General features: G+C 48.1%; 1 protein-coding gene across 1 annotated transcript; it reads right to left on the bottom strand.

Annotated features, from left to right (window-relative positions):
- Nucleotides 1–54895: 54895 nt before the first annotated feature.
- LOC146847638 (lymphocyte antigen 6D-like) lies at nt 54896–138960 on the bottom strand. The gene is made up of 4 exons (XM_085651775.1): nt 138642–138960; nt 104830–104946; nt 102772–103026; nt 54896–57425 (listed from the first exon to the last, which is right to left on the bottom strand). The coding sequence occupies exons 1-3, from the start codon at nt 138691–138693 to the stop codon at nt 102773–102775; spliced, it is 423 nt and encodes a 140-aa protein (XP_085507901.1). The 5' UTR covers nt 138694–138960; the 3' UTR covers nt 54896–57425; nt 102772.
- Nucleotides 138961–144179: the final 5219 nt, after the last annotated feature.

The raw sequence follows: 144179 nt of genomic DNA, 5'->3' as shown, positions 1-144179 counted from the left end.
TTCAATTGCGCTCCACCTCTGTTCCCTGGGCAGTAACCTCCTGCTAATAAAGGCTACAGGTTGGTCCAGGCCCTCTTTGTTTAACTGTGAGAGCACCACCCCTACACCATGCTCTGAAGCGTATGTCTGCACAACAAATTCATTGGAGAAATCGGGTCCCTTGAGCATGGGCACATGGCTGCCTTCAGGGCACCAAAACAGGTCTGGCAAGCCTCAGTCCAGAACACTTTCCTGGGCTGCTTCCTGGAAGTTGTCTTTGTCCAGGGGGAAACAAGCCCTTGAAATATCTCCTGAAATAACTGAAAAGACCAAAAAAGGCCTAGTCTAGGTCTTGAGGGACTCCCAAGCCAGAATGGTGTCAATACTGGGTTTTAGAGGAGCTACCTGGCTGCCTCCTACCTGGTGTTCCAAGTACATCACAGACCCCTGCCCTATCTGGCACTTACTGGCCTTGATAGTGAGGCCTGCCTTCTGCAGAGCCTTCAACAATTGCCAGAGATGGTGCAAGTGATCCTCCCAACTGGAGATAAACACTGCAATGCCACCCAGGTAGGCTGCCCTGAAATCCTCTAGCCCAGCCAAAATCTGGTTGACCAACCTCGGAAAGGTGGCAGGGGCATTCTTAAATCCGACAGGAATATCTCAGAATGGAAGTGTCCTTCCTGCGTTCAGAACCCTGAATGCTCTTTGGTGTGGCACTGGGTGTAGCAGCCTTTCGGACCAAGGCCAGTGGGATGGCCCAAGGACCGCTGGAGGGCTCTATCACCCCTAGCACTAGCATCTTGGAATCCTCTTTTTTGATGTTGGTTTTGACCTTGTCAGTCGACCTATCGATTTTGTGTTTCATAGGTGGACTATCCCCATCATGGGTACACCAATGGGTGTCTCCTGGGGTTAAGGAAAACAGAGAGGCAAACTGTCCAAGCAACTGACGACACTCACTTTGCTCTACCAGGGTCAGTGCAAGGTAGAGGTTCACACCCTCCATGGACCCATCCTGCTCTTTGGCAGACAGGTCAGGAAGAGGTTTACTCTCATCTTCCACCCCATCATTTGTAGAAAAGAGCATGCCTAGTTCAGACCTTTCAAAGTGTGGGTTGAGGCTATTCATATATAGGACTCTTAAGGGGTTGCTTGGAGTCTGCATGTCTACCAGGTATGTGACATCACTCTTGTGCTCCTTTACCTCAAAAGGCCCTTACCACTTGTCCTTTAGGGCCCTGGGATCCACTACGACCATAACCCACACTTTTTGGCCAGGCTGAATCTCAACCATTGTGGTATTCTGTAAATACCAGCATTTTGTATCCTCCTGGCTGGCTTCTAGGTTCACCTGAGTGAGCTTCCTGAAGCGTCCAGTTTGTTTTCTGAAGACCAGAATGTAACTGAATACATCATGGGGGGGCTTCCTGGGAGCTTTCTCCCAGGCTTCCTTCACAAGACTGAGAGGTCCTCTCACAGGGTGCCTGTACAGTAGCTCAAAGGGGCTAAGGCCAACCCCCTTCTGCCATACCTTCCTGTAAGCAAAAATAAGGCATAGTAAGAGGACGTCCCACTTACGCCTCATGGTGTCTGACAGACCCCCCAATCATCCCCTTCAGGATACAGTTGAACCTTTCAACCGACCCATTACCTTGGGAGTGATAAGATGTGGTGAATTTCTAGTTCACCCCTCACACCTCCCACATGGCCTTCATGTACTTGGACATGAAGTTGGTACCCCAGTCAGATACCATCTAGTTGGGGAAACCTATGTGAGGAAAATTCCTCATCAGTGCCTGGCCCACCATGGGTGTCATCACTGTCCTCAGAGGGATAGCCTCCATGTACTGGGTGGTGTGGTCAAGCAAGACTAGGATAAAGCTGTTACCCATGGCTGTCTTTGGTTCCACAGGCCCCACAATATCAATGCCTACCCAATCAAAAGTTGTGCTCACAACAGGGAAAGGTTGGAGTGGAACCTTACATCTCCCACCACTCTTGCCACTTGCCTGGCACATTTGGCAAATACCTACAATGTGCATCAGAATGCCTTCACATTTGGGGCCAAAAGAAGTGGGTGACATGCTTTACAAAGGTCTTGTCCTACCCCAACTGTCCTACCAAAGGCACATTATGAGCCAGACCCAGTAGGAAGGCTTGAAGCACTGGGGTACCACCAGCACAAAGGCTGCTCTAGGCTCAGCAACCTTAGACTCACTATACAGGAGGCCAATCTCCCAGTATATCCAGTGTGATCCAGACTACTTGCCAACTGCCTGGTGTGCAGCCATCTACTACAGACCCTGCAGAATTCCTTCTTGGTGAAACCTTCTTCTTGCTGCCAATAGATCAGCTCAGGCAAGTCTCCTAGTTTGGCTACTTGCTCCACTGTGGCTTCTGGGTAGTCCTCCTCAGTATCTGGCTCCTCCCGGACCATGGGATTTTGTGGGGTGGGTCCACCTCCTCATGTCCCCTTCTCCTCTTCTTTCTGGCAGGTACCTGGGCCACTCATTCAGGCTCTAGGTTCTTCTGATCACCCTAACCGGCTGCCATACACCACGTGGTCATGTATAGCCACTCGGGCAGACCCACCATTTCTAAGTGTGCCCGGCATTCCACCTCACTCCAAGGGGAATCCTCCCGATTGTTATCTAGCAGACAATCAACAATCATGGATGGGCTCACAGTTACCCTCAAGAAACCCTCAAGGAACCTGAGGCCCCCATTCAAAGGAAACCTACGCCACCTTGTGCTCAGAGTTGTCCACTGCAACTGCTTGGTGACATACATTAGGGACCACCTGCTCTTCAGACACCCGGTGACACCTGACAGTAGCCTCTGTGTCTCTCAGAGCCTCCACCTTCTGTCCTTTGATGGTCACACACTGTCTGTACTTCCTAGTATTCTACTGTATGAGAGTCATCTGGACCATCATCTCACTGTCCCCTAGTGAGACAATGGTCATATCAGCTGCTTCCATTCTTCTCCTGGGCCAACTCCTCCCCAAGCGCCACACTGGCCAATCCCCATGACTACCCACCAGTGGGTGGCAGTGCCCTCTTGGAACATTTGGGTTGCCCCTTAATGTGATCCTCCTGATCATTACTCCTGCGGGGACCCCTCTCTGCAGGCTTCCCAAGGTTTCTTATCACCTGGGGATGGGGATCCTTACCCTGGGAACTAGATTGGGTCCCTTTAGAGAACTCCCTGTGTTTACCCGTGCCCCCGCCACTCTTCTTCTGGGGAGCCTGCCCACCCTTTGAAGAGTCCCCCTCATACCTCTGGTGGATCCCGGTACTCATCCAGTTGTCTTCCTGTAGTAAATTACACCAAGTTATGACAAAGTGGAGCGCGTTTATCCATCAACCTGGGATCCTAAAAACAGTGCGTAGGGACCAAGTCAGACTTTAATCCAGGCAAAAAGACATGCGGCTCATTGAAGCCTCTGACATTCAGGTAATAGTCAACTCCTACAGTGACAAATTATGCCATCCATACTTAAGTAGTGCGCTGAACAAACCAAATTTAAAACACATTTTTATATTTCGGCCTATGTTGCTTCCAATAAAAGATACAAACGTCCACTGGGAAGTCCTGGAGACAGTTAGTGCCTGCATACTGTGTAAATTAAACGATGATTTTATGGCAAGACCGGAGGCGAGTATTATGCTTTTCTTTTCTAGCTTTATTCAATAGCAGCCAAGAAAAGTGAAAATACTACAGTTCCCAGAGGGCCAAGCGAGAAGAACTGGCCAATGGGAATGCAAAGAAAACGAAACCAATAACCAATCAGGCAGTAGCTAACAATAAAACGTCACAACTGTCTGCGGAGCTTCCTCTTTTGTTGCTGCTCGCAGTCAGTTAAGTGACCTTATCTTTTGCTCCGCTATTTGCATGTTTGAAATTACTGTTAATCATTGTTACTTTGCTTATAACTGTGGTTTTCGGTGTTCCGCCGTCATTATACTTCGTATTTTTACCGTTGCTTGGCTTATGCGGTCTCGCGCTTCCCCCCGCCTTCGGGCGCTAATGGGCTGCTCTTTCCCCGCACTGCCCCCATTTCCTGCCTCAGCGTTTTTTGCCGTTTTCTGACTTGCGCGCAGCGTGTTTTCCGTGTTCTCACACAAGCCTTCATTTTTTCCTCACACGGAGCTCGTCCTTCGTTCAGCCTCCGTTTTTTCCCCTGTGTGGCACGCCCCTGGGAGGTTTCTGCTTCTCACGCTCCTCCCCCTCAGGACAAGGTTTCTTCTCAGTTAACCCTTTCCTTTCCTTTCCGTTCCACACAGTGTTGATATAGAGGTTGTCAGTTCTCCCGAATCACTGCATACTAATGAAGAAGGCGAACCCTTCAGGAAAGACTTGAATAAGTTCATTAATTCCTCCATGGAAAATGCGGTTGAGGTGTCAATGAGACGTATGTCCAAGGGTATGGAATCGTCTATGTTAAATATTTTGTCCAAAGCTCTGGCCCATTCTGCGGGGGATAGCAGAAAAAGAAAGGTAGTTTCTTCTGTCTCTGGTCCTGCTTCTCATTCTGCGTCAACTTTGACTGGCGGGGTCTCCTCGCGCTTGGCTGAGGACTTAGTTCCTCCAAGGCCTCCTTCTCAGGAGGGGTTTTTTGGTTCCGAGGGCAAACGCAAACAAAAATTAAAGCATGCAGAGTCTCCAAAAAAGCTAATAATTTCCACCATTTTGGACACGGACGATGACCAAGACGACGCAGATGATCTATTTGACCTTTTCGATGTCTCTGACCCTCACTCTCCTCCCGCTAAAAAAGCCAAGTGTGATTCTTTTTCATCTGAGCCAGTTTATGACTCCGAGGGGGTGCCCATGATTGACCCATCTTCCATTCGTCATCCTAACTCATCAGAATGGTTGCCTTCCCCTCATGTTGCAGATTATATTTCTACTAGACTACGTCTCCCTCTGGAGGTAGCGGTCCGCGCTCGTTTAAAATCAGAGTGCCCCAAGCCCTCCTTGCCTGATAAAATTACCTTAGTCCCTTCCATAGATCAACCCTTACTCACTTTTCAAAGTTCGGCAAGGACCCCCGCAAGGGTGTTGACAAGGCCTGGTCCACCTGCCAGGATAAATTGCTGGACGTGGTCGGTCCTCTGGCACGCATCGTTGACATGGCTGAGACTGCTCATCTCGATGGGTCTGACCTTTCAGCAGAAGAGGTGTCGTTGTGGGTCCAACGGGCCTTTTGTTTACTCGGCAACGCTAATGCGGCCATTACCCATGAGCGGCGTAAGGGACTACTCATTAAACTAGACCCTAAATTAGCTAATTTAGCTCCCCAAGATCCCGGTGCCAAAGCTAACGGTTTCCTTTTCGGAGACTCTCTGGTTAAGGACCTTAGCAGGTTCGTGTCTACTTTCGCGTCCTTGGACAAAGCCCAACTGTCTATAAAAAATGTCTTCACACCTCGGGTTTTTGGACGGGCCGGCAGAGGCAGGAGCCGCTTTTCCGGCCGCGCCTACGCCAACCAAGGCTCCAGAGGCTCCTACAACAACAATTCCTCTCAGGAATGCAAACCGCAGTTCTACCCTCAGCGGGGTAGAGGTTCCAAAGGCCGCGGACACAGAGGCTTCCGTTCCAACAACTTTAACCAACAAGGTGAGTCCTTCTCCCCTTCCCCCTGTGGGAGGACGTTTAAAACTGTTTCTTCAAAAATGGCAAACAATTACCTCGGACCCCTGGGTCCTAAACACAGTTCAAGGCTATCTTATAGAGCTCCATTCGCCGCCTTTCCAAACTGTGTTCCCTCCTCCTTTGGTTTTCTCAAACAACATGTCCACTCTAATATCACTAGAAATCCAGTCCCTCCTTCAAAAACAGGCCATTGTCATCTCCCCTTTCGATCCCACAGGTTTCTTGAGTTCTATTTTTCTCGTCCAGAAAAAGAACAAATAATTGCGCCCGGTTATCAATCTCAAATGGTTCAACCACTTGGTGGTCTACCGCCATTTCAAAATGGAGACCATCCTCCATTTAAGGGACACCCTTCGTCCTCACGATTGGTTGGTTCGTTTGGACCTTCAAGATGCGTATCTCACAGTCCCCATTCATCCTTCTCATTCAAAGTTCCTCCAAAACCAGTGGTTAGGCGAGACTTTCCGTTTCACTTCCCTTCCCTTTGGTCTTTCTTCTGCACCCTGGTGTTTCACAAAACTCTTGAAACCGGTCATAGCTTTCCTGCGTTCCCTGGGAATCAGAATGATCATCTATTTAGACGACATTTTGCTCATGGACACGGACAAACAGTTGCTTCTCTCCCATCTTCACGTCACTCAGTCACTGCTCAAGGATCTAGGGTTCTTAATCAATCTCGAAATATGTATGCTTCTGCCCTCTCAGAACATCGAATTCTTAGGCTTCAAAGTAGATTCAGTCACAGCTTCTCTGTTTCTTTCTCATGCGAAGGTATCTTCGATCAAAGCAGAAATTTCTCACGTCCATCGGTCTTCTTTCATCTCCCTCAGGACTCTGGCAAGAATTGTCGGTCTTCTTTCCGCTTCCATCCAGGCCATCTTTCCGGGTCCCCTTCATTATCGCGCTCTTCAACGTCTAAAGATCAGATATCTCCGCCTAGGCCTAGCCTACGACAATCTTATCGCCTTAGATCCAGAATCTTGCGTCGAACTTCAATGGTAGATAGACCATTTAGACGCGTGGAACGGGCGAACAATTTTCGCCGTGGCCCCAGATCTTGTGTTAGAATCCGATGCCAGCCTGGCGGGATGGGGCGCCCGCTGTGGTCCAATATCGACTGGCGGTACATGGTCTCTAGAGGAGTCGAAATTGCACATCAACTGTTTAGAGATGCTTGCAGGCTCCTTTGCAATCCAAAGCCTTTCAAAAAACAGAGTTCGGTGTTCTATTCTTCTCCGCATGGACAATGTTTCTGCGGTTCGTTACATCAACCATCTCGGTGGCACAAAGTCCAGACCTCTTGCAGAACTGGCAAAGAGTCTTTGGGAATTTTGCCTGTCAAATCAACTTTCCCTGACGGCGGAATATCTTCTAGGAGAGCTCAACTCGGTAGCGTATTGGCACTCTCGCTTTCTTCGGGACTCCAGCGACTGGAGGCTTCTTCCATCCGTCTTTCAATCCCTCTCTCACAAATGGGGCCCTTTCTCCATAGATCTGTTTGCTTCTCGCCGCAATACTCAGCTACCCAGTTTCTTCAGTTGGCGACCAGATCCTTTGGCCCTGGCTACAGACGCCTTCCTTCAGGATTGGTCTCGACAACTCAATTATGCCTTTCCTCCTTTCCTCATGATCAACAGAGTTCTTTCTCAAGTACGGCGTCAGTCGACTTCCCTAGTCCTGGTGGCTCCCTTTTGGCAGTCCCAAGTTTGGTTTCCATCCCTTCTGGAGTTGGCAATGGACTTCCCTGTCCTCCTTCCGTGTCGTACAGATTTGTTGGTGAATCCTCAGGGTATGCCACACGATCTCATCCTGGACAATTCCCTGTTTCTGTCTGCCTGGAAAGTTTCCGGCCTGTCCCTCCTGACGACTTCATTTCACAAGAGGCTTCTATCTTTATCAGCAAAGCCTGGGCTCCCGGGACCTCCAAGGCCTACAAATCCGCCTGGTCTCTTTGGGCAAGCTGGTGTCTGGAACGACACGCCGATCCCTTTTCAGCCCCTCTAAATTTTGTGGTCAATTTCCTAGCCTCCGAAGCTAGCGCAGGTAAGTCCTACAGAACAGTTAATCTGTACAGATCCGCCATTTCCCTCAATTATTCCCCCATTGATGGCAAACCGGTTGGCTCTCATCCTCTGATATGTCGACTGTTAAAAGGAGTTTGTTGTTCTAAACCTCCGTTGGCTAAGTATTCTAGTTTATGGGACGTTTCTGTGGTTCTTAAACTGTTTTCTGATTGGCCAGATAATAATGCTCTTTCTCTTAAAATGTTATCAGCTAAACTTACCATGCTCTTGTGCCTGGTCTCTATTAAACGTGTATCTGATGTTAAAGCTCTGGACATTTCAGCTTGCCAGTTTTCCCCCACTGGGGTTCTTTTTCAGATTCATAGACGTACTAAGACTAACTTAAATTCAGTGTTTTATCCCTACTTTCCCTCGCACCCGAAACTATGTGTTGGTCAATGTTTAAAAGTGTATGAACACAGGACGTCTGATCTCAGAGCGCCTTCTCACTCCCAGCTCCTCATTTCCTTCCGTAAACCCCATCTCCCTGTCTCTTCCGCTACCCTGGCCCGGTGGGTTCGTTGGGTCATGTCCCTGGCGGGTATTGACATCTCGGTCTTCGGAGCCCATTCCACGAGAGGTGCCATGGCGTCCAAAGCCTTTTGGGCAGGCTCTCGCCTGGAGGACATTCCGAGATCAGCGGACTGGACCAATGATTCTGTCTTTCGCATGTTTTATTGTAAACCTGTTGATACTGTAGCTTCTCTAGTTGTAAATATGCTTTGAACAAGCATAATAGGAGCCTCCGGTCTTGCCATAAAATGTAGATTTTCTTAGTTTTTTATGACGGAAAGTCTTAATTTTATTAAAGACACGGAGGCGAGTATTATCCCGCCTCATCAATACTAACGGTTGTTCTCTCCCTCCCTTCAGCGAATCCAGCTCTGCCGCCGGCATCTTCGTGAGCGTCTCCTTCAACAGAGACGGCCTTCTCCTGCTCGATTGGTTTCTTCTTCTGGACGTCTTCCACCTCCGGGATTTCCTGCTTCTTCTGCCTCATGGCTGCATCTGGTTCAAGACTTTTGCTCCTGGATTTTGGCTACATTTATTGTTGTTTCCATTGCTCCTTTGTTTACTGACTTTTCCTGATCTGCTCACCTGCGAAAAGAGGAAGCTCCGCAGTTAGTTGTGACGTTTTATTGTTAGCTACTGCCTGATTGGTTATTGGTTTAGTTTTTTTTGTATTCCCATTGGCCAGTTCTTCTCGCTTGGCCCTCTGGGAACTGTAGTATTTTCACTTTTCTTGGCTGCTATTGAATAAAGCTAGAAAAGAAAAGCATAATACTCGCCTCCGTGTCTTTAATAAAATTAAGACTTTCCGTCATAAAAACCTAGGAAAATCTACATTCTCTGGCCCACTTCCTCTTCATCTGTCTAAGTTTGATGAACTGGCGCTGCACTTTATTAATACCCTGTTTTTAAAATATGGCACCCTCACCTGCACAGAAGCAATGGAACTTCTTTTTAACTTCAAAACTCTAATGGAATTGGCAAGGCTAGCCAAATTCGCAGGTCAGCTTCAAAACTTAACAGGAAGCCACACACATACTGATGAACATGGAAGAAACTCAGGGGTATATTCACAAGAACGCATGATAACTACCACATGAGTAGCGTAACGCAACTTTCAATACCGCAGCCCATCGCGGGAAAATAACTCTGCGACAATGTGGAATTCACAACACAGCGGTACCATGCGATAGTCTGCTGAAACCACAGACAATGTCCGTGATGCAACCACCTCGATGGAGATAAAAACACAAACCACAACACCAAAAAACACGCGATGGGTCAAAGCGCGATGAGGAAATAAGCGATAAGCAGCGCCAGGCCTGCAACACACACCTGGTAGGCAGCAAAAAACACCATAAAAGCAGAAAAAACAAACAAAAACACAACTGACCAACACCCAAGCACCCTGGAGGCAGCCGGAGCAGGCGCAGAGGACGAGTGCAACCCCACAAGCACCCCGGACGACCAGCCCGGGACCTGGGGGACAGGGAAGGGCAAGGACAAGAAGATGAGGAAGACAAAGTTCAGTCCGCAGGCGAACAGGATCATAGTCACGGAGGTGATGGAACATCATCATCAACTCCTCGTCACCTCCAATGTGACATTGGGCACCAAAACTGCAATATGGCGGGACATCGTCGACAAGGTGAATGAATATCGTTGGACAGCACAAGAGGACAATGGGCGAGGTCAAGAGGGGATGGAATGACATCAAGCGGAAGACCAAGGAGAACTCTCTGCCAACCAGAAGGCAGCAACGCTGACTGGAGGTGGGGGCCCAGCGCCACAGCTCAAGCTGGATGACATGGAGGAGCTAGTGTCCACAGTCATCAGTGTGGAGACTGTGGCCGGAGTCGGGGGACCAGACACTGCTCGACAGGACACAACACAACCGCAACAGGGTGAATGACCACCAGGTACTGGGGGGACGGGTGGAGATGGCCACAATGGCACACATGCACAATCATGCAGGTCACAGTGCACACCCATAATGACCCTGGGTCATCACCCAGATCTACAGACTGTCACAATGTACAATGCGGCTACATACATGTGGACACATTGAAATACGCCATCTCCCCTACACATCGCAGGGCCACCGTCAACACCCCCTGCAGAGCAGTCCCAGCCACTCTTCACTGATGAAGAAGAGGACAACACCAACATCAACACCCAAACCATCCAAGACATCGTTGACCACCAATCACCTCCAGGATCAGGGCAGCCCAGCTACATCGATGAGATCCCACCCACCACCCAAACCACCCAAAAGGAGGCACCCACAGGCCCGGCACTCTCCCAAGACCCCCAGGAACAACACATGGCCTTCCAAAGACGTGTGCTGGAGGGCCAGAGGGAGACGGCTGAGCAGGTGCGGGTGGGCTCTAACATCATGGCTACCAAACTCAATGCCATCCTTGGGTGTCTAGGCCCGACCCATGGTCTCCAACAAGCCAGGACTGACATCGCTGGAGTCATGACGCGGAGGGAAGAACACCTGTCCGCTCAGAGTGGCTCCAGCGATGCCAGCTGTGAGCTGGCACACATACGGAGTCTCATGGAGGACATGGTGCGGATGGAGGCGGAAAGGATGGCAGCCACCGCTGCACATCAGCGAAATGTAGCTGGGATCTACCATGCCCTGCAGGTCTACATCATGGCATCGCCGCCACAAGGCGTGGCACTGATGAATGCTGCTGCCCCCACACCATCCACATCTCAGCCCCCTGGTGTGGCAGTGCTTCCCAGTGTGGCAGACCTATCCACCCAGGCACCTGATGTGTCAGTGGCACACAGTGCCGCAGCCGGAACAGCAACACCCACAGGTGGGGCAGGCAACTCATCCTGAGACGAGGACGTTGATGGGTTTGTGATCAGAAGGAGGCAATAGCATTCATTTCCGCCAATGGGCCTGTTGCTGCTTGGTCCCGCACATTGCCTCATGACCTTCCACTGTCCCCCGATACACTCCGATGCACTCACCTTGGACAGCGACATGAACTGACACATCCTGTCCGACGACCAATGACACGGCGGACAGACTACGGACTGTACCCTTCCTCTACTGCAGTACATCTCATCCCCGGATGGACTCTGGATGGCCCTTCATGGGCCCATATTGTGTGGTGTGCTCGGCATTGCCCTCTACCGCTCCAGCTGCAGAACTGCAATGGATGTGCCAATAAACATCTAGTGACGCACTGCTTTGTCATGTCTTACATCATTCATGTATGGATGCGTGGATGGATGCGTGGATGGATGTGTGGACAGTGCCTTCCCTTGCGTCATTGATGTTCAACCTGCAGGATGCGAGGCAGAGGCTGGGACATTGCGTTTTGTGGACACTTCTATAAAAGACCAGATGCTGCGACTGTGTCTAGAACGCTGACCTCAAAGCAGGTCCACTCTAACAGGCGGGCACCGCAGTCAGCGAAATAGCAGCATGTGGTTAAGAATCTTGATTTTTAAAAAAACACAGTTTTAAAAAACACAGTTTAAACTTAAACAGGCTAAAATTACAATGGATTCACACCTCAGACTCTAGCCGCGCTAGTACAGAGTTTGCAGCGTTACACATATGTATGCATTTTGTTTGGAGAATGACTGTGACCACGTGTGTCATGAGTAATTTCATGTTCACAACTTACGTTTTTTTTTAATTCCACTGTTTTAGGTGTTGTAGCCTGATGGGATGCTCTGCAATATTTTATTTATGCATCTCCCGTCTAACGAACCTGTTGGGTTACAGTATTTTAATCTTGTCAGTTTGTTTTAACATATTTTACAATTATGGGGATGGGTACTAGTCCTATTCTCACAGAGTTCATGTCTAGACTATTTATAGAAACAAATCATGGGTTCCCACCCATATGTTTGCAATTCTACTATGCTTTACCCCACATGGGGAGCACAAATTGGGTTCCTTTCCCATTACGTCAGTCTGCTAACACACACAGGATGTACAGTTTGGGTTTCAGTCCCATCTCTACGGTGCACAACAAATGACCTCAACTCGTGGTATGTCCCATCACTAATGTGCACAATATTTGACCTCTACAGAAGGTGTGTCGTTTGGGTATTCCTTTCACAACAGTGCACAACATTTGAGTTGTGCCATTTGGGTATTCCCATCAAAACAGTGCACAACATTTGAACCTCTACCCGAGGTTGCCCTTGCACATATACATTACGTTTTACCCTACTTAGGGTGTGTTGTATGGGTTGTAGTCCCATCATAACAGTGCACAAAAGTTTAACCTCTACCCGAGGTTGCCCTTGCACAAACTTTTTACGTGGTGTGTCATACGGGTTTTGTCCCATCATTACAGTGCACAGTGTGCACCCTTTCACCACATATGTTTAGTACAATATTACTCTCACATAGGGTGCATTTCTTTGGTCTGAATACCAATTAGTGTTTCCCTCAATGTTGTTGTATATTGTTTACGTTTTCCAGTTTGGAATGCAACGTCATGTTTTCATTATATTGTAATTTCTATTTTAACGGGAAGTATGAGTGATCTTATTTGAATTTTCTCTCATTTTTCCTGTTTCCTTTTACAGTTCAGCTTTCCTCATGATGTCTTTTATTCTTTTCATTTGTGGATTCTGTATTCTATTCTTGTTGTTAATTTTTCTCTGTCTTCTCTCTTAACGGTGTGCGTTTCTTTTTGTCCTTTTGAGGTTTTTCCTTCTTCTTCTATGTTAGTGTCTGGTCATTGTTCTGTCATTATTGTGTTGTTCTATGACTTGTCTGCTTTTATGCCTGCCTGGCCAGCAAGTATCTCTTGAGGTAGTCATTGGTGCCTTCTCTTTTCGTTTTCTGTTATGTTAGAAGGGAGGATGGTTAACTTTTATCTGTTTTCCTCACCTGTTGCTTCTCTGTTTTTCTGCTATATATCTTCGTGTTCTCTCTTTGTTGTACTCTTCTCTTATTGGTTTGTGATGTTTCTGATTTCCTCTTTGTCTAGCCTCAATCTTGGTTTTCTTTCTATTTACCTGCATTATTGTTTTTTTTTATATAGAAGAAAAGGGGATATGTAGTATCCTGGCTTTAATGTTATTCATGTCACCTCATGCTGTGCCAGTGGAATGTTCCAAGGATGATGTGTTACAGAATGTAGGGAGTCAGAAATGTCAGTTGGCTGAGGGCTGAGCAGCATGCTGGCTGCTCCTTGTGGGGTCTGTACTGGACTTAACTACATGCCCTGTAATTATCTACAAATAAACATCTTAGGATCCTCTACACGTCTGGATCTCGTTACTACAAGCTAACTCACAGTGCCTCTGGAATATCCTCTTATCGGGGAGAGAATAGTTTCTGGCAACCTCAGAACATGACAACCCTGATCCCTCAAGATCGTGGAAACAATTTACTACTTTTCGCTCAGTCACTCGTGCTCATTTAGTTTATCTCAGAGATACACAGAATAAACGGGATTTATTGAACAGTTGTTATTCTCGAGTAAAATATATGTGCTGCAACAACCATTAGACAGTAGCAAAGATATATGATTAGCAGTACAGTGAATATAAAAGGATAGTACAGTTCTACCATCTTGTAATAAGCATGAATAAATACATGAATATAAAATGCATGATAAAAGTGCGCGCACTTCTACGATGCCTATCTAGATGTACCTAAATGTACCTAGCATGTGAGTAGGTGTGAAGCCAAGAATCCCTCTAGGTTTTAGTCGAATCCAATTACCTGAAGTGGGAGGATGTAGGAGCCCCTCTTGGTCTCGAGTTGGACACCCCGCAAGGGATGTTTAGACCGCTGTCAGCTGGAGCGTCTGCATGCAGGAGTCTCAGCGTCTCCGGTCAGTGTGTCGGCCTGGAAGTCTTGGTTCCTTCTAACTAACACTAGCAAGAGGTGCTATATTTATACAGTAAGTATCTAGGGCTCCTTTGTCCCTTGTTGCTTGTGTTAGCGATTGTTGGATTTGAGGATGACGTATGGGATGAACGATGTACGTAGATATGGGGAAGAAGGTGGTGTAGCCCCAGTCTGGTTTCCAAGAACCCTTATGAATATTTATTCATACCGTGTCAGTCTAAAGATGAAGTCATAGAACGCCATTGTTCAGGGAAACCCTCCTTCTGTGCCCAGGACTAGAACTAGGTAAAGGTTCAATCCTAAAAGAGTGATGGGGAGGTGATGTAGGTGAAAGGGTATGATGTTACCCGGGCGTATATTAGGGTACTTGTATGACACATAACAGCTGCTTCATTGTCTGATGGTTGCGCAAATTATAGGGTTTTTAAAGGACTCCTGTTGAGGAAATTTACCCTGTGTTTTAGTCTTTTCTTTATTTTTATTACTATCCCATTGTTTTTTAGAAGACTCAGATGCCTGCGTCGAGTTATCCTTTCCAGAGTTACCCTTAAGTTTTGGATTATTAAGTCTGGCTCCCGAATTATCTCTACCTATGAATGTATAGGTTTCCTCAAAAATGTTAGGTAATTTGAACTCCTCATCTACCAGAGCAATCTGCGTGAGCTGCTGGCATATAGCCAACGCTGCCACTTCCCTGTTTACATTAATAAGTATTGTTGAGGATACTGAAGAAAAAATGTCTATTAGTTTAATCCCTCAAATCCAGAGCAGGGGCTGCCCCATACTCATTCTGTATCTGTTTAAGCACCTCAGGCAAAAAAATCTAATGATCATGCACCATGCATTCTGGTATAGATGGCAGCAAAAACTGTGTTCCAATTTACGCAGTCTTCCACCGAGGGAACCATCCCATTGGCAGGCATATTATGTTTTTCTTGGGGTCTCATATAGGGAAATACTGTTTCAAGCTGATTCATTTTTTGTGCAATCCAGAACAGATCTCATGCCGTCTGTTGGGAACCTTACCAATTAATGCATTAATGGTTACTGGACTAGTTCCAGGCGTAGCCAATTGTGGTTGTGCAGCTTGAGAAGCCTTATGTAGGATAGCGTTATAGTTCACATTACGAAAACTAGTTAAAGAGAGCTTACAGATCTTATTGCGCATCTTTTTAAAAATAGAGAAACTGGGGGAATCTCAATTTGACTTCGTAGACCAATCAACTGAACCTCTCTTCTATGCTCCATTACTTCTGAAGGGAAGTCTTGACCAGGGATAACTTAGGGAATCCTCACGGGAAATCTCGGCCATACTCTAAAAATCATTCCAGACCTAATAGTGTTACAGATCACCTGACTGATGCAGACATTCATTCCCTATTACTATCCTACAATTCAGTCCATACTGAATCTTTTCCCTCTACTTTCAATATACAAACTATTACCTCCAATACATTTATAGACCCCAGTGTCAATCTCAGATCTATGAGCAAGGAAAACTTACTTCAGGTCCAAACTTCACATCTCGAATGCGTTGTCACCAAATCCCACATCAAATCGATGCTTTTAAATTGCAGATCAGCAGTAAGACACTCAGCTGATATTGCAGACATGATACTTTCATATGATCTAGACCTCCTGATCCTATATGAAACTTGGCTCAAGGAAACCTCTACACTAATCCTGGACATTCTAGTTCTCCCAGACTATAACACAATTAGAATGGACAGACAAGTTAAAACTGGAGGTGACATTGCTTGCATCCATCGATCTAGTCTCTGCTTGATATCCTCCTACAAATACCTGGAACTCAAAATCTTGAACAATGACAGAATAATTTGTGCACTCCACTCTATCTACCACCCCCCTGGAGATAACCCTGTGTTCACTGAACAAATGATGGAGACTATTGCAGTGAAAGCGGACCAATCTCACAACCATATCATCCTTGGGGATTTCAACCTGCTTAGTAAAGGATGAAAATGATCCTTTACAAAAAACATCTTCAAGACCTTCTTTTACATCCTTAATTTTACCCAATTCTGCAACAAGACTACGCATATCAAAGGTTCCACCCTAGACCTTATCATCGCCAAAAATAACATAATACAACTTGATGAGATAGCACCTTACGACTGGTCAGATCACCTCATAATCTACTTTTGCATCATGGCAAAAATACTGATACACGGACAACCTCCAAAAAACAAACAATGGTCAAGAGATCTGAGAAACATCAACGTAAATGATCTCACCAATATGAGCAATATTCTGCTTCAGCGGCCCCACAACATGACAAGTGATAGAGCGTGATGGTGCTGTAAAATTGTAGGGGTGTATCATACTCACAGATAGTCTGCACCCTCATACATGTTTTGTGTTGTATTATTTTGATTAGTAGAATTGTGTTTCAAAAATATGCAAGTATTAGAAAATGATTTTGTGTTATGGGAGGCGAAAAGAAAGGCTGTTTACTTTTTATGTTGTAATCTTTAGTATGTCGCAGCTGCCTAATGAAAAGCTTATGTGTGATGAAATGCATTTTGATTTAAATGTGCACCATGATGAAGATTGCACGAAGAAATAATGAGCTATGCTCAACATGTAATGATGTCAGATGTTTGTAGCAAAGCATTATTAATGTGTGTAATCCCTGTTTTTTTTTTTTAAACAGACTTTTATTGATTTTCAGAAAACATACATTCAATCCTGCGGGCATCGGAATGATCAAGGGAGGTAATCAGCATGCAGTACAATAGATACAATAACAAACTGATTGCGAAGTCTTCCCCATCCCCTGTCAAGAATTCCTGTCATACAAGGGAAACACGCCCTTATGTAAACAGGAGAGCTGTTACATAACTCAAGGGAAACACGCCCTTATGTAAACAGGAGAGCTGTTACATAACTCAAGGGAAACACGCCCTTATGTAAACAGGAGAGCTGTTACATAACTCAAGGGAAACACGCCCTTATGTAAACAGGAGAGCTGTTACGCCCTTATGTAAACAGGAGAGCTGTTACATAACTCAAGGAAAACACGCCCTATAAAGGGAGGAACCGGGAGGTACAAGGCTGTCGGATATTGTGTTTACACCGACGTACCTGCTTCGTGAAGAGCAGTGTTCCGGAGTGGTGCTCCAGTAAGGCAAGAACGGAGGTAGGTCGAGTCGTTACTCCCTGGGCCGTGTCTTGCCCCATCGTCACCTGTGAAGGACCCGGAAGCTCTACCGGTCAACCATTGAGCTTCGCTTTTTGACTCGGCTGAGTCCAAGCGCAGTGGCGCTTTTGCTGGTTGGAGTCGTAACTCCCAGCCCGACCAGAGACACAGGGACTGCCAGCTGTAAACGCACACCAGGAGGTGTTTGCCGCGTTACAGACTCGGAAGTCCACAGGATCGATCGAGCGGCTGCTCTCGGTTCAGTCTTCTTGCTTTTGAGTGGGGTATCGGTGACGCATCACCAGGAGGTGACTCCACGTCCCGGTGCAGTCTGAGGAAGAGGTTGAGCGGCTGCTCCCTTCAGGTAGAGACCCCGGCTGGGTGTTTCCCTGACTCCTCGATTCTCCCCAACACTCTTCGTGCCCCTCACAGCCTACCGATTGGCATTGTCGGCCATTTCATTTCTGCCCTCTGTTGGCATACGCCGGGATCGGCGTATATGCAGAGGACGGTTAGGACCATCCGTGCTGTGGGCTGGTAACGTACTTAGCCTGGAGGATTCCAGTGACTATAACTTTTGTTTGTTCTTTGTATTTTATTTGCCTTCATTAAAAGAACTAACCCTTCACAAGTGGTTGCGTCCTCATTGTCGTGTCTGTTAAACGATCCTGAGACGTTCAGGGCGTTACATCCCCCTACGAGGAACTCGTGACATAGCTCAGTCCGTCTGCATGCATGATCCAGTCCGATGATGTAAAGCAACAAAAAGAACCCCGGACCCCCTCCCTCCGCTCCCACTTCCGAAACACCCCCAACAGTGACCCCCCACCCCACCCACCCACTCAAGCATGTCGCTAAGATAGTCAGGAAGGCAAACCAGACTCCCGCACCGCCCATCAGACTCCCTACCTCGCAGAGCGCAGTCTTTAGTGGATCAGGGACACAGGGGGAAGTTTCCTATCATGGTCGCAGTGGTCCCATCGTGCACTGTACTTCCGCAGGCGGGAGGGGTCGCTCAAGGGGCCTGTGCCCCGTCCCTCTCGTCAAGTAAATCCTCGTCTTCTACAGTTGGGTGCTTGGTCAGCTCCAGGAGTGCCATCCATGCCCAGGCCATTGCCAGTGACTTCTCACTCCCATTACGCTGAGCCATACATAACCTATAGTTCCCTTCACTTTCTGTCCATTTCACCAGCTCCCTATTCCAGCTCGCTAGAAGTAAGTTCTCTCTTAGCCAAGACCAACCCTAAATCAATGAACTTGCTGGTGACCTTAGTCTTGGCAGTGTGTGGAAACCAGTGTAACAAGCAAACCCCTGGTGTCACGGCTATCTCCCTCTCCGTCACAGTCATCAAAGCAGTCATCACCTCTCTCCAGAAGTCTCCCACCTGAGGACAATCCCAGAACATATGGAGAAAACTTGCCCCTTCCTGGTCACAACGGGGACACGTGGCCGACACCCCAAAATATTCAGTAATTTTACCAGGCGTGAGGTAAGCCCTATGGAAAACATAGAACTGGATGAGCTGAAACCGCGCATTCCGAGAGCATTTCCACGGCCACTCAACAATCGCCTCCCAAGGTTTTTCTGCAATGGGCTCCTCCAGATCCGCCTCCCACTTGAGTCGCAACGCCGTCAGGGGTTGACGCAGATCCCGAGTGATCCGTCGGTAGAGACAGATCACCACTTTAAAGGTGCCCGCCGCCATCACTACATATTGACAAGCAAGAGACGTGTCTGGCTCCAGCAATCCCTTTCGCCAGTGGTTTCTAATAGCCGCTGTCAGGGCCGCATGCAAGAGGAAATCCCCCCGCGGGAGATCATGCCGCTCCCGAAGGTCACTAAAAGGGAGAAGGTTACCATCTTCGTATAGGTCACCTATTGCCTTAACTCCCGCCTCTTTCCAGGCCAGCAATTGCCTCCAATCTCCCCGTGAGGTAACGCCTCACACATCCTCAGCGGGATTTCGGGCGCATAATGTGTGCCCTCCTGGCCAGGCGTGCTCAGCACTGCCGCACCGTGCAAAAATCTGGTGGCAGCAAGTCACCTCTCAACGGGGCCTGTAGCAACACACAGGTAAAGAGATGCCAACTCGGATCCGACCCTCCCTGGTCCCCCGGGCGCCTAATATGGCCCGCCACCCACTTCGTAAACCATTGAAGCTGCGCGGCATGATAATATGCCTCTAGATCCGGCAACGCAAGGCCCCCCTCCGCCCTGGGCTGCTGCAGGGTGGTCAGAGTAACCCTCTGTCTCCCAGCCCCCCATATAAACCCTATAATCAAAGTATTAAGCTGGGCAAAGAACTTACCCGGAATCCAAACGGGGAGCATCCCAAAATAATAGAGAAACCTCGTCAGGATGACCATCTTCACCAAGGCAACCCTGCCTGCAACAGATACTGTAAGGGTCACCCAGAACTCCAAACAGGTTTTCGCTCTGCGCACCCCTTGCCCCACATTGCCCTCCAAGAGATTGTCAGGAGCATGATAAATCTGAGTCCCCAAATATGGCAAGCACCGACATTCCCACGGTACATCCCCTGCCCTCTGAGGATCTATTCTGTCTGGTCTGGTAGGAAACAAACACAACTTGGTCCCATTCACCCGGAGTCCTGCCACCCTCCCCAAGGTCTCCAGCAAGGCCCTCGCTCCCCGGAGGGCATCCCCAGCGTCCAGCAGAAACATGAGGAGATCGTCCGCATACAATGCTATATGCTGTATTCGCCCCTCCACCAAGAGCCCAGGGAAATACCGCCCTGACCTGGCATGAGCAGCCATGGGCTCCATCACCAGGGCAAACAATAAAGGGGACAACGGGCACCCTTGCCTCGTCCCCCGAGGTACTGTACAGGCAGCAGAAATCAAGCCCCCTGTCCTCACCCTGGCAGTAGAAGCACTGTATAGCAACTTCGTCCACTGTATAAAGCAGTCTCCCAATCCAAATTTCCGCAAGACATTAAAAAGGTAGGGCCACTCCAGGCTATCAAAGGCCTTTTCGATATCGACCGCAAAAATGCAGGACTCTCCCTTATCATAGGAATCGGAGCCCAAAATGTGCAGTATTCTGCCCACATTCATCGCGGTATTTCGAGAAGGAATAAATCCGGCTTGGTCCGTGTGGAACAGTTTCGTCATATGGGGCATCAAACTTCTGGCCAGAATTCGGCTTAAGATCTTGTAATCAAGATTAAGCATCGCGAGGGGCCTGTACGTGGAACGATCTCAAGCAGGCTTGCCTGGCTTGAGAAGGGGAACTATGAGGGCTTCACACGTGGAGGCAGGGAGGGCACCCTCCCGACGCGCCCTGTTATAGAGCGCCACCAAAAAGGGAACCAATACGTCCGTGTAGGCCGCGTAAAATTCGACGGGAAGCCCATCGGTACCTGGTATTTTGTTTCTGGCCATGTGCTTTATGGCGCTGCGTACTTCGCCCGCTGCAATGTCCCGACCAAGAGCTTCGGCGTCCTCTGCCTCAAGTTGTGGTAGCTCAGCCCTTGGCAGAAACTTCTCATCCCCCGGGAGCCCAGGACCTAGCTTACTCCGGTATAACTCAGTATAATACTGTAAGAAATAATCATTGATACCCCTTTGGGTGTAAAACACCTCGTCTTGCTGGCCTCTCAATTCCAGTATCATTGTACCTCTACGCGCCGGATTGGCCAGCCATGCTAGCAATGCCCCAGCCTTATTGCGCTCCCTGTGCGCCTTATCTGTGTAGGCCTTATAATTGAAGCAGCGCAATCTCTCGATTTGACCTGCTAGTTCCTCTCGAGCTTCAAGTAACCCTGCCTGTCTGTCCAGACGCACCAGGCGCTCCCACTCCGAATCATGTACCTTCCGTTCTGCCTTAAGGACGTCTTGCAGCAACACTTTGTGCACTCCTACTACCTCTCCTATGCAGCGCCCCCTAACCACCGACTTAAAAGCATCCCATTCGACCACCAAAGAAGATGCTGTGTTAGCGTTAACTCTAAAATATTCGGCAATGGTCGACCCAGTAGTGGCACGAAACACTGGATCTTCTAATCTGTCAGGGCGGAGCTGCCAAGTGGGGATGGCAGGGCGATCCTGCAGCCAGTGTACAATTGTCAATAGTGGGTTATGATCAGATGATGTCCTAGCTAAGTATTCACTATGCACCATCCCCCCGTGGACATCTGGGGAGCCAAGGATCGAGTCCAGCCGAACATGTAGGTCATGTAACAATGAGAAGTAAGAATAGTCCCTGTCAGTCGGGTGGTGCGCCCTCCAAGTATCAGTCAACCCCCATTGTTGTTGCCAGTCCCGCCGCACCGCAGCCAACCTATGGATCGGGGAATCCGCAAGGGGAGGATGAGAGCGATCCAGGGAGACATCAGTGATGCAGTTGAAGTCGCCACCCAGAAGCACCGAGCCGGTCAACGAAGAAGCCAGTTTCCCAGAGAGGTGTGCGAAAAAGGAAGCCTGATCTGTATTGGGGGCATATATGCTGCCTTGGACAATGTCCCTGCCATCTAGGTGCCCTGTCACCACAAAATATCTACCTTCAGGGTCAATCACCTGCCCAGTAGTCTGGAACGGTACCCCTGCCCTAACCCAGAGCATCGCGCCTCGTGCATAAGCCGAGTATGTGGTACAGAACACCTGCCCCCGTCACCTCCGTTGCAAAGCCAGTCCCTCCTGCTTATTTAAGTGTGTTTCCTGCAACAGTACTATCTGCACCCCACGCCTTCTAAGATAGGCATGAATCTTGTGACGGCGAGTCATAGTGTGCATCCCCCTGATGTTCCAAGATAGACATTTAATACCTACGGCGGTAGCCATGGCGCGGTGAAGTAAATGCTGGTCCCCCTACCTCCCATAGTGACATGCTTAGACCCACCCTCCCCCCCTTCCTCTGCACCCCAACTCCCACTCCCCAGGACAGGTTCCCTTAAACTAGCCCCCATCCAAACTGAAAGAACCATCAACCTTGCTCAAAACGGGTAGTGAGACGTGCGCCGATCCTATAGGACCCAAAGCCCCCCCTGGCTCTCCCCCGCCTAGTGTTAAAGTACCAGTAACAGCACCCTGGGAGCCCCAATAATAGTAATTAATTGGCGCCAACTCCCCTCATCCCACAGGGCATGCACCCCTCAACAGTCAATCCTGAGCTGCAGTGCAAGTTTATCTCACCCCGCCATCAGGGTCCAGATCAGCCAAACAAGTCCACCGTCTGCGGAGTGACCAGCGGTAGTTCAGGTTCAGAATCACCATTCGTGCTGCCAGCCGGAGAGGACCCAGAGCCCCCCAACACTCGGTTAAAGGAAGCAGAAGCCGGACTGGTTCCACTCTGGCTGATCGCTACAACCGCCTGCACAGCTCTGTCTCGTTCCAGGCAACGGTCCGGTAATGTGAGAGCCCTCGTCGGACTCGTGGCATCAGGGGATCATCTCTCTGCATTGCTCGCTGGCGAACTCTGCCCCGACCTCGCCTGACGCATCTCCAGCCATTGCCACGCGTCCTGTGGAGTGGTGAAAAAAAAGTGGGCTGGCACCATCCACCACCCGCAGCCGCGCTGGGAAGAGCATTGCATAAGGAATACGGAGTTGACGCAACTTCCGCTTAAGAGCAACGAAGGAGGCGCACTGTCTGTGAACATCCCTGGCGTAGTCTGGAAAGATCATCACCTTGGATTTTTCTATTTGCAGATGTTGCTTCTCTCGGGCCTGCTGCAGGAGGTGGTCCCTGTCTCGGTAGTGCAGCAACCTTGCCACCATCAGCCTCGGGGGTGCTCTCGGTTTCGGAGGCCTGGCCGGGACCCAGTGGGCTCTCTCAAGGGCGAAAAACGGGGACAGCCCCTCTGGGGCAACCTCTGACCTGAGCCAGCCTTCCAAGTACCGGACAACATCGTCCCCTTACGCACGTTCTGGAATCCCCACTATGCGGAGGTTATTCCTTCGAGAGCGCCTTTCACTGTCCTCGCCCTCAGCTCCAAAATCCGAACCAAGCTCTCCATCTGCCTCAAGGAGTGCTGCAAGTTAGCTATCTTGTCTGGGACCTCCGCCAATGTCCTCTCAGTCATTTTCACCTGCTCCTTCAACTTCTTATGGTCATCCTTAAGCAAAGCAAGACCCACCCCAATAGTGTCTATCTTTGTTTTGAGGGCCTCCCGAGAGGCAGTGATGCCCTGCATTATATCTGCCAGAGTAGGGCCTCCAGGAACCTTCACATTGGAGTTTCGCGTCTCGACGTCCTCATCTCCAGACTGGTGCCACCCATCCCCTTCCTGGAGGGCAGCAAACCCCTTTTCTTTGCCACACGGCCCATCCCAGCTGCTCACCTGGGGTCACACCAGTCTCCACCAGCCTCGGGGTGCTGCCAATCCCAACCGCGCTCAATTGGTGCAGCCGTCTCGCCCAGCGAATCAGATGAAGGAGAGTAAGTCCCAAGGAAGAGTTGGCGTGCGGGGCAGCTGCACTCTGCCCTGGGGGCGAATAGGCCAGGAGAGCCCAGGAACTGGTCTTCGCTCCACCCCGGCCTCAGCTAGAAGGATGAAAGGAAGAAGTGCCGTTCAGACAGTGCAACGCAGGGGGCAGCCAGCAGCTCATTAAGGTCCCCCGGCTCCCAGCACTGCCACAAGTCACCCCCGATGTAGCAACGTGGCTCGGAAATCAAGCGGCTCACAGGGATATCTTCAGGGCCTGTCCGCTGCACGAACTCCACCCCATGAGAGCTGCACCTGCCCTTAGGCGGTCAACATGGGCCAGGTGATGCCGCGGGGACAGCTATGGCAGGGCCTCCAGAAGCATGCTCAAAAGTCTGCCGCCACTACCAAAGCGGTCAGTCCCTGTACATGAGTCCCGCCCCGCACTCTACACCAGTCACTCCGCCGTCATCGAGGGCCGTACGATTGGGGCAGTCCAGGAGAGAGGGACGCCGCTGTTCCAGTCGTAGTCAGAGCAGGAGGACTCACAGCCAGGTTGCCCTGCCCAGCAGCACCGTCCGCACATCGAGGGGTCCTGTAGTCCTGGCCGGCCACACACCGCTGCCATGTCTCCGCTCTGTTGCAGAGGCCGCCCGGCAGCCACGTATCACCCCGCAGGAGGGCCACAAGCATGCCGGTCTCCAGCAGGAATCAAGCGGTGGACTTCAGCGCTGACAGCGGGACCGCTCCTTCGCCCCTCAGGACTTAACGCACGCCTACCTCGCTCTCAGCCAGGCCGCTCCTCCAGTTTAACCCCGAGCGGCCATCTTAAGGCCAGGCTGCAGCTCCAGGTCGCTGCGCTCTGCTCTCCCCGCACTCCTTCACCAGACCTGCAGCCAGCCGTCGCACCAGGGTCAGATGTCACATGCCACAGAAATCTGGGATCTGCTGGAAGACTGCAAACCGGAGATATGTTTTTTCACTCAGACATGGTTACAAACTTATTCGGCCCCGTCTCTAGCCATTGCCTTTCCTCCGGACTACAAGGTATTAAGGTTGGACAGAACAGGAAAACGAGGTGGGGGACTAGCTATTGCGTTCCGCTCTGGGGTAAATATAAAGGTGTTATATACAATTTCATCTCCATTGATGGAGCTGATGATTGTATCGATTGAACTGGCACATGATTATAAAGTAACAGGAGCGGTTGTGTATCACCCCCCAGGGGAAGACAAGAAGGGTTTCTGCTCCTCGCTACTAGAAATTCTTGCCCCTCATGTCCTGCAATCGAAGGATTTCTTCCTCCTAGGAGATTTTAATTTTCATTTTGATATGAATTTTAATACTGTCACGGCCGACCTGTTGGCACTCATGGAATCACTTGAGCTACTGCCTAGAGTAGTCGGCCCTACCCATATAGCAGGCCATACGCTGGACGATATCTGCACTAATATCCCTAGCTGGTTCTCAGAACCCCCCTTGATAGTGAGCTGGTCGGTCCATAGGGCTCTGAGGTTTTCTTTTCATGCTCCGAAAGGTTCGGAAAAATCGCAAGGGCGGAAAGAACTGCGCAGACAATGGAGGAAGGTCACACCTAAGAGATTTAGTACATTATTTTCTCCTCCTCAGCTTAATGATTGCCAGGATATTAATTCAGCCCTAGACAAACTAGAGGCAGAGGTCACAATGACCTTTGACAAGATTGCCCCAATTAAATCATTTACAATATACGATAAAAAATGTCCAGCCCCCTCGGATAACCTAAAGACCGAGAAGGCTGCATGTAGGGTAAAGGAAAGAAAGTGGAGAAAAACGATAACGGATACCGATAGATTGGCATATAACATTGCCCATAGGAGGTACCTTAATAATTGCAATCTGGCAAGAAGAACTTTCTTGGCCACTCGCATAGAGGGGGCAAAGGGGTCCTCTAAAGAACTGTTTAGGATCCTAAAGGAATTTACAGCCCCTAGTGTAACCAACTCCTCCTGTCCTTCCACTCAGGAATTTTGCGATAAGCTCGCGAGTCATTTTAAAAATAAAATAGACAGTACCTATGACTCCTTTCAGCCATTACCAGAAAACTGGGAAGAAAGTCAGCATACTCTGTGCTTATCGCCGGTGAGATTGGAGGCGTTCGCAACCATCACCAGCGAACAGGTGTTACCATTATTGAAAGGCTTGAAGTCAGGCTCACCGTCTGATATAGCCCCTCCGTATGTGCTGGCGGATTTAACCATAGAACTTGTAAATCCAATAACGGAACTTTGTAATTTGTCACTAGCGACATCCTCTTTTCCGGCCAGCTGGAAAAAGGCCTTCATTAAACCTTTGCCTAAGAATCCATCGTTAGACTGTGCCGATCTGCAGAAGTATAGACCCATCTCACTCCTCCCAGGATGCTCCAAAATCATGGAGACGCTGATAAACCGTCAACTGTCGGATTATTTGGATCAGCATGGCCTGTTAGATCCCTCGCAGTCGGGTTTCCGGGCTGGCTATAGCACGGAGGCCGCACTGGTGGAGGTAACAGACACCATCAGGATCTTACTGGATGGGGGGACTCCGACTGTGCTGGTCCTCCTTGATCTGTCGGCAGCCTTTGACACCATCTCTCACAGAATTCTTTTGAAGAGGCTGCGGGAGATAGGTGTCATGGGAGGGGCATGGGAGTGGTTGCAGAGCTTTCTGTCAGATAGATCCCGGTGTGTGCAGTTGGACGCTTTTGTCTCTCAGAGCACAGTGGTGGAGAAGGGGGTGCCGCAGGGGTCTATCTTGAGCCCCACTTTGTTTAACATCTATGTGGCCTCATTGGCTACCACTATAGAATCCTGTGGTTTTCAAACCATCTCCTATGAGGACGACACTCAGGTGTTAATCCCCATAGAATAGGACCACTTGCTGACCAGAGAGAGATTTAAGAGCTGCATTATTAAAATCTCCAGTTGGATGAAAAACAACTATCTCCAACTCAACTCCAACAAGACAGAGATCCTCCTGTTCGGCAAGGCAGAAGAACTTTGGACGGATGAATGGTGGCCTGAAGTATTAGGCTCTCCCCCTGCCCCATCAAAAATGAGTGAAAAACCTGGGCGTGACAATAGATAACAATTTATCCATGGAACAACATGTTAAAACTTTATCAGGAAAATGTTTTGGCCTGATGCGCACCTTGAAGAAGATTTTCCCCTGGGTTCCTCTCTCTGCTAGAAGGGTTCTGATCCAGTCGCTGTTAGTCAGCAGACTGGATTATGGGAATGCGCTCCTGGTGGGAGTGAGGGATGATCTACTATCGAGGTTGCAAGTCGTGCAAAACACGGCGGCCTGTTTTGCTCTTAATAAACCTCCTCTCACGTCCTCCGCCCCGCTCTTGAGAGATTTACATTGGCTGCTGATCAGAAAGAGGGCTCTTTTTAAACTTCTCTGCCTAGCTTTCAAGGCACGGGTAGGACAGGGTTCGGCATATCTTACAAATAAGCTGGTTTGGTACTCTCCGGCCCGCTGCCTTAGATCCAGCGGCCAAAGGCTTCTCCAAATGCCAAGAATCAGGAAAGTGAAGATGGGTGGCCGTGCTTTTTCTTATCTGGCACCCAAACATTTGAATATGCTTCCTCTAGATCTGCACAGATCTAACTATCTTTAAGAAGTATTTAAAGACCTGGCTATTTAACTGAGCTGCCGGGGCCGTCAAAACCTGCCTCCACAGGCGCCGAGAGATCCCTTGGGGGATGATTCGTGCGCAATATAAATACAAATAATAATAATAATAATAATAATAATAAGATGTCGGACCCCCTGCCGCTCCTCAGGGGCAGTTCACAGCACACAGGCTGTTGCAGTGGACGGCGACCCCCTTGTCAGGTCGCGGCCGCCATCTTAGGTCTCCACAGCCAGAACTGAAGTGGGACAAAGAATCATGTCGCATTCCGCTGACCAGCCACCTACACCGTCAGGGGAGCTCCGAACAGGGCACCAGGCATTTCCACGCAAGGTGGAGGATTAGGGGCCCCCGAATACCACAGGATCAATGACAAAGGAAGGAGGCCGCGGAGGAGCTCTGAGGTCTGCTTCCCTCTACATCGGCATCAGGCCACGCCCCCCAATGTGTGTAAACCCTGATGTTTAAAGGCCTAAATGAATGTTCACGTTTTGCTATGAAAGGCCTGTTCATTATTTTTATGTTAGCTGAATTGTGTAGGCCTGAAATTTATTTTCCCTGGTAAGCTCTCAATTTGGAAGTAGACAGCGAATTTCATGTGCATGCAAAGATGTTCGATTCTTACGTTTCAGTTGCAGGTGTAAGAAGCTGCCATTGTTAGTTAGAACTAACGACTTTTGTTTTAGGAGTTAGGCATGAGGAATGTCGATAATTGGGAGACAATGTTCTTTCTCACTGAGGAGGCCTGGGAATCAAGGTCAACGGACTGTACATGGAGAAGACGGTGGAAAACTACCTAGAAGAAGTGTCCGTTAGTGAGGTGATCTGTGGGTGTGTTCTATATTTTGGCATTTTGTATTAGGGAAAGCGCCCCGAGGGAGGAGAGGCAGAAGGAGAAAGAGAGAGGTTCAGAGAGGTAGAGGGTGACATGATGAGGCAGGAGTCAAAGGATTGATTTGAGAAGAATATCTTAGACAGAATTCTTTAGCTTTAGTTATCCGACTTATACTGTGAATGGGCTTTTTAGGCAGACTTCACGAGCTGACACCTTTGATTGGTTTTGTCTGGGAAATGTTGATTGATTTGATTTGAAAGGGATTTATAAAGCGCATGGCTGCCCGAGAGCGTCCCAGCGCTGAGGAAAATCAAATAAGTCAGGCGGAAGCGAAGGGAGGTTAAGGGAACAGCCACGTCTTTAGAGATTTACGAAAAGATAGAAGGTTGGGTTGGGCGCGGAGGTCCGGAGGAAGGGCATTCCAAATTTTAGACGCCTGATAGGAAAACCGCCGGCCTCCGGAGCGAGCTTTCTTGAACCTGGGTATTTGGGTGAGGTGGGCATTAGAGGAACGAAGAGTTCTACTCGTGGTGTGAGGGACCACGAGGTCTTTAAGGATGGGCGGGGCTTTCCCATGGAGAATTTTATGGGTTAGGCACAGGGCTTTGAACTGGACCCTTTGCTCCACGGGCAGCCAGTGGAGTGCTCTAATCGCCGGTTTGGCAGAGCAGCGATTTTTTGTGCCTGTGAGAATCCGGGCAGCAGCATTTTGCACCACCTGCAGCCTGGCTATGACTTTTTTAGGTGCGCCGAGATATAGGGCGTTTCCGTAGTCCAGTCTAGAAAGGATGAGGCCCTGTAAGAGTAGCTTTCTTGACTGGGAGGGAAGTAGGTGGAGGATCTTGCGGGAGGTACGGAGTAGGCCAAAGCAGATTCCAGCCGTGTTCCTTGCCTGGGTGCTTAGGGACAGGTTATGGTCCAACCAAATCCCCAAGCTTTTGATGTCAGTTTTAGGGGTTGGGGGGGACCCATGCACGGGGGCCATAGAGACTCCGGTCGGAAGTGGGACTGATTGCCAATTACCATTAGCTCAGTTTTATCCCCATTGAGTTTTAGTTGTGAGGCGTTCATCCAGCTGACTACGTCCCCCAGACAGGAGTGCAGGTCGGTGGTAAAATTCTCTGGCCGACTGAGGGAGACAACCAGCTGTGTGTCGTCGGCGTAGGTCAGAAGTTTAATGCCATACGGGACGACAATTTTCTCCAGGGGCGACATATACACGTTGAAGAGCGTCGGGCTCAGGGACGAGCCCTGGGGCACTCCGCAACGTACCGGAGTCTCCCTGGAGATAAAATCGCCATCCGCTACCTGGAAGGAGCGATTGTGGAGATAGGATTTGAGCCAAGAGAGGGCCAGACCCGAGATCCCAAGGTTTTCCAGCCGTTGTGCCAGGACAGCGTGGTTGACGGTGTCGAATGCCGCACTGAGGTCCAGAAGGATCACTGCCACTGATCCTCCTGCATCAATGATCTTCCTAGCCTCTTCGACAACCGCCACCATCGCTGTCTCAGTGCCTTGGCCCGGGCGGAAACCGGTTTGAGATGTTTTAAGCAGGTTGTTGGATTCCAGATAATTTGTTAGCTGACCATTAATAAACTTTTCAGCCATCTTGCTAATACCTGGAAGAAGGGAGATCGGTCTGAAGTTGGCCAAATTACCAGGGTCGAGATTAGGCTTTTTGATTAAAGCTTTTACCACAGCCTTCTTCCAATTTAAGGGAACCGTTCCACTTTCTATGGAAGAATTTATCAGGTTCACCATAGGTGTTAGGATGGTGGGGGCGACCTGTTTTAGATGTCTCACTGGCGCTGGGTCATGCGGGGAACCGCTTTTAAGGGAATGAAGTATGGGCCCTAAGGTTGCCTCACTGATGGAAAGGAAGCTGATGAGTTCTGAATCCCCATTCTGGCACTGCGGCAGGTGAGGAGGAATGGGGTCTTCAGAGAGAAGAGGGGGAAGGTGTTGGAGGATTTTTTGAATTTTAAGGTCGAAGAACGTGGCTAGCTCATTACAATGGTTGTCCGAGAGATTATGCGTGACAGATGGCGTAGGTGTCTTTAAAAGTTCTTTCACAATTAGAAACGTTTCTCTGGACGAACAGGATGCCTCTCTAATTTTTTTATTAAAAAAGGATATTTGAGCATTTTTTAGAGCCTTTTTGTAATTGAGAATAGTACGTTTGTAGTCATTTTTACTATTAGAATCAAAATTTTTCCTCCAAACTCTTTCCGCTCGCTTGCAAATTTTCTTAAGGAGGCGTATCTCTTGGGTGAACCACGGAGAGGTGGCTTTTTTCCTAGGTTTCCGATGCAGTTTTTTGGGAAGGACTGTGTCTAGCGATTTAACAATCCAGGACGTGAACTTCGCATCTGCCAGATGAGGGTTCAATTCGGGGTGTGGCCTGGTGTCCTCTAGTGCTTGTTTCCATTTGTCGATGTCCAGATTCGCCCAAGGGCGGGAAGGTCTGCTGGGTGCTTGGGTAGAGGGAGGTGTGGACTGGATTCGCCAAATAAAAGGGATGAGCAGATGGTCGGACCATGGTACAGGGATCGGTGTTCCCACCACAAGGTCGGGAAAATTGCAGAAGATGGGATCAAGCAGGTGTCCACGATTATGTGTGGGAAGATTGTTTTGCAAGTGGAGTTGGTTGTCTGCCAGGTCTGAGATCAGTTCAGTGGCTGTTTCGTCTTTGCTATTATCGAAATGGACGTTAAGGTCCCCTAAAATTAGGAGGTTGGGCCGTGTACTGACCATGGCCAAGGAGCATTCTAGAAGTGAGTTATGGAATTGCCCCATAGCTCCTGGAGGGCGGTAGATGAGAATTCCTGCGAGGGAGATACAGGGGGACATTTGAATAGAGAAATGAGTATTTTCACAGTCCGCCAGGGGGCTGTCTAGAAATCTGCAAGCGAGAGACTCTTTACATATGATGGCAATCCCTCCTCCCCTGCCCTTAGGGCGGTTCAGGTGTTGAATCTGGAATCCGTGGGGTAGGGCCTGTACTATATCTGCGTCTGAATCAGGCGCAAGCCATGTTTCTGTAAGAAACAGAATCTCTAGGTGGTGTTCCTCGATGAGTAGGCGCATCTCAAGGGCGTGTTTGGGCAGAGACCTGCAGTTGATCAGGGCCATGTTGATGATCGTTTGAGGGTGGTGCTTGTTAGTAGAGGAAGTAAGTTTAAAAGGACAGTGGGGGCAGTGGGTGAAGCATGAATCTCCCCTCAGTGAGTGGGAACATGTCTGTTGAACAGGCAGATTGAGGTGGCATAAGGAATCCCTGGAATAAGAAATCCTCACTTGCTCTCCTGTGCCTGGCTCCTGGCTCGTTCTGGCGCGGACGGGCGCAGACGGGCTTGCCTTAGGCGCGCCTTCGGCGCGCCATCGTCGCGCCCGCTGCGCTCGTCCGCTGCGCTTCCTAGGGATGCACATATTTTATGGAAGGGAACTTCTGGCTGGGGGCGTGGCCTCACGGTAGAGGGCGTGTCCTGGTCAATCGGCAATGGCGGCAATCTTTCCACGGAGCCCGAGACAGCGCTACTATCCGCTGTTTGGGGGGCTCGAGTGAGTCAAGATGCAAAGGGATTTTCAAAAAGTTTAGAATTAATTGTTTCTCCCCTTTACACTTTTCAGCAGGTTAAAAAAATACATCGACCCAGGGTTCCATGTTGAAATTTTAATAAGGAACTCGGCTACATCACAAGCCTGGATGATCCCACTGACGACTACACTCATTCCATGATGGATATCTTCAATGTACTTGCTCTACATCTGAAAAGAATCCCTAACAAACATTCAAAAACTTGCTTCAACAGCTTACGTAACGAGGAACAACGTAATCTTGGGCTCGCTGAAAGATCTTGGAGAACTTCTCCTTCCCTAGCTAAACTCAAACTACTAAGGAAGACACAAAATGCCTATAACTAACATATATGAAGCGCTAAATCTGATCACTTTAGATCGCAGCTTGACAAGGCCAAAATTGACCTAAAAAACATTTCAAACTCATCAAACAACAATCGAACCAACCCTCTAATCAACTCTTGACACTTAAAGACTCAATCCCAAGCAGTGAGGAGTTCGCATCCCATTTCATTGAAAAAACAAGAATGTTTGAATTAGATCTGCAACTTTCCTTATCAGACTTACAAAATCCAGCTCACTACACCCTGGCCTCTGGTTTACCATGGATGAGCTCTCCTATGGTCGCTTCGGTTGTCTTTATTTGAAAAAATGATGCTTTGTGGAATACCTTCAGACTTCCAGATGATCTTGAGCTTCTTATCATTCTAACTACATTACAACCATCAAATCACCTCAACGATCCTGTACCCACAAAATTCTTTAAAGGGCTTACCTAATCCATTTTCCTGCTCTGGTCGAATATTGTTCATGAATCCCTCATGCAAGGCCTGATTCCAGATTGCCTCAAGTGGCCGACACCCCAAAATATTCAGTAATTTTACCAGGCGTGAAGTAAGCCCTATGGAAAACATAGAACTGGATGAGCTGAAACCACGCATTCCGAGAGCATTTCCACGGCCACTCAACAATCGCCTCCCAAGGTTTTTCTGCAATGGGCTCCTCCAGATCCGCCTCCCACTTGAGTCGCAACGCCGTCAGGGGTTGACGCAGATCCCGAGTGATCCGTCGGTAGAGACAGATCACCACTTTAAAGGTGCCCGCCGCCATCACTACATATTGACAAGCAAGAGACGTGTCTGGCTCCAGCAATCCCTTTCGCCAGTGGTTTCTAATAGCCGCTGTCAGGGCCGCATGCAAGAGGAAATCCCCCCGCGGGAGATCATGCCGCTCCCGAAGGTCACTAAAAGGGAGAAGGTTACCATCTTCGTATAGGTCACCTATTGCCTTAACTCCCGCCTCTTTCCAGGCCAGCAATTGCCTCCAATCTCCCCGTGAGGTAACGCCTCACACATCCTCAGCGGGATTTCGGGCGCATAATGTGTGCCCTCCTGGCCAGGCGTGCTCAGCACTGCCGCACCGTGCAAAAATCTGGTGGCAGCAAGTCACCTCTCAACGGGGCCTGTAGCAACACACAGGTAAAGAGATGCCAACTCGGATCCGACCCTCCCTGGTCCCCCGGGCGCCTAATATGGCCCGCCACCCACTTCGTAAACCATTGAAGCTGCGCGGCATGATAATATGCCTCTAGATCCGGCAACGCAAGGCCCCCCTCCGCCCTGGGCTGCTGCAGGGTGGTCAGAGTAACCCTCTGTCTCCCAGCCCCCCATATAAACCCTATAATCAAAGTATTAAGCTGGGCAAAGAACTTACCCGGAATCCAAACGGGGAGCATCCCAAAATAATAGAGAAACCTCGTCAGGATGACCATCTTCACCAAGGCAACCCTGCCTGCAACAGATACTGTAAGGGTCACCCAGAACTCCAAACAGGTTTTCGCTCTGCGCACCCCTTGCCCCACATTGCCCTCCAAGAGATTGTCAGGAGCATGATAAATCTGAGTCCCCAAATATGGCAAGCACCGACATTCCCACGGTACATCCCCTGCCCTCTGAGGATCTATTCTGTCTGGTCTGGTAGGAAACAAACACAACTTGGTCCCATTCACCCGGAGTCCTGCCACCCTCCCCAAGGTCTCCAGCAAGGCCCTCGCTCCCCGGAGGGCATCCCCAGCGTCCAGCAGAAACATGAGGAGATCGTCCGCATACAATGCTATATGCTGTATTCGCCCCTCCACCAAGAGCCCAGGGAAATACCGCCCTGACCTGGCATGAGCAGCCATGGGCTCCATCACCAGGGCAAACAATAAAGGGGACAACGGGCACCCTTGCCTCGTCCCCCGAGGTACTGTACAGGCAGCAGAAATCAAGCCCCCTGTCCTCACCCTGGCAGTAGAAGCACTGTATAGCAACTTCGTCCACTGTATAAAGCAGTCTCCCAATCCAAATTTCCGCAAGACATTAAAAAGGTAGGGCCACTCCAGGCTATCAAAGGCCTTTTCGATATCGACCGCAAAAATGCAGGACTCTCCCTTATCATAGGAATCGGAGCCCAAAATGTGCAGTATTCTGCCCACATTCATCGCGGTATTTCGAGAAGGAATAAATCCGGCTTGGTCCGTGTGGAACAGTTTCGTCATATGGGGCATCAAACTTCTGGCCAAAATTCGGCTTAAGATCTTGTAATCAAGATTAAGCATCGCGAGGGGCCTGTACGTGGAACGATCTCAAGCAGGCTTGCCTGGCTTGAGAAGGGGAACTATGAGGGCTTCACACGTGGAGGCAGGGAGGGCACCCTCCCGACGCGCCCTGTTATAGAGCGCCACCAAAAAGGGAACCAATACGTCCGTGTAGGCCGCGTAAAATTCGACGGGAAGCCCATCGGTACCTGGTATTTTGTTTCTGGCCATGTGCTTTATGGCGCTGCGTACTTCGCCCGCTGCAATGTCCCGACCAAGAGCTTCGGCGTCCTCTGCCTCAAGTTGTGGTAGCTCAGCCCTTGGCAGAAACTTCTCATCCCCCGGGAGCCCAGGACCTAGCTTACTCCGGTATAACTCAGTATAATACTGTAAGAAATAATCATTGATACCCCTTTGGGTGTAAAACACCTCGTCTTGCTGGCCTCTCAATTCCAGTATCATTGTACCTCTACGCGCCGGATTGGCCAGCCATGCTAGCAATGCCCCAGCCTTATTGCGCTCCCTGTGCGCCTTATCTGTGTAGGCCTTATAATTGAAGCAGCGCAATCTCTCGATTTGACCTGCTAGTTCCTCTCGAGCTTCAAGTAACCCTGCCTGTCTGTCCAGACGCACCAGGCGCTCCCACTCCGAATCATGTACCTTCCGTTCTGCCTTAAGGACGTCTTGCAGCAACACTTTGTGCACTCCTACTACCTCTCCTATGCAGCGCCCCCTAACCACCGACTTAAAAGCATCCCATTCGACCACCAAAGAAGATGCTGTGTTAGCGTTAACTCTAAAATATTCGGCAATGGTCGACCCAGTAGTGGCACGAAACACTGGATCTTCTAATCTGTCAGGGCGGAGCTGCCAAGTGGGGATGGCAGGGCGATCCTGCAGCCAGTGTACAATTGTCAATAGTGGGTTATGATCAGATGATGTCCTAGCTAAGTATTCACTATGCACCATCCCCCCGTGGACATCTGGGGAGCCAAGGATCGAGTCCAGCCGAACATGTAGGTCATGTAACAATGAGAAGTAAGAATAGTCCCTGTCAGTCGGGTGGTGCGCCCTCCAAGTATCAGTCAACCCCCATTGTTGTTGCCAGTCCCGCCGCACCGCAGCCAACCTATGGATCGGGGAATCCGCAAGGGGAGGATGAGAGCGATCCAGGGAGACATCAGTGATGCAGTTGAAGTCGCCACCCAGAAGCACCGAGCCGGTCAACGAAGAAGCCAGTTTCCCAGAGAGGTGTGCGAAAAAGGAAGCCTGATCTGTATTGGGGGCATATATGCTGCCTTGGACAATGTCCCTGCCATCTAGGTGCCCTGTCACCACAAAATATCTACCTTCAGGGTCAATCACCTGCCCAGTAGTCTGGAACGGTACCCCTGCCCTAACCCAGAGCATCGCGCCTCGTGCATAAGCCGAGTATGTGGTACAGAACACCTGCCCCCGTCACCTCCGTTGCAAAGCCAGTCCCTCCTGCTTATTTAAGTGTGTTTCCTGCAACAGTACTATCTGCACCCCACGCCTTCTAAGATAGGCATGAATCTTGTGACGGCGAGTCATAGTGTGCATCCCCCTGATGTTCCAAGATAGACATTTAATACCTACGGCGGTAGCCATGGCGCGGTGAAGTAAATGCTGGTCCCCCTACCTCCCATAGTGACATGCTTAGACCCACCCTCCCCCCCTTCCTCTGCACCCCAACTCCCACTCCCCAGGACAGGTTCCCTTAAACTAGCCCCCATCCAAACTGAAAGAACCATCAACCTTGCTCAAAACGGGTAGTGAGACGTGCGCCGATCCTATAGGACCCAAAGCCCCCCCTGGCTCTCCCCCGCCTAGTGTTAAAGTACCAGTAACAGCACCCTGGGAGCCCCAATAATAGTAATTAATTGGCGCCAACTCCCCTCATCCCACAGGGCATGCACCCCTCAACAGTCAATCCTGAGCTGCAGTGCAAGTTTATCTCACCCCGCCATCAGGGTCCAGATCAGCCAAACAAGTCCACCGTCTGCGGAGTGACCAGCGGTAGTTCAGGTTCAGAATCACCATTCGTGCTGCCAGCCGGAGAGGACCCAGAGCCCCCCAACACTCGGTTAAAGGAAGCAGAAGCCGGACTGGTTCCACTCTGGCTGATCGCTACAACCGCCTGCACAGCTCTGTCTCGTTCCAGGCAACGGTCCGGTAATGTGAGAGCCCTCGTCGGACTCGTGGCATCAGGGGATCATCTCTCTGCATTGCTCGCTGGCGAACTCTGCCCCGACCTCGCCTGACGCATCTCCAGCCATTGCCACGCGTCCTGTGGAGTGGTGAAAAAAAAGTGGGCTGGCACCATCCACCACCCGCAGCCGCGCTGGGAAGAGCATTGCATAAGGAATACGGAGTTGACGCAACTTCCGCTTAAGAGCAACGAAGGAGGCGCACTGTCTGTGAACATCCCTGGCGTAGTCTGGAAAGATCATCACCTTGGATTTTTCTATTTGCAGATGTTGCTTCTCTCGGGCCTGCTGCAGGAGGTGGTCCCTGTCTCGGTAGTGCAGCAACCTTGCCACCATCAGCCTCGGGGGTGCTCTCGGTTTCGGAGGCCTGGCCGGGACCCAGTGGGCTCTCTCAAGGGCGAAAAACGGGGACAGCCCCTCTGGGGCAACCTCTGACCTGAGCCAGCCTTCCAAGTACCGGACAACATCGTCCCCTTACGCACGTTCTGGAATCCCCACTATGCGGAGGTTATTCCTTCGAGAGCGCCTTTCACTGTCCTCGCCCTCAGCTCCAAAATCCGAACCAAGCTCTCCATCTGCCTCAAGGAGTGCTGCAAGTTAGCTATCTTGTCTGGGACCTCCGCCAATGTCCTCTCAGTCATTTTCACCTGCTCCTTCAACTTCTTATGGTCATCCTTAAGCAAAGCAAGACCCACCCCAATAGTGTCTATCTTTGTTTTGAGGGCCTCCCGAGAGGCAGTGATGCCCTGCATTATATCTGCCAGAGTAGGGCCTCCAGGAACCTTCACATTGGAGTTTCGCGTCTCGACGTCCTCATCTCCAGACTGGTGCCACCCATCCCCTTCCTGGAGGGCAGCAAACCCCTTTTCTTTGCCACACGGCCCATCCCAGCTGCTCACCTGGGGTCACACCAGTCTCCACCAGCCTCGGGGTGCTGCCAATCCCAACCGCGCTCAATTGGTGCAGCCGTCTCGCCCAGCGAATCAGATGAAGGAGAGTAAGTCCCAAGGAAGAGTTGGCGTGCGGGGCAGCTGCACTCTGCCCTGGGGGCGAATAGGCCAGGAGAGCCCAGGAACTGGTCTTCGCTCCACCCCGGCCTCAGCTAGAAGGATGAAAGGAAGAAGTGCCGTTCAGACAGTGCAACGCAGGGGGCAGCCAGCAGCTCATTAAGGTCCCCCGGCTCCCAGCACTGCCACAAGTCACCCCCGATGTAGCAACGTGGCTCGGAAATCAAGCGGCTCACAGGGATATCTTCAGGGCCTGTCCGCTGCACGAACTCCACCCCATGAGAGCTGCACCTGCCCTTAGGCGGTCAACATGGGCCAGGTGATGCCGCGGGGACAGCTATGGCAGGGCCTCCAGAAGCATGCTCAAAAGTCTGCCGCCACTACCAAAGCGGTCAGTCCCTGTACATGAGTCCCGCCCCGCACTCTACACCAGTCACTCCGCCGTCATCGAGGGCCGTACGATTGGGGCAGTCCAGGAGAGAGGGACGCCGCTGTTCCAGTCGTAGTCAGAGCAGGAGGACTCACAGCCAGGTTCCCCTGCCCAGCAGCACCGTCCGCACATCGAGGGGTCCTGTAGTCCTGGCCGGCCACACACCGCTGCCATGTCTCCGCTCTGTTGCAGAGGCCGCCCGGCAGCCACGTATCACCCCGCAGGAGGGCCACAAGCATGCCGGTCTCCAGCAGGAATCAAGCGGTGGACTTCAGCGCTGACAGCGGGACCGCTCCTTCGCCCCTCAGGACTTAACGCACGCCTACCTCGCTCTCAGCCAGGCCGCTCCTCCAGTTTAACCCCGAGCGGCCATCTTAAGGCCAGGCTGCAGCTCCAGGTCGCTGCGCTCTGCTCTCCCCGCACTCCTTCACCAGACCTGCAGCCAGCCGTCGCACCAGGGTCAGATGTCACATGCCACAGAAATCTGGGATCTGCTGGAAGACTGCAAACCGGAGATATGTTTTTTCACTCAGACATGGTTACAAACTTATTCGGCCCCGTCTCTAGCCATTGCCTTTCCTCCGGACTACAAGGTATTAAGGTTGGACAGAACAGGAAAACGAGGTGGGGGACTAGCTATTGCGTTCCGCTCTGGGGTAAATATAAAGGTGTTATATACAATTTCATCTCCATTGATGGAGCTGATGATTGTATCGATTGAACTGGCACATGATTATAAAGTAACAGGAGCGGTTGTGTATCACCCCCCTGGGGAAGACAAGAAGGGTTTCTGCTCCTCGCTACTAGAAATTCTTGCCCCTCATGTCCTGCAATCGAAGGATTTCTTCCTCCTAGGAGATTTTAATTTTCATTTTGATATGAATTTTAATACTGTCACGGCCGACCTGTTGGCACTCATGGAATCACTTGAGCTACTGCCTAGAGTAGTCGGCCCTACCCATATAGCAGGCCATACGCTGGACGATATCTGCACTAATATCCCTAGCTGGTTCTCAGAACCCCCCTTGATAGTGAGCTGGTCGGTCCATAGGGCTCTGAGGTTTTCTTTTCATGCTCCGAAAGGTTCGGAAAAATCGCAAGGGCGGAAAGAACTGCGCAGACAATGGAGGAAGGTCACACCTAAGAGATTTAGTACATTATTTTCTCCTCCTCAGCTTAATGATTGCCAGGATATTAATTCAGCCCTAGACAAACTAGAGGCAGAGGTCACAATGACCTTTGACAAGATTGCCCCAATTAAATCATTTACAATATACGATAAAAAATGTCCAGCCCCCTCGGATAACCTAAAGACCGAGAAGGCTGCATGTAGGGTAAAGGAAAGAAAGTGGAGAAAAACGATAACGGATACCGATAGATTGGCATATAACATTGCCCATAGGAGGTACCTTAATAATTGCAATCTGGCAAGAAGAACTTTCTTGGCCACTCGCATAGAGGGGGCAAAGGGGTCCTCTAAAGAACTGTTTAGGATCCTAAAGGAATTTACAGCCCCTAGTGTAACCAACTCCTCCTGTCCTTCCACTCAGGAATTTTGCGATAAGCTCGCGAGTCATTTTAAAAATAAAATAGACAGTATCTATGACTCCTTTCAGCCATTACCAGAAAACTGGGAAGAAAGTCAGCATACTCTGTGCTTATCGCCGGTGAGATTGGAGGCGTTCGCAACCATCACCAGCGAACAGGTGTTACCATTATTGAAAGGCTTGAAGTCAGGCTCACCGTCTGATATAGCCCCTCCGTATGTGCTGGCGGATTTAACCATAGAACTTGTAAATCCAATAACGGAACTTTGTAATTTGTCACTAGCGACATCCTCTTTTCCGGCCAGCTGGAAAAAGGCCTTCATTAAACCTTTGCCTAAGAATCCATCGTTAGACTGTGCCGATCTGCAGAAGTATAGACCCATCTCACTCCTCCCAGGATGCTCCAAAATCATGGAGACGCTGATAAACCGTCAACTGTCGGATTATTTGGATCAGCATGGCCTGTTAGATCCCTCGCAGTCGGGTTTCCGGGCTGGCTATAGCACGGAGGCCGCACTGGTGGAGGTAACAGACACCATCAGGATCTTACTGGATGGGGGGACTCCGACTGTGCTGGTCCTCCTTGATCTGTCGGCAGCCTTTGACACCATCTCTCACAGAATTCTTTTGAAGAGGCTGCGGGAGATAGGTGTCATGGGAGGGGCATGGGAGTGGTTGCAGAGCTTTCTGTCAGATAGATCCCGGTGTGTGCAGTTGGACGCTTTTGTCTCTCAGAGCACAGTGGTGGAGAAGGGGGTGCCGCAGGGGTCTATCTTGAGCCCCACTTTGTTTAACATCTATGTGGCCTCATTGGCTACCACTATAGAATCCTGTGGTTTTCAAACCATCTCCTATGAGGACGACACTCAGGTGTTAATCCCCATAGAATAGGACCACTTGCTGACCAGAGAGAGATTTAAGAGCTGCATGATTAAAATCTCCAGTTGGATGAAAAACAACTATCTCCAACTCAACTCCAACAAGACAGAGATCCTCCTGTTCGGCAAGGCAGAAGAACTTTGGACGGATGAATGGTGGCCTGAAGTATTAGGCTCTCCCCCTGCCCCATCAAAAATGAGTGAAAAACCTGGGCGTGACAATAGATAACAATTTATCCATGGAACAACATGTTAAAACTTTATCAGGAAAATGTTTTGGCCTGATGCGCACCTTGAAGAAGATTTTCCCCTGGGTTCCTCTCTCTGCTAGAAGGGTTCTGATCCAGTCGCTGTTAGTCAGCAGACTGGATTATGGGAATGCGCTCCTGGTGGGAGTGAGGGATGATCTACTATCGAGGTTGCAAGTCGTGCAAAACACGGCGGCCTGTTTTGCTCTTAATAAACCTCCTCTCACGTCCTCCGCCCCGCTCTTGAGAGATTTACATTGGCTGCTGATCAGAAAGAGGGCTCTTTTTAAACTTCTCTGCCTAGCTTTCAAGGCACGGGTAGGACAGGGTTCGGCATATCTTACAAATAAGCTGGTTTGGTACTCTCCGGCCCGCTGCCTTAGATCCAGCGGCCAAAGGCTTCTCCAAATGCCAAGAATCAGGAAAGTGAAGATGGGTGGCCGTGCTTTTTCTTATCTGGCACCCAAACATTTGAATATGCTTCCTCTAGATCTGCACAGATCTAACTATCTTTAAGAAGTATTTAAAGACCTGGCTATTTAACTGAGCTGCCGGGGCCGTCAAAACCTGCCTCCAGAGGCGCCGAGAGATCCCTTGGGGGATGATTCGTGCGCAATATAAATACAAATAATAATAATAATAATAATAAGATGTCGGACCCCCTGCCGCTCCTCAGGGGCAGTTCACAGCACACAGGCTGTTGCAGTGGACGGCGACCCCCTTGTCAGGTCGCGGCCGCCATCTTAGGTCTCCACAGCCAGAACTGAAGTGGGACAAAGAATCATGTCGCATTCCGCTGACCAGCCACCTACACCGTCAGGGGAGCTCCGAACAGGGCACCAGGCATTTCCACGCAAGGTGGAGGATTAGGGGCCCCCGAATACCACAGGATCAATGACAAAGGAAGGAGGCCGCGGAGGAGCTCTGAGGTCTGCTTCCCTCTACATCGGCATCAGGCCACGCCCCCCAATGTGTGTAAACCCTGATGTTTAAAGGCCTAAATGAATGTTCACGTTTTGCTATGAAAGGCCTGTTCATTATTTTTATGTTAGCTGAATTGTGTAGGCCTGAAATTTATTTTCCCTGGTAAGCTCTCAATTTGGAAGTAGACAGCGAATTTCATGTGCATGCAAAGATGTTCGATTCTTACGTTTCAGTTGCAGGTGTAAGAAGCTGCCATTGTTAGTTAGAACTAACGACTTTTGTTTTAGGAGTTAGGCATGAGGAATGTCGATAATTGGGAGACAATGTTCTTTCTCACTGAGGAGGCCTGGGAATCAAGGTCAACGGACTGTACATGGAGAAGACGGTGGAAAACTACCTAGAAGAAGTGTCCGTTAGTGAGGTGATCTGTGGGTGTGTTCTATATTTTGGCATTTTGTATTAGGGAAAGCGCCCCGAGGGAGGAGAGGCAGAAGGAGAAAGAGAGAGGTTCAGAGAGGTAGAGGGTGACATGATGAGGCAGGAGTCAAAGGATTGATTTGAGAAGAATATCTTAGACAGAATTCTTTAGCTTTAGTTATCCGACTTATACTGTGAATGGGCTTTTTAGGCAGACTTCACGAGCTGACACCTTTGATTGGTTTTGTCTGGGAAATGTTGATTGATTTGATTTGAAAGGGATTTATAAAGCGCATGGCTGCCCGAGAGCGTCCCAGCGCTGAGGAAAATCAAATAAGTCAGGCGGAAGCGAAGGGAGGTTAAGGGAACAGCCACGTCTTTAGAGATTTACGAAAAGATAGAAGGTTGGGTTGGGCGCGGAGGTCCGGAGGAAGGGCATTCCAAATTTTAGACGCCTGATAGGAAAACCGCCGGCCTCCGGAGCGAGCTTTCTTGAACCTGGGTATTTGGGTGAGGTGGGCATTAGAGGAACGAAGAGTTCTACTCGTGGTGTGAGGGACCACGAGGTCTTTAAGGATGGGCGGGGCTTTCCCATGGAGAATTTTATGGGTTAGGCACAGGGCTTTGAACTGGACCCTTTGCTCCACGGGCAGCCAGTGGAGTGCTCTAATCGCCGGTTTGGCAGAGCAGCGATTTTTTGTGCCTGTGAGAATCCGGGCAGCAGCATTTTGCACCACCTGCAGCCTGGCTATGACTTTTTTAGGTGCGCCGAGATATAGGGCGTTTCCGTAGTCCAGTCTAGAAAGGATGAGGCCCTGTAAGAGTAGCTTTCTTGACTGGGAGGGAAGTAGGTGGAGGATCTTGCGGGAGGTACGGAGTAGGCCAAAGCAGATTCCAGCCGTGTTCCTTGCCTGGGTGCTTAGGGACAGGTTATGGTCCAACCAAATCCCCAAGCTTTTGATGTCAGTTTTAGGGGTTGGGGGGGACCCATGCACGGGGGCCATAGAGACTCCGGTCGGAAGTGGGACTGATTGCCAATTACCATTAGCTCAGTTTTATCCCCATTGAGTTTTAGTTGTGAGGCGTTCATCCAGCTGACTACGTCCCCCAGACAGGAGTGCAGGTCGGTGGTAAAATTCTCTGGCCGACTGAGGGAGACAACCAGCTGTGTGTCGTCGGCGTAGGTCAGAAGTTTAATGCCATACGGGACGACAATTTTCTCCAGGGGCGACATATACACGTTGAAGAGCGTCGGGCTCAGGGACGAGCCCTGGGGCACTCCGCAACGTACCGGAGTCTCCCTGGAGATAAAATCGCCATCCGCTACCTGGAAGGAGCGATTGTGGAGATAGGATTTGAGCCAAGAGAGGGCCAGACCCGAGATCCCAAGGTTTTCCAGCCGTTGTGCCAGGACAGCGTGGTTGACGGTGTCGAATGCCGCACTGAGGTCCAGAAGGATCACTGCCACTGATCCTCCTGCATCAATGATCTTCCTAGCCTCTTCGACAACCGCCACCATCGCTGTCTCAGTGCCTTGGCCCGGGCGGAAACCGGTTTGAGATGTTTTAAGCAGGTTGTTGGATTCCAGATAATTTGTTAGCTGACCATTAATAAACTTTTCAGCCATCTTGCTAATACCTGGAAGAAGGGAGATCGGTCTGAAGTTGGCCAAATTACCAGGGTCGAGATTAGGCTTTTTGATTAAAGCTTTTACCACAGCCTTCTTCCAATTTAAGGGAACCGTTCCACTTTCTATGGAAGAATTTATCAGGTTCACCATAGGTGTTAGGATGGTGGGGGCGACCTGTTTTAGATGTCTCACTGGCGCTGGGTCATGCGGGGAACCGCTTTTAAGGGAATGAAGTATGGGCCCTAAGGTTGCCTCACTGATGGAAAGGAAGCTGATGAGTTCTGAATCCCCATTCTGGCACTGCGGCAGGTGAGGAGGAATGGGGTCTTCAGAGAGAAGAGGGGGAAGGTGTTGGAGGATTTTTTGAATTTTAAGGTCGAAGAACGTGGCTAGCTCATTACAATGGTTGTCCGAGAGATTATGCGTGACAGATGGCGTAGGTGTCTTTAAAAGTTCTTTCACAATTAGAAACGTTTCTCTGGACGAACAGGATGCCTCTCTAATTTTTTTATTAAAAAAGGATATTTGAGCATTTTTTAGAGCCTTTTTGTAATTGAGAATAGTACGTTTGTAGTCATTTTTACTATTAGAATCAAAATTTTTCCTCCAAACTCTTTCCGCTCGCTTGCAAATTTTCTTAAGGAGGCGTATCTCTTGGGTGAACCACGGAGAGGTGGCTTTTTTCCTAGGTTTCCGATGCAGTTTTTTGGGAAGGACTGTGTCTAGCGATTTAACAATCCAGGACGTGAACTTCGCATCTGCCAGATGAGGGTTCAATTCGGGGTGTGGCCTGGTGTCCTCTAGTGCTTGTTTCCATTTGTCGATGTCCAGATTCGCCCAAGGGCGGGAAGGTCTGCTGGGTGCTTGGGTAGAGGGAGGTGTGGACTGGATTCGCCAAATAAAAGGGATGAGCAGATGGTCGGACCATGGTACAGGGATCGGTGTTCCCACCACAAGGTCGGGAAAATTGCAGAAGATGGGATCAAGCAGGTGTCCACGATTATGTGTGGGAAGATTGTTTTGCAAGTGGAGTTGGTTGTCTGCCAGGTCTGAGATCAGTTCAGTGGCTGTTTCGTCTTTGCTATTATCGAAATGGACGTTAAGGTCCCCTAAAATTAGGAGGTTGGGCCGTGTACTGACCATGGCCAAGGAGCATTCTAGAAGTGAGTTATGGAATTGCCCCATAGCTCCTGGAGGGCGGTAGATGAGAATTCCTGCGAGGGAGATACAGGGGGACATTTGAATAGAGAAATGAGTATTTTCACAGTCCGCCAGGGGGCTGTCTAGAAATCTGCAAGCGAGAGACTCTTTACATATGATGGCAATCCCTCCTCCCCTGTCCTTAGGGCGGTTCAGGTGTTGAATCTGGAATCCGTGGGGTAGGGCCTGTACTATATCTGCGTCTGAATCAGGCGCAAGCCATGTTTCTGTAAGAAACAGAATCTCTAGGTGGTGTTCCTCGATGAGTAGGCGCATCTCAAGGGCGTGTTTGGGCAGAGACCTGCAGTTGATCAGGGCCATGTTGATGATCGTTTGAGGGTGGTGCTTGTTAGTAGAGGAAGTAAGTTTAAAAGGACAGTGGGGGCAGTGGGTGAAGCATGAATCTCCCCTCAGTGAGTGGGAACATGTCTGTTGAACAGGCAGATTGAGGTGGCATAAGGAATCCCTGGAATAAGAAATCCTCACTTGCTCTCCTGTGCCTGGCTCCTGGCTCGTTCTGGCGCGGACGGGCGCAGACGGGCTTGCCTTAGGCGCGCCTTCGGCGCGCCATCGTCGCGCCCGCTGCGCTCGTCCGCTGCGCTTCCTAGGGATGCACATATTTTATGGAAGGGAACTTCTGGCTGGGGGCGTGGCCTCACGGTAGAGGGCGTGTCCTGGTCAATCGGCAATGGCGGCAATCTTTCCACGGAGCCCGAGACAGCGCTACTATCCGCTGTTTGGGGGGCTCGAGTGAGTCAAGATGCAAAGGGATTGTGCTCAGGGAGAGAATGTGCCCATAAAAACAACAAGTGACTACAATTTTAAAAGAAGTGGCGAGTGGTCTCCCGGCTTCCGCCTCAGGAGATGTTTAGAGATTTTCTAAATACCGTTTGGATGTTAAGTACGGATGTCATCTTAGTGATAGTGTAGGGACAGTCTATTTTTTCCTTTTTTCCTCACAAATGAGGTCCAACTTGAATGTTGGAGCTGTTCTTGCTAGCGTACTATTTTTGGAATTGTTTATTCTTTTCATGATCCACCGGAGCAGATTAATCCGTAGATTTCGTATTGTATTCCCATGTAACCTCGTCTTGAGATGCATGTATATTCGGTTATTTTTGGCTTTGTAATAAACCTCCCTAAACTGAAATTGGAGTCTGTCATCTCCTGGTTATTGTCGGATTTTCAAAAAGTTTAGAATTAATTGTTTCTCCCCTTTACACTTTTCAGCAGGTAAAAAAAATACATCGACCCAGGGTTCCATGTTGAAATTTTAATAAGGAACTCGGCTACATCACAAGCCTGGATGATCCCACTGACGACTACACTCATTCCATGATGGATATCTTCAATGTACTTGCTCTACATCTGAAAAGAATCCCTAACAAACATTCAAAAACTTGCTTCAACAGCTTACTTAACGAGGAACAACGTAATCTTGGGCTCGCTGAAAGATCTTGGAGAACTTCTCCTTCCCTAGCTAAACTCAAACTACTAAGGAAGACACAAAATGCCTATAACTAACATATATGAAGCGCTAAATCTGATCACTTTAGATCGCAGCTTGACAAGGCCAAAATTGACCTAAAAAACATTTCAAACTCATCAAACAACAATCGAACCAACCCTCTAATCAACTCTTGACACTTAAAGACTCAATCCCAAGCAGTGAGGAGTTTGCATCCCATTTCATTGAAAAAACAAGAATGTTTGAATTAGATCTGCAACTTTCCTTATCAGACTTACAAAATCCAGCTCACTACACCCTGGCCTCTGGTTTACCATGGATGAGCTCTCCTATGGTCGCTTCGGTTGTCTTTATTTGAAAAAATGATGCTTTGTGGAATACCTTCAGACTTCCAGATGATCTTGAGCTTCTTATCATTCTAACTACATTACAACCATCAAATCACCTCAACGATCCTGTACCCACAAAATTCTTTAAAGGGCTTACCTAATCCATTTTCCTGCTCTGGTCGAATATTGTTCATGAATCCCTCATGCAAGGCCTGATTCCAGATTGCCTCAAGTTTGGACAAGTCATCCCCATACCAGAGAAAGCTAAAGCAGATGTATCTGATCCTAACAACTACTATCATGACTCTATCCAAACTACTTGAGAAGTACGAACATACTCAACTCTGTAATCACATTGATCATTTTCAACTCCTAGACCAATACCAGTCTGGCTTCAGATCGGGACACAGTACAGAATCTGCTTTAACACACATTGTGGACGATGCCCTAAGACTACTAGACCAGAATGAACCTTGCCTACTTCTACTGCATTTGATATGGTCAAACAAATGAATTCACCTACTTGAAACAAGTAATGGGTTTTCAGGTACAGTGTTAAATTGGTTTATCTCGTTCCTTCAAGGTAGAACTCAATGATTCAAAGTCAACAGCAACCTTTCCAAAAGTAATCCGGTTTCAATTGGAGTCCCACAAGGATCTGCATTGTCACCAACTCTTTTCAACCTGTATCTGGAGCCTCTCATTCTGAAGTGGTTGAACATTCAGTCAGTCAGTCGATTCACATCATTAAAGACATTCTACACATGTAAAAACAATTCATATAATGCAATTCATATTATAATACAAGATAAAACTACTAAACCTTTAAAATATTACATAAAAACAGATAGATTTAAAAATAATCACAGCATAAAAAAATATAATAAGATACAGTGAGGGACACGCCAGTTAACCTAATAATCCATAGTAGGGTACTAGTACTAATAGCTAGCAGAACATTCAATATCATATGTTAACTGATGATACCCAAATGTATATGAAAATCTCTTCAACGGACGACATTACTACTCTCAACGTTGCACTTTTAAAAATCCATCAATGGTTATCTCACAACAAACCTTTGCTAAATTCTCTCAAAACTGAATTCCTCTTGCTCTCCCCCCACAATCATATTGCACCATTCAGGACTGACTCAAACAGCTAACAGCCCTCAACTGCACCACACATGTAGTTAGCTCCAGTAGATCACTAGGCATTATCCTGAACAAATACCTGAATATGCAGGACCACATCAGTGCTACAACTAGAGGAGCCAATTACCAACTCTGCACATTAAGGAAAATCAAAATGTTCCTGCCGTCCATTGACCTGCAGCAAGCTGTCCAATCCCTTGTGATCTCCCGTTTAGACTACTAAATTGTGACCTTGGCTGGACTGCCAAAAACTAACCTGGCCCCTTTAAGAGCCACTCTGAACTCTGCTGCCAGACGCATCACCGGCTCAAGAAAGCTTGACCACATCACACCTGGTCTAATCCAACTTGACTGACCTTCCTTTTATGCACGGATGAAGTGTAAAATAGATTTCTTGACTCACAAAGCACTTCATCAGAACATGCCCACATATCTGGCAGGTGGGAATTGGGAACTAAGAAGTTCAAACACTCTACTGCTGAAACCCCCAAAGTAAAAAAAAAAAGACAACATACAACCGCGACTTCCCGGTCTTGCTCCGAGAATATGGAATGTTCTCCCTCCAGAAATCAGAACAATCCCTTTGTCCTCTTCTTATAAAAAAAGAAGTCAAACGCTTGCTCATGAATAGCCACTGGAGTCAATAGTACTGTAACCTCAAAAACTATTTGGAATTACCCTACAACTTTGACTTCCCTTACCTATGATGCAATCTGCTTACTGTTAAAGGTGTTGATGTCCATTTTCTTGTGTCTTTATTATGCTTCCACTGTTTATGCATAGTTTTCATTTGTGTTTTCCTGCTCAAAATTAACCAGCAGGTGACGTTGTACAGTGCTCTGTTACCCTGCCGGGTCAGAAGTCATAGGTCTGATCATGAATAGACAATGGAGACAATAGTACTGTAACCTCACTTTCTATTTGAAATGACCTCACAACTTTGACCTACCCGACCAACGATGTATTCTACCTTTTGCTCAAGGTGTTGATGTCTATTTTCTTTCGTCTTTAACCCCTTCGCTGCTAGGCCTTTTCCCCCCTTTGCAGAGCCTTTTTTTGGCTACTTGGGGGAGTTCGCGCTTAGGCCCCTGTAACTTTTTGACCACATAAGGTGTCCACGACAAATTTGCGTCCTCTTTTTCCAACATCATGGGGATTCTAAATGTACCCAGGGTTTGTGAATTCCCCTGGAGAGGACCCAGAAATTAGCCAAAATACAGCTACATTTTGTGTTTTTTTTCGAATAATGGGAAAAAAGGGCAACAGATGAAAGTCTCTGTTTTTTTCTCTGCAAATGGTATCAAAAAAGGGGTTGTGGTGCTGAAATCACATCTTCCCAGCTTTCAGGGACAAGCAGACTTTTGTCAAAAAACCAACCTTTTTTACAAAGTTTTAGCATTTTTCTGGGACATAGCCTTTTTGCTATTTTTTGTGCTTTCAACCGCCTTCCACTTAATGGTAGAAATGGGTATGAAAGCAATAATGGATCCTAGAAAGTTATACATTTTAGAAAAGTAGACAAAATTCTGAATTCAGAAAGGGGTCATTTGTGTAGATTCTTCAAGGTTTCTTTATAAAAACTAACCGTTAAATATAGGAAAAATTGAAATTTAGTTGAAAAAAACAGCCATTTGTGTTAACGTTTTTCACCTGTAACTTCTTCTAATTATGACAGCTGTTTGAAAGCAATATACCGTTACATCCGCTGGACCTTTCTCGTTGTGGGGATATATAGGACTTGTAGGTTCACCAAGAACCAGACGAACCCAGAGCCAATAACTGAGCAGCGACTTGCAATGGTTTTTTATTAAGTACCGGGTATATAGCAATTATTCTGGGAAAATGTATACGTGAAAAAATCGGTATGAAACACACCTATGTATTTCTGAAATGGGAACAAAATATAGAGTTTAGAAACAGTAGATATTTGCACATTTCCGAAATTGGGAATACCCATACTAGCATGAGAATTATAGGTCATTTTTCAAAATGACTTCTTTTTTACACATTGTCTTTCATTTGGAAAGGCTTACATGCATCGAAAGTTAATAAGTATTAAGAGTTGCTCTACAATTCCGTGTTACCCTAAGTCTCCCGATAAAAATGGTACCTCACTTGTGTGGGTAGGCCTAGTGCCCAGGACAGGAAACGGCTCAAAATGCAACGTGGACACACCAACTTTTCACACTGAAAAATGACCCCTTTTTTGCAAAGTGCCTAGCTGTAGTTTTTTAACCCTAGCTCTGCCGGCACCTAGGGAAACCTAGCAAACCTATACATTTTTTAAAACTAAACACACAGGGGAATCCACGATGGGGTGACTTGACTGGGTCTCACCAGGTTCTGTTACTCAGAATCCCTTGCAAACCTAAACAAATGTAAAAAAACCCCACATTTTCCTCACATTTCTGTGGAGGTCAGTTCTGGGATCTGCGTGGATCCACAAAATTCCACCCCCCCCTGCATTTCCCAAAGTGTTCCGAGATAAATGGTACCTCACTTGTGTGGGTAAGCCTAGTGCCCGCGACAAGAAACGGCACAAAACGCGACGTGGACACACCACATTTTCACAGTGAAAAATGACCCTTTTCTTGCAAAGTGCATAGCTGTGGTTTTTTAACCCTAGCTTTGCCGGCACCTAGGTAAACCTAGTAAACCTATACATTTTTAAAAACTAGACAGCCAGGAGAATCCAGGATGGGGTGACTTGACTGGTTCTCACCAGGTTCTGTTACCCAGAATCCCTTGCAAACCTAAGACATTGTCAAATAAAAACCATTTTCCTCACATTTCTGTGGTGGAAAGTTATAGAATCTGCGTGGATCCACTAAATTACACCCACCCTGCCTTCCCCAAAGTCTTTCGCGAAAAATGGCACCTAACTTGTATGGGTAGGCCTAGTGCCCGTGACAGGAAATGGCGCAAAAGGCAACGTGGACACACCAAATTTTCACAGTGAAAAATTACCCTTTTTTTGCAAAGTGCCTAGCTGTAGTTTTTGAACCCTAGCTCTGCCGGAACCTAGCAAACCTATACATTTTAGAAAACTAGACACCCAGGGGAATCCAGGATGGGGTGACTTGACTGGGTCTCACCAGGTTCTGTTACCCAGAATCCCTTGCAAACTTAAACAAATGTAAAAAAAAACACATTTTCCTCACATTTCTGTGGAGGTCAGTTCTGGGATCTGCGTGGATCCACAAAATTCCACCCACCCTGCATGTCCCAAAGTGTTCCGAGATAAATGGTACCTCACTTGTGTGGGTAGGCCTAGTGTCCGCGACAAGAAACTGCGCAGAACGCGACGTGGACACACCACATTTTCACAGTGAAAAATGACCCTTTTGTTGCAAAGTGCCTAGCTCTACTTTTTTAACCCTAGCTCTGCCGGCATCTAGGGAAACCTAGCAAACATATACATTTTTAAAAACTAGACACCCAGAGAAATCCAGGATGGGGTGACTTGATTGGCTCTCACCAGGTTCTGTTACCCAGAATCCCTTGCAAACCTAAAATATTTTTTTTTAAACACATTTTCCTCACATTTCTGTGGTGGAAAGTTCTGGAATCTGCGTGGATCCACAAAAATCCACCCACCCCATGTTCCCCAAAGTCTTCCGAGAAAAATGGTCCCTAACTTGTGTGGGTAGGCCTAGTGCCCGTGATAGGAAACGGCGCAAACAGCAATGTGGACACACCAAATTTTCACAGTGAAAAATTACCCTTTTTTTGCAAAGTGCCTAGCTGTAGTTTTTGAACCCTAGCTCTGACAGCACCTAGGGAAACCTAGCAAACCTATACATTTTTGGAAACTAGACACCCAGTGGAATCTAGGATGGGCTGACTTGACTGGCACTCGCCAGGTTCTATTACCCAGAATCCCTTGCAAATCTAAAAAACTGCCAAAAAACATATTTTCCTCACATTTTTGTGGTGGAAAGTTCTGGAATCTGCGTGGATCCACTAAATTCCACCGACCCCACATTTCCCAAAGCCTTCCAAGAAAAATGGTACCTCAATTGTGTGGGGAGGCCTAGTGCTCCCAACTGGAAATGGCGCAAAACGCAACATGGACACACCACATTTTCACAGTGGAAAATGACCCTTTTTTTCCAAAGTGCATAGCTGTAGTTTTTTAACCCTAGCTCTGCCGGCACCTAGGGAAACCTAGCAAACCTATACATTTTTTAAAACTAGACACCCAGGAGAATCCAGGATGGGGTAACTTGACTGGCTTTCACTAGGTTCTGTTACCCAGAAACCCTTGCAAACCTAAAACATTGTCAAATAAAAACCATTTTCTTCACATTTCTGTGGTGGAAAGTTATGGAATCTGCGTGGATCCACTAAATTCCACCCACCCTCCCTTCCCCAAAGTCTTTCGAGAAAAATGGTACCTAACTTGTATGGGTAGGCCTAGTGCCCGCGACAGAAAACGGCGCAAAAGGCAACGTGGACACACCACATTTTCGCAGTGAAAAATTACCCTTTTTTTGCAAAGTGCCTAGCTGTAGTTTTTTAACCCTAACTCTGCCGGCACCTAGGGAAACCTAGCAAACCTATACTTTTCAAAAAACTAGACACTCAGGGGAATCCAGGATGGGGTGACTTGACTGGGTCCCACCAGGTTCTGTTACCCAGAATCCCTTGCAAAACTAAAAATTTTTACAAAAAACACATTTTCCTCACATTTCTGTGGTGGAAAGTTCTAGAATCTGCGTGGATCCACAAAATTCCACCCACCCTGCATTTCCCAAAGTGTTCTGAGAAAAATAGTACCTCACTTGTGTGGGTAGGCCTAGTGCCCGTGACAGGAAACGGCGCAAAACGCAACGTGGACACACCACATTTTCACATTGAAAAATGACCTGTTTTTTTGCTAAGTGCCTAGCTGTAGTTTTTGAACCCTAGCTCTACATGCACCTAGGGAAACCTAGCAAACCTATACAGTTTTTGAAAATTAGACACGCAGGGGAATCCAGGATGGGGTGACTTGACTGGCTCTCACCAGGTTCTGTTACCCAGAATTCCTTGCAAACCTAAAAAATTATCAAAAAACACATTTTCCTTATATTTCTGTGGTGGAAATTTCTGGAATCTGCGCGGATCTACAAAATTCCATGCACCCCACATTTCCCAAAGTGTTCTGCGAAAAATGGTACCTAACTTGTGTGCGTAGGCCTAGTGCCCGCGACAGGAAATGGCGCAAAACGCAACGTGGACACACCCTATTTTCACAGTGAAAAATGACCCTTTTTTTGCAAAGTGCCTAGCTGTAGTTTTTTAACCCTAGCTCTGCCTGGCACCTAGGGAAACCTAGCAAACCTATAAATTTTACAAACTAGACACCCAGGGGAATCCAGGATGGGGTGACTTGACAGGCTCTCACCAGGTTCTGTTACCCAGAATCCCTTGCAAACCTAAAAAATTGTCAATAAAAACACATTTTCCTCACATTTCTGTGGTGGAAAGTTCTGGAATCTGCGTGGATCCACAAGATTCCACCCACCCCCGCCCAAAACCTATTGAGGCGACATAAAAATTACCTATCACAAACCAACCTGGTTTTGCAAGGGGGTCCCATGAGTTTTTGGTCCGGCGGCCATCTAGAGAAACCTACCAAACCCACACATTTCTGGAAGCTAGACACCCAGGGGAGTCCAGCGAGGTATGGCTTGTGTGGGTCCTCCAACATTCTCCTACCCAGAATCCCCTGCAACCCTCAATTTTCGCTAAGAAAATAACTTTTTTCTCAAATTTCTGTGTGGGAAAGTTCTGGAATCTGCGTAGATCCACAAATTTCCTCCCACCCAACGTTCCCCCAGGTCTCCCGATAAAAATGGTACCTCACTTGTGTGGGTAGGCATAGTGGCTGCAGCAGGAAATGGCCCAAATCGTACTGTGGAGACTTCAAAATTACCCATAACAAAACTACCTGGGGTAAGACCTGGGGTTTTGGCGCCGGGCTCGGCGGCCATCTTGGAAAATTACAAAATCCACAAATGTCTGTAAACTAGACACCTGGGGGAGTCCAGCGAGGTATGGCTCGTGTGGGTCACCCAACATTTTCCTACCAGAATGCCCTGCAAACCTCAAATGTAGCTGAAAAAAATCACTTTTTCTCAAATTTCTGTGTGGGAGAGTTCTGGAATCTATGTGGATGCAAAAATATCCTACGAACCAGCGACCCCCCAGGTCCCCCAATAACAATGACACCTCACTCGCGTGGGTTGGTCAAGTACCCGCGACAGGCTAGGACCCAAAACGTATTGAGGAGACATCAAAATGACCTATCACAAAACAACCTGGTTTTGCAAGAGGGGTCACCTGGGTTTTCGGCCCTGGGCTCGGCGCCCATCTTCGTAAACTACCAAACACACACATTTCTGAAAACTAGACACCCGGGGGAGTCCAATGAGGTATAGCTTGCGTGGATCCCCCAACGTTTTCCTACCCAGAATCCCTGTTACTTGAGTGTATGTGTGAAAAATTCAATGTGTTGGAATTTACTGCTGGGCATGTGACGCCTGAATAGAATATCTCTCCTTTGTACAATTTGTAGACCTGAACCACAAAAGTAACTTCCCCTCCTATTTGTGGGAGAAGATATATATTAACATTTGTGTTAATGCATGTCTGCAAATACGTTGCAGAACAATTTGTTCTGGATAAGCCATTGAAGTATTTCGAATATCTGGAATTCAGAGTGGGCACTTTCGTGGGGTGAGCCATTTAAAGGTTTAACCTTGAACAACCTACTGCCAGTAACAGGGGTTCCCTACTTAGCTGAGGAGGATTTTTTCGCTAAAACCACGGATATCTTTGGTTAATTGGTGAGTGGGTGTTTGGGCACATAAAAGAAAAAACTACTCAGGAGACCCATTACATATGGACTCAAGCTAGTATGTTGGTACGGTTCATACTTTCTCAGTAAAACTGCTTTTCTGGATAGCATAAATGTCAAAACTGCACGAGACTGCGTCCATGCACACCATCAGGATATGTTGCCTTAGTCCTGGCTAGATCAGAGTGCACCATCTGTACCCCTAAACAGGACAAGGTAGCAATTGTATTGTGCAACCTCAGAACATGACAACCCTGTATCCCCAAGGAAACCATGAAAACTGATGTAAAGCCCTTTCATTTGATAGCTCATGCATGGCCAAAGAAAGACACAAGAAATACTGGAATTGGCATTTCAATATTTATTGAAGCAATACGATTCACGTGTAAAATACGTGTGCTGCAATTATCAATGGAAGGCAACAGAACAGAGTAATCAGCATCACAAGAATGGTAAAAAATATGAACAGTTCAACCATTGTGCTGTTATATAGATTATATGCTTGCATATAAATATAGCGCTCCCTGTCCCAGTGTGCCCAGGGTGAGTGAATGTGCCAGAATCCCTGGTGATCCAGCTCCTCAGTTAGCTGTGGGTATGTTTCATCTGGGAGCCCCTCTTGGTGCAGAGCTGGGAAGTATCCTTCTCAGGAGGTAAACAGGATTCATTTTGGCTGAAATTCCGGCCGGAGGAGACCTCAACAGTCTCAGGGAAATGTTACTTTTCCTCAACAAAGGAGTGATGTACCCAGAATTATGAAAGCCTCATGGGGTGGTCGCAGTTGTGTCCACACTACACGTCAATTTTGGAATAAAATGCAAATGCAGCTTAAAAGCCAGACGAACTTCCTCTGCTTTAGCAAACTGTGAAAATCTTGACCGTTTTCACTTGCTCTATAAACTTTTTTGGCATTTACGGTCTACATGAGCCTTTAATTGAGGGATGCGCTACTGCCAAGACACCTTCAGATATTTGCGTGCTTTGCAAAAGTTTAATCAAATAACATTTAAATCAAATTCCATTTGTATAATAAATTTTACCCATGTTACTATGCCAATGACCCAGTCAGGCCACCATTATGGATTCTATCTTTACAGCGCTGTTGATAAGCGTACAATAAAAAACAACAACATTTTGTGCAGTGAACTTAGCCCTCATACACAATGTTCAAGGCTCTGATAATATACCTATGAAGAAATGTAAATGTAAGCAAAGTCATTTCAGAGAATATTATCCCATACAGGCATGCAAGCAACTTTGTGTCAAGTGTCAAATTTCAAGAAAGATGTCAACTTTAAACGTGAGTATGTAAAATGGTGATGTTCCTGCCAGGGCCTAATGTGACCACATAACAAATCCATACACATGGCTTGGTTCACCCAATTAATTGGCTTGGTACCCTCCTCCATTTGCTACTCGGGCTTAGTACATGGGGCAGTCAGTCACTTGATAAAAAGATTTGCAAAAGTCATGGATTTGAAACATGGAGCCCTCACTACGTGCACAAATCTGTCAACACTACCGTCAAGGTATCCTGTAGCAAAAATGAAGGAGACTGCATGCAGTGAAAAAATATTTAAAACAAGTGATCGCGTGGCAGGGACTCCGGACTGTTGTTTTGTACATGAATATAGTCATGAGTTCCCAGGGAGAACTACTGCACACAGGTGGGAAAGAGGCTGGGACTTAGCTACAGTGGGGGTGTTTGTGGTAAGACACCTCTCAAAATGTATTCTGGGATTGGTAAATGGGTACGGGGGCCAGATTTGGTCTGCTATGTCTGTGTTGGTTTTTCTCGTTCTTATTATTTCACAAAGAGGTTTTAATTTGTTTATATTTTGGGTAGGGATATTAAATCTTTATCCTGACCAGTTTACCAAAAACATAGTAAATCTGCACCCTATGAAAGGCTCCTTAAACAGGTGCAGGCGTACTACTATTTGAAATTTCCACACATTGGCAGTAGTAGGCTCGTAAAGCTGCAGCAGTTTCAAGAATCCAGGAATGTTAATGATAATCAAACACCCAAAGGTGATGGAATGAATGCTTGGGAATAGTCTAGCCAGTGGCAATCGCTGTGGGCAGCACGCCAACCCATTATTTTTTTGCCCACTGTGCCACTCTAGATGGAGGACCACCTAATGCAAATTAGTACTGACCCTGTTCGTCGTAGGAACAGTCAATCCCAAACCTTGGTCATCTGAGCCCACCCCCTTGCAGCCCCCTGCAGTTTTAGTTGGGAAACTTGAGATTCACATGTCCTGAATGTCACTCACTAAGCTGCGCCCTGCATATTAGACCATTTCCTTCACCATCTAGTGAGTGGTAGAACCCCTACATGTGCGGCTCCCCCTAGTTTGGTATTTGTTAAGAAATCTCACAATGGAAACCATCAGAGCTGCAAAGTGGCTGTAAAGCCTGCTGGCATGAACGAACACCAAAGTAACCAGTGAGGCGAGAAATCCGTATTCAAGAGTTGCACAGAAAGTTAAGTGTTCTGTACAAACCCACACATTTCTGAAAACTAGACACCCAGGGGAGTCCAATGAGGTATGGCTTGCATGGATCCCCCAACTTTTTCCTACCCAGAATGCCATGTTATTTCAGTGTTACCAGTGAGGCGAGAAATCCGTATTCAAGAGTTACACAGAAAGTTAAGTGTTATGTACATCTTTATCCACTTTATACAACTGAGGGGAAGTCTTTAATCATTTCATCCAGAGATAGCAGGCAGTGTCTATTCATCTTTTTTCATTTTTATACAGGGTCCGCTTTCTCCACCCAAGAGACAAGGCGTGCTTTTCATGTGGAGTGACGTCCTCTCCACGGGGAGTCGGTCGGGAGTGTGCGGCCTGGAACCCCTGCGCCCATCTGCAGAAAATAACAGGAACACTTTGTTAGGAACCAAATCTACAATGTTCAACAAACGCACCTCACTTTGATATCCCCACGCTTCTTGATAGCCAGGGGCGTTGCTCCATTGGTGCATCATGTGCAGTGGTACCGGGACACTGAGGCATGAGGAGCTCTCAGAACCCTGATTATTTCTGTATTTCACAGTTGAAACTGCAGTTCCATCAACTTTCAAGTCCTCAGATTCAATGACTTTACAACTGCTTCACAAATCTATCAAACAATTGGACATGTTATTCACACAATCGCACGCTAATGGGTGATTTGATTATCTTGCACAGTGAACCAAACACTTTTAAGCTGGCACAAGGCAATTGTTTTGGCGGTATTTGGATCTGTCTGTGATGAACTGTGCAAAGTTGGCTGGCATCCTTGCCCTGCACATCATCAGCAGCATTTCTGTAAGTTAGAGGTGTGTGAATTGTACATTCCAGTCTTTTGTGACAAATATTGTTCCCAGGGCACATGTTAGAGCAGGGTGTTTTTTTCAGCAATAGAAGTCTGCCACAAAAAGTTGATATGGCAGGTTAAAAAAGACTTGGAGTGTGTGAAGTTGGAGAGTGTAGTCGGGGCAAGGCTCGTTTCTTGAAGGCACGTGGCGCTCATCCTTCAGCTTGGCCACACATGCTAAACACCTAACTATATGCACAAACTGACCCATCCCTTCAACCCTAAAAACTACCAGCGGCGGCTAGCTTCAATAAAAAATGTTGGGTGCGAAGGTGCCTGACTCACCATAAATGCAGAGCTGGAGCACAACCGGTGCAGCACTTCTCCTTTCCACGAGCAGGAAAATGAAGGACTTCCTTCCTGCTTGTGGAACGTCACTCCACCAATCCTGGAGCTGCTCTCATGCTGTTAAAGATGCTCCAGGATTGGTGGGCGCAGGCTCACCCAGTGCTCATTTTGGGGCTGGGGTCCAGTGCCAGCAATCCCCAGTCTGTTTCACTGCCTTTGGATTTCTGAGTCTACAATGCGCATGTTGGGCTGGCCGTCGCAAGGCCACTGTAGACAAGTGCTGTCATCCTGCATTTGCAGGATTCAGCCCCACCCACACTCTTGCGTTGGGGTGATGCTCCTGCTCTGCTGAGGTGCCGCCTTTGAAAATTACCATCCCTTTAAGGCTGCGCAGAGAAGATCCCCTCTCACTTTTTTCTTTCCGCATCTTAACATGTTTATCTAAGAAATTCTATTTCTTACTCTTTTTTCTTAAATCTCCAATGGTTCCCAATCTTCTCTGGCCGCCTCCAGTTCCTTCTTCAAACAGACCATTACATCTCTTCTCTTACCGTCCAATCTCTTCCCCAGGCTTGTCCTCGGCTATCTCTTTCCCATCACCAGAGAAACCCTCCACAGAGGTGTTCTTTCTGACCCCTAAAGCTCTGGCCGTCTTCCTCCAAACTTCCATTGACCTCTTGAATTCAACTGTATTCGCCCAAGAGAAGCGGGTCTCTCAGAATACTGGAAATAACCTCGGCCATTGCCTTATATTCCGGGAATCAACCACACCAGTGTTGCGTGCTTTGCAAAAAGCCCATTACTCCTTTCGTTCATTCCCTTGAATGTCATTAATAATGATGGCTGACTTCCTTCCCCACTTTCCTATCCATTGGTCGAACAAAGCCCCCTCATCTGTATGCTGCCCCACCTGGCATGTATCCCCGCCACAACTTATCCTACCCCTTCTTAATTCCTGGCCCTTAGGCTTAACCAGAACCTTACTGCCCTCTTATATTAAACTCACTTCTGGCCTAGGCTTTTTCCCTCTCCGTGCACCCCACCAAGTGCGGGAATCATCTGCCCACATCTTCTCCTCCTCAGTCCTTCTGATCCTCATTGCAGCTCATAACCTTATCTTCATGCATGCTGACTAGTATATCTCCCAATGAGGGTGACAAATGTCACTTCTTATGTCCTCCTTTCTGCTGCCTGCTTCTGTCAAGAGTGCATGCTCCCTTGTGCATCTCCTCAAACCTCCCTCCTGTTAGTTCCAGGATTTTTGAGTCAAACGCATAATGCAAAATTATGCAAAAACACAGGCGTAAATTGAATGTCTCCTAGGGCTACCCTTAACACCAAAACACATGTCTTCTCTTTCTAAGTCTGTCTTTTCTTGGCACTGCTCCCAATGAAGTATTTGTAAGTATGCCTTATGCGTACCACAACATAGCAGCCAGTGGGCCGACTGCTAGTCTCAGTACTCTCACCTCACTAATGGCCCAAACGTATAGCATTATTCTCAACTCGCAACGTATTCCACCCACCACCTGCTCACATCACTAACCCAAGTTACTGCACTCATCCGCCTCAGAAGGTTTTCCACCATCTACGAAGGTCAATTATAGCAGTCCTTACATTCTATCCATTATCAAAGACACAAGCCAATGTCAGATTGGTCCATTCCAATCTTGTCCTCAAACAAGTGCCCCTCGCCCAGTATGTCTGCCCACCCCTCAAAGGAAAGGTATGCCACGCTTGTCCAGCGTCCTCACCCCGGCCCTTATTATCCCATAAATCTAGTGGAAGTCATAGTCTTGTGTTTTATTGCCAACCTTTTGAGTGTGGCTTTAACATCTAAAATGTCCACCCTTGAAGAGGAAGCCTAATAAGGGGCCTTCAAATGGATGGCTCTGCAACTGACGAAATACCCCTTTCAGCCCCTAACCACTACTCCACACCGGGGATTTTGTCTCTTCAATACATGTATAACAACTTAACATTGTCTCTGAACAAACAAGTAACCTTCTTCTCAGGACAAGATAAGTGGAAAATCAGTCCATCTTCTTGTCTTACAGAGTGGGCTAAAACCTCAATGGAAATGTCAAGGTCTAGAGGACAGTGCGCCTTAGGTCCCCCAATCACCCCCATTCTCCCTTATTTATCAATATATCAAACTAGGGGCCTGATTTATATTTTGGTGGGATGTGGCACGGCCCCCTCCCATTTTAAAAGAAATGCGGCCCTGGTAGATGGGGTCTCCAGGGCCCAATAAGGCCGGGGGCAGGAGGGCTGCATGGTCCTTGTTCCCTGTTAAAATAAATATGGCCCTGAGGAATGGGGTCCTAAGGGCCCAATAAGACTTGGGGGGGGGCATACTGCCACCCTCCCCTTTTAAGTGCATTGAGACCTGGAAGATGGGGTCCCAGGGGACTCAGAGAGTTCATCAAGGGTGGCTGCGCAGGTCCTCTGGGAAGGGGGGCCACGCAGCTCCCTCCCCAGTTCCATTGAATTTGGCCCCAGGGGATGGAGGCCCTGAGGTCTTTTAAGGCTTGTGGATGAGAGTGATTTGTTGACCTCCCCTTCTTATTGGAACTGGCCTCAGGAGATCCGTAGCCATTAAGGGTTGTGGAGGGGTGCTACATGCTCCCCTCCCCTTAAAAATATGTTTTGGCCCAGGGGATGGGGTTTTTGGGCCAAAAGGCCAACTTTATGCTGTGCACACCAAAGGTTGCGTTCAGTGTGGGGTTGGAAGCCTGCTGGGGGCTTAGCCACAGGGCCTGGTGGCAGGCCAAATCCTGTGACCAACTTTCTTGTGCGCACTGCCACAGAATGTGCACAGGTTGGGATTGACTACCTGCAGGGAGTTGGAAGAAGGGTCTGATTGTAAGACAGGCCCTGCATCTAACTAGATGCCTATCACAACCAAAGGTTATGTGCAGATTGGGGGTTGGCTGCCTCCGGGTGGCTGCCTACGCGGAGTTGGACAAAAGGTCTGGCTGCAAGCCAGGCCCTGTAGCCAACCCAATTCCACATGTGCCAAATGCCATACCCGGCATGGGGTTAGCTGCCTGCGGGCCGGTCGGCTGCCTCAAGGTGTGTGGCCAACACCCTGATGTGCATTGCTGAAGGCTGTGCGCAACATGGACTTGAATGCCTGAGGGGAGTTTGCGCAGGACCTGGCCACAGACGATACACTGCAGGGTTGGCTTTACATATGGTAATAAAATATTACTTTATACTAAGAAATCCCTGGAAATCCACTGAAATAAACAATGGTTAAAGTGACATTAAAGTTAGGTGTGATAAAAAAAGATCTGTTTTTGTTTAAGAAAAACCTTAGATATTCACAAAAAAACAGAAGGTTAAAGTAACGTTATAGTTAGGTTAATATGTCAGTGACAACATTAATGGCTTGAACTACAAAAACACAGAACTTCCCCAGTTATAGTTAGCAGAGCTAACTATAACTTGCACCCTTGCCATGTACTGTTTATAACCTCACATATTACCTAACTCATGACATGTTCTATGACATCATTTATGACATCACTTATGACATCTCAAATGACATCATTTATGACATCCCTGATAACATCACTGATTACATTAACCAATAAGTGTGCTAGTTTGTTATTTGGTTCGCATAGTGGCAAATAATTACCATATTACTCTTCTACCTATTTAGGTTATGCCTAACAGCATGAAATCTCTTGCATCCAATACATCTTAAAAGGAGGCTCTTATCAAGTCCCATAGCTGAATTACTGTGTTCATTCACTTTTGTGTGGAACTTTTTTTGTTAGCTTCCCCTAGCTGCATGCATTTATGATAATTATACTAAAGCTATTCACACTGTTTAAGCCCTATTTATTGTCAATATAATATATCTTCCTACAGAAAAGGCAAACAGCTTCTAACAGTATGGTGAAATGCTTGCTTTTTATTGCTTAGTTGTGTAAAGCAAAAGCTTTAGGCTAAGAAAGTTAGTGGCATTTCCTACTCATGCCTCAGTAAATTTCTTTGCTCTTCGTAGGCATTATCGGATTGAATTTTTTTTAACTTAACCTATTTGGACATTATAATCAAAGTCTAAATGTTGTAAAAAACATTGCATGTTAAAAATAAAGGTAATATATAAGAGCTATGCTATGTTTTACTACTAAACAGGCAGCCACAATTGCAGTTGAAATGCAGACAACAGGGTCATGATTTGAATGGTGCAGCAGGTGCAGTAGCATTGGGCACAAAAGTTGTCAGAACTCCTCTAAACACATAATATTGCTATATTTTATTACTAAGCAGGCAGTGACACAATGCAGTTATCTTGCAGTTAAAATGGGCTTTTTTTGAATGGTGCAGCAGGTGCAGTGGAGCTGGGGCTAAAAGCTTTAGGGTCCCACTAAACACCTAATACTGCTATATTTTACAACTAGACAGGCAGTCACAAATGCAGTTATCTAGCAAGGCCTAGGGTCATATTAGTGCAGCAGGTGCAGTGGCGCAGGGACAAAAAGCTTCAGGCACTCCACTAAACACTGATTATTGCTATATTTTACAACTAAACAGGCAACCACAAGTGCAGTAATCTTTCAGGCACTAGGGTCATGATTTGAATGGTGCACCAGGTGCAGTGACACCAGGCCAAAAAGTTGTCAGACCTCCTCTGAATACCTAATATTGTTGAATTTTACTACTAAACAGGCAGTCACAATTATTACCTTGAAGTTGAAAGGGAATTTATTTAAATGGTGCAACAGGTGCATTGACACCGGGCCCAAAAGTTGTCATAACACCACAGAACACCTAATGCTTTATTTTACTACTAAACAAGAGCAGTTATCTTGCAGGCAACAGGATCATTATTTGAACGATCCAGCAGGTGCAGTGGCATGGGCCCAAACATTGTCATAACTCATCGAAACACCAAATATTGCTATAATTTACTACTACACAGGCAGTCACTAATGCAGTTATCTTGCAGGGTCTTGGGGCACGATTTGAATGGTGCAGCAGGTGCAGTAGCCATAGGGCCTAAAAGTTCTCAGAACTCCTCTAAACACATAATATTGCTATTACATCAATTAATTATATTATTTCCCTCTTTCATTTAATTTTCAAAATGTTGCTATTACTTACCCATACTATACCACTAGTAACAGCACAATATATTGCCTTTTTGTAGATAAACAAGTCATAACAGTTGAAAAAACGTTCTGTAACTTATATTAGAACATTGGAATGGTTGGAGCTCCATTGTAGACAAAGGAGTTCTCACTGCTTCTACGGGCCGGTAAAGGCCCGCAGAGCAACATTCCAATGTCTTACAATGGCATCTCGGAGCTCGTTGTTTTATTTGTTAGAACATTCTGCCCTCTAGTGGCAGAATGTTCAAATAGCCTTATAGCCCTATGTAGCAGGGCTATACCGGCTATTAAAGTCCTGCTACTTTGTTAAAGTCCCTCGCCTTCAGCTCGGGCCTTTAATACGGTAGCGGGCCTTTAATAGCCGGTAAAGCACGCTACGGCGGGCTATAAGGCTATTTTGTACAAATACTTAGCAAGCTACAGCTTACAACAAAACAGCTTATTATTAACCTCATGGGTGAAACCTAATGCATTTACCAATGTTTGCTTTGTACAGCCTGTGTCCAGCTAATGGGTGTAAATGTTTACGAAACGCATGTGCTTCTAATGCAGCATAAGTGTGTGGGCCACTGCACGCTTATTCTAAGTGACATCCAGCATATCCTCCATGTTGGCATAGCGTAGCTCATTACACCCAGGTGCTTTCTTCGAAGAAGTGACTATCCCAATTTGCAATTTTAGTGCAGTCTCCTTGGAGTTGGGCCCCTGCACCTTCTGTACTTTTTTCATAGGGTCCTCTTCTATGGGTCTCACATATACTTCTGGGGCGGACCCACTGGCCTCAGTTTTTTTACACATGGACAGTAGCCTTAGCTGTTGCAGGCCCAGCTGCCCTACTAAGAATGACATTTTTATAAGGGCTATATAGGTTTGAAAAGTGGTTGACTCCATTAACATCAGTGCAGGCATTGTGTTTGTACAACAGGTAAATAGCAGTTAAAAGCAGGTGATATCAGCAAGGTGTGGATGAATTCACAGGCATTTCTCCTTTAAAAACACTTCTCTCACACATAACTTAGTCATTACAATGTATTAAACAGAAACAATATCAAAATTTAAAGAGACACCAGGATGCTCTTTCACTTTTGTGAATCTTTACTACTTTTGACTATTGGCAATTTATGAGTGGGAAGATACTCAAAACTATAGATTCCCTGTAACATGGTGGAGTCAATAGAAACCGGATATATGACATTCAAGTTGCTACAAGTAGTGAGTTTAAGACCATATTTGACATTCTGTACATAAGAGCAGAGATTTCTGTATGATGAAGTATAGGGAAAAGACTAAAAATGTATTATACTACCAAGAATTTAGAACAAAACAATATGATAAATTTTAATGTTATGTAATCATACATATTTATTTTAAATGTAGAACAAGGTCAAATGTTTTACATCATTAATAATTTACTTTTGTATTACATAAATTACTTTGAATTGATTCAATTGAAATTAAGTTTAAACCTTTAAAGTTAAAATGTAAATAAATAATCTAATGAACAAAATATTACATTTCTGTATTAATATTTCTTTAATATGGAGTAAAAATAGTATGTATGATGTACAGAGTTAATTAAAAGTAATTTAGTGTCTTTTAATAGAACCAAATATATATTTATTTAAAGTAAAACATTATTAAGAAATTATTCAGTCAGTCATAAGCTTTTATTCGATATGCAAGATATCTTGTAAGCACATTAAAAAATACAATTATTACAATATACACAAAGAAACAAAAGCTACAAGAAGCCAGTATGAAATTTGTAAAAAGATAAAAGGACATGAAGTGCCCGTTAATAAATTAGCTAAAAAGGAATTAAACAGCTACTGACAATCTCTTACAACGAATAAGCCAAAACCACTTTAAAAATTTTGCAATTCCACACACTAAAGGGGGGAAGTGTCCGTGGTTAGGATACGCAAGGCTTCTAGGTGGCTACGTGTGCCCATATTACGACAGAGGGGTTTCAACCAGGAACTCCTAGGCCTTGCATAATCCGGGCATACAAATAAGACATGCGCAATGGTCTCAACCTTGCTTGGGCAACATGCACAGTTGGGAGAAATACGGGCCGCTGGTGACCAACTCGATACCACTGCACCTAGGGGGAGGGATCCAACTCTAAATTTAAAATAAAGGGCTCGGTCAAAGGGGAGAGTGATCAAGTCCAGGTAGGGTTCAAAAGCCACAATGTCTTTAATTTGCAAAAAGGCGACAGTGGACTTGCAGTGGTTAGAGTTTGTAATTAGACGCTACGCACACCAATTCCAATAAAGCGCCTTAACAACTTCTTTTGGAGGGGCTGAACGTGATGACCAACAGCCTCCTAGACCGATCTTCTCCAAAAGCTTTTTGGTTTCTCTTAGCCACTTTATCTTAGCCCAGCCCCCCAAGCTCATTATTTCCCCCAGGGCATCAGCATAGGACTTTAGTTCTTCACCCCTCCAGATTCGTGTCCATAGCAAGAGCGGGCGAAGCTGGGCCTGGTCTTTAATGTTTTTACAGCCCGTGTCCAACCGCACTGGTACAGATGGTGTGCTCAGGGGCACGGAGATAAGGGATTTCAATAGCTTGCTCTCCGCTGTCTCTAGGGCGTTCAAACGGCAGTGGCCCCACAGTTCTGCCCCATACAAGGCTGATGACACTACTTTAGCCTTGTAGATATCAATTACTGGGGTAAGTGATCTCCTAGGAGAGGCCCTGAACTCCCTCATGAGAGCACCTCCCACTCTCCTATGATTGAGGACCATTTTATCAATATGATTAGCCCAAGACATCCTATCCGTGATCCGAATACCGAGGTAATCGAATTCGGCTACTTTCTCTAGGGGGATCGAGTTAAGTGTGGGTGGACGGCCCAATTTCTTAGGAGGATTTAGGACTAGATATTTTGTTTTGTCCACATTTATTGTTAATCCTCTTGCAGCACAGAACTCCTGAAATCGCGTTAGTAATTTCTGGAGGCCTTGAGGGGTCTTCGAAATCAGGAGCGTGTCGTCCGCAAAAAGCAGGGTGGGGATACGGACTCCTCCGAGACAGGGGGCGTCGGCTGGTTCTTGTTGTAGATGTTGTACCACCCCGTTCACATATAGTGAAAATAGGGTGGGTGCCAAGACACAGCCCTGTCTTACGCCCCTGGACACTGGAATCTTCTCAGTGAGTTCTCCGTTTTTACCCCAACGGATCTGAGCAAAGGTATGGGCGTGAAGGCTAATGAGAAGGGACAAGATGTAAGGGGGTAAACCCAACTCATAAAGTACCCTCCAAAGATCTTCCCGGGGGACTAGGTCAAAGGCAGTCTTCAGGTCTATAAAGGCCAAATAAAGACTACCCTTGCCCAGTTCCACCACCTTCCACCCCAGTAGTACCAGCCTGAACACCTGCTCTATTGTCCCCATTCCAACCCGAAAACCTGCCTGAAAGTCAGATAGGATTTTGTTCTCCTCCACCCAGTGGAGAATCCTTCCAAGGATAGCTTTACCAGCTATCTTTTGGGTGGAGTCAATCAGACTTATAGGTCGATAGTTCCCCGGTGTTTCCCTGCACCCTTTTTTATAAATCGGGACCACCACCGCCCCTTTCCAGGATTCTGGCACTGCCTCTCCCATCATGATATCATTTAGTAGAGCTGCTATGACCCGTGCCCATTCCGCTGGATATGCCCTCATAAGGTCCCCCGGGAGGCCATCGGGGCCCGCTGCCTTGCGAGGGGCTACCCACCCTATAACCCCCTCAATCTCTAACGGAGTGAAGAGATCATAGGCATGGGGTTCAGTTATTCGAGTGAGGTCCATCCCCACATTACGATCCCCATCTGGAGGGAGGTATAGGGACCCAAAATGCTTTACCCAGCTTTGAGGCGGGATGTTACAGGGTCTCACAAGTGCATCGGGGTTTTTCCGTGTACTTATAAGATGCCAAAATGCCCTTGAGTCCCTAATTTTACTGGCCTGGAGCAGGTCTTCCCAGTATTTGTCTTCCCACTCCCTCCTGGCAAGTTTAAGGGACTTATTGTAGGCCTTCCTTGCTTCCTGTATCGCACTACGGGACTTGACTTTAAACGCCTCAACTAGCTTAGCCTTGTAAACCCTACATGTTTGGGTATACCAACCATCGACTGGTTTTTTAGAGTGTTTGTTACCCAACTTGTTATGGTATAATGTAAAGACGTTAGTTAAGGCTTCTACCAGGGAGACAAAGAGCCCACTCACTCTACCCACCCCTTCTGAGGAGATTCCAAGGTTTGATACCGTGTGGTTTAGGTGGAATTGTATTTCTTCTACCTTTCCCTCTGATAAAACCAATTTGGCCCATTTTATTCGTCTACCACAAGGGGAGACTTCAGAGTCATGCGGAGGTGCTGCTACCCGATTTATATTATCCTTACTTGAATGTCGCCACCACTGGACCATACTTAAAGAAAGCAAGTTGTGGTCACTTTCAGTCGAGGGGACCACCTGCATGTCCCTTACATAAGGCCATAGGTATACGTCTACTAAAAAATAATCTAACCTAGAGGTATGTCCTGGTCTATTATACGTGTGGGCACCCAACCTATCCGAGGGTGTCCTCCCGTTTGCTGCCCTTAAGTTGAATTCAAGGCTCAGGGAGTATAACTGGAGCGCCACTTCTGACCACCTTCTAATCGGTGGGATTTCCAGAGCCGGAATCCCCCACCTGGTATCCTCCTCTTCTTGGTCTAGGGAAACGTCCGAGCCCAAAGGCTCGAACGTACAGTTCATATCACCGGCAACCAATGTACGAGACTTATAAGGGGTATTATTTAACAAGGTCTCAAGGAGAGATATTACAGGAGACTTTCTCCCGCCCACGGTTCCCCGGGCATAAACATTATAGACATTTAAGACAACTCTTCCCCTTTGATCTATTAGGGTGATGTTTTGTATGTCAGGGGAACCTGTGGGGAACTCCATGATTCTACAATCTAGAGAAGCCGCGACCCAAATAAGGAGGCCACCCGCTGGACGCCCTCTCCCTGAATCCGAAACCTGCGCAGGGGAAGAATAGGAAGAAAAGCCCACCCTATGGACCGGCACACAGCTCCATGTCTCTTGGAAAAGGCATAGGGAGTGCTCATCAACCGAAGCAATAAAATCCGGTAGAGCCAGTTTTCTTGCGATCCCTGCGACGTTCCAGCTGAAAACCTTAAGGGCTAGGTCCGCCACAGCTGGAGTGTCGCAGGGCGCCGGAATGCCCCTGCCTGTGGGCCTCCTCGGAGAAATATGAGGGGAGCGGGGGTCATGCAGGGTGGATATAGAGTCGCCTATCCCACTTGTAGGATTTCTTTTGCTAAGTAATAATACTTCCGCTGAATCTACTCTATACCCAATTTCCAGTCAAATAGGTCCTGCTGGCCACAAATGTTTCTCCCTAGTATCCCCTGAAACCCCAGCCCAATTCTGGCCAAGAGCAGGGGGACTTAAACTTCCTCCAGTAGAATCAACAATTTGCCTGGGGTAAAAGTAGGAAAGATCTACCACTTTAACCCCCGGAGCCCCCATACTTTTAATAGGGGTGCAAATCGATGGTACCACTCTTGGATCTTCGAAATTTATGATTATACAGTCCCCCTCCTGCGTTTTTTTCCCCTGCCCTACCCAGTCCACTCTGCGGACACTTAAGATAATGCCATCCACACCCAGCGGGATTGGCTTGTTTGCCTTCAGCCAGTGGATACACTTATTCTTAAGTGATTGATGATTTTCCAACTGGCCTTCCTTTAGAGGGGGCACATTGACCATGACTGCAACAAAAGGTTGACAGTCTGGTGGGAGGTTTACTGGGGGGATCCGTCGTACTGGCTTGCTGGAGGCCAGTGAAGGGGTAGATATAGTGGTAGGATGGGGAGCAGGCCTAGGGGCTTTCTCTAGGGCTAACCTGTTTGAATTGCTGCATGCCCCTGGTTTTTGGGAAACTTCCATTTTGCCACTAGCTGTCTGTGGCTGCTTTTGTTGGAGAAGCTTAGGCTTATTTTTACCAGGCTCTATGTGAGTTAGTGAACCCTTTTGCTGAGGTCCTGCTTTGGGACGGGGGGAGATATGAGAGCTGGAGTTAATGGGCTATTAGAAACACCCTTGTTAAAACATATTGGGTGCTTAGGGTCTCTCTGAGGTAAGAGGTCGTTCCCATTTGCACCCAAGTCCTTGATTTCAGTCACTCTAATTATTTGTTTAACTGTTGTTTTAAGTGAATGAAAGCCGTCAAGGGTTGATTGCTCAAGTTTGTCTATCCTTTCCCCGAGACCTTTAACTTGTGTTAGCAACGGGTTCAAGAGGCTGTAGACCTTCTCAAAAATATTTTCAGCCGTTGCTAAGTCAAGAAGCTTTAAAGGCTTCACATTATTTGCGTCTGGGTATAACTCCTCGGAAGGATTCACAACATCCCCAACTATGTCAGATTCATTCGCTATAGCCTTACCCCTTGTGGTTCTCATACCAGCTCCAGAAGGCTTTCTTAAGCTTTGGTAAAGAGCGGCCTGTCTGACTGGGCAACCCTTTTTACGTTTTCGAACCTTTTTGCTTAGGGGCCTATTCTCCTGTCTAATGATTGGAGTTTGGGAGTTTTTTGGAGACCTAACTATCTCCCCTTCTGGTAGAGCTAAGGGCGAAGTGAGCGGTGTTGAGGGCTCCAGATCACTGATAACTTCGCTTGGGGGATTAGTAGATGATGATGTGGACAGCTTACCAAGGCCATCAGCCTCCGCAGTGACTATAGGAAAAAGAGCAGCCAAATTTTCTAGCCTACCTATATTTTGCTCTATGCCAACCAACTGGGGGGGGTCTATGGAAACACTAGGCACACTAGGAGGAGAAACGGCTTGGACCTGGGCACTGGCCGGTATAAATGATGATTGAGCGTCGACCCCCAGGGATGAACGTCTTGAGGGGAGGTAAACCTTAGATAAACGCCGCTCAGACATGGCAATCTCCTTTTCAATCACCGCCGCCACCCTGGTGATAAAACGGTCCATAGTCCCTATAATGGGGCTTGCCGCATTTGGCCCCCTTGCGCCTTCGTTCCTTAACAACTTTCCAGAACGAGTAGACATAGTTTTCCGGGTACAGAGCGGGGGTATGTACTCACAGTTACTGAAGAGGAAAGGGACGTAGCCCAGCCCAGCCTCCTTCGGCCTCTGACGGCCACAGACGGCCCGCCCTTTGCCCGGGCTTCGTCCGGCGCGTCCCGCGTAGCGGATGGCGCCTCCTCCTTTATGGGACGTGGCAGGGCTAGGGCGGGTGGGCGGGGAGAGAGCACAGGTGCTGCCGAGCACGGGCTCCTGGGACACGGAGTCCCGCGTCGTGCCTCAAGCCCTCCTCGACTCCTCTGAACGCAACAGCGGTAGCAGGCAGCCCCTCTTAGATGGCAGCGAGGGAAGACACCACCTCAGCAGCAGGTAAGACTCCAAGCGATGCGGGACCCGCGCCAGCGGGTTCCGCGAGGTCTTAAAAGCAGTCCAGGTCGGGTGGGCGGGGAGAGAGCACAGGTGCTGCCGAGCACGGGCTCCTGGGACACGGAGTCCCGCGTCGTGCCTCAAGCCCTCCTCGACTCCTCTGAACGCAACAGCGGTAGCAGGCAGCCCCTCTTAGATGGCAGCGAGGGAAGACACCACCTCAGCAGCAGGTAAGACTCCAAGCGATGCGGGACCCGCGCCAGCGGGTTCCGCGAGGTCTTAAAAGCAGTCCAGGTCGGGTGGGCGGGGAGAGAGCACAGGTGCTGCCGAGCACGGGCTCCTGGGACACGGAGTCCCGCGTCGTGCCTCAAGCCCTCCTCGACTCCTCTGAACGCAACAGCGGTAGCAGGCAGCCCCTCTTAGATGGCAGCGAGGGAAGACACCACCTCAGCAGCAGGTAAGACTCCAAGCGATGCGGGACCCGCGCCAGCGGGTTCCGCGAGGTCTTAAAAGCAGTCCAGGTCGGGTGGGCGGGGAGAGAGCACAGGTGCTGCCGAGCACGGGCTCCTGGGACACGGAGTCCCGCGTCGTGCCTCAAGCCCTCCTCGACTCCTCTGAACGCAACAGCGGTAGCAGGCAGCCCCTCTTAGATGGCAGCGAGGGAAGACACCACCTCAGCAGCAGGTAAGACTCCAAGCGATATAAACATACAATAATAAATATGTTTTTCAATTTACAGTTATCTTTTAACAACAAATTAGGTTTTTTACATTTTAATAGGTTAACTATTTTAATTTAACTTAACATAAGTTCCTATGGGGCTATATTTGAATTCACTTAACATTAGTTCCTGTGCGGCTATATTTTAATTTACTTAACATTAGTTCCTATGGGGCTATATTTTAATTTACTTAACATTAGTTCCTATGGGGCTATGTTAGACCTGGCACCTTGGCGTGAGTCTCCCTTCCGCTTTTTGCTGATGTGCCTCATGTGTTTTGTTGGTGTTAGCTGCTCAGGGCACTGTGCCACTGCCAATCAGTGCCACAGTGCAAGTGCTCCCTCTGAAAAGTGTATACATTGATTGGTTTCCATGTTTGGCTTATTTGGTTTACTATCAGGCCCTAGTAAAATGCACCAGGAGTGCCAGGGCTTGTAAATACAAATGCTGCTGGTGGGCTTGCAGCACTGGTTGTGCCACCCACAGAAGCGGCCTAGTAAAATATGTCTAAGGTCTGCCATTGCAGAACCTGCGTGCAGTCTGGTACTGTCATGCTAACTGCGCAAGTGCCCCTACTTGCCAGTCCCTAAACTTTCCTTTAACTACATATTAGTCACCCCTATGGTAGGCCCAAGGGCAGGGTGCATTGTAAGCATAAGGTAGGACATGCCCTGATGTGTGTGGCATGTCCTAATAGTGAATTACAGCCATTTTCGTTTTTCACTATTGGCCAGAATGGGCTGCGGGAATTATTACACTCTATAATCCCAGCGGACTCACAGAGCATGGTAGAAAGTCAAGTTTAGTATGCCTGAACTCAGAATAATAAAATACTTCTTTTAGTAAAGTTTATTTTAATATCCTGTGTTTGTAAATACTACTTTTAGAAAGATAGTATTTACTTGCCTAAGCCATTTCAGTCCGCCTCTGCTGTGTGTGTGTGTGCTGCCTAGTTTCAGTGAGGGGCAGGGCTGGGGAATCCCAGGAGACAGGCTGGCTGCCAGGTGGTGGGTAGAGAGATTACACCAGGATGGGTGGGAGGAGTACACCTTGACTCTGAACAGAGCTGTGCTCTGCCACCACAATGCTGGCTCCGCCCCCTGTGGAGCGGCTGATGTCTCTGCCCTGTGCACTGAAAGGAAAGAGCAGAGTCACCACAACAAAGTGCTCCAAAACCGGACTGAACCAGGCACAGGCCCCCTGGCCACAAAGAACAAAAGAAACTGTATAAAAGAAGGAGCCCTGCTCCTAAGAAATCAGATCCTGTTTGTGCCAAGAAGAATCTCTGCCCGACGAGAAGGACTTGGGAAAGCTACATGGAGGACTACTGTCTCTGACCTGGGAGACTGGCCTTTGGTGGGTGCCTTGCTGCAAGAAGGAGAGGAAAAGACTGAGAAAGACTTTATTTTCAACTTGTGCTTTATGAACAATCTCCAAGGGCTTGCTTGTGAACTTGCCCCCTGAACTGCGCCCCAGGAACAGTGGGCGCTACCCCTCCCTGGAAGAAAGGAAGCTGCTGCTGGTGAATTGCCCATCAACGCTGACTCCAGAGACCTGAGTGCGACTGGGAACCTGTCCCGCACTCTGAGAACCTGTGTGCCCTCATCCTGCCGAGCAACGTGACCCCTGCATGACTGTGCCTCAGTGAGCACCGTAACGGCCTGCCCCGCCTGGCCTGAGCACCGCGAACTGCCGCCCCCTCGAGCTGGAGCTCGCACCGTAAGAAAGGACCGTCCGGTCTAAGCAACGAGCCTCTGTGGCCCACGAGCCGTAGAGCCCACCGTAAAGACCAACTGCACCCAAGTTCGCCGCTTCTGGACGACGCCCTGTTGGCAGCGCCTCGCCGCTGGATTCACCCCCGAGCCGCCCCTCCTTCCACAAACAGCGTGACGAGCATCGGAGTCCCGAGGCGCCCCACAACGCATCGCTGTCCTCTGCAAAACGGGACTGCACCGCGACGTTGGACGCCCCCCCTACGACTGCCGAGGCCGCCCTGAACTCCCTGTAAAGAAACAAGGTACTGTGCGCCTCGAACACCTCAGCGTACTTGCAGCGTATGGCTGCATCACCCAGAACTGTACGCGTCCTCCCAGGCCAACCGTACGGCCCGTACTGCCTCCCAGATAGTCGACCCCGTACGCCTGCTCATGCAGGAAGCGTGAGACGTCGTAGGGATCGTCCTCACAGCGGTACGACGCGTACCAGCAACCGTACGGCCCGTACGGCCTCGAAAGTCCTCGTCCCCGTACGCCTGCTCACGCGGGAAGCGTGAGACGTAGTGGGGAAGCGTCCCGAAGAATGTACAACCCGTACCAACAGCGGTACGACCCGTACGGACGGCGCTACGACGCGCACTGACCCCCAAGAGGTGCAGACTGCACCCAACCTTGCCTTGTTAAAGAACTGTGGCCTCAAAAGAGCAAATTGGAACAGTATTGCAAGTAACTGGAACTGTGTCTGAAGTCTGAAGACTGTACTTAAAGCCTGCCTGAAGAATCTATATAAAGAGCTTTATTTTTATAAATACTGTCTGGTGTCTCTGTGTGGTGGGTTGGTGATTATTGAGGGACATCCTAAATGCTTAACTGTATGTACTCTAGCAGTTAAAAGCAGGTAATATCAGCCAGGTGTGGTTGAATTCACAGGCATTTCTCATTTAAAAACACTTCTCTCATACATAACTTAGTCATTACAATGTATTAAACAGAAACAATATCAAAATTTAAAGAGACACCAGGATGCTCTTTCACTTTTGTGAATCTTTACTACTTTTGACTATTGACAATTTATGAGTGGGAAGATACTCAAATCTATAGATTCCCTGTAACATGGTTGAGTCAATAGAAACCTGATATATGACATTCAAGTTGCTACAAGTAGTGACTTTAAGACCATATTTGACATTCTGTACATAAGAGCAGAGATTTCTGTATGATGAAGTATAGGGAAAAGACTAAAAATGTATTATACTACCAAGAATTTAGAACAAAACAATATGATAAATTTTAATGTTATGTAATCATACATATTTATTTTAAATGTAGAACAAGGTCAAATGTTTTACATCATTAATAATTTACTTTTGTATTACATAAATTACTTTGAATTGATTCAATTGAAATTAAGTTTAAACCTTTAAAGTTAAAATGTAAATAAATGATCTAATGAACAAAATATTACATTTCTGTATTTATATTTCTTTAATATGGAGTAAAAATAGTATATATGATGTACAGAGTTAATTAAAAGTAATATAGTCTCTTTTAATAGAACCAAATATATATTTATTTAAAGTAAAACATTATTAAGAAATTATATAAACATACATTAATAAATATGTTTTTCAATTTACAGTTATCTTTTAACAACAAATTAGGTTTATTTACATTTTAATAGGCTAACTATTTTAATTTAACTTAACATAAGTTCCTATGGGGCTATATTTGAATTCACTTAACATTAGTTCCTGTGCGGCTATATTGTAATTTACTTAACATTAGTTCCTATGGGGCTATATTTTAATTTACTTAACATTAGTTCCTATGGGGCTATGTTAGACCTGGCACCTTGGCGTGAGTCTCCCTTCCGCTTTTTGCTGATGTGCCTCATGTGCCTCATGTGTTTTGTTGGTGTTAGCTGCTCAGGGCACTGTGCCACTGCCAATCAGTGCCACAGTGCAAGTGCTCCCTCTGAAAAGTGTATACATTGATTGGTTTCCATGTTTGGCTTATTTGGTTTACTATCAGCCCCTAGTAAAATGCACCAGGAGTGCCAGGGCTTGTAAATACAAATGCTGCTGGTGGGCTTGCAGCACTGGTTGTGCCACCCACAGAAGCGGCCTAGTAAAATATGTCTAAGGTCTGCCATTGCAGAACCTGCGTGCAGTCTGGTACTGTCATGCTGACTGCGCAAGTGCCCCTACTTGCCAGTCCCCAAACCTTCCCTTAACTACATATTAGTCACCCCTATGGTAGGCCCAAGGGCAGGGTGCATTGTAAGCATAAGGTAGGCATGCCCTGATGTGTGTGGCATGTCCTAATAGTGAATTACAGCCATTTTCGTTTTTCACTATTGAAAGGCTACCTGTTCTCCATAGGCCAGAATGGGCTGCTGGAATTATTACACTCTATAATCTCAGCGGACTCAGAGAGCATGGTAGAAAGTCAAGTTTAGTATGCCTGAACTCAGAATAATAAAATACTTCTTTTAGTAAAGTTTATTTTAATATCCTGTGTTTGTAAATACTACTTTTAGAAAGATAGTATTTACTTGCCTAAGCCATTTCAGTCCGCCTCTGCTGTGTGTGTGTGTGTGTGTGCTGCCTAGTTTCAGTAAGGGGCAGGGCTGGGGAATCCCAGGAGACAGGCTGGCTGCCAGGTGGTGGGTAGAGAGATTACACCAGGATGGGTGGGAGGAGTACACCTTGACTCTGAATAGTGCTGTGCTCTGCTACCACAATTCTGGCTCCGCCCCCTGTGGAGTGGCTGATGTCTCTGCCCTGTGCACTGAAAGGAAAGAGCAGAGTCACCACAACAAAGTGCTCCAAAACCGGACTGAGCCAGGCACAGGCCCCCTGGCCACAAAGAACACAAGAAACTGTGTATAAAAGAAGGAGCCCTGCTCCTAAGAAATCAGATCCTGTTTGTGCCAAGAAGAACCTCTGCCCGACGAGAAGGACCTGGGAAAGCTACATGGAGGACTACTGTCTCTGACTTGGGAGACTCGACTGTGGTGGGTGCCTTGCTGCAAGAAGGAGTGGAAAAGACTGAGAAAGACTTTATTTTCAACTTGTGCTTTATGAACAATCTCCAAGGGCTTGCTTGTGAACTTGCCCCCTGAACTGCACCCCAGGAACAGTGGGCGCTACCCCTCCCTGGAAGAAAGGAAGCTGCTGTTGGTGAATTGCCCATCAAAGCTGACTCCAGAGACCTGAGTGCGACTGGGAACCTGTCCCGCACTCTGAGAACCTGTGTGCCCTCATCCTGCCGAGCAACGTGACCCCTGCACGACTGTGCCTCAGTGAGCACCGTAACGGCCTGCCCCGCCTGGCCTGAGCACCGCGAACTGCCGCCCCCTCGAGCTGGAGCTCGCACCGTAAGAAAGGATCGTCCGGTCTAAGCAACGAGCCTCTGTAGCCCACGAGCCGTAGAGCCCACCGTAAGGACCAACTGCACCCAAGTTCGCCGCTTCTGGACGACGCCCTGTTGGCAGCTCCTCGCCACTGGATTCACCCCCGAGCCGCCCCTCCTTCCACAAACAGCGTGACGAGCATCGGAGTCTCGATGCGCCCCACAATGCATCGCTGTCCTCTGCAAAACGGGACTGCATCGCGACGTGGGACGCCCCCCCTACGACTGCTGAGGCCGCCCCGAACTCCCTGTAAAGAAACAAGGTACTGTGCGCCTCGAACGCCTCAGCGTACTTGCAGCGTACGGCTGCATCACCCAGAACTGTACGCGTCCTCCCAGGCCAACCGTACGGCCCGTACTGCCTCCCAGATCGTCGACCCCGTACACCTGCTCACGCAGGAAGCGTGAAACGTCGTAGGGATCGTCCTCACAGCGCTACGACGCGTACCAGCAACCGTACGGCCTCGACAGTCATCGTCCCCATACGCCTGCTCACGCGGGAAGCGTGAGACGTAGTGGGGAAGCGTCCCGAAGAGTGTACGACCCGTACCAACAGCGGTACGATGCGCACCAACAGCGGTACGACCTGTACGGACGGCGCTACGACACGCACTGACCCCCAAGAGGTGCAGACTGCACCCAACCATGCCTTGTTAAAGAACTGTGGCCTCAAAAGAGCAAATTGGAACCGTATTGCAAGTAACTGGAACTGTGTCTGGAGTCTGAAGACTGTACTTAAAGCCTGCCTGAAGAATCTATATAAAGAGCTTTATTTTTATAAATACAGTCTGGTGTCTCTGTGTGGTGGGTTGGTGATTATTGTGGGACATCCTAAATGCTTAACCTTATGTACTCTAGAGTTTAGCCTGACTGCTCGCGCCACACTACCTAGAGGGTGAGCAGGGGTTATTCGCTGAGGGTAATCCTTTGCCCTGACTTAGATGAGAGTGTCCCTGCTTGTCGCAAGTGCATACCTGCGCCAACCAGAGACCCCCGATTCTAAGAGGCTATATTTTAATTCCCTACAGACACAACCTTTTGTGGGAGAGTGCTACAGTAGAAATAGCTGGCTATATGGTGTGGTGTACTTGCTCCAGCTCTGAGCCATGGCACATTTTCTACTATTTTGGACCATTTATTGGCTGCAGTATTGCTGGAAGTGTGGTTTGTGAAAAGCAAAGAATTTTCTCAATTTTCTTCCTTTTTATCCACTCCAATTTTCTCATAAATGTTCCTCCAATAAACATCTATTACTCAGTGGCTTGAGACTGTTGTATCTTTCATTTTGTTCCCTTTGGTTTTTCCCTCACCCCTCCTCCCTTATGGATTGTCCCTAGAATGTTCACAGAATTCTTACCTGCACACCCTGTACCAATGGTCACAGACCAATGGCGTTTCCTCTCTGTGGTTATGGATGTCAGTTTTTAATGCTGATTCAATAAATCGAATACTTGCACAACGTCTACTTAATTATTTCATTGGCGACGAGGATGGGATGAAGCAAATATGTGTTGCAAGTAATCGGATACTTGTACAACGTCTACTTCATTATTTCACTGGCGACGAGTGTCGGGCGGAGGACAACGAACTGACATCTCCTCTGTGAGTTACCAGAAGCGTAGAGGAATATTGAATTTCTACTGGAAACAAGGATTTTCTTAGGAAGTATGTTAAGGAAGTCAACGGTGTTGGAAGCGAGAAGAGGTTGCTGAGGAGCATTTTTCATGACGGAAAGTGAAACGCTAGCCGAGACAAGATGGAGATAAAGATCAGCGCACAGTGGCAGAGAATATCTTACCTTCGTTGTTGCCATAAATCTCTTCACATCGAGAGTAGGCGCTTCAGATGGTAAGGAGTCCTTCTCATCTATGATCGTCGAGTGTTTGTTTCTGGGACAGCGTGGTGATTCTTGCTAATCCCAACAAGAAATACGGTACAGAGCCATTATCTTCCGACCAGAGAGTGTTCCTAACGCTCATGCGCAGGAAGTGCGAGGAGAATAATACCGGCTCACATGTTTTTCCAGTTTGGGGCGGCAGTTAAAGGCTCAGTTATATATATAATTTTTAAATTGCTATGGTGTGGAGCCATCGGGATAATTTCTGACTGAGGAGAAAGTAGATTTCGTGAGGAACCCACGTAACAGTTTGAAGGAGCCGAAGCTAGTGCAGCACATCTTCAAGGCATCAGCAGTAAGTCTAGTGACTCATGTACAGGCGTACAGCATCCTGATTTCAGTACAAGATCATAAGACTGAATGGTTGAAATGCTATTGAGACCACATTCTTCAAGTTCTGTGAGGAATTATTAAAGTGGCAGTACCAATTTTACGTGCTCCAGTGAAGTTTGTATGACAACATATTGTAACTTTGATTTTGAGAGACTTATATTATAGTAATTCTGGTGGTATTCCGTGTGGCATTAGTTTTGGGGGACATATTTAGTCTTACAAGTTGTTAAATTTTAGCAACTTTTATTAGCTTTCTATATAGAGTGGCGAAGCAGAAATGTATTGTATTCTGTGTGCAAATCATCTACGCAGGAACCTTGATATTGTCATGTGTTTTAGTGCTTATTGGTAGTAGTGTTCCCAATAACCTTTATTTGTTACAACACTTTGCGAACTGGTTTGTACATTTCCAATTCTAGTATGGCAGTGGCTAGTATGATTTAACCCACACCATTCCTGTCTGAGGCAGGGGAACCACTGGTACCATGGAAAGATTGGAGGAAAGCCTTTGAATCTTACCTTATTGCCAGTGGTGCTAGTGGTTTCTCAGCGATTAGGAGACAACATATTTTATTACACAACCTGGGTGCGGAAGGGAGGAACATTTTTGATAGCCTTTCAGAATTGGAAGAAGAAGAAGTAGGAGAAGAAGGTAGAGATGTGTATGATTACAGTATTAGAAAATTAGAACTCCAATTTGCAGATAAAATTAATGTCGTATTGGAAAGACATAAATATTTTGGAAGAGTTCAAGGTAAAAATGAAAAGGTGGTAAACTATATAACGAGTCTAAGGGGACTTGCAAATACATGCAAATTTAATGAACTTACGGAATTGTTAATCCGTGATCAATTAGTATGTTGTACCAACAACAAAAAGATTCAAGGGAAATTGTTGGTTGGAAATCCAGATTTAAAAACCGCAATGGACATTGCGAAAAGTGTGGAACACACTGAAGAATGTATGCAAGAAATGAATACGCCAGGAGATACCAGTGTAAATGAAGTTAGTGAAGAATTAAAGAATGTGTGTGCCATCAAAAGTACAAAGAGGGAAGAAACAACAAAAGAGTTCAACAAGGAGAAAATGTTTACAGAAAACAGATTAAGGTGTTTCAGATGTGGTAGTAGTGGGCATTTAGCAAACAATGTTAACTGTCTAGAGAGAACAGCCACGTGCAGAAATTATAATCGTAAGGGTCATTTTGCACGTGCTTGCAAGGATATGTCTGGTAAAACTGTGAATGCAATAGAGACTAACGAACACTACAGAAGCAAATATGTGTTGCAAGTTGATGTTACGGAAAATTGCAATGTGTATAAAATTGATTTACCTAAATGTGAAATTGGGTTAGATGGGCACAAACTAGAAGTGTATGCAGACTCATGTTCACCATTTACGTTTATTAATAGTGAGACTTACCATACAAACTTCAAGGAGGGGGAGTTATCTCTTGGAAGACCAGATGTCCCTGTAGGATACAATAAGGATTCTATTCCTTTTGAAGGCATTGCTACATTTAAAGACAGGAGATACGTAAGCAAGGTTTATATAGCAAAGAATGGTGCGAATTTGCTAGGATGGACCCATCAGAGAGACTTAGGGATGAAACTTGACCCCACAGCGGAAATTCCTGTAATGCTTGTGAAGAGAACTGTGTGTGGGATGGAAGTTTTTGGAGAGTTCCCTGAAGTGTTCACAGACAAAATTGGTTGCTTAAAGGAGTATCGGCGAAGAATTAAGTTGAAGAATGGAGCCAAACCAGTGGCACATAAATGCAAGAACATTCCCCTAATGATGAAAGAACCCTTAAAAATGGAACTAGACAAATTGTTAAACCAGGGAGTTATAGAAACAGTGGAGCGTGCGGAATGGCTTGCACCCATTGTAATTACTTCTAAGGCCAACACTAATAACATCAGGCTATGTATTGACTTGAGAGAATTGAACAGTAACATATGGATCGAAAAAAGGATGAAAGTGAGCACAGTGCTAACTTACGCATGGTATTGACCCGGTTGAGAGATGCTGGAGTTACGCTAAGGAAAGAAAAATATCAAATAGGAGTCCATTCGGTTACCTATTTAGGGCATGTTATTTCCAAATAAGGAATTAAGCCAAAAGTCAATTTAGTGGATGCCATTAAGTTAGCTCCTAAACCAAGCACCAATGAAGAGGTAAAGTCTTTTTTAGGATTGTAAGAGTACTATTCTAAGTTCATCAAAAATTTGGCAGACATTACTTATCCTTTGAGGAATTTACTGAAAAAAGTGGTCAAGTTTGAGTGGGATGAGCAGTGTTCTGAAGCATTTGGGAAACTGAAGCACAATATAGTCAATGCACCATTTTTGGGTTGTTTCGATACCAGCAAGCGTACTATAATTGCAAGTGATGCTAGCACAAAAGGTATTGGAGCTACTCTCAGTCAAGTGACAGAAGGGGAAGAGAGGATTGTGGCTTTTGCTTCTAGAGCCTTGACGGAAGCCACATCTCACTATCTGTTGTAGAAAGAGAGGTGCTTGCAATCTATTGGGCAGTTTTGCATTTCCGCACATTTATATGGAGCATACCTTTCACAATAAGGACAGATCATAAGCCCTTGGTAAGTACGTTCTCCTCAAAGAACATAGAAAGAACTACACCTAGAATATCAAAATGGTTCCTAGGTCTGGAAGGATACAATTTTAAGGTGGTATACATACCTGGAGAATTTAATCAGGCAGCTGATTTTTTGTCTAGATTACCCCTGGAAAATAATGAACCAGAAAGCCATTTAAGTGATGAAATAGTGGTGGCGAATGTATCTGAAGGGATAAGCAAACAGGAATGGGAGGAAGCCTTGACCAGTGTGTCATATTCCCCAGAGTGAGGCAACTTATATTGAAGGATGGCCTACTAAGTCCTCTGAACTAAAGAATGGTTGAGGATGTGTTCTGGGAAGTCAGGAATGAATTATGCTTCCGTGAGCAGAACCTATACAGGGGGAGTAAACTAGTACCTCCCGAGATTTTGAGAGAGAAAATTGTAAGTTTAGCTCACGAAGGCCACCTAGGATGCAGCATAAGTAAGAGCAAGATTCATTTACATTACTGGTGGCCAACCATGGACACTATGGTTGAAAGGAAAGTAAGACAGTGTGTGCCATGTGCGGTAAACGACAAAAGAAAAATTGTGAGTAAGGGCCAAATTTCAGCAGTCGAAGTCCCATCTGTCCCTTGGAACAAAGTAGCTATGGATATTATTGGACCTTTAAATGTAAAGGGACTAAGGGGAAGATTCATACTTACTCTGGTGGATTACCATTCTAAATGGATCATCATTAAGGTAGTAGATAATATCACCACCAACACTGTAATTCTTTTCCTTCAAGAAGTTTTCCGTACTGAAGGTGTACCACAAATCTTAGTAACAGACAGGTGTCCAATTTACCTTTACACTAATTAAAGAGTTTTTACACCAATTCTCTGTTGATCATCAACAAACGGCCTTATATTGTCCATGGGCAAATTGGTTGGTGGAATGCATAAATCGCATGATTAAGGATTGTATTCAACTTAATGTTTGCAGCGGAAATAATGTTGAAAATGCACTTGACGAAATGGTCTGGTCTTACCTTGTCACTCCTCACTCTGTCACAGGAGTGTCACTGTTCAAGTCCCTCAAGGAAAGGGAACCTGGCACCAAGTTATGCCCCATGTGGCTAGTTGGTAACAGGATGGAGGAGGTTAATAGGAACAAGAGCATGAAGAAAATACATGCTCATCAAAAGAAATATGTGGAGAGGTACAATTGTAGAGTACAAAAACCAACTAAAACATTGGAAGAAGGAGATGTGGTAAGAATAAAACTACCCAGATTTGTAGAGTCTGGTTGTTCGAAGTGGACATGGCCAGCAAGGGGATTAATCTGAAAGCACCCAGTGCATAAGGCAGCACTGCATCACAAATAGTGTGGCCCTATAGCATGGGTTGCAATCCATCAAAATGTCAGAGGCAGAGGAAGTGATTTAACATACACTTTAACCTAAATGACATCAAAGGAGGTGACATAATATTACCCTTAACCATGATTTGTTTCCAGGATCTTGAAATGCATTTGTAATATTTATACATACCCATTCAGTGATGGATGCAGTGTATGTGAATGCATCCACAATGGCCATATGTGAATAGATCTGTTCAAAAGATATAAACCCATTTCTTGCTGCCCGCTGCAAGTGTGTGCAAGCACATTCACAGCTTACCATCTTGAATATGGTAACACCCGCTTTCAAGATGGATGCCCTCCAATACTGCTAACTGGCAAGAGATTTTAAAACAAATCTTAAGTGGAAAAGGGGTGGACAAGCAACGGAGAAGGGAGCTACTTTTACTAGAGGTAGGTGAAACAGCATATGACCTGTGGGGGATTGCAATTTCGACATGGGGAGAGAAGTTGGCCTAATGACTAGGGCGGTCAACCTCGAATCTGGGGAACTGGGTTTGAGTCTCGGCAATAACGCTGAACTTCCTGTGAATATGGGCAATTCACGTAATCTTCCCGTGCCTAACAAAAATGAATGTAATGCAACTGGTGCTATGTGAAGCACTCTAATACCTGATTCGGGTCAAGTTCACGCTATATAAAGCACTTTTGTCAGGCCTTAACCTTCCTTTTTAATTCCTGCAATACACACCTAAAGTATGCCCTAACTACCCCTAGGATAGGGTGCCTGGTATTTAAAACATATGATATGTTCTTAGGTTTTACATGTTCATAAAATGAAAATGTGGCTTACCTTATTACATTTAAAAGGTGCTACTTTCAGATTGGGACCAGGTAGAGATGTGCTATTTACAGTCAAATGAAATTTAATTTAAAATCCTTTTTAATGGTAAAGTCAGATTTGAAGTTACGACTTTGAAAAAGCCATGCTGCCTACCCCGACGCAGTGCAGTCGGGGTAGGCAGCACGGGTGGCTTATGATTCAGTTAGCAGCATGTCAGTGGAGTGCATTGTGGGAGTTTGAGTTTTGTTCAATAAAGTTTCTTTTGAATTTGGAGTACAGTCACGGGAGGGAGAAGTCACGGGGTCAAAACGAATTCACGGAGCAGTTAGAGTGATTAGATACACGTGGAAGAGCACATTCTTTCATAATGGGTGTAGTGGCAGAGCAACGGAGTATTCGTTAGTTGTACCGCAAGTGAGGAGGTCAAGGATTAAGATTGCTGGTTTGGGTGTTTAAGAGGTAAAGGGCAGATAGTGATATTTCTGGAGTCGGACACTGTGAAGGGGGGTTGGAAAGAGTTGTGGTATGAAGGGTTTTGGGTAACAGGCGATATTGGTAAAGGGGTATCGGTTATTTTGGCACATGGTTAGTTTGTTAGGCATTGGTGATATGAGCACAAACGTTTTCTCACATTTAGTATATTTTTATATTAAGTAGGGGGTGGTGGTAGGATATTGGGGAGGTTATTCAGCTTGATCACTTTGATGGCGTTTATGAAGAGGGTTGGGACTTGATATGTTATTGAGGGTGGGAGCATATGGGTCAGTAAGTGATTAGTTACAAGTAACATGTGATCAATTATGCAGCCATTTCAGTCGCGTTTCTATTTATTTTAGAGCACCCCTGAAGAAGAGCCTTATGGCTCGAAATGCATTGGGTTATGGCAAGAGTTCATTTCTGGAAGCATGTGTTGACCTAACATGATGCTGTGTAAAGCTTGGATTGGCAGCAGGAGACACGTGAAATTGGAGAATAAAGTATTCAAAGACAACATTGTTCTCTCCATGATGATTTATAAAGTGGAAAAAAGTAATGAAATGATGGAATGATAAAAAAGAAGACACCAAGTAAAGATGGATTATGACTGGTTTAAAGAGTGAGGTTTCATGAGAGGTATAATCCATCGCAACGCAGTGCGACAGTTGGGTGCACATACGCTGCACCCTGCGTTTGACTTTTATAATGTTGACATTTTCTTACCCAAACCAACTATGTCTTCTGACAGTGTCCTGGTTCTCATTGCTGTGAAAGGATGTGCCTTTGGGGGTTGTGTATTGCTTCTAAGGAGTGAGACAAAGGAAACCTCAACGTGAAGGGCGAGGGTCTTCCTGGGAGGGTGGCCAGGGGGGAGCTGTACCCTGCGCTGATTACATTTCAAAGGGCTCTGCCTGCAGTACACACAAAGGAGCTTGACACCAGGTCTGGCCTGCCTTTGGTCTCCCCTAGATGGTTCAGTTTAGAGCCACACCCTGACCATAACCGGTTTTAGGGGTAGACAGGACATTCTCCCACACACACAGGCTAGCACCAGGTAATAAAACGATCAGTACTGTCCTGATGTTGGAAGAACTGCCTTGCTATAGGAAGAAGACAGACTGGACCTCCTACCCTTGTTCTAAGGCTACCAGACGAACTCCAAGTGTCAGTTGGCTGGCCTCCTGTGTGAGCTACATGGCCACAACAAGTTTCTAGAGGCCTCTCCATAACTTCTCAGGTGACCAGCACCAGCTGGACATGCTTAGACCTGCCTGCGACCTGACACTGACCTCTGCTGAAGTGAACCATGATCCCCAGGTCTTGGACCCTCAACTGGCAACAGTGTGAACTTCTTCTGAAGAAAAGATGAAAATCATGAAGTTTGGACTTCAAGTGACCATGAAGTGACATTTTCACACCAAGAATCAGATGATGGTCAAAGCTTGCTACAGTGGAACCTGCGGTGCGTGCTGACAGTGACCATCCACAATGAGCCAAACCACAAGACCTGCTCTTTGCGTCAACTGCGACTATCTGTGATCAATCAACTAGAGCGATGCTCAGCAACAGCTGGCTCCTCATCCCACAACAATGACTTTCGGCAATGTTCGACCTGCTCTTCCTACCAAAATCCTCTGGTGGCCCCCTTCAAACTGAGCAGAACTCCTTGTACCAGACTTGAGATGATCATTCTTCAGCTGGTTTAAACTGATACCCGTATCTGACCTGCGCTCCATTGTGGTCTGAACATGTGACTTTCTCCTGGTCTGGGGCGACCAGATAACAGTGAGTAACAGTATGTGCTTCTAGGAGTTATTACTGCCTAAAACCTTAAAAATGAATGTCCCAGGTCTAAACATTGGATTTTTTTCATTCTGGTATCATTTTATTTATTAAAATGTACTTTATTTCTTTTGTTTGTTTAGATTTTTCTTGTGTTGGATTTTCACTTTATTGGTATTTGTGTGGCCTTGTAAGTTCTTTGAACTTTGCCTCTAAGTTAAGCCTGACTGCTTTGTGCCAAGCTACAAGAGAGTTAATCATGGGTTAATTCAGTGACTTTCTGTGGTTCACCCTGACAAGGATTGAGTTTATTTTTTGAGTGAGGCTTCCACCCCTCTCAACTAATAGCTCAATGTCTTACACCCTGATACAAAGTAGTAAAGGGACTGTGCTCCCCCCTCAAACATGGTTGGATTGCAATATTTCTAACTGGTACATTTAACTAACCTATACGTCCTTAGTATATGGTACAAGATGTACCCATGGCATGGAAGGTAAATGCCACTAGTGGACTGCAGCACCTATTGTGCCATCCACTACATCAGGCAGAGCAAACATTGCTTCTGGCTTACCAGTGGAGCCTGACAAAAGCAGTGTGAAAACTGCAATTGACCTGTCAAAATAATTCTTTATGAAAGTACAAAATTTAAAAAATATTTACAAGTCAACTCTATATAGATCTTACAGGCCATAAGGTGGGGTGCATGGTATTTAAAAGTAGGATATGAAAAAATGTGATGCTAACATGTCCTTACAGTGACTACCACCCAAAAGCTATTTTTCACAGAGAGAAGCCCAATTATCCTATTTAGAGCTTCAAATTGCAGATTAAAATCCTAATATGGTATCTCAGGAATGGGACTAAATACCTATTTTGATGGTTGTTAAATATCCAATTCAATGGTGAAGCTAGATTGTGTATAAATATTAATAAAAAGTAACTTTTAGAAAACGATTTTTCTCTGCCTACAATTCCTTTCAACTAATTTGCTATTGTCTTCCAAAATGATAAGATGGTTGAGTTGTGAAATTCCACCCAGAAGCTACACAGAAGGACACTGTGATTGACAGGGCAACTTGAATGGGCATGAATGGCCCTCGTGAGCTCAGCAGAAGAGTGGGGGCTGTGAGCATCCTCTTTGAAATATCAGTCCCAAATCCTGCCGGGAGAGTCAAATCATGATTGGCAGGTCTGCTGGGTTAACAAATAACACTGAGGGCGCACTTGAAAGGATGGCCGCAGGATGTCAGGAAAATTCTTGTGCATTCACTATCTGGGTTTTGGAAATCCTTGTTTTTTCTGCCAGAAATCTGCATCTGGGTTTGATTGCTGGTACCACGGCTGCATCAAAATTTATTTTGGTGTTATATTAGGAAGACTATAGGAATACCATAGTACACTCCCCACAGACCCCCAGCCCTAAGAGCCCAGGTTTACTGTGGGCAAAGATTTTCACTATCTTAAAAATGCCCAAAGTGGGTTGGGCTGAACTTGGGAACTTCTACCACATTTTTGGGTATGTCTAGCAGCCATTCCCACCCACTAGCAGCTCATGATAGACAAAAATGTGGCAACTCTAGTCACCCACCTCTGATCACTGCAGGACGTCAAGAAAGAACAGAAGAGAACTGGACCGGTTGTCTATGACCTGATAGGACTGGACTGTATGTTAAAGGATTAACACAAATGACACGTACCTCAAATGATTTGAAGCAGGGATGTTTACTAGACCCTCTTTTATTCTCACTATTCTTAAGTGACTTTCCAGACTGTTTTATAAACATAAAGAACTTCCCTCCCAAAAAAGTGTTATTCAATATATACACTTTAATGTATGCCGACAATGTGGTCCTTTTTGACCTCACAGCTATCGGTTTACTGGGTAGTATAGACGCCCTTTTTAGATATACCGAAGCTCAGTGTTTAAATGTAAATATCTCCAAAACAAAAGTGGTATTGTTTAGGGGGAGGAAACACCATATTCACTTTGACTGGAAACTGGGTGGGAAATCTGTTGAAGTGGTAAAAGCATATATCTACTTGGGGAGGGTTTTCTCACAGTCACTCGAAACAACTTCCCACTTCCAGCATACGGAACTCAAGGCTGCAGCCCATAGAGGCACCCTAAAGAGATTTTACTCTTCCTCTGGAAAGAGACATTTTTATTCCCTCCTTGAAATTGATTGTGTTAAAATTCCCTCTACTTTGTCATATGCATTAGAATACATTTCCACAAACAAATGGCATATTCCGGATACAAATGAAGGGAAATTACTCTGAAAAATACCTATAATGAACCAAGCTACACAGGTTCAAGCACTTTGCCTAGAGCTTTCCATAACAAGTGTGTATTAACCCCTTCAGTGCCCATGACGAGATATTCTCGTCATGGAGCGCGGTTGCGCTGTGCCCATGACGAGACTATCTCGTCATGAACCCCGCCCGCTAATGAAACGCCCGGCACAGGGCGTGGAAAGGGTGGGGCACTGAAGAGGTTAAAGAACTTTGACCAACATAATCAGATGGACATGTAATCTATTGCATGTGTGTGGAAAGGAGGCTACAAGTACCCCATTACCTCGATGTCCGGGCGCGGGGATCCTGTCCCCCGCGCCCGGTCGATTAACGTCCCGGTCACACAGGACACCCTCTCTTTCTCGTTCCCTGCAGGTACCGCCTCCTGGACTGGGTAAACCGGAAACACTCGCCTGTCATCCCGGACGCAGAAACTGGACGACCTCGATCGACCCGGAAGCACCCAACCCTGACCCCGGAAGGGACCCGCCAGACAACAACCCGGAAGGTAGAAAAGGCCCCGAGAACGACGGAGAGTCGTTCGGAGCAACCGACTCGTGGCAGGAGACAACGGAGAGCGACGAACCCCCGACTGAGAGCGGTATAGCCCGGCTGGCCCGAAGCAAGGAAGAGGACGAGGACGTCTGGACGGAAGACTGGTGGCATCCTCTGGAGGAGGCTGGAGAGCGGCCGCAACTCGGATGAGAGTTGCGGCGGGGCACGTGAGTACACGTCACCTTTCTCCGTGGCCCTCTTGTAAATATAGAACTGTACATAGCATAGGAGACACGTGCACTAAGACACTGTATACTTATCCCCCTTTTCACGAGCACTGTATAAATTCCAATCACTACCCAACACCTTGCACCTCTATCCCCTCCCCTCTCTTACTTACCTCTTCCATCGCCCCTGTCCGTCCCGCCCTCACTACCCTCCTTCGTAAACCCTCACTCTCGGGTGTCGGTGGAAGTATTCTGACGGTGTCGCTCGGATTAAAAGCCCTTACGCTTCTCTCCCTTTTTCAAGCCTCCGTGGAGCTCCAGTACCATTCCGAGGAGACCGTGGGAGAAAAGGAGAAGCAAGAATCGACCTCGGCTCCACCACACCGACCCGGGTCACCAGCCAAATCAACCGTCCCTTCCTCCATTCTGACGTTGTATATCTGTTCAGCTGTTGATTAAAGCAGAGACATTGCTCACTATATTCGGCCTCCCTGCCTGTTATTCCGGTCCGCCCTACCCACAAGTCCACAAGTGGTGTCAGAAGTGGGATCGTCCGGAGGCATGGAGGCCGCAGTCAAACAATTGGCAGAATGCCAGGAGCAACTGGGGAAGATGATGGAGAGATTCCTCAAGACAGCGGAAGACGATAGGGGGCAGCTGCATGACGTGCTGAAAGGCCAGGGTACCGCGCAGGACCAAGCCCTCGAGAAACTCACCACTGTCATGGGGCAACAAAGACCCGTCACCTCCCTGCCCTCAGTCGTGGTACAGAAGTATGTACCTGGAGAGGACCCCGACTACTTCTTCACGAACTTTGAGCGCCTAGCCCAGGCAGCGGCCTGGCCCGAAAACCGGTGGGGCCACTACTTAGGTCCCCTATTGACCGGAGAGCTACAGGCCGCCTACCAGCAGGCTAATATCCAGGGACAAACACCATACGCCGACATCAAGACCTGCATCCTGGAACGACTAGGGATAGACGACGAGACATATAGGGTCCGACTCCGTCAAGCAAGGGAAGGACCCCAAGAAACTCCTAGGGCTCTGGCTTTCCGTATTCAAGATCTGGCCAATCGGTGGTTGAAGTCGGCTACAGCCACTAAGGAAGACATTCTAGCCAAAATATACTTGGAGCAATTCCTGGCTTCATTATATCCTGCCACCCAGAAGTGGGTACGCCAACATTCACGACTAACGCTCGACAGCGCGGTGGAAATAGCAAGCGCCTACAGCAGAGCCCAGGACTCCCAGCGACCCAAGGAGGAACACCATTCCCGCAACCCTCCGGGGAATCAACCCCGGATCACACGACCCCCTCAGGTGGTCAGGAAACCCGAGCCTGTTCCCCTCATGCCTTATCCTGTCTTGCCTCGCCCCCATCCACCTGGACCCCAATGTTTTCATTGTGGTGGGTACGGACATATTGCTCGCGTCTGTCCTCAAAAGGAGGAGCCCATGGACATAGGGATGGCTAAAAACTATGTATGTCTCACCGCTGACACCACCCCTCCTCCGTCCCGATGCCCAATGCGGATTGAAGGACACAGAATGATGGCCCTGGCCGACACCGGCTGCAGACAAAGCGTTCTAAGACCCCAAGAACTACCTAACCCGGTCGGTCCAGTGACCGGTACCGTGGCTATTAAATGCGTCCATGGCGACACCAAGCACTATCCGACCACACAGGTCCATGTCCAAAACCCCACAGACATGGGTAGTCTGTTGACGGTGGGCCTTATACCTAACCTCCCTGAACAAGCGATATTGGGAAGTGATTATAGTGGTCTACCCCCTCTCCTTCAAGACACCACCGAATCTCTGAGGAAATGGTGGGCCGAAGCTCCGTTTTCCCGGGAACCCCCTCCGGGCCGTCCAGCGGTCAAACTATCCAAGACCAAAAGACAGAAGAGGAACGAGAGGAAGGACTTCGCTATGGCCTTTCCTGCCCAAGTTGATATCCACCCATGGGAAACCGACAGGGAATTCCGCGCCACGCAACAAGAAGACCCGGTGTTGCAGGAAGCATGGGCGCGTGCACTGGATGCTGAAGATCCCCTACATGTAGGTCCTTATTTCTTCCGGAAAAACGGACTCCTCTACAGAAAGGGAGGACCCCAACAGCCTCCCCAGCTGGTTATCCCTGGGTTGTTTCGTGAGAAAGTACTGTTCCTAGCACACAGCCATTTGCTGGGAGGGCATTTCAGTGATGAAAAAACCGGTCATACCATCCTAGAGAAGTTTTACTGGCCAGGGGTACACGGACAGATCAAACAGTATTGCCGGGAGTGCCCGGTCTGCCAACGGAATAGTCGGTATCGGCCCCCCAAGGTTCCTCTCCAACCCCTCCCCATCATTGATGTCCCTTTCACAAGAGTGGGCATGGACATTATAGGCCCCTTGCTTCCCTCAAGGTCCGGATGTAGATATGCTCTCGTACTAGTGGACTATGCCACCCGCTTCCCAGAAGCGGTACCCTTACGCCACCCCACCACTCAAAACATTGCCAAAGCTCTCCTATCCATTTTTTCGAGGGTTGGTTTCCCACGCGAGATATTGACTGACCAGGGGACCCCCTTTGTGTCCTCCCTGATGCGTCAAGTCTGCTCCCAGTTAGGCATCAAACAAATACGAACAGCTGCCTACCACCCCCAGACTGATGGGCTAGTAGAGCGATACAATGCCACCCTTAAGACAACCCTTAAGAAGCTTTTGGGCCTCGAAAGTAAAAGATGGGAGGAGATGCTTCCCCTGGCACTGTTTGCCATTAGGTGTAAACCTCAAAGCAGCACAGGGTACTCCCCATACGAATTATTGTATGGAAGAGCCCCACGGACACTCTTAGATATGGCTAAGGAAGCGTGGGAAGCCGAGCCCGACAGAACCCGACCCTTACCTGAGTACGTGGACAACCTAAAGACACACTTGGAACAGATAAGGGTCATTGTGAGACAAAACCTGGTAGCCGCTCAAGACACCCAAAAACGGCAGTACGACAAAGGAACCAAAGTCCGGAAGTTTAGTCCTGGCGATCTAGTACTGTTGCTATTGCCTTCTTCCGACCACAAGTTACTAGGACAGTGGCAGGGCCCCTTTTCTGTACTAAGAGCTGTGACTCCTGTTACCTATGAAGTGGAAACGGAACCCACCCGAGGTGTCACGCAGATATATCACGTGAACCTCTTGAAGAAGTGGGAGGGACCCCGTCCTGTCCTGTCTAATACAATACCCCCTCCCTTTGAAGTGTGTATTGACCCTGACCTCCCCGAATCTAACAAACAGGATCTCAGGCGGACCCTGTCCTCGGTGCAAACGGTCTTTTCCTCCCTTCCAGGACACTCCACCGTAGTCGAACATGCCATCCACACGGAACCAGGAAAAACCGTGAGACAACGGCCCTACCGCATTCCGGAAGCTCGAAGAGCCATCATCAAAGAGGAGACCGATCAAATGCTGATAATGGGCATCATAGAGCCCTCCAATAGCAGCTGGAATTCCCCTATAGTGCTAGTACCCAAGCCGGATGGCTCCACCAGATTCTGTATAGATTTTAGAGAAGTGAACAAAATATCGGCCTTCGACACCTATCCCTTACCCCGCGTAGACGAAATGGTGGAACGCATAGGTAAAGCCAAGTACATAAGCACCCTGGACCTTTGCAAGGGTTACTGGCAAATCCCCCTCAAAGAAACAGATAAACCCAAGACCGCCTTTTCCACCCCTGAGGGGTTGTTTCAGTTTAGGGTGATGCCTTTTGGGCTTCACGGTGCCCCGGCTACCTTTCAAAGAGCCATGAACTTGGTACTACAACCCCAACTAAGGTATGCCGGGGCATACCTAGATGACATTGTCATTTATAGCGACAATTGGGAGCAGCACTTACACCACTTACGTTCTGTGGTAGCCTCTCTGGGAAACAGTGGCTTTACCATCAACCCCTCCAAGACCACCCTAGCTGCCCAGAGCGTGAAATACCTCGGATACCTGTTGGGGGAAGGGCTCATACGGCCCCAGAACAATAAGATCAAAGCCATTCAGGCCATCCCCTTTCCCCAAACCCGGAAGGACCTTCGTGCCTTTCTGGGTTTATTAGGGTACTATAGGAGGTTTATCCCGAATTTTTCCCAAACCGCGGCCCCTTTAACGGACTTGTTGAAGAAATCCACGAACACTGAAGACCTACTCCGACATCCCTCAAACCTGGTGGTCCACGCCTTTGAACGACTGAAACAGTCCCTACTCTCGGAACCGGTGTTAGTCAGCCCGGACTATACCCAGACTTTCATCCTGCAGACTGATGCCTCTGATCAGGGTTTAGGGGCTGTTCTTTCCCAAAAGGACTCGACAGGGATCGAACGACCAATACTATACCTTAGCAGGAAACTTTTTCCCAGAGAAGTCAATTATGCAGTGATAGAGAAAGAGGCCCTAGCCATTAAATGGGCAGTGGAAAGCCTTAGGTACTATCTGGAGGGGCGTGAATTTATTTTATACACCGATCATGCCCCTCTAGAATGGATGGCCCGTAATAGGGGTCACAATGACCGAGTCCTTCGGTGGTTTCTCTCCCTACAGCCCTTTAGATTTAAAACCGTACACAGGAAAGGACTACAACAGGGCAACGCTGATTATCTGTCCCGGTATCCATTCCCCAGCCCCCCTACTAGAAAGACAGCTAGGGAAAGGGGATGTGGAAAGGAGGCTACAAGTACCCCATTACCTCGATGTCCGGGCGCGGGGATCCTGTCCCCCGCGCCCGGTCGATTAACGTCCCGGTCACACAGGACACCCTCTCTTTCTCGTTCCCTGCAGGTACCGCCTCCTGGACTGGGTAAACCGGAAACACTCGCCTGTCATCCCGGACGCAGAAACTGGACGACCTCGATCGACCCGGAAGCACCCAACCCTGACCCCGGAAGGGACCCGCCAGACAACAACCCGGAAGGTAGAAAAGGCCCCGAGAACGACGGAGAGTCGTTCGGAGCAACCGACTCGTGGCAGGAGACAACGGAGAGCGACGAACCCCCGACTGAGAGCGGTATAGCCCGGCTGGCCCGAAGCAAGGAAGAGGACGAGGACGTCTGGACGGAAGACTGGTGGCATCCTCTGGAGGAGGCTGGAGAGCGGCCGCAACTCGGATGAGAGTTGCGGCGGGGCACGTGAGTACACGTCACCTTTCTCCGTGGCCCTCTTGTAAATATAGAACTGTACATAGCATAGGAGACACGTGCACTAAGACACTGTATACTTATCCCCCTTTTCACGAGCACTGTATAAATTCCAATCACTACCCAACACCTTGCACCTCTATCCCCTCCCCTCTCTTACTTACCTCTTCCATCGCCCCTGTCCGTCCCGCCCTCACTACCCTCCTTCGTAAACCCTCACTCTCGGGTGTCGGTGGAAGTATTCTGACGGTGTCGCTCGGATTAAAAGCCCTTACGCTTCTCTCCCTTTTTCAAGCCTCCGTGGAGCTCCAGTACCATTCCGAGGAGACCGTGGGAGAAAAGGAGAAGCAAGAATCGACCTCGGCTCCACCACACCGACCCGGGTCACCAGCCAAATCAACCGTCCCTTCCTCCATTCTGACGTTGTATATCTGTTCAGCTGTTGATTAAAGCAGAGACATTGCTCACTATATTCGGCCTCCCTGCCTGTTATTCCGGTCCGCCCTACCCACAAGTCCACAATGTGGAAAAAGGCTCTTTACAAGCCCTCCTAAAGCAAAAATCTTTAAAGGCCATCATTCTTTTAATAAAAAATTTCCGACAGCTTAAGAGCACTTTCAATGCACTGCAACACACCTACAGTCCCGGTCAAAAGCATATCTGAAGTTATTTTTACCAAACATGACTCTGTGATTAAGTTTTGACCTAGATGTGGCGCACTGTTCATAATTATCCCAATATAGGCATTATATAGCTGCCCTAGAATATAAGGCTTATCACGAATACTTGAGAAACACTCTTGATCACAGCGTTCAACGCTGCATCATTATGCTGTGTCTAGGCATCTTACCTCTAAATGTCTATACAAAACACTGGAGTGACTCAAGTGAAAAGACAGGGACATGTGAATTATGTAGAGAAGGAGTCCACGATTTTGCTCATGTGCGGTACATGGGTCCCAATAAAGTACTGGTAAGAACTAGGCACCATTTTGTTAAACCTATATGCTTTGGATATAATCTAGTCACTATTAATGACCTGTTTGCCTTAATTAAATCACAACCTCCGTGAATTTTTCTGTTACAATTTGCATAAATTCTCAAAATCTTTTTTAATCATTATTTTAAAAAGAAATTGTGTATATCGTCTGTACATTTTTTATAAAATGTATAGATTTTGCATTCACCTTAAATTGTTGAACTGTGAAGAGGTCTAAATCAATAGAACTGAATTGAAATTGACTGGAGGTTCTTCCTCTTGTATCCAGGACAAAGGAGTAGCCTCCAAGGGTCATTTGTCTGACCTCCTCTTCATGCTACAAGGATACTACAAGACACAAGAGGGCTTTCCTACAACTACCCAGCTGGCCGATGATATTTCCATGTTTGAAATGGGCAGGATGCTGTATCCTGGGATAGCCAGATTAAACAATTTGCAGGAAGTGGTCATCAGGAGAGAGGGAACCTGGTTGGCCTCTGGCTAACAACAGCATTCTCCCAAGTGTTCCCTATTTGCCCTTCAAGTGCGGCTTCACCTTTGAAGATCACCTTTTGGACCAACATGTGTGTGGCTTCGTGCCAGGGAGAGGTAACGCCTCTCTCCCATGAAGGCCGCTATTGTTGTCTTCCCTAGGAGTTATTTACAAGTCTCCCCAAGAGGGCAAAACGTTGTCTCAAGGAGAAAACTGCTGTGCAGCTGTGAATGAGCACAGGGGATTTAAGGCAAAAAAGTGGCAACTTTGTTAAAAGAATTACACATTGGGTTTAATTTTATTCATAGTGTTTTAAAAAGCATGCCGCTACCCAGAAAGGCCTCATGATGCTGAGACTGAAACACCTACAAGACCGCGGCAAATCAAACTGAGGTTTAGAAGAGATGGATCTTTAGTAGTTTCCTAAAGAAAATGTTTGTCTGCGTCTGTCTTCGTTTGGCAGGGAGGGAATTCCACAGCTTAGAATTCATACAGGCAAAGGAGCAGCCGCCACCTCTAGCTCTCTTGACTTTGGGGATGGTCATCAGAGAAGAGCTCTCGGAGCGTAGTAATCTCCTTGGCACGTATAGGCAAAGCAGTTTTCAAATCAGAGGCAGACCTTTTCTCTCCATGGCTCGGTGGGCCATGCATAGGATCTTGAAATGAATCCTTTTTTGTGTTCTGAGCCAGTAAACCACCGCCAACACTTGGGCTGCGGAATTGTGCTTGGGGATCTTGAAGAGTGATTGTGCTGCGGAATTTTGAATGACCTGTTGGAGATTTAGGATATATTGAGGGTTCCCAGAAACAAGGAGTTGCCGTAGTCAAGACAAGAGTCGATCACTCCTTGAATGACTACCCTCTTTGATGATGGAGACACCCACTGCAAGTCTTTCCTAAGTATGCGTAGCATTCCAAAGCAAGTTGCGGACAGCTTTTTTGGCTTGAGTCTTTATAGTGAGTTTGCTGTCCAACCAAAAGCCAAGGCTTCTTACAGTTGTAAAAGGGAGCGGTTGCTCCCCGGGGCATTGAGGCCATGGCTGTTCTTTCCAGCAGGTTGTTTTATTGCCAGCAGCCAGCACAGCTGTCTTCCCATTGTTGAGTTTGAGGTTGCTGGCTGACATCAACTCAGTAACTTCCTCAAGGCAGACTTTTAGGTCACCGGTTGCCTGTCGAGATTCCTGGGTCAGTGGAAGAACCAACTGAGTATCGTCAGCGTAGGAGACGAGATCCAAGCTGTGTGGCTGCACAATTCTTGCCAGTGGGAGGACATACACATTAAAGAGGATTGAGCTTAAAGAGAAACCCTGTGGTACTCTGCATTCGATGGGATAAGTGACTGAAAGAAATTGATCATCCTGAAAACATCTAGGGCCCGATTCACAGAACTAACTTAAGACAAAATCCTAAACTTACTACCATTTTGGTATTCACAGAAGGCACGTACTCATTTTGGTATTCACAGAAGGCACTTACTCATTTCGGTATTCACAGAAGTTAGGAGTCCTAACTTTAGGACTCCTAAATGCCTTCTGTGAATACCGAAAGTCTTAAAATTAGGATTTTTCTCAGTTTAGTAGTAGTATAGTTAGTGCTCCTAACTTTAGGACTCCTAAATGCCTTCTATGAATACCGAAAGTCTTAAAATTAGGATTTTTCTCAATTTAGTAGTAGTAAAGTTAGGACTCCTAACTTTAGGACTCCTAAATGCCTTCTGTGAATACCGAAAGCCTTAAAATTAGGATATTTCTCAGTTTAGTAGTAGTATAGTTAGGACTCCTAACTTTAGGAATCCTAAATGCCTTCTGTGAATACCGAAAGCCTTAAAATTAGGATTTTTCTCAGTTTAGTAGTAGTAAAGTTAGGAGTCCTAACTTTAGGACTCCTAAACTGAGAAAAATCCTAATTTTAAGACTTTCGGTATTCACAGAAGGCATTTAGGAGTCCTAAAGTTAGGACTACTAATTTCTGTGAATACCGAAATGAGTGTCTTCTGTGAATACCAAAATGAGTAAGTGCCTTCTGTGAATACGAAAATGGTAGTAAGTTTAGGATTTTGTCTTCAGTTAGTTCTGTGAATCGGGCCCCTATTGTTTAGAAAACCCTTGATCCATTTTACAGCAGGACCTGTGATGCCGGTGTTTTCCAGTCTTCAGACGAAGATGCAGTGGGAAACAGAGTCAAAAGGGGCTCTAAGATCCAGCATCAACACGGCTGCTCAGTCACCCTGGTCAAGGGTGGCCCGCAGCTCTTCCGTGACCACTAACCATGTAGTCCTGGTGCTATTTCCAGGTCTAAATCCTGTTTAAGTGGGATGAAGGATTGAATACGTTTCTACAAAAACTTAATGTAGTGAGTTGTTTGGTACCTTACAGTTTCACCTTTAGTAGTCCCAGTCAGAAGCTAGAAGGGCAACTGTGCTAGCCTACTAGCACTAGCCATTGGGGCTACTAGCCTTTTCCATACTAAATATGACAATCACAAGTTTTTTCTGTTTTTGTATGTAAAAACGCATATTCCACTTTATATTATATGCCACCCCGCTTTAGGTCTGGCTAGACCTGCCTTACGGTTGACCTATGAATATTAGAAAGAGAAGGCGTGTCTATTCCAGTCAGAAGAGGCCGAATAGGTGCCATGGTTTACTCTTGCCACACTCATGGTAGCATAATCAGTGCTGCTGTCCCTTGGGTTGTCCCTCTAAATGACAGGTCCTGGAGTACCATATACTAGGGACTTGCCGTTAGTTTATACCAATCAGGGATAAGCCAGTAAAACATACACAGTTAAAGGTCTGGCACTGAGCTCTGGTTGGCAGGCCTCGGAGCACTTTCAGAGTAAAAAAAAACCAGCAGCATCAGTCCAACACTTTGGGGCTGACAATACCAAAAGAGATCTTTCCTTACATTCTTCATGAGCTCACATTTTGAAAATAAATATTCTTGTACAGTGCTGGTTGGGCTGTTATTTCAAGGAATAGACTAGAGTGGACAAAGATGTACGACCATTCCATTTTGCGAGTTGGAAATTGTGACGTTTTGTGACTTGTAATTTGCGACTTGCAAAATGGAATGTACAACAGACCTCAGACACTGTTTACGACGCCAAATGGGGTTTCGAAGACCTACATCATTAATATGAACGAGGTAGGTCGCAATTTCGGACCCCTTAGGAATCTCACATATCACAGGCATGGTGGCTTGCCGCAGACAGCAGACCACCATGTCTGTGCTTGATTATGTAAATAAAGCAACTTTTTTTTCAAATGCAGCCCGTTTTACTTGAAGGAAAATTGTTCGCATTTAAAAGAAAAACATGAAAAGTTGTCTTTTCATTTTTAAGGGCAGGCAGTGGTCCGTGTCTGCTCTTAAAAAATATTTTCGCATACATTCACAAAGGGGAAGGGGTCCCAACTGGATTACCGCCTGCTTGAAGTAGGTGGTACCTGTGATTGTTTTGAGACCACATTTGCGGTCCCAAAACAATGGTACATACCAGTGTGACTCGCTATTAATAAGGGACGTCCTTGGCACTCCCCTTCCTAATAGCAACTCACAAACCCTATTATGCGAGTCAGTGATAGGTTGCAGATCCACAAAATATGGTTGGTACATGCCATGGACCTATTTAGCGGTGGCAAATGTCACGATTGGCCATTTGCGACAGCTGAAAAAGGTGTTACATCTGGCATCATACGCATTGCAAACACCACATTTCTGACACTGTTGAGGTGGGCGGCTGTAGGTTCATGTCACACTGCCTCCTGTCTCTCATTGTGACCTTGCCACAGGAACTAGGAAAGTTGGCACTAGGTAGTAGTCTACCCTTCTTGGCACATTATTCTGCGGTTTAGGAATCCAACCCTCACCAATGCATTTACTTTTACTTATTGAACCTGTTAAACTAAAAATGGTCCCTTTGGTAATTTGCTTGCCCCTTTTCCCTGAATAGGTGAGCTTGTGCCTAATGGACTGCATGTATTTTTCTGTGTTTGTGTGTGCATGTGGGTGCCTGTCCAGGACTGTGGTGTGTGCGTCCATGAGTGGTGGGTGTGCGGACAAGCATGCTGTGTGTGTGGACGTGTGCGCACGCATGCATGCATTTGTGTTATGTGTGTGCATGTGTGTGCGTATATGTGTGTACTCGGACCCTAGCATCTTGTAAAAAAAACACCTGAATTCACGTTGTGCATTTTATGGGTGGTCTGTCCCTTTTGGAGGCTGCAAGGAGGCAAAAATGATTTCTCGTTGGTCATTGTCTGTAATGGCACATGATGGAATGCAGCTATGAGTAATTGCGAGTGGCTGAGATTCATTCAAACATTTTAGCCATAGCTTTTTGTCTAAATAGGTCTTTTTAAGTTGTGTATATCCAGATGTGGGCCCGAGCTCACCAATGAGGGCAGAAAAGCTGGAAGTAGGCTAGCATGCTTGGCCACTTGTTCAGGAAGGGGTGGACATCTAGACTGTCCCTTTTGGAGGTGGGGACACCGAGAACCCCTTTACTTGTGGTTTGTCCCTGTATTTCATGCCACACAGGAGACAAACAATGATCAAATGGAATGTGTCCACACTGATTAGCATGGCCTCATATGAATACACCCCAGCCAACTTTCTTTAATTGAGATTACTAGACCTCTGGGGAGCCCACTCTGGCTTCAGTTCTCCACCCTGGACTACTAGAACTGAGCCCAGTTCACCCACTCTCGATTAGTGGATTCACAGAGGCGCCGCGTAACTAGCTTGGCTAACTAGTCCTTGCAATAACTTGGGGTGCTCTTCAGATGGACACTAGTCACACCTGTAACAAGAGAACATTAAAGGAAAACAGTTCTGAAAATAAGGGCTTCCAGAAAGCAAGTTCACTGAACTTGTGTGTTGGAGTGAAGTTCATCCTTTGGCTGCGATGGCTGCGTCACTGGCCCAAACATTTGGAATAAGCCCTGCTTGAAGGAAGAGGAGCCTTAACTGAGCTACATCCTCAGACATTCCAGGACTGAGGATATATTGATTGCAGCAATCCACTGACTGAGCAGCCATCAGTGCATCGGGATCAGAGCTGAAGGCTACCTGAAGACAAGAAGCTGCTAGGTAATGGGTGGTGTTAATTAAGCACTGGAAATACCTCTTTTGAGGCTGCCCGCGGCACTCGAGGGGGCCCCTTTAGAAGGTTGCCACCTCGAGTGCCACATTTGGCACCGCAAAGCTGGTCTAGTTGTCAGACCTCTGGGGTCACCGAGGTCCGGCGCATTGCTTGGGTCACTTCCAGTGCACCGAGTGGGTGGGGAGCAAGGTATTTATACTTCCCCCACCCATCTGGCGTTCCATTTGTGCTGACTCCCCAATGCCGCTGTCCTCCCTACCACATACCCGGCGTGTCGGCTAGGATGGGTAGCTAGGGTAGGAAGGCTGTTAACCTGTTATTTTGTGTTGCAGGCAGAGTTACAGGGTGATCCAGAGGCTGAACGGTACATGCGGGTACGCTGTTCTGGAGCACAAGAAGGGTGAAAAGGCCAAACAACCCCAGCAGTCTTTATGGCAGGACCCTGGAAGAACGATGGCACCCCGCTAGTCCTTTGGGTGGTTGTAAGCCTGAGCAACCGGGAGCTTGCCTGGAGACATGCTCCGCCCCTAAAAAGGTGTGAGTAAAAGGGTGGACTGGTGGTCCACGGTATGTAAGGTCGAGATTCCCCAAAATGGGTAGCACTGATTGGTTTGGCCATGGTGCAGTTTGCTCACCAGGTGGGCAGGGCAGATTAGGGGAGTCACTGCTGCCTGCCCTTGGATCGCCTGTAAGTTGACCCACCATGTTGGCATATTTCTTGTATGAAATAAATCTGCAGCAATATTTTCTCCAACAATTACGTTATGTGTATTTATTTATTATGGGATTGATATGTTTTGCGGGTTGGCTGAGTTGTCGATATTGGCACTATGTGCAGTCCCACCCCACCAGTACAGTGCAAATACAAGTTTTTATTTTTTATTTGACCAGAAATTAGGAATAAAATTTAGGGTGCAGAAGTAAGCATGTTTTCTCTCATTACTAGACGAGTTGCCAGACATGCATTCTGCGCACTTTGGATAGAAGGGGGCATGGCCCGGGTTTACCACAAAACGTAAATGGGCCTTTTGTAAAGTTATAATCCTCTTCTGGCCGAAATGTGAGTTTTCCACTGGGAACGGAATTACCGCTCAGTTTATGGCTGTGTTTTCAGGAACTGATTAGGAGTTTTACGGTAATGCGAGGTGGAAGTTCACCCCAAATCATCAAATTAACTTCCTAAATTCCAGGCCATTTCCTGCTCGCATTTCCTTCTGCAGATGGAAGCTGTGAGAGGACACTTGGGGTTTGTTACCGGTCCACACCCAGTGAGGCTTGTAACTGTGTGTGATACAAACTCCAACACCTGCACAACTTATAGCCGGCTTCACATGTTTCTTTTAATATCATTTTAAAAGCTGGAAAAAGTAAACCAACTGAGCCAGGTGGGGACACATTTCTGTGCGTTTCAATGGATGCCTTTGGCCTCATAGCTCCTTTGATATCCCAAAACTTTAAGGCAGGAAATGATGCGGTGCCAGTTTTAGGACTGTTTGTGGTGGCGAGGGTTTTAGGGCTAAGTCTCAGCTCCAGAAGTGACATCTTTCCCTTTGGTGCGTCCGGTTAAACGCCACAGGTCACCTTGGCGTGAACACAGACCTGCTCCTTAGCCGGACCCCGCCTGGGCACTGAGGGCATGAGTGTGATAATCTGTGTCAATCAGGGCCTGAGTGCCATGACAGGGCTTCCCACCCTGGAAACTGACTGACTCATTGCCCCAGAACCCAGAGACCTCACTCACTCTGAGCTCAGGGGCGTAGCTGGGTCAGTGAGATTGGGGAGGGGATCTGGGGGTGGGCGGGGGCTTCAGATTTCCCAACATTCTAGCTGGCATATAATGTTCAAATACATATACGACAAGCCGGGCGCAAGAGTGGGGCTAAAGGGACATGACTGCGGGTTGGCAGAGGGATGAGGTGAGAAGAAACACAATACTTTGTAAAATAACCAAGGTTTTTGAGGACTTTCAAAGTAGCCAAGGAGAGTGAGTGCATTTTGTTTGTGTTTATGTAAAATCCGACAGACACCTCACCATACCCGACTGAAAGCACCTGTTCCCAACTACAAGCCAGAAAAATATATTTATTTGGGGGTGTAACACCCCAAACGCCCCCTGAAGCTACGCCGCTGTCTGAGCTGAGGTCGTACTGCCCCAAACATACCTTAGAGATGCACTCCCAGCAGCAGGGCAGTGGCAGCCACTGCGGCGTAGAGCACTGCGTAGCTGGACCTCACATTAGGTGCCCCAGTGGACTTGGCAGTGGTGCTGGGCGTAGTAGTGGCAGTAGTGACCGTGGGTGCTGGTGTTCCGTTGCACAGGTCGGTGGTGCAGCAGCTGTTAATGCCAGCAATGTCGCTCGTAGAGACTGGGCCCTGCGTGCAGCTTGAAATACAGCCCTTGAGGAGCAAGCTGCCCGCTAGAAGACAAAACACAGAGGGGTATTCAGAGACTGCACATGCTAGGAGGGACCAGATGGACCAGAGGAAGGGGGCACATGGGCCTTCCCCATCCCTGCATATGAGGTGCACAGGGAGTTCAAGGGGTGTCGCAGGCCCCCAAAAGGGAGGGCAGGGGAGAGTGCAGTGGGGCAGCAAGTTCACAGGAGCGGTCTCATTAATGCAAACTCAGAAAGAGCACAAAAAGAGCTGCCAGAATTACACATATAAAGTAGAGCAGAGAGAAGGGTGTACATGAGGCTGGGAGCACAAAAAGAGCTGCCAGAATTACACATATAAAGTGGAGCAGAGAGAAGGGTGTACATGAGGCTGGGAGCACAAAAAGAGCTGCCAGAATTACACATATAAAGTGGAGCAGAGAGAAGGGTGTACATGAGGCTGGGAGCACAAAAAGAGCTGCCAGAATTAAACATATAATGTGAAGCAGAGAGTAGGGTGCACGCGAGGCTGAGAGCACAAAAAGAGCTGCCAGAATTACGCATATAAAGTGGAGCAGAGAGAAGGGTGCACGCGAGGCTGAGAGCACAAAAAGAGCTGCCAGAATTACACATATAAAGTGGAGCAGAGAGAAGGGTGTACATGAGGCTGGGACCACAAAAAGAGCTGCCAGAATTACACATATAATGTGAAGCAGAGAGTAGGGTGCACGCGAGGCTGAGAGCACAAAAAGAGCTGCCAGAATTACACATATAATGTGGAGCAGAGAGAAGGGTGCACGCGAGGCTGAGAGCACAAAAAGAGCTGCCAGAATTACACATATAAAGTAGAGCAGAGAGAAGGGTGTACATGAGTCTGGGAGCACAAAAAGAGCTGCCAGAATTACACATATAAAGTGGAGCAGAGAGAAGGGTGTACATGAGGCTGGGAGCACAAAAAGAGCTGCCAGAATTACACATATAAAGTGGAGCAGAGAGAAGGGTGTACATGAGGCTGGGAGCACAAAAAGAGCTGCCAGAATTACACATATAATGTGAAGCAGAGAGTAGGGTGCACGCGAGGCTGAGAGCACAAAAAGAGCTGCCAGAATTACGCATATAAAGTGGAGCAGAGAGAAGGGTGCACGCGAGGCTGAGAGCACAAAAAGAGCTGCCAGAATTACACATATAAAGTGGAGCAGAGAGAAGGGTGTACATGAGGCTGGGACCACAAAAAGAGCTGCCAGAATTACACATATAATGTGAAGCAGAGAGTAGGGTGCACGCGAGGCTGAGAGCACAAAAAGAGCTGCCAGAATTACACATATAATGTGGAGCAGAGAGAAGGGTGCACGCGAGGCTGAGAGCACAAAAAGAGCTGCCAGAATTACACATATAATGTGGAGCAGAGAGAAGGGTGCCACGAGGGGCAGGAAGTTGTAAAGTGCAGTCACTCATTTGAAGGTATTGTGGGAAGGGTTTATTGGATAGGGTGCACATGAAGCTAGGAGCTCATGAAGAGGCGCCCCAACCAGGGATATGAATGGGAAGAGATCGGCATCCACCTGATGGGGGCACATGGCTCTTTCTCGGTGACTCATAGGTAAACAGGGTGACTATAGACTGGTCAGGCAACTCACCCTGCTCCTCTACAGGGCAAGGCTTTGCATCTGGAGTTAGGGTGGGAGGGTGATGTGGGAGCTGGCCAGGGACAGTCAGGTGGCCACAGCATCCTATCCACCGGTGACCGCGGAGGGAGAGGGCAGGCACTTGGTATGCCAGCTCGCAGGGTCATGCTGCAAACAACACATAATGGACTCAGTACAATGCGTTTGTCAATGTCCTTACTCAATGCGGTCGTCCCGTTAAACGTGAAACACTTGGCTTGTCCATCTGGGCAGGTGCTCGGAGAGTTGCAGTCCTCTTTGTTAGTAGAGACACAGTTGTGGCACTTCAGCGAATGTGCTGCAAAGATCAGAAAATAGCGAATATTACGGAGATCTCCGAATGAGACGGGGTCTTTTGTGAACAAGGCTGCTTTACTCGGAAGCAAGCTGAGCTCACAAACTCTGCCATGCTTTAGTGTAAACATGCGCTGTAAATGTCTCTGTTGTGTACTGACAGTTATCAGTACCCCATCTGACTTCTTCTAAGCATTCCCCGCCCCCCCCACCTGCAAACATCAAGCATGACATGACATATCTATCTCATTACCGTTGCACCCCTATATCCTTCTCCTGAATCCCTTCTGAGTGATGGGTCAGTCTGCTTAGGGCTCAAGTGCCTTGTCTTTCACTCTTTCATCACAGACCCAGGCTGTCTCTTCTATCTATCTCTTGTCCCCCTGATTAGACCAGCCTAAACCAGAGCTCTCTCCTTCCACCACAAGATAAACGTCCCCCTGAGGTGTCCGCTCTGCTAGAGGTGGGCGTAACTCAGGTTATTTCGTGTAGCACAATCAAGTAGAATTACCTAAAAATTCTGCTGATTTATGTGAGAAGAGAAATTCTGCATTTAGTTTTTTTTTATAGCACACAAATGCCCCCTTGCTTCCAAACTGAATGTGAGGATGCATGATGCACCATGAAAATAGAGCTAAATGCAACAACATACAAACAGCTGCGTGAGCAACCACTTGGGTTCGCTGAATGTGCTCTCACCATAGGATTTCTTTCCTCCAAATTACTCTTAATTACACAAGTGGGCGTAATTGTGTTATTATCTGCATTTCAGGTCAAAAAGTAATGTAGAATGACTGAAATTACTCTGATGACTCCTGCATAATTCAAATTACTTCCAAGCTTCTTTCTGCACTCCAGAACTCTCTTTTCTGTTCTGCTGGTCTCCTAAACTCCCATCAGTTCCACGAAGCTCGTTCTCGCCTCTCAAGAGGGACGGATGCAGTCTGTCTGGTGGAAATATCAGAGGCCAACTGTACCCAGTGTCAGCAGGACTTACTGGCCCTGCCAGCCTTCACTTACAGAAATCATGCACTCTTCCTTTCCACTCCTCTCCTGGCTCAAGTCCTTGTCACAGGTGTATGCACCCCTTTCGAAGCCTTTCTGGGGAGCAGGTGGGTCCAGGAGATGTCTGTGGGTCCCTGCCTGCCCTGGACCACCTTCAAGTCCCTCTTCATCATCTCCAATAGTTCCATCCCTGTAGGCTGGAGCAGGCCATCTTCTCCGAGGGTATTGCTGTTGCCCCAGCGTCTCCATGTGCAGAGGGCATTCACTACCCTCCATGTCGGATCCGCCTTCGCCTTTCCCACTGGCAGAAGTTTCAGGGTGGGTGTCTCGGGAGCAGGGAAAGGAGACTTTGTTTTGCATTTTTCACTCTCTCAGGGCATTGATGGTTACCAAACGATGCTGCTCGGATGACCAACAAGTTTAGGTGTATCAGCACATGTGGGTACTGCATCCCACTTGGGTCAGTGAGCTGAAACGGAATCAGCCATACACATTAGCGTGGAGAGGTCCTGCTGACCTCGCGGTGGAGCAAAAGGGCAGGATAACTGCATAAAGTTTGTAAAGGCAGACACACACACAGAGAACAGTGGGGGTGCAGAGGCACAGCCTGGTTCAGGCAGCTTTGCATGGTAGAAGTGGGATACCGTCCATCAGCTGAACCCATAAATACACAGACCCAGTGTCTTTAAGATGAAGCTCCATTATTGGTAATAATCGTACTGCCTGACATGGCTGCACATTTACGGCTTTCAAGCACTCACACAGCTTTTCAGAACTACGCCCATAAAGCTGCAAAGCCCCTCTGTGTTATGGAATGAGGCAACCATCTGCAGGGTATTGGTGACTGTAACCCCTGGACGCTGGTGGGGGATTTCGATGGTCTGGAGTGGCCCAGGGATGCTTTGCTGTACCCTAAATCGAAATCTGTGAGTCTGTAATGAGGCCAAAGAGCTCAGATGAATTTGGGGACTCGCGTTCCACATGTAAGAGTATGAAGCTCCCTACATTTTCCTAAGGCTGTAGTTGTTCCATTTTCCCAATCCTTCCACCAATGGTGGGACAGCTGGCTGCAGGGACATGTGTCCACTTGTGTCACCTGAGTGTCAGCGGAGAAACACAATCCCCTTACCCTGCTCCCGAGACACCCACCCTGAAACTCCTGCCAGTGGCAAAAGAGAAGGTGGACCCCACATGGACCATAAGGGTGCTCTTGCTATCTTTCTGACTGATGCCAGCGCTTTGATGCCTTTTTTAATTTCATGCGCTATATAAATATTAAATAAATCCAAAATACAATACAGATGTAAAGCTTGTGCATATTTGGGCGCCCCTGAGACAAATAACTTACATTTTCCACTCCCTGCAAAAATCAATTAGCAAAGCTGATTCTGTTTGCATGGCATGAGTCCAGATATTTAGGGCGGATGGTGAACAAGATATCTCTTCCCTTTTTTTTTTTTTTTTTTGTCCTCATTCTGTCAATTCTCTTTTTGGTGATACCCTATTCCCATTTGCCAGATACCAAAGCCTGGGATAGGGTCATTCCATCCAAGAAAAAAGCGGTTTCCTCTTCCAACCCTTCACTGGTATGCTCGTAGCAAAGAAGGGACCGGGACCAACAGCGATTATTTGGCTTAATCATTGGACCCCCTGGGACTTTGACGCCAATCAACCAACATTATCCACACTTTTGGTTGTCATTTAAATTAGGGAGTTCAATCTTCCCCAGCCAGGCCTCTATGTTCTCCTTCCCTGGTGAGATGTCATCTTTATATAGCTGACTCATATACCTGCCGGCTTCCATGCCTATTTTTAAGTTGGTATCTAGTAGGGCACCTGTTTCGTCATCTCTAAGACTTCCTATTACATTTCTAGATTTATCTGACTTGGCTTTCCAAGCTAGAAGCGAGCCGCTCTTCTCCCCAAATGCAAAATGCCGTAACTTACCAACCCTCCATCTATCCAAGAGCCTCTTATCAAGAGCTCCTTGATATTCTGCTTGAAACTGTTCTAACTCTTTGCCCAACAAAGAAACTTTACTAGAACCCTCCAATGATGCCTTTTGGAGCTCCTGTTTTTTTAAATAGTGTAATACTTTATTGTTTGGTTAAGATCATTACAATTTATAACTTGGTGGGTTCAATCATAAAAAGGACCGCTGAATAAAAACCCACAAGAGCATTGTAGACACATGATGGTCAACTAGAAATCATGATCGAAAAAAAAACCTGCTAGTTTGAAAAAAGAATGCAGAACTTATAAATTGCTTAAAACCTTCAAGTGCATTGTGGGCAGATAATGTTCACCTGGGAGACCAGGAATAGATCAGCTAATATTAGCAGTCTAGGGTTCAGTTGTTGATCCAGCGGGCTGGCTGCCGCCCTGCTGAAGTAAAGGAGATTTGGCGGGGCTAATGTCTTCCAGCAGTTTTTTTTTTTTAATAAACAATTTTTATTAGCACAAACAAAAAACAAAAGCACACCTTTCGTCATTACATAGCACATCTGTGCAATACCTTTGCTGGCACATTGGTAATTCCTGACATTTATCAAGGCTATCACGCATGCACACCCCAGCCTCCATATCCACCACCCGCCGCCCCCCGCCCGCACACCTACTCTTCATCGAGTCGCTCCCCAAGTGAAGAGGATGGTTCAGCTTCAGTCGCTCAGGTCGGACTCTGAATCCGTTACCGGGGGTTCACAGATATTACCTCTAAATGCATTCCACTTTCCCCAGATTCTTTGCCATCTCCTGGGGCAGCCTCTGTTCGCGCACACCACCCTTTCCGCCGTCATGGCACTATCCATGTCCCGACCCCACCTCACGTGGGAGGGGGCTCCCTGTGCCCCCCAGTATTGCGCAATGGACCTCTTTGCCAATGCTAGACCGACGGTCACCCAGGTTTAATCAGCCTGGTTAAGATCAGTAGTATCCCACACATTCAGTAAACACATTCAGGGTTCTAGCGGGACAGCATGACCGATATCCCGGGAGATCGTTGCCATGACCTCCCCCCAATATGCGGCTATGTCTGGGTATTCCCATATCGTGTGGAAGAAGGTGCCCCGTAGTCCACACCCCCGCAGACAGAGCGGGGTAAGTGCCCTCCCCATTTTATGGGGTGTATCTCTCGTGTAGTATATCCGGTGCAGTATTTTAAGCTGCACCAGTTTTATTTTGGATGGGATGGCCACCTCTCGGGGGGACGCCAGCGCTTCAAACCATTCTAGTTCGTCCATGGGCCCCACTGCTGCCTCCCATTTCCTTTTGAGGAGCTCCGTGGGGTCTTTTTGATGATTCACCAGTTTACGGTAGGTCAATGAGATAGCTTTCTTGGTGAGGTGGTCTGTGAGTAGCCGGTCCTCTAGCGGGGAAGACTCCAGTAGGGTGGTCCCCCTGGGTATAGCTGTGTGTAGTGCATGCTGTATTTGTAAACATTTAAAGTGCTCGGTCCGACTCATCTGATAGTCCGCTTGCAGCTTCTCAAACGGTATCACCCCACCCTTCCTCCAGAGGTCGCCGACCTTGGAGATGCCTATGCGATCCCACCCCTCAAATTCTTTACGTAGATGACCTATACCAATCTTAGGGGAGATCCATAGCGGCGTCTGCCGTGTAATCACCCCCTCCCATCCCAACCTACGCTGTGCCGTGCGCCAGATCTGTGCTGTGTGCGCTGTGGGGCCTTGTAGCCTATTCGTCCCTGATTTAACATATAAGGCTTGGAGGACTCCGTGTAGTCCCAGCATCGCCCTGTCCATTCGTAAAGCGGGTTTATCTTGCGCTGCGTGTATCCATTGATTGACTATGATAAGTTGGGACGCCCAATAATATAAACGTATGTTGGGCAGCGCGATACCCCCATCATATCAACTCCGCATAAGTTTGCAGAGAGCTATTCTATGAGGTTTACCCTCCCACAGCAGACAACCCACCTCTGCGTTGATCGATTGAAAGTAGGAGTCGGGGACCAGAGCGGGCGCATTCTGCAGCGCGTAGAGGAAGCGAGGGAAAGCCATCATTTTGAATAGCTCTCCCCAGCAAAGTCAGTGGCAGGGAGTGCCAGTATTTGACATCACTTTTTAGTCGTCTGAGGGGTGGAAGCAAGTTGTGTTCCAGGAAAAGCGCTGGGTCCGGCGCGATGTTTATACCCAGATATTTGAAACCACCCTCCACCCTTGGTATTAACACTCCATCGGGGAGTTGTGGCGGAGGCCCCTGTAGGACGTATAGCACTGACTTCGTCCAGTTAATTGAGTAGCCAGAGAATCAACCATAGGAATCACAGATATCCAGCAATGCAGCTATGGAATGTTTCGGTTGTGTCAGAAAGACCAAGATATCGTCCGCATAGAGTGAGATACGATCATCCCAACTCTCTGTCCATCTTAGCCCGGATATAACTGGATCCTGCCTTATCCAGGCCGCCAAGGGCTCCAGAACCAGGGCGAATAGTAGAGGGGAGAGAGGACACCCTTGCCTAGTGCCTCGTCCCAGTGCGAAGTCTCTCGATAACCGGCCATTCACCGCCACCTGCGTCCGAGGTTCTGTATATAGTAGCCGTACCCATGCGCAGAACTTGGGCCCAAAACCAAAATGCACAAGCACCGCAAACAGAAAGGGCCACTCCACGCGGTCAAAAGCCATAATCGCGTCCAGTGATAGTATAACTACATCCTCCTGGATGTGGGGCCCACTGGCCATTATGCCGTGTAGCAGTCTAATGTTCATTGCAGTGTTACGCGCAGGCATGAAGCCGGACTGGTCTGGATGGATCAGTGTCTGCAAATGAGATTGGATACGGGTTGCTAATAGTTTTGCCAATATCTTGGCTTCCACATTCAAGAGTGAGATAGGCCTGTAGGAGGTGCACTCGGTGGGGGGCTTCCCGGGCTTCAATATTGTGACCAACGTCGCAACTCTGACATCTTGTGGAAGCATACCCTCCTCCAGACTGGCCTCATACAGTTGCAGCAAGTGCGGCACTATTGTGTTCGCCTCACGTTTGAACAATTCCACTGGGATCCCATTCGGTCCCAGCGCCTTTCCCGACTGAAGGCCGCAAATTGCTAGGGCGACCTCCTCCGCTGAGAGACTCTTTTCTAATGCAAGCGCGTCATCGGGGGCCAGTTTCGGAAGTCGTATGTCTGCGAGGAATTTTAGATTATCCTCTATGGTAGTTGTCACCACAGAGGTGTAGACCTGCTCATAGTGGTTAGCCTAGGCCATCGCTATGTCGTCCGGGTTTGTCACTTCCTCCCCTGATGTTAATCGCAGCCGCCCCACCCATCGGTTGGCTTTCTCTTTTTTGTCAAGCCACGCTAGCAGTCGGCCCGCCTTATCCCCCAGCTCGTATATAGTATGCTGCGTTTTCGCTAGGCGCAACCGGGCCGCCTCCCACAGATGGTCTCTATACGCTTGTTTCGCAAGGTTAAGTGTGTGAGTGTTCGTATCGGTGGGGTCTTTGGTGTGCTCTCCTTCCGCCACTGTCACTGCTACCTCCAGGGTAGCCACCTGTCGCGACGCTTCTCGCTTATGAGCTGTAATTACTGCAATGGCTTGTCCACGCAGCACTGTTTTGTAGGCCTCCCAGAGGACAATAGGCGAGGAGACAGAGTGCAAGTTTTCTGGAAAGTACTGTTTTGTAGTTTTATGCAGCGTCTTCCGCACGCCCGGGACCTTAAGGTAGCCAGGATGTATTGGGAAAGTGCACCTTCTACCCGAGAGGCCTGAGGAATATGTGAGCAGCACCGGCGAATGATCGGATATGCCCCTGGGGAGGTGCTTAACATCTTGTATGCGAGCTATACATGTGGGAGAGGTGAGGAGGTAGTCAATGCGTGAGAGACTGTTGTGCGCACTGGCGTGATGCGTGAATTGACGGTCAGTGGGATGTCGCATGCGCCAACAGTCGAGCAGCCCCATGGCGTCGAGGAAGCCCCATAGGGGTGTAGGGGTCGTGCTTGGCCCTCTCGGGGGGTGTTTATCCCAGTCCGCATCCACTATGGCGTTAAAGTCACCCCCCACAATTAGTTCTCCCTGTGGCAGGCCCAGCAGGAACTTTTCGAGGGCCGGAAAAGCTAGTGAGTGAAGTGCAGGGGGGAGGTATACCGTGACAAAATGAAAGCTGCAGCCCTCCCATTGTCCCGATATCGCGGTAAATCGCCCCTGGTCATCTGCCCATTTCCCGGTCACCACCAAGGGACAGCTTTTTCGAAGGAGGATCCCCACTTCTCTGGATTTTTTTGAACCCCCATCTATCTAGTGCCCTCACGGCCGTACCGGCCAAATGGGTCTCCTGTAGGAGAGCCACCGATGGTGTGTGCCTCTTAATATGTTGCAGCACCAGCCCCCTCTTAATCTTATTCCCCAAGCCATTCACATTCCAAGACATCACTGTCAGCGGGGCGCCCGGGCCCTGACGATCACTCATTGTTACATTCGCCATTATCTCGATTCGGTTGACGCCGTGGGTGTGTGCAGACGTGCGGCATGAGTAGACCCTGTGACAAACTCTGGATCACCAATACACTGTTGGTATGCAAACGTGTTTCGTGTGGGTGTACCCTCACTTCAGACTCCAGGTGTATAAGAAAGAATAACAAATTAGGGAGCAATACAAAAGCCCCACAAACCACTAACAAAAAACAACCCCCAATCACCACCCTCCTCCCTGCTTCCCTGCCAGATGGATCCCCAACTACCCGCCCCCCCAACATAGCAGAGTGCTTTGATCCCATAAACAGTACTTGCGTGCCGGGGGAATAGGAGTCCGAGAGTCAGTACTGTAGTCCCCCAACCTCCAAGACAGCCGTTCTGCCAGTTTGCGCCATTGAGGCTGTAAGGCGGACCCCTCGCCTAGAGCACCGGTAAGGGCGGGCCGTTACGTTCACATTAGTGTCCCTTTTTGTCAGCCCACCGGTCGTGGGAGGCTCGCCCCATCACCACGCCGCCAGTCCATCTGCTACTCGTAGCCATGTCATTCCTCAGTGTCTGCATTCTTGGAGGGCGATGCCTGCCGCCCCGGCGCGGAGACCGTGATGTCCTCTTGCGCTGCTTTCTCTTGTCGGCGACGCCGTCTTGAGTTCTCATCACCCTCGGCCCGCTGCCATCCCTCTAGCCAGTCGTGGGCCTCCTCTGGCGTTTCAAAGAAGCGTGTCTTACCATCCGCCACCACCCGCAGCTTCGCCGGAAAGAGCATTGCGTATGGGAGCTCCCGTTTATGAAGTTCTTTTTTTACCTCCAGAAAGCTTTTGCGGCGCTGAACAACCGCCGCCGTGTAGTCCGGATAGAAGGAGATCTGGGAATTTTGGATTCGCACCGGCGGTGCCACTCTCGCCGCCTGGAGGATAACATCGCGATCCCGAAAGTTAAAGATGCGGGCCAGGATAGGTCTTGGGGGCGCCCCGGGTTTGGGCTTACTGCCCGTCACTCGGTGCGCTCTCTCCACTGCAAAGAGGGCGGATAGTTCCCGAGGTTGAAGCTTCGACTGTATGAGGTCTTCTACGTACAGATCCATGGCATGGGTCCCCTCGCCTTTCGGGACCCCGGTAATTCTCACATTGTTCCTCCGAGAGCGCCCCTCCTGATCATCGAGCTTGGCCGCCATGATTTTGTTGTCGGACTCCAGCTGACCAACTCTTTGAATCAGCGAAGCGGTGTCTTTAGTAAGGGATTTCGCCACCTGCTCCAACTCTGTCATCCTGGCGTACATTTTTTGAAAATCCGCTCGGAGGAAGGAGACATCAGCAGAGATCGAACCCACCGTGGATTGCACGCTAGCAAGAGCCGCCATAATATCTTCCAAAGTCACCTTGGCCCCTCCCCCGGAGTCTGGGGCCCCCGCGGAGAGTTCTTTGCGCTCTGTTGGGCTTTTGGAGTCTTTAGCAAAAGCATATTTGTCTAGTTTGGCCTGTGCGGTCGCGCATTGGCCCTTTCCCCCCATCTCCACCTGGGTCAGCCAGTTGTGACAGGTAATCCCCGCCGCCTGCCGCTAGTCTCGCCCACCAGCGCGGCCTGTCGGCTTTCCCTGGTCCAGGAGCAGTGATGGGAATAGGGGTGTCCGGGCCCCCGCCCGTACCAGCACGGCGCGATTGATATCTCTGAGCGCGTGAGGTGCTTTCCTCACCTTGCTGGGGGGCTCCGGTCGTCGCAGCGCATCCGCTGGCTCTGCACGTCTCCGCCGGCCGCCTCCGCACTCCCGGATCTGCCCTCCACATTCTGGGCCCGACTCCGGCCCGCCTCAGACCCGAGGCGACACCGAGCACTGGTGCGGCCCTACCACTTCTTGCTGCGAGTGTTGTGAGCAGGCTTTTTTCCCCCCAACGTCAGTAAATCTGGCCATGAGCCGGCGGATGGTTCCAGTAGGGGCAGGGCCCCGTCTTCCCCCGGTGGCCTCGACCGCTGGAGCGTCCTCCACGCCCTGCTAGGCCATAGTGCCTAATCCTCGTCCCGCGCCCTGAGCGCCTTTCGCCTCACTGTCGAATATGCCGATGCGATCTCCGCCTCCAGGAGGGGCGCGCCACACCCCGGCTCTCACCTCCGGCACTTCCCTTTGATCTCTTTTGGCCCCACTGGTTACCCGCTGGGCCCCGCTCTCGTTCTCCGGGTCCGTCAGAAATCCAGACCCCGGCTGCTAGCGTGGGACAAGGCCGCAGGGCCCCCTGCGCCCTCCACCACCGCTCAGGTGTCACCAGTACCTCAGTTGTCAGTGCCGCTGGGCTGAGCAGGGCATCGGGTGCTCTGGGGGTCTGCTGCTCACACCCTTCCCCCGCACTGTCGGATCCGTGGCAGCTCCCGACGGAGCTGGCTTCGCTTCCGCTCACCGCGAGGGCACCCCGCCTCGTCCCTCACACTCACGCTGCTGTGCCGCCGCCGATGTCACTCTGGCCATGTCCCCTTCTGACATTCCGTGCCGCCGCCACCTCTCTCCACACGGTAGCGGGTGTGCGCACGCCTCCCTGCCGGTCCCTTCTTCACGTTCCAAGGCCGTCGGCGGAGACCGGACATATTTAGTCCCCGGCTGCCGGCGTCGAGCAAGGCCTCCGCCCACCGCACGGCCGCTGCTGCCTCCCGTGTCCCCCCGCAGATCAGGGCCAGCTCGATCGGTGCCTCTCGCCTTCCTGTATCGATTGCTGTCTTGGGGGCAGGATACTTGATCGGATAGAGTGCCGGATTGTCTGGGGAAACTACGTCACTCTCAGAGCCTCGCTAGCACGTGGCCATCGCTGTCGGCTGCAGGCCACGCCCCCTCTTCCAGCAGGTTTGACGCCTTGTTGACAAATTTGGTAAGCCCAATGTTCAACTTGATGTTTTCAGGATTTAGTGCTGCTATTATGGCCTGGCGGCATGATCGAACTCCTAACCTGACCCATTCGCACCACAATAGTAGCCGTCTGTCTGTGAGCATAGCTGGGCATGCACAAACTATGTGTTCCATTGCTTCAGAGTGATAGCCACACATCCTGCATTCGATGTTATTACCTGAGCGACGCCATTCCGGCAGGTTCTTTAAAAATGGCCAGTCACACATCCTTAGAGCTAAAAACTTTTGTTTCCAGTAAAGTGCAAATGTGCTTGATAATTGGGGCACCTCAACACCTGGTTTAAAATTGGAAATTACTGCCCAGGCGTGTTTCCTTTTTGACAGAGTTGCCCTGTCTGAATGAAAAAACCACAATCGGACGCTCTCCTTAATGGCAGCTTTTAGCACCGGCTGGGAGGGGTTTGTTGCCCAGAGTTCTTTGACTCCTAGTAACTTTAGGCTGTGATCCAGGTGTTGCCGGTACTTCTGGTTGGTCTGGCATTTCGCTATTTCTCGCCAAACTCTGGCCTCCAGGGAGCCCTCCCTTGAATTGCGCAGTCTATTGCAGAACTTTATAAATGCGCCAGCCTCAACGCCGTGATGATCCTGTAGGCCCAGTTCGAGTCGAACCTGGGCTGGTGAAGCTGATTTTGGCAAACAAAAGGCACGTTTAAAAATGTGTATTGTTAGTTTGTTTAGTAAAATACTAGTTGTGCCCTTTGTAATCTCTTGCCCGTACGATAGAGAGTTGATTATCCTCGCCTTCATAACTTGGAGCATGGGGGTTAGACTTGGGCCAAGTAGCTATTTTGGCAGTTTCGCGGCAGCGGCCTCTAGTGACAAGGCTTTGGTCCTTAATGTTTCTTTTTGCTTGATGAATGAACATCTGCGGTCGAAAAAGATACCCAAATAATTATAGTAAGATGTTGATTCGAGTTTTGCTTTATTAAAGAACCACCCACCACGTGGCCTCTTTTGCTTCCCGAAAGAAATTGTTTTAGTTTTGGACAGATTCAGTTCTATGGAATTTATTATGGTGTAGGGAAGCAGCTCGTCGAGAAGCCTCTGTAGGCCCACTTTTGTATGACTTAACAACACCAAGTCGTCGGCATAGAGCAGATTGCTGATGCGGGTTCCGTCTAGTTGGGGGGGATGGCAGTTGACACTATCTAGTGACGGAGATAGGTCTGATATAAACAAGTTAAAAAGGAGTGGAGCCAGCACATAACCTTGTTTTACGCCAGATTTAGTCCTGATTTTCCTGGACACGTGGGAGCCTTCGCCCAGCTTGATTCTGATCCATGTTGCAGAATGGAGTTTGACGATAGCATGTAAAAGGGTCGGAGTATGCCCCGGGACTCAAATTTTTGCCACAGTAGGCCCCGGGGTACACGGTCAAAGGCCGCTTTAAAATCAACAAAACAGCAATGCAACTGGGTTTGTTGATTTGCTGCTTTCTCCACCAGGACAGATAAGGTGAATAAATTAGTTGTTGTGCCAGAGTTAGCCACAAATCCAGTCTGGTTAAAAGGGAGGCGCTTTGTTGTATCGGCCCAGGCCTGAATCTCTTCTAATAAAATTCTGGCGTAATGTTTGGACTCAACATCTAGGAGTGCTATAATTCGGTAATAATTAGGGTCATTTCTCTTCCCGCCTTTGTGTATTGGGTGAATGATAGCTCCTCGCAAGGACTCTGGAACGGTGTTGTTTAGCCGGCAATGGAGAAACAGGGGGGTCAGGTAAGCTGACCATAAGCCTACGTCGAATTTAAACATGGCCTGAGGAAGACCGTTTGGCCCTGGAGCTCCTTCGGCCCTGGCTTTCCTTATGGAACATGAGATCCTGTTTTTTAACTCATCCGATGACACTATGGACTCCGACAGTAAGTCATTGTTTTTTGCAAGGCCCTTGATTGTTGGCACTTCTGGCACATTAGTGGATGAGTAACTGAGATGTGATCGTCTTGAGCTCCTGGGCTCTAAACATAGACTCACCGGATTGGCTGAACTGTGGGCTTCAGAATGGTCATCGTTTGTGTTATGGTCTTTAAAATGCATTGATAAGAATTTGCTCCATTCGACTGCGCTGATGTTTGCATTACTGTCACCACTTCTACCTCGTAGCCCCGGTTTACAAGAGACCAGAATTGCTTTGAATTGGGATTCTTGCTTTCGTGGATAAGCTTCAGCCAAAATTGATCCAAAACCACTTGTTTTTCCCTGCGTAATGTGATCTTGAAGGCTACCTGAGCTTGCCTGTAGGTTGTAAATTTGGTTTTGTCGCCTGGGCTCTTCCTAGATAGGCATAGTGTTCGATTTCTTTGTACTTTTAATTGCTTAGTAGCAGGAGAGATGCAAAATTGAAATGCTTGTTGCCTTATGCTCCGCTTAGGTGGCGAGTCTTCAAATAATTGAGTTATAAAGCTAGCCCAGCTGCCACTAACAGAAGTATCTGCCTCCTGTGATAAATGTAATAGAGCTCTACATTTTTCCATCATAGGGAGAGCCATAGCATTCGTCCATTTTGTTCACTTTAGATTTTCTATTTGACAATCTGAATGGGTATGAGCGAGTTCCTGATGACATGGGACATTTGCTGATAGTGTTATGATTTGTGGCCGATGGTCGCTCTCGGCTTGTGATGCGATGTGGTAGCTCTCGATCAGGGAAAGTATCTCTCTGCTCCCTAAGGTGAAGTCCAAGAAGGAGTGTGTTCGACCACTTTCCTCGCGGCTTTGGCTCCCAGAGCCAGTGTTTTTCAATGATTTCCTCCCGAAATGTCCTCTAGTGGCGCACAGCTCTTCCTGCTCCGCTGTTTTGCTCACTCACTCTGCTCTAGGTCGCGATATCCAAAACCAGGACTGTTCCTTATATATAATCTTTTTGGAGAGTCCATCCTCTTGCTGTTTCATACTTCGCCTCTTTCCCACCATTATAGAAGTGCCAATAGCTCTTAAATACACTTTAAACAAGTCCCAGATGACTTGGATTTTTGCTGATCCCATATTGGCTTGAAAGAAAACCGAAACCTCGTCCCATTATATTTAATACCACTCCTTCATTTAACAGAATAGTCCTATCTAAGGTCCAAATTTTTATACCAATCTTACTGTAATGCCTAAAGGACAAAAACATAGCCGAATGATCTGAGAGGATAGCTGGCAGATGTTTAACCTCTTCAACCGCTGTTAGTACCTTCCGATCTACTAGAAAATAGTCGATAATGAGTAGTGGACATATTTTTTACTATAAAAGGTGAAGCCTTTTGTCTCCTCCATCTTACTTCTCCAAATGTCTACCAAATGTAGCTCCTGAATCATGGTTAACTACTGTGGATATTTAACTTGGTGGTTCTATCTAAATCCTTATTTTGTACTATATTAAAATCGCCTCCGATTATCACCGGAGCACTAGTTAGTATTAAACATGCTTCAAGCTTAATTAAGGCATCTGGGACATCATTGTTCGGACCATATTAATTGGCATAGACTGTTGGCATCCCTTGTATCCTCAGGTTGGCTACCAACCATCTCCTGGAGGAGTCTGTCTGATAGTTTTCTAATTTGATGCCGAGATTGCATCGTATAATGACTGCCACACCTCTTGTGCTGCCTCTTTGGTCCGAGCACAATACTTCCTGAACCCAGATCAATTTATTAAATGCTGCATCACGCTCGCCCCTTTCCAAGTGAGTTTCCTGAAGCAGAAGAACACTAGACTCTCTTTTCTTAAGAAATTCTGAAACCCGAGCCAACTTCTTCCTGGATCTCAAACCATTCACATTCCAGGATATGAAATGAACCAGGTTTTTACTCATTTCTATAGTACGATACCTGCCTCCAAAAAGACCACCTTAATCTTAACTTATGCTCATAACCCACTCCCTCTCTACAAAAAATCCAAAAACCACTCATTTTAGTTAGAGTCACACTACCATATGACAGAATAAGGACAACTTTTTTCTTTTTTTTTTCCCTGATGCTCGCACCACCCAGTGCACCCCACCACCCACCCACCGTGGGGAACCCTCCTTCCTATCCCTAGGCGACAAAATCGCCTTTCGGGAACCTCCGAGCTGGGGGAGGGAGAATCCAAACCAAACCAAAATACTAAGTGTAAGGGTAACTAATACTTAATATAAGATAGATCCTCTAACTCCCTATTTATGCCTTTATTCTGACCCTTCCATCTGTGTCAGCAGAGAGTCAACCTCTTCTGGATCTCTAATAGTGTACATTTTATTCCGCCACATTATCTTCAGCATTGCGGAGTACTTTATCTGTACCTGGGCCCCCTTAGAACGTAGGTCGTTCATTTTTACGCCGGGTTCTCACTGCGTCTGGGCTGTTCTCTTACCCATATCAGATCGAATTTGATAACTGAGGTCTCCAAACTTCAAAAAACTATCCTTCGGGGCACACCCCAGCACTAACTCCTTGACCGAGAACGAGAGGAAATTTATCTGAATCTTCCTTGGGGTTTTCCTCCAAGGGTGTAACCTAAATGGGTCTCTATGCACCCTTTGTCTCTCTCTGTCCCAATCAATATCTGCCCTATCCTGAAGTAGACCTCCCAACAACTTACACACAAAAACTTTGATATCTTCAGAATTTTCAGGGATATTGAAGAGACGGACATTATTGCCTGCCTTGCAGTTCAAGTCTCTCCAAGTCCTCTTGCAACATCTTATTTTGCTTTTTAAGCCCCACAATTTCGCTAGTGTTTACAGCCGTCGCCGCTGCCAATGACTTCACCTCGCCTTCTAAGGCTGGGGTCCGTTTAGCTATTCCATCTATTTTTTGTTCAAGTATCCCACATTTTTTATAAATATCCTTCTGATTATATTCAGAAGTCTCAAATTTAACCAAGATGTCTTGTCTCGAAGTATGGAGCAGACCTGCCAGCTGGTTTTCTGAGGAAGACATTCCTTGCGGACTATGATCTGACCCCGAACTCTCACCGTTACTCAGGCTAGGACTATTACCTTCATTGCCCTTACCCGTTATGTCATTCTGAATTACTTGTGCATGGGATATTATTTCACCTTGGTTTTCTGCCAATGGGGAGAAACAGTTTTCCAGCCACAGTGGTTCAGACTGGGGTGGGTGTTCCACAGCCTTATTTCCCACCCCCTCTGCAGATCCTGCAACCCGCTCCATGATTTTGAAATAAGACCTGAGAGAGGGGGAAGGTTTCGAGAAAGAACACGTCTCCCTAGGCCCACACCTCTTGGTACTCCCAGATCCTCTGGTTGCTTTTTTAATTGGGGTTACAGCTTGAGGCTCTCTAACTGCAGGGACTTTTGCTCTTCCAACAACACCTTTCTTTTCAGGCACAGAGCGTAGGAGATACCGGTTCCTCACCGGCGGAAATTGCAGCATCTGCAGCAATCCCTGTAGCCTTTTTCTCCCCTATGAGAGCTTGGGTTGTAAGTCCCCAACCACCACCACTTTCCAACTCCTCGATCCTTACGTTCACACAGGAAGGGGAGGTCGTTTTCCATCCACCCCCACTTTACCTTAACCTTTGCGCTATATCCCTGTTACTGTAGCCAAAACTCTTCAGGGAAACAAAGGGCCGCTCCCTCTCAACTTGTTGCCTGTTCTGGGCAAACTGAATCTGCACCTCTCCCGTGATTTGCCACCGAAGTTACATGCCCAGAAGAGGCTATGCAGGCTCTGCCCCTCTTGAGCCCGATCAGCGCCGTCAACGCCAGAAATCTCCGGAGAAATGCCACCGCCCAGAACCAATTGCCCAGAAGGGCGAGGCCACCTTCCGCAACCGCAACAGTGTCTGTGTCCATATGCAAACAGGGAATAAAACTCTCACGTTGCTCACTTTCTATTTTTGCCACTACCGCTACCACATACCACGCCGTTACCCGTTACCATAAGCTTCACAACGATGGATTCTCCGCTTCTCCGCTCAGGAGCTCTTGCGACCGGCGTCAGCCAGCCGCCATGTTCCCCAATATGTCTTACCTGATACAAGTTTATATTGCTAAAATTCCTGCACTCCCTCTTTATACCTTTGAGGCTGAAGACATTAATTCCACTGGAAGGCGTAACAAGCATTGGAAATGCAATAGGTCTCGTCTTTGTTTAAGTTAAAGCTATTTGCTTTGCTCTTGGTATTGTATTTTAGCTATGTCTTATTGAGTATTTGTATGTGATATGTTGTGCCTTTATGTTGGTTGAATTGTAATTATGTGTGTATTAGTTTAACGCATAGCGTTAGAAGGAGAAGAGCAGTGTTTAAGATTTGGGACGGAGAGTGATTAGAAGAGTAGATGAGGGTTAATGAAGTATAGTGAGGAGAAGAGTAACATGAGGCAGAAGAAAGGGGAGTGGGGAGAGTAGTATGAGGGAGAAGGAAGAAAGCGTGGAGGAGATCAGTGTGATTTTGAAGGAAGGAAAGTGTGGAGAGCAGTATGAGGCATAAGGAAGGGAGAGGAGTAGAAGAGTAGTAGGAGGGGATTATGAAAAGAGTGTGAGAAGTAGAAGAGTAGTGTGAGGTAGCAGGAGGTAAGATTATTTGCTTGGTATTAGGCATAAGTAAGTAGATTGGCGTAGGAGGGCAGTGTGAGGGAGATTGTAGGAGAAGGAGGAGGAGAAGAGTAGTGTGATGCAGAAGGACTGAGAGTGATGAGCGGAGGGAACTCGTCTGTCCCCAGCCATACTTTTGACCTCAGAGCTGTTGAGTGATCCTATCACATGTCACGTGAAACATTTACGCGGTGTTGCTTTTTCAGGGTGAAGCCTGGATGTGTGGAGGGGGAGGCGGTATGTTTGGATGAAGGATCAGAAGGTCTGTCCCTTTGGTATTTAATAGCGATCTGTGTTTGTTAGCCAGCGCTACAGCATTTAATAGGCACTTGTCGCATTTTACAGCGCAAGAATTTCCCCGTGTGTTCTCTTTGATTTTCACTTGTTCAAAGTTCTTAATACCTTTCGAAGGTTAAATATTGGGGGGAACACAAGCAGTTCTGCCATCAAGTGTGTCAGTGGAGATGAGAGCAGTTGTGTCCACAGTGCTTTCAAGTGACTTGGAACTCCATTATATGAGGGGCATAGCAGTTGGTTTCCCTTCCAGCTTTGAACTCCAGGCCTTAGGGGCTTTGCATTCACCATATACGAGGTGCTGCTTTTCAGTGCGAAGTGCCTTGAACTCCGGGGAGCCTTCGGCCTGGCCTTGGTTGGTCCTTTTACTGGGACACGGCGGGGGAGAAGATAAGCTGTTATGCCCCCACACAGCCACAGAAGAGGCAGGGAAGCTTTGTGTACAGCGCCCTGGTGCATTTGTTTCCTATCCAGGACGGGTGCTCCTTACATGGGCATAGAGCTCTGCGTGATTGGCTAAGGGCTGCAGAGGAGGCTGAGTTAGAGTGACGTATGTTAAACAATGATGGACGAACCCAATGTATGTGTAGGCACAATCACTAGTAGGCAGTGTTTGGAACCCACTGGGTTTGTTAAAAGACCCCTCACACACCAACCTGGTTGGTGTAATGCTTCATCATTGGGGTCCCAACCGGGTGGCCGTGTGCCCCCCGGTTGTGCTACGACGCCTGGTTACAGCGGAGCTGGTGTGGTGCCAAGATGTGATGTGAATTAAAAATACCTCTAAGAATCCTTGTCTCTCTATTTTTATTAGTGGCAGCTCAGGATATGATTAAAAATTATATCTGATGCAACTAAAAAATAATTAATTATCTTGTAGTTGTCTATGTGATAGGTCTACATGTTTCAGCCCGCAGGAGAATGTAGGAGGGGCTTTCTTCAGGACCGTGAAAAGTGGTGAGTGGCAAAATGTGTAGTGCCACATGAAAAGTGAAAACAATGAAAAACTAGTACCTACACACGGTGTGTGGACTGCATGTCTACGTACTTACGGACACTTTTGAAAAAGGACCTGTGGGAAAAAGAACAGCACAGAACATGTATATACACATGACAAACAGACAGCATATTTACAGTGGTATTAAGCAACATAAAATGCAATCTTAAGTGCTATGGTCATCCAAAATGACCTGCCTGGTGATTGGTTCCTTTAAATGCATATATACATATGGTGGACATGCTGCATGCAAAAGTAGTGCAGCAGCTAGTATGATAATATACAGTCTTAGCGCTGCTATGAAGTTGTCAGGCTTCTCTGTGACAATCTAGTGGCAACCAGGGGTTGTCACGATGTTGGCTGTGGCCACCGTGAAGTACAGTGCTGCAGCGCGTTAGTGTGGAAGCTTTCCACAGTGGTGATTGAGTCGTGCGTTGGCGTCATGAGAGTGAACGCACACGTGGGGAAACCGGCACTGTGCCGTCATGCGGAGCGCGCAGGTATGATATTATGCGCTATTAAAAACAAATGTAAGGGAAGCGGGGTCGCTTCAATAGGCAGCGCTTGTGATAAAAGATATATAATTACACTACGGTCGAGTTTTAGTGGCTGATCGGGGCTCGGGAGGAGTTCACTCCTCTGTCAGACTCTGGGGAGAGAGATAATTTGGAGTGAGAGGCATGTGAGCTGCAGGATCGAGTGTGCTCACGGGAAGCCTCTTAATTCTATCAGCAGCCGCAACCTTACTTGGTATCAGAGCATAACCCGCCAAAAACCTGTTGTGATCTCCCATCGTCCCGGATGGTAATGGGGGCTGGCGCGGGCTCGGTTTAAGTAGCAGCTGGATCCATAGAGTGCGTGCCGGTGTGGGCATAGGATTCATAGAGTGCGTGCCGGTGTGGGCATTGGAGGGCCGGCTATGTATGTAAGCGCAGCGGTGGGAAATAGACTCCTGCACATGCGTGGCAGTGAGATGCTATCGCACACGCATGCGTGGGGGATGACAGGTTGTCATCTGGCACGCATGCGCAAATAAAGGCCCATAGCGCGAAGTGGAGCGCTCGGCCATTTAGGAATGGTGTAATGCTCATGGACTCAAAATGAGCAAACAAAGGCCCATAGCGCGAGGTGGAGCGTGAGGTGGAGCGCTCGGCCATGTAGGAATGATGTATGCTCATGGACTCAAAAGATGTGGTGTATAAGACTCTGCTAGGTGCTAGAACCTGGTGAAGGCGTGCAGAGTGAAAATGATGGTCCTTAACTAGAGTCCCATGATAGTGGCAGTTGACTGTACCTAAAAAAGGGAGGGGAAGGTAGGTTCTACCTGAAGAGTAAAGCCAGCGAGGCCTGCCGGTGGGGGTTGCGCAGACTGAATAGTGATGACAGCGCAATGTATGATAAAGTGCTTGTGCAGGCCTGACTCTGTTGGTCTCACATACTGGCTAATCTTAATGGCATAATGTGTTAGATATAGTCAGGGTGGAAGATATGATGTGGCCGCAGGTTGGCTCTGATACACAGGAAGAAGCTGCGACCATCACAGAGACCTCATACGAGGCGAACTAGGACGGCTCTGCCTGGCGGGCCCGGTGCGGTGGACCTCCCCTGCCGCGGCGAGGAGAGAACGTCTCGGACGGCTGTAGTACTGCGACGAGGAGGTGTGTGCGCCAGCTAATGGAGGATTGGAGATCTGGCTTCATGAGCTCAGGGGAGGCGGAGGTGTCTTTTCCCTGGGAGGCCGGTTGTGACAGCCGGCGTTCCTAATCCAATGGGGAAGACAGAGGCCCGCCAGTCGCGCCTCACGTTTGACACCAAGAAATCAGCGAAACCGCCTCCCGCAGACTCTGCTGCGGGGACAGAGGCGGCTCCTGTACCGACAACGCTGGAAGCCGAGACCAGCGATGGTATGAATACCCTCCGGATGGAAATGAGGCGAGGCTTCACGGATATAGGGGACAAAATGGACTCAATGGCAGCGCACATGGATACTATAGCTCGCACACTGGAAGGCCATGAGACAACGTTGACTGAGGCTGAGCAGCGTATATCCAAGGTGGAAGACAATGCGGAGCAAGTAAAGACGACAACGGTGCAGATGGACAAGCTCCTCAAAATCATAGCAGCCAAAAATGAAGACATGGAAGAGCGCAGTCTCAGAAATAATATACGCGTCTTAGCACCAACACGGGGCGAATGGAGGTGTACATCGAAAAATTGCTGAGAACAGTGGTGGGTGCGGAGGCACAATCTCCTCAATTTATAGTGGAGCGTGCACATCGCTCTCTGGGGCCGAGGCCTCCTCCGGGGAGCACGCCTAGACCCATCATCGCACGCCTGTTGAACTACAGAGATAGGGATGTTGCGTTGCGAGTTGCTAGAGAACAAAAGAACTAGACGTACGAGGGAGTGTCTTTCACGATGTTCCCAGACTTCACACTCCAAGTACAGGAAGAGAGACGTAAATTTCTAGCAGTGAAACAAAAACTGAGGCAGGCGGGGATTGACTATGCCCTCCTTTACCTGGCCCGCCTCCGCATCACACACCAGGGAAAGCAGACTCTCTACACCAGGCCGCAACAGGTGGAAGAATTCCTGAAGAAACTGCGAAGACAACTGAAACCGGCGGCTCAGCGGGAGGAGTTGGGACGGTCCCCTTCCCCAAACGAGAAATAATGGCAGCGGGAGCTCGGAGAATGACAGGACAATGACCCTGCAAGGGACTATGGTCCCTCACTTGAGCCCCACACGTGGCCAGGCTACGGGATCCACGACACTCACGCAGGTGGTAAGAAATAGCAGCAAAAGATACTGTCAAGTGATGTTAATGGGACATGAACACGGCAGCCCCCATAAATACTGTCCAGGAACTGGAAAGTTCGGAGGGTGTAGCTGGATGGTATTGGGAAACTCGTGTGCTACCTAGAGACAGCACCCCATCGGGGACTACCCACTTTTGTTAAATGTTGGTTATCACCTTTGGGTCCTTCCCGTTATCGTTTCTCGCAACGCATGTTCAGAGGGGTATGGACCTTGGTTGCTACGGGAAGGCCTATAGGCGTAGGGAGGGGGGAGGGAATGTATACATCTGGCATATTTGGGATGCTTCAGTGGGACGGGGAGGGGAAGGGGAGGATTTGTGAAATGGCAATTAGCAGTCATGTGCATCAAAGAGATTATCAATGTCACCACTGTTCTGGAGCAACTTCGTTGTACATCATGATTTGGTTGCAATTGATAGATGGTAGGGAAACAGAGGGATAATGACACATTGAGGGTGCTGACATGGAATATCAGAGGGCTGGGGGATGCACGAAAACAGAGGCAGGTACTGGCATACCTCGATAGACACAAAATTATTGTGGCAAAGCTACAGGAAACTCACATAGATCCACAGGTTGGTAGCCGATTTGCGAGCAAATGGGCAGGACATCGTCTATTTTCATCCTACTCGTCCTTTGCTCGGGGAGTAGCTATCCTCTTCAAGAAACAGGTTCGCTTTGAACAGATGGGAGTGGAAGAAGACCCGCAGGGTCGCTATATTATTGCTTGGGGGAGGCTGGGAAAAGATTCTATCACATTCGTTAATTGCTACGGCCCCAACACAGACAGCCCATTGTTCTTTACTAGACTGTGGGGCAAGATGTTGACCATCGGCTCCACACACATAATATGGGGAGGGGACTTTAACGCTGTGATTCAGCCCCCCTTGGATAGGGCGCAGGACGCGCTGCAGGGCATTCTAGAGGAAAGCGGACTAATTGATAGCTGGCGACACCTGCATCCACAGGGGAGGGAGGGTACCCATTTCACCTCGTATAGGGGGACCTGGGCAAGGATCGATTACTGTTTGCTGTCGAGAGGGTTAGGATCGAGTATTTCAGGCCGAACTAGGGGAGGAGATACATGACTTCTTCAGGAGAAACAAAGGATCGGTCGATAGTGTAGAAGTAATATGAGTAGCGTTCAAGGTGACTGTACGGGGTATATGTATCTCTAAAAGCTTTGGTGTACTACGGGATTTGCAGAGAACGCTACAAAAGTTGGAGCAGGAACTGAAGGGGCTAGAACGACAAATGGAGGGTGGGGAGACTGGACAAATACACACAGTTTTCCGCAAGAAACTAACGGAATATGAGGAAACGGCGCAGCGCGAAGTGAAACATAGAGGGCGTTACTGGGTGGCTCGTAGATATGGGGAAGGTGAAAGACCAGGTAAGGCGTTGGCGGAATTGACTCGTCACACCCGCTTCGCCTCACATATCTTGGAAATACAGGTACCAGGGGAGCCACCAGCACGGGACACAAGGGATATCTTAGACACATTTTGTACTCATTATACGAAGCTGTACACCTCGCAGAGACAGGGGCCACTTGAGCTTGACGACTTTCTGGGGGACGTAGCGCTGGGGTGGGTTAGCGATACGCAATGGGAGTTTCTATGTCTCCCGTTCGAAATGGGTGAAATACGGGAAGCAATAATGCAGCTAAAGAATGGTAAAGCGCCGGGATCGGATGGACTCCCCGCGGAATTCTACAAAAGTTACATAGATATCATGGCACCAGTGCTCAAGGAGGTGTACGAGGCGTCATTGGAGGTGGGGGTGTTGCCTCCTTCGATGAGAGAGGCTATGGTCACCTCTCTATTGAAACCGGGGAAGCCCACGGAATCATGCGACTCGTATAGGCCGCTGTCGCTGATGAATTGTGATACTAAGATATTGGCTAAGGTGCTGGCAAATCGACTGTCCCTCCTTATGGATAAACTGATACTCCCGGATCAGTCCGGGTTTGTGCCGGGTAGAGCGACCTCTCATAATCTACGAACTCTGTTCTCACTAATTCAGATGGTGTCGCCGGAGTTTCCATTGGCCGCGGTGTTTCTGGATGACACCAAGGCTTTCGACTCGGTGGAGTGGGACTATTTATTTGAGATTCTGCGGAGGATGGGTTTCCCACGTTTATATTTGTCATGGATACAGTTATTGTATCACCGACCTTCGGCTAAGGTCTTGATTAATGGGTATGCATCTCAGCAACTCTTGATAACTAGGGGGACATGGCAGGGCTGCCCGCTGTCCCCGCTGTTGTTTGCTATCGCGGTGGAGCCCCTGGCCTCCAGGTTGCGACAAGTCCATCGGGATAAGGCGTTCAGGTGCTGCCTCAGACAGTTATTGATATCACTGTATGCGGACGATATCACGCTTTATGTTAGAGACCCCCAGGACAACATAAACCCATTACTGCTGGAATTCATACGATTTGGTCGGTTGTCTGGAATAGGCATTAATTGGGGAAAATACCAGGTATTTCCACTTGCGGATGCGGTCACCCCGTTTCCGCTGGATTTTCCGTTGGAGTGGTGCAGTGACGAGCTAAGGTACTTGGGGGTGCAGGTAACTCGGGACAGGGAGGAGACTATACGGGCGAATTACGGCACTGCCATGGAGCGCCTAAGCATAAGTGTGACGCGTTGGATCTCCCTGCCCCTTTCAATGGCGGGACGGGCATCTATCATTAAAATGATAATATTACCACAATGTCTTTACCTATTTCTCAATATACCCTACTACCCTGGGAAACATTTTTTTCATCAATTACACTCTGAACTTATTAGGTTACTCTGGGGTGGTAGGCATCCGCGATTGTGCTGGGCAATACTGACTAGGACATATGCCCAAGGAGGGCTTGACATACCTGACTTTGAGGTGTATTTTTTGAGCGCTCAGGCGCAATTTGCATATTATTGGATCTATCCCCCCCGGTATATGCCGCAAGTGGCAGTGGAGGACTGGCTCGCGGAACCGATACCACTCAGTGGGCTAATACATTGCCCGTTGCGCGCCCGGACGGAGCAGGCTACCACAGTAACTAGCACGGTAGACGCGTAATGCCAAATAACAAAGCTTCTTAATATCCCCTTTCTATATTCCTCTAGGCTACCCCTAACCTATCACCCCACTCTCTCTTTATTGCAGGAAAAGGGGTTCCGCGATCTCTGTATAAGGGCACAGGTTAGCACGTGGGGAGATCTCTTCCAAGCGGGGCAATTGCGTACACTGGACCACTTCATAAAGGGAATGCATTATACACCACTGGATGTGTTTCTGTACGTGCGTCTACGACAAGGAATGAGGGCGCTCCTCCCTGATTTTCCGCAGGAACCAGAATGTTTGGGTCCTCTACATCAGATGTTGGGGTCCAAAGATGGGAAGCATTTGGGATCTAACCTATACCATGCGATACATGAACATGGAGGACGAACTGTTGGTTCGGCTTGGCAGTATTGGGGGGAGGACATGGGGCAGGATATTACGGATGAGCAATGGCGCTACTGCTGCCTACAAACAGCACAGATCTCGGCCAGCTGTCGGCTACGAGTATTACATTATAAGTATTTACATAGACTATACTATAGACCAGCGAAAAAGTTCAGGTTTCGGCTAGCAGATAATGACCGATGTGAAAGATGTAAGCAACCGGGGGCGGGATTTATACACCTGGCCTGGGAGTGCAAGATACAGGAATATTGGGAGCAGGTGTTCGCGGCCCTAGAGAAGATGGTTGACATCAGGTTGGGTAGAGATCCGCTCATTGCATTATTAGGATACACACAACAGATACCTGCCAAATGTAGGAAATTCATAGCATTGTCCCTCTTGTTGGCTAAACGAAGAGTGGCATGTAGATGGGGAAGGGGTCGAGCACCAAAATTCAAGGATTGGCTTGCAGACCTGATGTACTGTCAGGAGCAAAACACCACGTATGCTGAACTTTTACCTCCTGCCTCTAAGCCCAAAGATATCTGGGGGCCATTACAGGACTATCTTCTAGCCCCGGACGCAGCGGACTCATCTGTCCATGAATAGCACTGTCCTCGAATGTTATGGACAATCCTCTCTCATTATATGACGGTATGGCCTGCCGAACATGGAAGATCTGGATTTAACATGCTGATACTACTGCGAACCCTTCACATGGAGATCTTGGTTTATCTGGATATGTACATTGATATTGCATACGGATGCAGAGGTGGATTATATCTGTATAGTATAACTTGCATTGACTGAATTACCATTGCCTTGTTGTAACATGTTTGCCTAAAAAGCCATAAATAAAGTTTATAAAAAAAACTTTTTTAAAAAAGGTTGCCTGTCTTCAGTATTTTCCAGTGCTTCTGGATGATCTGTCAGTTAGAGTGACCCCATGCCGCCGCCTGGATGTGTGGAGGGAGGAGGGGGGGAGGGATGCTGATGCAGATGGCAGGGAGGAGGGGTTGGGCCACGAGGGCAGCTTTACCCAAACTCGGGAAGAAGGCAAAGAATAGCGTCAGCGTTAAAATGAGGAAGTGAAGCAGCAGCACTGTAGAATACAAGTATTTAGGGATTTTCGGGAGAACCCGGGAAAGCATCGCCCGCCGAGCATCAGTATATAAAAAGGAACAGAAACAGTCAAAGAAATGTGGAAAAAGGAGAAAGTGTTGTTATGAAGTTTTTGTAACCCCCCTGCACGCGCAAGGAGGGTGTTTGTCAAACGCGCGTGCATTACCTCTTCCGCCCACGTCTTTAGGCAGTTTAAGGAGTACGTCTAACATGATTGACAGGGACAAACTGTACACGACACCCGCACTGGGGATACAAGCTCTTTCTCCATGGTGCCCAGGGCGACATGCAGGACAGGCAAAAATGCCAACACGGGCAGCAGGTGATGGCAGAAAGCACCCGTTGCCATCAGCGGTAGCACAGCCCTTTCACAAATAATAAACCAATGCAATACACCAGGATGACATTGAGGTGCAGGGAACATTGGTACAAATGAAAACCTACCCAGTTCCTGCTCTCACAGCACAAACAAACAGCACACCTAACTCACACAGAGACACAATCACCATAGACGGACACTTCAGCCGAGTGCGCGGGCCCGGCCGGCAGTCATTGGCCACAGCCAGGCACAAACCTACACTGTGGCCCTGGTTGGCTCGCTCCTGGCCCCCTCTTGACATTACGGTAGGCCCCACCCGAGAACTGCTGCACGTCACCAAAGAAACAAAAGATGCCCTGCTCGCTGCCGACCAGGTCATAAACCAGGATGACACTGAGGTGCAGGGCACAGAAGAGCACCAGCAGGCTTAAGACAGACTTAAGACACACTTAAGACAAACTTAAGACAAAATCCTAACTTAAGTCTGTCTTAAGTCTGTCTTAAGTTTGTCTTAAGTTTGTCTTAAGTTTGTCTTAAGTCTGTCTTAAGTCTGTCTTAAGTCTGTCTAAAGTCAAACTTAGTACAAAATCCTAACTTTACTACTACTAAATGCCTTCTGTGAATACCAAAAGTAGTAAGTTTAGGATTTTGTCTTAAGTTAGTTCTGTGAATCAGGCCCTTAGTCATGAAGTTAGAAGATTGTATATGAATTTTAAATTTGGAAATCTTCCAATACGAGAAGGTATTTGGGTGTTTCATAAGCATACAAAAACATCCATGATGCCATTCTGTAAAGCAGAAATTCAAGATTTTAATTATGTTTTCTTTTTCAGGTCTCGCATATGCAGCACGCATGTGCTACTTAGGAAAAAGACCTTTTGCCATCGATTACCTTTTTCAGGCAAAAACATGCACGCGCTGCATTGCTTTGAATGGCAACGCGTGCACGTTTGGCGATTCCCTTGCGGGAGCGAGCAGCGCCATCTGGTAGCAATTATCGCGCTCGCTCTCACAAGGGAAACACTGCGTGTCCCTGCTCTCGGCCGCACTCCCCCCACTTGAGGCGCGCGCGCTTGTTATTTCATTTTAGTGCACACATGCGTGCACACAACTCCTGGGCTTAGTGCTTTCACCTGATATTGTCCGATTACATTACACTAGGCCACACCCGCTTGCCTTTCCCGCATAATTATAGCGCAAACTTGAACAACGGTCATTATAGCGATTCACACGGAACTCAGCTCCCCTTACACAACAGTTTTTAAGGACAGTGTAACGAAGCGATTTGCACGGAATCACAAGATGCTGCGCCTGAGCCGAGATTCTAACCTAGTTACCCAGTTCTAACATCCGCAGCTCTAGCCGCAACGGGTGTGATATTAGGAGATTTGTCATAAGAAGAAGCACTCCCTGAGCTGTGAATACGTAGTGCTTTCACCTGATATTGTCGATTACATTACATTAGGCCACACCTGCTTGCCTGTCCCGCATAATTATAGTGCAAACTTGAACCAAGGGCATTATAGCGCTTCACACGGAAATCAGCTCCCCTTACACAACAGTTTTTAAGCACAGTGTAATGAAGAGATTTGCACGGAATCATAAGATGCTGCGCCTGAGCTGAAAGTCTAACCTAGTTACCCAGTTCTAACATCCGCAGCCCTAGCCGCAACGGGTGTGATATTAGGAGATTTGTCATAAGAAGAAGCACTCCCTGAGCTGGGAATACGTAGTGCTTTGACCTGATATTGTACGATTACATTACATTAGGCCACACCCACTTGCCTGTCCCGCATAATTATAGCGCAAACTTGAACAAAGGCATTATAGCGCTTCACACGGAAATCAGCTCCCCTTACACAACAGTTTTTAAGGACAGTGTAACGAAGCGATTTGCTCGGAATCACAAGATGCTGCGCCTGAGCCGAGATTCTAACCTAGTTACCCAGTTCTAACATCCGCAGCCCTAGCCGCAACGGGTGTGATATTAGTAGATTTGTCATAAGAAGAAGCACTCCCTGAGCTGTGAATACGTCGTGCTTTAACCTGATAGTGTCGATTACATTACGTTAGGCCACACCCGCTTGCCTGTCCCGCATAATTATAGCGCAAACTTGAACCAAGGGCATTATAGCGCTTCACACGGAAATCAGCTCCCCTTACACAACAGTTTTTAAGCACAGTGTAACAAAGCGATTTGCACGGAATCACAAGATGTGCGCCTGAGCCGAGATTCTAACCTAGTTACCCAGTTCTAACATCCGCAGCCCTAGCCGCAACGGGTGTGATATTAGGAGATTTGTCATAAGAAGAACACTCCCTGAGCTGGGAATACGTCGTGCTTTAACCTGATATTGTACGATTACATTACATTAGGCCACACCCGCTTGCCTGTCCCGCATAATTATAGCGCAAACTTGAACCAAGGGCATTATAGCGCTTCACGTGTAAATCAGCTCCCCTTACACAACAGTTTTTAGGCACAGTGTAACGAAGCGATTTGCACGGAATCACAAGATCCTCCGCCTGAGCCGAGATCCTAACCTAGTTACCCAGTTCTAACATCCGCAGCCCTAGCCGCAACGGGTGTGATATTAGGAGATTTGTCATAAGAAGAAGCACCCCCTGAGCTGTGAATACGTAGTGCTTTGACCTGATATTGTCAGATGATAGCTGGCGGACAAGGTCGGAGTAAAGGACATGGCTTGATGCACACTGGGATGGCCCAAGGCTCAAGGATGGTAGCTGGTAAAGAAAGTAGGAGTAAAGAAAATGGCTTGATGGACAATGGAACAGCCCAGGACTCAGGGATGATAGCTGGTGGATAAGGTAGGAGTAAATAAATGAAAAAATGAAAAAAAAAGTATTTGATTAAGCGCACTGCGGCCAAGCGGCTTCCTGGCGCTGGTAGCAAGAGCAACAGTCACAGAAACAGCCCGAAGGAGTTAGCCGGAGTACGCCTGAGAAAACAGAAAAGTTTTCAAAGATTTACGAAAATGGGAATAAATGGGAATGGATCGCATGGACAGGGGAAGGCTATTCCAGAAACGGGGGGCCAAAACAGAAAAGCGTGTGCCTCCAGTTCTGGTTTTGCGGAAACGGGGGACATTAAGAAGGGCCAGAGATGAAGAGCGGAGAGTGCGAACCGGGGTGTGAGAAGAAATAAGGGAACATATGAATGCAGGAGCAGAGCGGGCAAGGGCCAAAAAAACCAAACAACCCATTTTAAAAAGAGAACGCTGAAGAACAGGGAGCCAGTGAAGAGACCTGAGGACGGGAGTGATATGATGGGTTTTGGGAAGGTGAAAAATGAGACGGGCGGCCTGGTTCTGAATAGCTTGCAAGCGGCGTGATTCGTAGGCTGGGATGCCCACGTACAAGCTATTCCCGTAGTCAAGACGGGAGGTAATCAGGGCCGTGATGATGATTTTGAGTGCCTCTGAAGAAAAGAAGCGGGAGATCTTTCGAATAAGGCGAAGGGATAGAAAGCAAGAGGAAACAACAGAGCTGATTTGTGCATGCATGGAGAGATCATGACTGACCTGAATACCCAGAGTTCTGACTGAGGAGACGGGAGTGGGAAGAGGGCCAAAAGAGGAGGGCCAAAAAGCAGAAGACCAGGGACTGGAAGAGCCGCCCGTCAAGACCAACTCGGTCTTGTCCGGGTTAAGCTTGAGATGGTTAGAGCTCATCCAATCCGAGATAAAGACCAAAGTAGAGCGAAATTTAGAAGAAGACAGAGGTGAGGAGGAAAGATCAAAGACAAGCTGGAGGTCGTCGGCATAGTTGTACACGGAGACCCCCTGAGCAAGAAGAGCGGAGATAAGAGGGTGAATGTATAGATTAAATAGCAGAGGAGAAAGAGAGGAGCCTTGGGGAACACCACAGGAAACCAAGCGGGGGGAGCAGAAAAGCCAGACAGGTGAACAGCCTGAGAGCGGCCAGAGAGGAAGGAGGCACATCGTTTAATGCACACTGGGATGGCCCAAGGCTCAAGGGTGGTAGCTGGTAAAGAAAGTAGGAGTAAAGGACATGCCTTGATGCACACTGGGACGGCCCAGGGCTCAGGGATGATAGCAGGTGGGCGAGGTAGGAGTAAAGGACATGGCTTGATGCACACTGGGACGGCCCAAGGATCAAGGGTTGTAGGTGGTAAAGAAGGTGGGAGTAAAGGACAAGCTTTGATGCACACTGGAACAGCCCAGGGCCCAGGGATGATAGCTGGTGGACAAGGTAGGAGTAAAGGACATGGATTGATGCACACTGGGACGTCAGAAATGTTGAACTAAATGTTCTTGGTAGACCACCCTGGCTCAGGAATATTAGCTGGTGGACAAGGTAGGAGTAAAGGACATGGCTTGGTGCACACTGATACTGCCCAAGACTCAAGAATGGTAGCTGGTAAAGGAGTAAAGGGCATGGCTTGATGGAGAATAGAACAGCCCAGTGCTCAGGGATGATAGCTGGTGGACAAGGTAGGAGTAAAGAACATGGTTTGATGCACACTGGGACGGCCCAATGCTCAATGTTGGTAGCTGGTGAAGAAAGTAGGAGTAAATGACATGCCTTGATGCACACTGGGATGGCCCAGGGCTCCGGTATGATAGATGGTGGACAACGTAGGAGTAAATAACATGGCTTGATGCACACTGGGACGGCCCAAGGCTCAAGGATGGTAGCTGGCAAAGAACATATGAGTAAAGGACTTGGCTTGATGCACACTGGGGTGGCCCGGGGCTCAGGGATGGTAGCTGGTGGACAAGGTTGGAGTAAAGGACATGGCTTGATGCACACTGGGACGGCCCAAGGCTCAAGGATGGTAGCTGGCAAAGAACGTAAGAGTAAAGGGCATGCATTGATGCACACTGGGACGGTCTAGGGCTCAGGGATGGTAGATGGTAGAGAAGGTAGGAGTAAAGGACATGGCTTGATGCACAATGGGATGGGACAGGGGTGAGGGATGGCAGCTGGTGGAGGAGGAAGGAGTAAAGGACATGGCTTGATTTACACTGGGACAGCCCAGGGCTCAGGCATGGTAGCTTGTGGAGAAGATAGGAGGAAAGGACATGGCTTGATACACACTAGGATGGTCCAGGACTCGGGAATGGTAGTTGGTAGAGAAAGTAGGAGTATATGTCAAGGCTTGATGGACACTGGGACGGCCCGGGGCCCAGGAATGGTAGCTGATGGGGAAGGTAGGAATAAAGAACATGGCTTGATGGACACTGGGACAGCTTATGGCTGAGGGATGGTAGCTGATAGAGAAAGATGGAGTAAAGGACTTGGTTTGATGGACACTGGGATTGCCCAGGGCTCAGGGATGTTAGCTTGTAGAGAAGGTAGGAATAAAATGCATGGCTTGATTGACACTGGGACAGCACAGGGCTCAAGGATGGAAGCTGGAAGAGATGGCTTGATGGACAGGGCACAGGTATGGGATCTGGTGGAGAATGTAGGAGTAAATTACATGTCTTGATGCACACTGGGATGGCTCAGGGATGGTAGCTGCCGGAGAAGGTAGGAGTAAAGGACAGAGCTGGATGCACACTGGGACAGCCTAGGGCTCAGGGATGGTAGCTGGTAGAAAAGGTAGGAGTAAAGGACATGGCTTGATGGGCACTGGGACGACCCAGGGCTCAAGTATAGTAGCAGGAGGAGAAGGTAGGAGTAAAGGACATGGCTTGTTGGACACTTGGATGGTACAGGGCTCCGGGGTTGTTGTTGGTAGGCACGGTAGTCATTAAAGAAATGGCTTGATGGGCACTGGGATGGGTCAGGGCTCAGGGATGGTAGCTGGTGGAGAAGGTAGGAGTAAAGGACATGTCTTGTTGGACACTTGGATGGTACAGGGCTCAGGAGTTGTTGTTGGTAGACAAGGTAGGCATAAAAGACATGGCTTGATGAACAGTGGGATGGTCCAGGGCTCAGGGATGGTATCTGGTGAAGATGTTAGGAGTAAAGAACATGGTTTGATGCACATTGGGACGTTCAAGGCTCAGGAATGTTAGCTGGTAGACAAGGTAGGAGTAAAATACATGGCTTGATGCACATAGGGACACTCAGGGGTTGTCGCTGGTGTATAAGTTAGGAGTAAAGGACATGGCTTGATGCACATTGGGATAGCCTGGAGCTCAGGGGTTGTTGCTGGTAGAGAAGGTAGGAGTAAAGGATATGGGTTGAAGGACACTGGGACCGCCAGGGCTCATGGATGGTAGCTGGTGGTCAAGGTAGGAGTAAATTACAAAAATAGTTCTTTGCTGACCTCTACTTGCAAGCAGGAGACCATGACAATAAGTAGGGTTGAGCATTGGTTCTAAAGTAATAAGTCACATATTGGGTGAGTATTGTGCCTATAACATGACCTGAAGTGAGTCTAAATCACATTTCTGTCACAGGAAGCAGGACAATGTTGTGAGCATCAACACATGTACTTACCACAAACCTACGTGTGTTATGTTATATGAATTTGTAGAGTGCCGAAAATCACCCATGAGGGTATCCAGGCGCTGTTGGCGAGCGGTACGGTGTATATCAAGTGATGATTTATGTTTCATACTTGAAAGTGTGTAGGTGCTTTGCCGCATGAGAACAGGCTCGAACAGAGCGGAAGCACCCCTGAAACAGCTGCATCCTATATCCCAACGGATGGAGTATTCCGTATGATTACAGATTACATGTGGCCCCGAGCGGCCCCGAGCGGTGCTCCGGGGGGAGCCTGGGTGCTCCGGGGGGAGCCTGGGTGCTCCGGGGGGAGCCTGCTCCAGTTCTCTAGGAGTCCCTGGTGTCTCTGGTGTCTCAGGGCCCGGAATGCTCAGTTCTGAAAACTCTGGAGCCGATCATTCTAGGCGCAGAGACACTGGACCCAGACTGGACGGTGGAGCTGTGGGGGCTGTAAATGGGTGGGAGAGGGACGCTCAGAAACTCCCATTCTGCAGCAAGGGGAAAACACCCCTACTGCTGAGCCCAGGACACTCACATACTGCAGCATGGGGGGGGGAAGAACCCCCCCAGCAAACCTAAGTCCACTCACAAACTGCAGCATGGGGGGGGGGCAGAACCCGCCCCCCAGCAAACCTGAGTCCACTCATACTGCAGCATGGGGGAAGCAAAAAAAACACCCCCACAACGAACCCAGGACGCTCACATACTGCAGCATGGGGGGACAGAACACAACCCCAGCTGACCCCAGTGCACTCGCATACTGAAGCCTGGGTAGACTTCCCCCAGCACTGCCCCCGCACAGGCCTGAGACACCAGGCTCCTTACATATTTACCCGCTGGCCGCCCCCAGCATGTGGTATCGTGGAATTGGAAACCCCTTTTTGGAACTGGACCGGGTGTTTACGAACCCACGGACCTAACGGATGGCCTGGGGAGGATATGGGTGTCAGGATAGCGGCCTGAAGCAGATGCACGGCGCACCAGTACTCCTATCTGGAGCGCGCGCGTGCGGGGGCTCGCGTCTACAGGCCCCTCCGGTCCCAGACCTCCTGCGGCCCACAGCAGAGAAACAGAACAAGGATAAGCTGATGCCTAAGAGGAGGACAGAGATATGTTTTCATCCTTCCCCCCTCAGCCTCACTCAAGGGGGTGTGGGATCGACCGCTCACAACGACGCTTTTAGGAACCCGAGGCCCTCGCCTATATACAAAATAAATAAATAAATATATGGCACCAAATTACGCGAGGCCACAAATTCGAGGAAAATGCAATTTAAAAACAGCTCTGTCCTTAGGTTGGGAGAGGAGGTGCCATTGCACGGCTCGCCGGTGCTGGCACCTCTGAGGGGGACCACGTTGTGCCTCAGCCCCGCCCGGCCCCACTCACAGCCTCATCTTCACATGCAAACCTTACCTAGTCCGACGAGGAGCGCCGCGGCCAGGAGGGAGCCCAGGACACACCGCATGTCTTCAGAGGCCGGGCGCGTACGAGGCGAGTCTGTGCGTGATGTACGCGAGGGATGTCTGTGCGTGAGTTCTGTGCGTGATGTCGGTGCCTGATTTCTGTGCTTGAGGTCTGAGATTGAAACTTTGTGAGTGATGTCCGTGAGAGATGTCTGTGCGGGATGTCTGTGCGAGGTGTCTGTGCGTGACACTTGGATGTGATGTCTGATGCCTGCGTGAGGTCTTTGCCTGATGTTCGTGTGTCTCTGTGCAGTGCCCCTGTCTGTCTCTCCTGGGTGTCTCTGCGTGATGGCTTTTTATACCTTCTCTCTCTGGGGACAGTGCCTCACCCGCACTAGACTGACAGGTTTCCAGCACTGACATGTGACTGAGGACCAGGGTGCGAGTGCCCTGGGGGTTGGGGTTGGGGGTGGGAGTGGGATGAATCCACCTCACCCGGTAAATACCGCCCCGACTGGTGGCTGGTTTACCGGCTCTGCTGAATACCTCTTCTTTACAGTTTTCATCTGAAGGTCTCGAGTTCGACTGTTCGAGTGCCCGGCCTCAGGGGGGCATTGCACCGGATATCTGCTTACACTGCTTACACCCCCTGGTTAGGAATATAAAAAGTGCGTGAAATGGCCCCTGTGAGGAGTTTTCACCACCCCAATGGCGAATAGCAATGGATGCGTCTGTGCTTTCCGCACGCCCCGGGGATTTGACGCACATGGGGGTGTGTGAAAAACTCGGGCCCCCTGGTATCTGTGACTCTGGTGGTGTGAGGGTGAGCGCGGGGGGTGCATTGCGTAACGGAGGTCAAAATGGGAGTAACACGCAGAATGGGGTTCCTGATTTATAACATTCCGCATGGCTTGGTACTTTACGAGATCTGTTTTCCAAGAGTGAGTTTTGGCAGAGACGTTTTAAGGCATGGACAAAGAGGGACCTGTCCAGGGCCCCAGCCTTTCAGGGGCCCCAGAGAGAGCCAGCCTTGTGCTGCAGAGTCTTACCCCGATGCCCTTGAATGATTCTTAAACAGATTGCTCAAATTATCATTTTCCTTCAATTTCTTTTTAATGTGGGTGGTGTATCGGAGTCATTTTGCAGAAAAATACTCCTGGTTTTCAAGAGCGCGAAGGACTGCTCTGGGTGCAGTGTGTTTCCCTCCTCTGCAGGTGTGATCCTATAAATAGAGAAGGCACATCGAGGGAAAGGGATAGTGAGGTTCGGGAGGCGTGTTTTTGGCGAGGATGAGAAGTCTTTTAATTTCAATAAGATTTTATTGAGATTTTTGTCAAATAAAAACAAAACCGAAACACACAAAACTAAACAAGTAGTTAACGAATAAAGGGAACAGCGCTCTTGTGCTATTAGACCTATAGCCCCTGTTATGGAAATTTATGCAGCAAGGGCAGTCAGCTCTGCTCTTTACGGGGCTGAGCTGTGGGGTTCATGCAATACTAGTGAGTTGTCAAGAGCTGAGAGAAAGTTTTGTAGGGCCATCATGTCACTCCCTCAAGGTACTCCAACGACCCCACTGATGCTCGACCTAGGTTGTCGTCCTATTGATGACCTGGCGAAACTTCGCCCTCTACTGCTATGGGCCCGACTATGGCGTGTCCCGGAACTAGCTAAATATGCCAAAGGCCTTTCAGAAGTTATGTCACTCCCGGGATGGCACAAGATAAAGTGGCTGAGCGACATGAAAATCCTCTTGTGCAATCTCGGGCTAAGCGCAGCATGGGAAAACAGGTCTTCCCCCCCCGAAAGCTACGCTTAAGTCTCTATATTGGAATTGGATTGCGACCCAAAGAAAAACGAACTGTACATTGGGTAGACTTACGGAGGACTTTCTGGAATTCAAGGAACAGCCGATCCGGGAACTGTACCTCGACATTATTGAGAGACCTCATGATAGATCTCTTTACTTCAAATTTAGGACCGGGACTCTCCCACTTTATGTTTTTACTTCCCGGTGGAATCCCCCTGCCCAGACCACTGAATTTTGTCCTTTTTGTATATCCAGACAAGAGTCTGTGGCCCACTTTTTATTTGAATGCCCACAGTATGTTTACCCAAGAAGAAGATGGCTCAAGCAATTGTGCCGTTCCTTAGGCACTAGGCACTACATTGAGGCGTTACGTATTTTAATGTCTGACTCCCGCCCTCTGTATGCTTGCGCCCTATCAAAATTTCTATCTTGGGCATGGCGCATTAGAAGCAAAAGGCTTAAAGAAATTGTTTAATCCGTTCTTAACATCTATTTATGATATGTCTTATTCTTATTGTAATATTTGGATTTTAACCTAAATGAATTTAAACTCTTTTTTAATTGTAAAGCTTTTATGATATGTTTTTATCGAAATAAAGCCTTTGACTGACTGAATAAAGGGATCACTCCTGTCAATGCGGGTGAGAAGACGGGAGGAATCCAAGGGCCACAGGAAAGAAGTCTCGATTGTAGTTGCCAAGATTTATTGTTTGAAGGTGGAAAATAATAAGACATGTGATATGGGATTCTCGAAGCTTTTTTTGTGGGTATATTTGAAAATCACACTTCACTTTTATTCAGATTCCATTTAGACTTTCGGAGGTGCAGACCTCTTCACAACATCTCGGTTGTGTGGCTTCGGGCTCTACAATGTTCTTCCCCCTCGCGAGAACAGGTGAGAGCAGCGCAGAGCGGAGTAGCAGCAGACGCCGAGAGCTGCGGTTGTGAACGGCAGCCGCGATCTAATGTCGAGGCCTACTGGCGTGGGGCAAATTAACCTATCGACCTGACTGGGCAGCAAGTCTGTGCGGTGCAGTAAGCCCGGGAGGTGTCCCCCCGCCATCGGAGCTGAATAGGTCCTGAGGCCCCATTGTGAACAGCAACCAGCCAAACATCTGAGCCCACTGAGATCTACCGGAGTTGCGAGGCTGCGAGTCCCTGAGAGGTGGGCAGCACGAGGAGCCGCGGAGCTGCGGAGCTGCGAGCAGAGCACCAGAATAGTGAATAGCGAACAGCGAGGAGCCAGCGAAAATCTAACTGCAAACAGCGAGGAGCCAGCAAGGAAGTAAGGGAGCCAGCAGGGGGCTTAGAGGTCTGCAGCACTCCAATAGCAGGTACAAGGCACAAGGTACCAGGAACGCCGAGGGGGCCAGTGTATCGTGTGTGGCACACGGTGTGTAGTGTGTTTGACTCACACTGTCACACTGTCACACTGTTGTGTGGCAGCTTTACAGGAGTTTGCACAGGAGTGGAGGAGAGGCTAAGCAGGGGTCAAAAGAGCGTGAGAGCGCAGCCACCATTAGCAGTGGCCACAGAGTTTAGTGCCCAGGAGCCCCGCTGAGGCGGCCCAACTAGTTTGGGCGCGGCTTGCGGTGCCCAGCGTGCCCTGCTCTTGTGCCCCCCTGCCACTCCATCGCCCCTTCACTGCTACATCTGTCTGGTTGACTGAATTGCTTAACGCCACTTCTGGAGCAAGTTTGTCATGCTTTCTCTTGCGGGTAATTACATTGCCTAAACGCGGTTTTTGGAGCCAATTTGCCGCACTTTGGACTCACGGAGCACTTGGGGGATATTACCTGTGTGTTCCTGCTGCCTGGTTCCCCCCGCCGTCGCACTCTATACCGCGACCGCAGAGCAGGGGGACTACAGGCCCCACAATCCTTTGTGGCTCCGCCCCACCTGACACCAGCGCCCGCACCCGGAGGCGCAGAAAAGGAGTGGCACTTCTCCCGAGACGCGGGATCGCGCGTGGGGGTTAAGCCCGGGCAAAGGGCAGGCCCTCTGTGGCCCTCAGAGGATGAAGTAGGCTGGGCTGGGCCTACTAATTTATATTTTTATTTTATTTGTATTGAACTTTTGCTTAGTGTTTTGCTTAGTGTTACATATTTCGCGTTGTATTATGACGGTGTAAACATTATCTTTCTGACCAGGAACTTACCGTAACTTACCTCCAAATATTCAATCTTTTATTGATTAACTGTTATTAATTGTATTCATCGGGGACACGGTCTCTCCTGCTTTTCACGTATAAGGATGACGGCTAAAAAGTTACGTTCGGGGAGACTATTGGGGGGAAGGTCTTGCATGAAGACAAGATCCAACCCCCTTAGAAACAAGGCTGCCAGTCATTTGTTATTAAAGGGTCAATGCCAGCTGCTGCAATTGTGGGAAAAACCCAAGGATAAGGAATTGTTAAATGTTGCAAATAAAGCCTTTGTCATACCTTCTCCATCTGGCACAGCCCTTATGGTGCTCAAGAAGGTCCTTCCTTTGGTGAATGAAGAATATTCGGGCTCCCTGATTACTGAGGAATCTTGCCCAGCACCCCCTGAAATGACTGGTGACATTAAGTGTTCTGCTTCTAATTCTGAGGGTGGGCAACAAAATAATGTGTCTGCAAATCATAAAGTGTTTTTATCCAATGATCCCATGGGAGGTTTACAGCCAAAGGTGGACGGTAAGGGGGACACACAGTTGTCGAGTATTGACCTGGAGCTTTGTGGTCGATACCTAGCTGATGGTACTCTGAAATCATCTGAAGCTATTAAGTCCCCGATCGGCGCTACTCCATCTGGTCTTCTGCTTTATAGCAGTACCCCCTCTTTAAAATCGTTAGATATTTCCTCACAGTATAACATCTCAAAGAGTCCACTGCTTAATATATCTGGCATTGGTCCCATGGGTCCTCCAGGTTTTGATAAATCGGAAAAACCGATTTCTGAATCCCTGATTGCATTGGAACATTTGCTGGCATCTATTTTACAGATATTTGGTAAATTTGTGGGAAGCTCTGATTGTATTTTGGAATCAGTCACTCAGATACTAAATGTTTACTGTTAAAGCTCCCGGAAAAGGTTCCTGACTTAGTTCCTAAGGCAGGATTGCAGGGGCCTGAGTCGGGTAGTGACCATCTAGCTGGAAATGTTAATTCAGTTCAAAACAAACCTGTGGCTATTCTTAAAAATGAGCAATCTTTAGTACCCACATTTCCCGTATCTAACTGTGTAAGTAATTCTGACCTTGAAATTGAAGAAGAAAGTGTTGATGTTACCGCTCCAAAATCTGAAAAAGAGCTATTCCCAATTTTTGTGCCTGAAATGAAGGGGATAGGGGGGGAAGAAAAAGAAAAAACTGGAAAACAAAGAAAGAACAAAGGAAAAAAGAGGAAACCAATCCGCAGATACAGGAAGAAAAGGCAGAGACAAATAATGTTTGAGGATTCCCAAGTCCCTGATATCAATGAACCTATCACTGGAGAATCTGTGAATGGGTCCTTGAGTCAGGAAGCGGTCACTCATTCTTCCGATAATTTGAATCCCTCTGCATTAGGCATTAAAATTTCTTCCAATTGTTCAATCTCTCCTGTGGGAGGCCCCCTATTAGATGTAGGAGGATTGACGATCCCTCTCCCCGTAGCAGAGATGACTAGATCAGTCCCTATTGTATCTGTGGCTCTTAATCCTTCTGCTCCTACTTTTCATGCCTCAGGTGATGGCGTTGTCTGGCCTCATCATCTGC

Source organism: Triturus cristatus, chromosome 4_1 (genome assembly GCF_964204655.1).
Source record: "Triturus cristatus chromosome 4_1, aTriCri1.1, whole genome shotgun sequence".
NCBI classification, from domain to species: Eukaryota; Metazoa; Chordata; class Amphibia; order Caudata; family Salamandridae; genus Triturus; species Triturus cristatus.
Note: the sequence above shows the minus strand (reverse complement) of the source record. Positions and strands in the feature narration are given on the sequence as shown.

Bases quoted from the DNA above. Each gene is read 5' to 3' on its own strand.
- LOC146847638 (XM_085651775.1), bottom strand. From the start codon at position 138,693: ATGCGGTGTGTCCTGGGCTCCCTCCTGGCCGCGGCGCTCCTCGTCGGA. The intron at 104,947-138,641 runs GTAAGGTTTGCA...TGATCTTTGCAG, and splicing joins GGCGCTCCTCGTCGGACTAG to CACATTCGCTGAAGTGCCAC. The intron at 103,027-104,829 runs GTAAGGACATTG...TTTGTCTTCTAG, and splicing joins TAACGGGACGACCGCATTGA to CGGGCAGCTTGCTCCTCAAG.